The sequence below is a fragment of the Schistocerca americana genome, chromosome 7 (assembly GCF_021461395.2).
Source record: "Schistocerca americana isolate TAMUIC-IGC-003095 chromosome 7, iqSchAmer2.1, whole genome shotgun sequence".
NCBI classification, from domain to species: Eukaryota; Metazoa; Arthropoda; class Insecta; order Orthoptera; family Acrididae; genus Schistocerca; species Schistocerca americana.
The window spans coordinates 125,923,743-126,067,921 of NC_060125.1; the positions used below are offsets into that span (position 1 = coordinate 125,923,743).

General features: G+C 40.1%; 1 protein-coding gene across 1 annotated transcript; it reads right to left on the reverse strand.

Annotated features, from left to right (window-relative positions):
• Window positions 1-45,448: 45,448 nt before the first annotated feature.
• On the reverse strand, window positions 45,449-118,687 carry LOC124622647 (DNA repair protein complementing XP-C cells homolog). Its single transcript, XM_047148425.1, has 6 exons — window positions 115,963-118,687; window positions 85,749-85,990; window positions 80,601-80,826; window positions 63,624-63,792; window positions 55,402-55,556; window positions 45,449-46,251 (listed from the first exon to the last, which is right to left on the reverse strand). Exons 1-6 carry the CDS (start codon window positions 118,198-118,200, stop codon window positions 46,012-46,014), a joined length of 3,270 nt encoding a protein of 1,089 aa, XP_047004381.1. The 5' UTR covers window positions 118,201-118,687; the 3' UTR covers window positions 45,449-46,011.
• Between the last annotated feature and the right edge of the window lie 25,492 nt (window positions 118,688-144,179).

Sequence of the window (144,179 nt, forward strand, 5' to 3'; positions counted from 1 at the left end):
GTGGCCATGAAAGTCCCATTGATGCAGTTGTGCGAGAACACAGTGTCTCCAAGTAGTATCATACACCTTACTGATATCGAAGAACATGCCAACACAATGATGTTAACATAGGAAACCCCGCTTAATAGCCACCTCTAACAGAGTCAGGTTGTCAACAGTGGGCCAAAATCGCCAGAATCAACACTGAGAGCAACTAAGGAATTGCCTGGTCTCTAACAACCAGACCACCAGATAACCAGACGATGGTTTACCATTTGCTCCAGTGTCTTTCCCACACAGCTCGTTAAAGTGTTACTCCAATAACTACTGGGACATGTTTGGTCCTTTCCTCTTTTGAGGAGAGGTATCAGAATTGCCTCTCTCCACAAATTAGGGATGTTACCTGTCTGCAGTATATGATTAAAGCATTTGAGGAGGATTTTCTTTGACACTTTTGGTAAATGTCGAAGCATGCAGTACTGGACTTGGTCGTGACCAGGTGTAGTGTCACGAGTGTCAGACAAAGCCGACTCCAGCTCCCACATAGAGAAAGGGTAGTTGTCGCAGATTTCCCTCTCTCTACAGTTGCACAGTTGTGATGAAACACAGGATCCTCGCTGTCATTAGCAATAGTTTTAGCAAAATGCTGAGCAATGCCTCTGGATGTTGTTTGGAGACACCCCTATTTCAGTACTGCTACTACTGGTAAATGCGTTTAACGGAAATCCTCCAGATGGCTTCCCATACTTTTGTAGAAGTGGAAAGGTTGATGCAGTCCAGGAACGCTTGCCATGACCTTTTCTTACTCTCTCTAATAAGGGATTGAGCACTGGCCCTCGTGGCTCGAAAGACCCTGAGGTTGTCTGTTGTCGGCATTTAAAATGTGGAAGAGCCACATGCCTGTCCTGGATTGCTGAATGACACTCATCCATCCACCAAGGTACATGATGCCTCCTTAGATGACTGGAAGACTTGGGGATCGATAAGTCAGCAGCATGATGGATCACTCATGTGATGTGGTTTACCCATTCTTAGACGCTGTTGTGGTGTTTGAACACTGCCAGCTGGATGCACAGCATTCAGTTATCTCTGTTGACCATGCATGTTGGTGGTTTCTCTTCAGGTTGTGATCCATCCAGTAAGTGAATGTGGAGTGGGAAGTGGTCATTGGAATGAGGGTCATCAATGACTTCCCACTGAACAGAGTCTACAAGGACTGGAGAGTAGAGAGAGAGGTCAATGGCCAAGAATGACCCAGTTGCAGCACAGAAATGAGTGGGAGTACCAGTGTTTAGGATGCACAGCTCTTGGGATGTCATGAGGCTGTCCAAGACCCGACCCCAAGGGCATGTGGAGGCCAAGCTCCACAAGATTTAGTGAGCATTGAGGTCTCCCAAGAGGAGAAACGGACGACGTAGTTGTTCCACAAGATCTGTGAGAGCCTCAGAGTCGACTGCATCAAAAGGAGGTAAATACAGTGAGCAAACTGTGATCTGGAGACACATGTGAATTTCAGCTGCAACTGCTTGCAGGTCAGTAGTCAGAGGGAGAGCAGAGGAGTGGCGTGAATGATTTACAAATGCAGCAACACCTCCCTTGGCCCTTTCCTCAGTCAGGTCATCCTGTATAGCCCCATAAGCCAGGGGCATCAAATGCTTTAAAATGCATTTCCTGTAAACAGATACATACTGGGCATTTCTGTGCTAGGAGCTTCAGTTCCTCCACATGGCTTTCCACATGGGAGGGGGGCCTACCGTATGAGGTGCCTGAGCTTTGGGGCAAGATGATTGCCTCAGTCTGATATCAAGTTCCATTTGCTCCAATGAAGAATCAAGAGATACATCAGAGGGGACAAGTTCAACATCATTGGACAGTTGACTTCCTGCCTCTGTTATAGATTGATGATTTGACTCACATTTTTTGCCCTGAGTGGGCTCTGGTGCCACAACTGTGATTGCAGTAGTAGCAGCAGCACTGAATGGTGGACCAGGGTGAACCTTCAAACGGGTAGGGAGCTCAACAGCACCAGCAACCATAGTCTCGTCTGCAGTCTTGGGTGGAGGTATAGGCTTTGAAATAACTGAGGTAGAACAAGTGCACTGGCAGGCACAGGTACTAGTGCTGACACCGGCAACATCCATTTGTGTAGCAGCATAAATTTTAGAGACTGACAAGCACAAAGGAGGTAGCAAATATTGGGGGCTGCATGGCCTCCCCATATGAGATATGTTTAGTTGTATCTTCCTTTCTTAAGAAAGATAGTGCAGTCCCTACTTCAGACAGGGCAATTCCCAGAGCAGTTGACACACTTCACAGGAGATGAACATCCAACCCCCTCATGAGTGGCTTTCCCACATTTGCCACAAGTGGCTTCTCCCTTACATCTAACAATAGTGGGCTCAAAGTGCAGCTTAAAACATTGCATGAGGTTTGGGAAATAAGGCCATACACTAGGGCGAATGAAGCCAGCCTTAATGTGTTCTGGAAGCTTCGTGCTGCTGAAAGTCAGTATAAATGAGCCTGACTTCTTTAGATTGGCATCCACTCTTTTTGTAAACTTCTGCACATCAACAATGCCTTCCCAGGACCATTCAGGTTTCAATTCATGTTGGAAAATGTCAACCAGATCTCTGCATGTCACAACACCTTTGCTCTAATTCAAGGTGTTGTGCAGTTCAGTTTCAACTGCATATTCCCTGAGACAGAGAGATTTCCAAAGGTTCTTCACTTGTTGGTAACTGGCCATTTCAACCAACGGTGTCCCATTTTGCAAGCGCTTGACAGATTTTAATGATCCAGCAATGCCCTCCAATCCTTTTTGTATATAAAATATTGATTTTTTTTTCAAAACTGCTCTCTTTTCTTTTAACTATTAGAAAAACATTCTGAGAAACAGTATGTGTTCTGTTACAAACTACTGAATCAGGAGGATTGGTTACCTGAGTCCTCTTATTTGATTGGGTGTTGTTACCTACTAGCAGCTCACTGATTCCACTGGGAAGTGGAAGAGAAAACTTCAAATGATCCATCTCAGTTCCATGAGGAGCTAGGGAACTAAAAATCCACCCAAACAGAGCCCCACACACACAGGTAAGCCTTATACAACCTAGGTGCGGCAGGTTCCCCAAATTTTGCCTGCTAATAACTGTTCCACTTCAGCAGCCATGCATCCTGTCAGCATGCAACACACACTGAGATTGAGGGGTTTCTTCATACAAGTTTTTTCCTTTCTCATAATCTGGGAGGTAAAGCCCAGATCCCTGTTCCCTGGCAGCACTTACCAGTCCTCAGCTCAGGAACCCCCCATTGACCAAGCCCATACCAAGTCCCTGAGGGCATGAACACATTAAAGAATTACTCACTAATGTAGATCGTGATTTCACAGAGAAGGAATGCAAATATGTAAACAGTTAACTCTCAGAGGCTCAAGGCCATATCTTATTATTAGAATACAGAGGTGAAACCAATGATACGGTCTCCCTCAGAGGCTCAAGGCCATATCTTATTATTAGAATACAGAGTTGAAAACAATGATACAGTCTCCTCAAAGGATACACTTACCAATTTGGAGGAAAAAGTACAAGAATCAGTAGGCCAAATATTTCTGGAACAGATAGAGAACTTGAGTAGTATCAAAGTTTCTGGGGATCAGGCTACTCAACAAAAGTGGGAATTCAAATGATTATGGGATGGATTAGCAAAAATGAGAAAAGAACTTACAGAATGTCAATTTGTGGAGGAAATCCCATGACACTAATACCTAATTGGAAGAACTGCAGTTAGGAAGTAGCATGAATTTGTATAAACATTTTTCAAAATTTAAACCTGATGGCAATGTACATTCTACTTACATATTGAGTAATCTTTCCTTCTCATCCCGTCTGGTAAGTCTCCCCTGAACCGAGGTTCTGGATGACTTTTCTGAAATCTACCCCTTATCTTAAACCTCTCCAGTCCTTTTCCTTCATACTTCTTCCTTCCCCTTCAACCCTTCTGCTATGAAAGTAGTTGTTGTTGTTGTGGTCTTCAGTGCTGAGACTGGTTTCATGCTGCTGGAAGAAGGAGCCATTGGCTCTGAAAGCTTGCAAATTTAAATAGCTTTATGTAAGTTTACATAATTATAACCTTCTTTTATGTGTCTGTTCTCCTGCCGCCACTTGGTGAGTAGTTTTGTATTATCTGTCAAATTACATTACTTCTTGAGGGTATTTCCTAGGCCATTACCACAAAAGTGGGAGGATTCTGATAAGGTTGATTTTGCATTGAGTTACCTAGAAGGGAATGCAGCAGACTGAGGAAACACTCACTTGGAAGAGTTTATGTCTTGGGGAAAAATTTAAATGAAAATATTGGGCAGAAGCTACGCAGGAAAAACTACAGTTAGAATTACTAGACCCAAAATATTGTAACAGTTCATGGGGCAGTTTTAAAAAGCATATAAAGTGGCACCTTGCGCAATCTAAGTATTTTGACAACCCACTCAAGGAAATATGCTGAGCTGAGGTACTTGTTAGGTGTTTACTTATTATGTACCCAAAGAAATTTTGTATAGAGACTGATAAACAGTAAATGAATTACTCTCTTTTGTAGAAGGTTTACATACCATGCACAAAAACACAGGAAACCAAAATCAAGAAGAGAGAAATCACAACAATAGTGCACACAGAATGAGATTTTCACTCTGCAGTGGAGTGTGGGCTGATATGAAACTTCCTGGCAGATTAAAACTGTGTGCCCGACCGAGACTCGAACTCGGGACCTTTGCCTTTCGCGGGCAAGTGCTCTACCAACTGAGCTACCAAAGTACGACTCACGCCCAGTACTCACAGCTTTACTGGCAGAAGTACAGCTGTGAGTACCGGGCGTGAGTCGTGCTTCGGTAGCTCAGTTGGTAGAGCACTTGCCCGCGAAAGGCAAAGGTCCCGAGTTCGAGTCTCGGTCGGGCACACAGTTTTAATCTGCCAGGAAGTTTCAATAGTACACACAATCTGAAATTTCAGAAAATGAATGAAGTAAACTTCTGTCAAGTAAGAAAGTACACACAGGATAAGAACAAAAAAAAAAAGAAAAGAAAAAAAAACAGAATAACAGGATGAGAAATGCAAATACACACACACACACTTAGTAATACTGAAAGGAATGATAAAAATACAATATTACAACAATATACACCATCACAAGCCCCATTAGTAGTGGAAAATGGACAGCATCCTGCTCAAAGATCTAGAATCCAGGATGTGTCAATGTACGATCAGACCCATAAATAGAAAAATTAGTCACATATGCCAAAAACCTACCTGTGAAGAAAAGGTTGCTGTAGGAGGAACAGAAAGATCATACCACTGTTAAGCAATTAGAGAATAATTGTGAAATCAAGATACATTTACATTCAGAAGGCAAAATCTCTATTGTTTCTGAATCTTTATTTGAGCTATTGAAACAAAGAGCAGTGTATCCTACACTTCCTGCAACAGGAGTAAATGTTATTGGTATAACCGGGGCCAAATCCAAACCAATCAAACAAAAAGCAAGACTAGCTCTAAGAATAAACAATTTTACATCTATGTAAACATGTTTAGTATTACCTAATGTTAACATATGATAGAGTATTTGACTGTTTTCTGGAAATTGTCTTAAATGATTAATTATGTCATTTTATGCTCCAAATATGCTTTTTCACCCTCTTGAATGTCAGTATTCTTTTATAGAAATAGAAATGAAATTCAAATAATTTGAAAGCCCATTAAAATGCTCCATTTGAGTCATCTGAGGCCTGTGATGTCTCTGGCTAGCTCACTACTCCTACTGTAATAATGCTAGTTCACTGTGATGTCTTGTTTTGTAAAATGATTTACAAATGGTGTGTAACACCATACTGTACAAATACATCTATTAAAACTCCTGAAAAGTTTTTTGAGTGTTCCAGAGTTGATGAGAAGATGTGCAAAATGAAGTTGCACTGTACCAGCAAATTGCCACCACGTTGACACACTAACTTAATTAAAAATGTGTTGCACTGTGAAATTAACATTAATTTACCTCTGAGAAATGTGTTACCACTGTTACAAGGAAGGATAACATCATTCAATGAAATTTGACTCCTTACCCAGCTTCACGAAGATCATTTGGTAGCTCAGTTGTTAGACTGGAAGACTCTTGAATGTTGTAAGATGATATCCATAGATCGCTCATTTGAATCCAATCCAAACAATATTTTACCTCTTTTGTATAATGACTTGACACTCCTCTCATATGAAAACCAAATAGTTGTTATGAAACTGCACCACACCGATCAAAACCAGAATATTATTATGCTTTCCTTGCTATTTACATCCACTTACATTTGCAATTGCAGTTACACAAATCATGTTCAGAAATATATTTTATAGTTAATGTGACAACACTTTTTACTTTATTAGAAACAGTTTTCTTTTTTTTTACCTTCATACTCTATAGCTAGGATCCTTATTGTTTAAACTTTTGAAGTTTCATCACCTTACATAAAGATGAAGTAAGTCTGCTTCAGACATTGGCATTAATTTACACTCACAAACATCACAGCCCTTACGTTTGTGTTACCTACATGCTGTACATGCTAAAATATCTCTGTGTATAGAAAACCTCATCGTTAAATACCTTGCTGCACTGTGGGAGTATGCACTACTAGCAATGTTCTCCAAAAAAAGTGTTTTCTTTTTTTTCCCCAAAGTAGGTGCATTTATCCTCTGTTGTGCATTTCCCAGACTAGGGTTAATGTGAAGCTATATAAAATATGCCCCACCATAGAAACAACTACTACAATCTGTTCTTGCTAATGCAGTTTTCGTATTTTGTTTAAAACTTCTAAAAGTGTATAAACATACCAGGATTCGAACACATGACCTCTTTATCCACAGTCTGAGGCACTATTTTTTTTTACTCTCCATCAGTTTTGCTGCTGAGTGCCTCATCCATACAGCAGCCCTGCCACATGTCTTCTATGGAAGTCAGCACTAAGATTTTCCAAGAACAATTTTACTGAGCTTCGGGTCATAGTCCATGACTGACAGTCGACAATGTAGTTATAATACACTGACCCATTTGCAAAAGTTCTAGAATTCCTTAGTTTTGAGTGAGTTTAATGACATTACAGGGAGCAGGGAAAAGATAATCTGTCATTGCATACATCACTGTTCTAAATGGGTGGTGAATAAACGTATCAACTTTTGCAAGTTTTCAACTATCAGCATTCACTAATTAAAAAATTGTAGGGAGTTTTCCATCACTAAATAGCTAAACTGGTGCAGAAAGAGTACATAAAATCCTTATAACTTCAGCTAATATCCCTGTAACACGCATATAGCTTCGTTGTACTCCTAGCCTCTGATGTCACCAGAGCAGCAGCCAATAACAAAGCATTTTTGATCAAGTGATCAGATCTTGATATTTAATGATTTTTAAGTTTTAATTACATAAAAATAACAGAAATTTTGTGAGAATACTGTCCATAAATGTTTTTTTAAATGTTATAATCAATCAGAATAACAACAGTCTGAACCATATTTTTAACACAGGAAAATAGCCTAGTGTTACTTGTGATTGACAGGCTCATTACGTATAATGTAATTTTAGATATTGCTACTAAGGAACTGACATGTAGCTGTAATAGCTAGGTTTATGTGGTACTATTTAAAAATAAGAACATTGTAGACATGGGAGATTATGAAATACACTTAATTGCTACAAAAACAACAATTAGTTCGCAGGATCCAATCAACCCTAAGGTGTGCTACAGGCATAAATTAGGATTAAAGCTTATGAGGCTGATTTATTGAATGAGTCACAAAAGGAAGATTGTACAAGATAATATTAAAATATTAGAAGGTATTTTCAGATAAATCAGGTATACTTAGAGATTACATTTGTAATTTCAAGATAAAAGATGAAACACTTTACAAAAAAATAATTTTATCTGATACTTTTAAGTGTACATCCCACCGCACAAGAGGAGATCAACAAGATGATTAATGATGGTATTACAGAATATATACAACAATCCATTACTTGCAGTGCACAAGGCCACTGGTGGAGTATGTTTAATTGGTTCGTTGGCTAGTTGTTGGAGTTAAAGAGACCAAGTCACTAGGTCATCAGACCCTTCATACTACAAGTATTGAACCAGGCATAACTCTCAGAAGAAAAGGCAAATCCTGGGAAACCCGACAGTAAGCAAGATACAATAAGACTGAGATAAAATTAAGAAGAAGAAGGAGGAGGAGAGTGAGGGGGTAAGGTAGGCAAGCTGCTCTGCCCAGAATGCAGTTGGAGGTCCCTGGAGCACAGCATGCAGTGGGAGAGACACCCTCTGCATCTCACCTTAACCTGAAGAAAATGAGCAGCACAGACAAGACCATAAAACTTTAGGAAAGATAAAACTTTAAAAATGGCAAATATAATCGATAAGGAGAATAAAAAGGTAGGAAGGGTAGGGCCCAGGCCAGACCACTGAGCAAGGGCCACCATGGGATCCCTGAACCAGAGCAGCTGAGAGGTGCCACTCCAAACCTACAGGCACAGGCAGTCAATAAGGCCAAAGTGCCCCACCTCACAGAGATGAGCAGAAACCACCTTCATAGGTGAAATGTAAAACCAGATCAGCCACTTTGGCATTATCTGCTAGCACCAGAGGGAGCGTGTCAGGAAGGTTAAAAGATCGCTGCAAAGCAGCCAAATTTGGGCAATCTAGTACGATGTGGGCCACTGTCAGGCGGGCATTACAGCAGCAGTAAGGTGGCTCCTCACACCAGAGAATGTGGCTGTGGATCAGCCAAGTGTGGACAATGTGTAGCCGACAAAATGCAGTGGATTCCCTGTGAGAAGTGTGAATGGAAGACTGCCACATGGTTATGATCTCCTTTATTGCCCTAAGTTTGTTTGGGGAGTACAGGGTGAACCATTCTGAGTTCCAGACATCCAACAACTGATGGCATGGAGTCAACCAAAGGTCCAGTTCTGGGAGCCCCATTTCCAAAATTGGCATCCTGGTAGCCAACTTTGCCAAGTGGTCAACATTTACATTCCCCATGATCCCAACATGTCCAGGGTCCAAACCAAGATGAATGGCTGTCCAGCTTGATGGAAGTCAGAAGATCCTGGATAGTTGTGACTAATGTGTGACAAGGGTAGCACTGGTCTATAGACTGAAGGCTGCTCAGGGAGTTGCTACAGATTACAAGCAACTTGCCGGAGCACGAGAATGGCTAAGGGCATTTGATGGTTACCAGTTCAGTGGTGAGGACACTGTATCCATTTGGCAAGAAGCATAGTTCGCTGCACCTTGCATGTGTGTATGCAAACCCAGCTTGTCGATTGACCATTGAACTGTCAGCATATACTGCTCCTGAACCTGGAAAAGCATTGTGGACCAGAAACAAGTGGTGAGACACCATGGGGTCAACTGAATATTGTGGTCTAAAGGATAAATTGAAACAGATATAAGGTCAGGGTATACACCATAGGGTGCACACGATGCACCCTGTCAAGATGCGATAGTGGGGAAATTTGGAGTTCAGAGCACAGACACTATAGTCGAACTGCAATTGTGACACAGTTCTGGGTCTGTGTTACAGGAGGTGGACCTCCCTATTAGGATAAAAGACACGATAGTTTGGATTCTTAGGGTAACTGTGGACATGTATAGCATAACTGAGTAGCTGTTGTTGGCACCTGATCTGTAGTTCAGAGACCCCAGCCTCTGCAAAAAGGCTGTTCACAGGGATAGTTCAAAATGCTCCTGTTGCAAGTTGGACCCCTCAGTGGTGCATCAGGTCCAGTGACCACTATGCTGAGGGCAGTGCCAAACCATATTCCAGACTCCTGTAATCGATAATCAAAATGGGACAGCATCAGAGTTTTGTAAAGATGCAGAAGGGGTAGTACAGACTGCACCACAGCTGGTGTTACTAAGGCAGTGGAATGTACTAATGTGCAGCCAGCACCTTTGCTTAAGGTGATGAAGATGGGGAAGCCACATCAGGCAGGCAAAAAGACAAGCCCCAAATAGCTGTAAGTCTCCGACACATTCAGTAATTGGTCACTGAGGTAAAGTTCCGGTTGTGGATGAACAGTACAATGGTCACAGACATGCATGATGTGAGTCTTGGCAGTGGAAAACTAAAAGCCATGGGTGAGGGCCCATAACTGCATCTTTTGGGTGGTGCCCTGCAGTCGGCATTCAGCAGCACCCACACTAGATGAACAATAGTAAAAGCAAAAATCTTCAAAATAGGAAGAGGATGACACTGAAGATCCCATAGCTGCTGCTACACTGTTGATGAGCACTAAAAAGAGAGGCACTTTTGCAAAAACAGACATAATGTCTGATGGGATACCGCAACCACTGGTTGTACAATGTTACTTATAATTCATCTTGATTGCAAAAATGTTTATTCACATGACCAGTTTCGGTTCCTCTAGAACCATCTTCAGATATGAAAAGATAATGATACTAATTTACTATTTCACAAATGCAAAACTTTTTTCGTCCTATCCGATCAACATCAAATGTACCAGAACATACCTGTAATTACGGTTACAGGAGTAACCGATCCACACACAGCACCTTCACATACTGCATCACATAAAACTGGTAAGCAGAATGCATGTCATTTATATTCATTATAAAAAAATTAGAGACGAGTATGTTCACAAAAAATTTCATTCTCCTTCTGCAAAATATAAAAAAAAATAGAAACAACTGTGCATATCTTTTTGAATGCTCTTTGTATTTTGACCAAAGTTCAGTGATACAAATATGTATGTCACATCTCCAGTGCTTGTTGTAGTTGGCCGAAGAAATCAGCTGCATTGTAATCTCTTGGATATTGTAGGATACAACTTATACATCACCACTTTATTGTCATCTTTCATTCTCTTGCATACTTCACAAATTTGATAACTGTTAAGATTTTCTTACTTTTGTTCTTAAAGAAATAGAATTTCACCAAATGCTTTAGTCACTTGCTCATCCCAAAATGTCCGTAACCATTGTGAATAAACTGAATAAGATCTAATTCGACTGTGCGAGTGTACACAACCTTCACTTGATCTTATTTTCTTCACTCTCCAGACTAGTGCCCCTCTCAGAACAGTCCATTTAGATGTGTTACCATCCAAAGCTAATCCCTTTTGGGTGTTAACCATTTGTCTTTATGGGTCATCCATTATATCTTGTTTAATACTTTAGAAGAGGTTCTGCAATTTGTTATTGGTGTAGCTCAATGCTAAGAAATTTATATTAAAAGTAGCTCCAGGACCTTTTCTCTGTACCATATCATTCATTCCTCATGAAGATGTGATAATGCATCAGGAACCACATTTGGTGAACTTTTTATGTAAATAATCTCAGTATGGTACTCCTGCAAGAATTGTGTGCAATGAATCAATCTATGTGCAGCAACCAGCTTTCCATGAGGAATGCTAGTGCCTGGTGATCTATTTATATGATAATTTTAGACCCCCAGATCTGAGTTTGAAACTTTTGTATACTCAACACTATAGCTAATAACACCCTTTCTCTGGCTGTATAGTTCTATTCGTGTTTGCTTAAAGCTCTACTGGTATAGCTAATGTGTTGCACTCCCCTATACCAGGGTCCCATTCACTTTGAAATAGTCCACAAGCTGTCCCATACCCTGAAGGACCATTACTTAGTGTAAATGGTTTATCAATACACGCATGTTTTTAAATGGGTACACTCACCCATGCCAACTTAATGTTGTTTAAGGCTTCCAATTCTTCCTGTCACTCAATCCATTTTTTTTTGCTTCAAAAGCTTTCATAGACATGGATCAATCATAGATTGACCACAGACATAGCGGCAGCAGAACCCCATTAACCCTAAAAATGACTTCAATTGCTTTGTATTCTTATGTTCTGGACAATCTTTAATTGCCTTAATTCATTCTGGATCTGGTTTGACCTCATTTATTCCTACCAGTTGTCCTAAATATTTTAGCTCCTCTCTACCAATGTATGACACTGAAAGCTTGATTATAATACTTTTTGCATAAAGCCTTTCCATAGATTTTTGTTAATAAACCACTACGTTCTTCGCAATTTTTGGATACTAAAGTACATTATCAACATAAGTGATTAAGTGGGCAACATCTAAAGCTCAAATAAATACAGATACTGAGATGTTCAATCCCAATGGCAACACTTTAAAGCGACATGACTTACTCTCACATAAAAAATGCTGTGAATTTCTGATGATGCCTCATCCCATTGCACTTGCCAGTATACGGCAGTCGCATCCATTGAGATAAAGTATTCAGTTTGTTCAAACTTAGCTAATACTTCATTTATACAAATAGGTCTATCTGTCTCACATTCTATGTGCTTATTTAACATGCGAGCATCAAACACTCCCCCCAGAGGGCTCAGAACTCTTTCGTTAGTACATGCTTGGCTTCGACGAGACCCAGCCTTTGCAGCACTACTTTCCTTTCTGTGCTGCAAGCCTGTACTTCCACTGCCCTTTTCCTCTTCTCCCCTTCCACTGAACGGTCGTTTTGGTATAGACCCTACTTAGACCACCAGGACCCTAGTTTTCCATTTCACTTGCAGTGCTGTCTACACCTTCTCATTAACAATTTCATGATCCCTGTTGTTGGGACTTACATGCCATCACTTCTCCAAATTTTTCAGAAGTGCAGATCATGCAGTGAAGGTCACCCAGAGTGATGTCTGTTCCTCCTTTGTGCCCTTCAATCTTAGCACCTTTCCTTTTCACTAAGGTATTACATTTGAACCCAGCATGGCGGCCATCCCATTGTGTGGGTATCATCTAGTATCTGCACAGCTGTAGCCCCCGACCATGTGGGGATCGCACAATTTGCACCCGAGCTGAAACCTCCCCATGTATGCCAAGGAGTACGTGCCCTCTGTGATTGGGGCATGGGGATTCCACGCAGTGGATTACTGACCAGGTAGCCATTGCTGACCCCATGAAAAGAGCCCCCTTTTGGGGACAGGTGACACCATGGCAGATGATTTGCATATGAAGCAGATGCAGCTTTCTACTGCTGGTAGTTACACAGCCACAGAAATTTGTTCAGAAGGAGAGAACTTGTTCGAGACAGAGAAATATGACCCCAAAATGGGAGGAACGTTGGGCTAAGTTACAAGCAGAGAAATACTCCCCAAACACCTGGTTTGTACAAGAACAGATGGGGATTCTTTTTTGCACAAAGCCTTCATTCTTTAGAAATATTCTTTAGAAAGGCTATGGAGAACAAGTGCTGTCTACATCTTCTCATTAATAATTTCATGATCCCTGTTGTCTACAAAATGAAGAGTGTGCAAAACTTTTTGAATGCCCTTTGTATGTGAAACTTTATCCTATTAAGCATGCAAATACAGAAATAGTAAAACAATGTCTAAGAGAATACTCCATAAATATAGGAAAACCTCATAGATTACTGACAGATATTGGGCCACAGTCTATCAATCAGGTGTTTAATGAATTTTTAGCATGGGAAAATATAAAACACGTTGAAGTAACACCCTCAACATAACCCACGTGAAAGTGTAATGAAGGAAACTCCATGTCTTTGCAGAACATCTTGCTCTACAAAACATGCATCTTGGGCTCATCTGATCCCATATTCAGGTAGTGATGAATGAACTGCCACACATGACAACAGAGTTATCATCAGTGGAGGTAATTGATAAGCCATTTACAAGAGAATCATTACTGAAAGTGTTTAGTTGGGCTCAAAGCACAGTATTAATGGTAGAAGAACTACAGCAATTAGTAATGAGAAGCATAAAAGATAGTACAAAACAAGGAGTGGAGCAATGCAGTACTCATGCACATGTATCTGAATTTCAGGCTGATGACTTAGTTTTAAATCTTGACCATCATGTAAGTTCAAATAATAAAGAGAAGATGAGTAATTTTTTGCTAAAAATGTACGACCATATACAATTAGCAGTATTCCGCACCCAAAAGCATTATTCTTGGCAGGACCAACTACTGGAAAGGAAAAAAAACTATATAATGATTTAAATCCAAAGAGTAACCAGAGGAGATAACGAATATAATGTTATCTTAAATAGTTTAAGTGCTACTTATTCGAGAAAAATGTTCAATGAAACATCTAGTCAGATTGAAGACACAGCTGGACATGGCATTTGGTCTTATCTTGCATTGTTATCTACCTCTGCAAAGACAAGTTAATAGCATTGTTCTAATCTTGACTTACATGAAATTGATACAATAAATACATTAAGAATTAAGTGTGACGTGAGAATTTTGTAACTTCTATGAGTAATAAAGAAGTGGTTGGATTTATATATGATTTTATATGGGAGGTTTAGAATAGGGATCGGGGTTCAGTTTACACACACTGAACGAGACACAGGCCTTAACACTAAGTGGTATTAATTACTCTTTATAGTTATGCCATAGCAGAGTGTTGCATTCACTTTTCATTATCCCTTCAGGAGAAGTCAGGGCAAGTCCGTTCTGTAGAGCATGCAACCATTCTGAATCCTCCGCATCCTGATGATGCACCTGGTAGGAAGAGTGTCCTGGGATAGGGAGTTAGAAGGGATTCAGCCTTTGGGGTCTATCATTTTTTTCTTCCTTGGGTCCAACTTCTCAGCTTCTGAGGACTGGTTCTAATTCCTTCTTTACAGATACACACATTTATGAGGACGAAACCCTTTCTTTTCTCCGATTCAATAGTTGACTGTAAATTGTCATCACTAATTGACTATAAAGTCTATTTTCATAGGTTATTTGAGTAGGTGAAGGATGTGGTGTGCCTTGTTGGTAGAGAGTAAGGAAGTTCATGTGTAAGCTACTACATAGAAGGGAACTTATACCAGGATTGAGTGGACCTACAAAAAAACGATTACTCCAACCATGTTTATATTAGGGAAAGAAGGAGGTAAGGATGTACATCACATCAAAAAGGGAGTAAAAAAAAAGAAAGAGCATTCATCCCTATAAATAAAACAATGGAAAATCCAGGATGGAATGTAACAATATTATGAAAATGTTAGCTGCTACTCAGCAGCTCTGGTATATGGTGAGTAGTAACTATCCTTTTCATAATATTGTTACATCTCTAGAAATATTGAGAATGAATACTGAAGTTTCCTCCACACCATGTAAAAAACAGAATAATTACAAATTTTGTGTGACTTATCTGTTTCAAACTTAATGATTAAGTACCTTTGTGTTCTGGAATTTGATTCTTAGGACAAGGTCTTATCTAATAGGGATTATACAAGGATAAATATGACAGCAAAGGCACCTTAGACACAAAGACCTTCCACTGTTGTAAGTGCAAAAATGTGAAAGTCTGTATGTCTAACCCTATATTTATGTGAAATGTGGTATTCTCAGAGGTGTTTGAGATGTTTTTGTAGTTAGATCAAGAATTAAGCTCTCTTTAAAGGTATTCCTTAAATGTTTGCATAAGAGGGCCTGATCACAGCACAAAGAAGAAGACAGACTGGAACTGAATAGCAGGGCCAGCTGTGGATTCTGAAATATAGATTATAGGCAATCGTATATTCAATAAAATTGTGTCGGGGAACGATACATGGATTTCAGGGAGTAAAAGAACTTTGACAGCCTGATGTGTGAACTGGATACAAATGTGTCCAGTCTGCAGACAAGCTAAGACCCAAACCAAGTGAAAACAGCGCAGTGTGTTATAACGACTCTAATATATCTTGGTTTTGTTCTTGGAACTTTGAATTCTTTTGGTGTAGTATACAGTTTTTGTTTTTTGAAGAAAAGGTGAGGAACGTTGCAGTATTACTTGTAGCATATCTTTAAATCTTGATTAGAATTATTCTTCTCCATTACGTAAAACTCTCTTGTCCTGGCACAAGCTATCTTGAACCCAAGCAACCACCCTTTTACTCATGTTCCATTATAACTGTCCCTGAGCTACTGTACACAAAATCTGTGTTCATAGAGCTATCATAACATTTTTAGAAAATAATTAAATTTCCCTTCAGCTGTATGCCTTCGATAATTTTTTCCAGTTTTTCACCCACTGAAAGTCTCTCTAAAATGATGAGTGTCCGCCCCGGTAGCTGAGTGGTCAGCGTGACAGACTGTCAATCCCAAGGGCCCGGGTTCGATTCCCGGCTGGGTCGGAAATTTTCTCCGCCCAGGGACTGGGTGTTGTGTTGTCCTAATCATCATCATTTCATCCCCATCGACGTGCAGGTCGCCGAAGTGGCGTCAAATCGAAAGACCTGCACCAGGCGAATGGTCTACCCGACGGGAGGCCCTAGACACACGACATTTCCATTTAAAATGATGAGTATGCTTTCGTTCTGCCATTTGTATCACAGTCCCGGACAATCTCTTTATTATGAGACTTATATCTATTTAATGCAAGACAGATGAACATAGGAAAAAAAATTACCAATTTCTGCTGCACTACATCCTATTTTTGTTGGCAATGTTACAGTGTGACATAAGTAACTGTAGGTATCTTCAATCACTACCATTAAAAATGAAATCAAAATTGAAATTTCCACATGCAACGATTTTCTAGTTATTTCTCCAAGGCTTATTAACACTCTCCCTAATTGTTTAATGAACGATAAAAGATCTCCTGTCAGGGACTTGAAGACTGTCAGAGCTGCTGTCTTGTACATTTCCATGTCTGTTGCTGCAGTGCAACAATCAAAGAACTGTTCAATTGAATATTCATTTAGGTTTGTGGCCTGTGATACTATTTAAATTTGTATATCTAAAAACAGAGATGATGTGACTTACCAAATGAAAGTGCTGGCAGGTCGACAGACACACAAACAAACACAAACATACACACAAAATTCAAGCTTTCGCAACAAACTGTTGCCTCATCAGGAAACAGGGAAGGAGAGGGAAAAGACGAAAGGATGTGGGTTTTAAGGGAGAGGGTAAGGAGTCATTCCAATCCCGGGAGTGGAAAGACTTACCTTAGGGGGAAAAAAGGACGGGTATACACTCGCACACACACACATATCCATCCACACATATACAGACACAAGCAGACATATTTAAAGACAAAGAGTTTGGGCAGAGATATCAGTCGAGGCGGAAGTGCAGAGGCAAAGATGTTGTTGAATGACAGGTGAGGTATGAGTGGCGGCAACTTGAAATTAGCGGAGATTGAGGCCTGGTGGATATGGGGAAGAGAGGATATATTGAAGAGCAAGTTCCCATATCCGGAGTTCGGATAGGTTGGTGTTAGTGGGAAGTATCCAGATAACCCGGACGGTGTGACACTGTGCCAAGATGTGCTGGCCGTGCACCAAGGCATGTTTAGCCACAGGGTGATCCTCATTACCAACAAACACTGTCTGCCTGTGTCCATTCATGCGAATGGACAGTTTGTTGCTGGTCATTCCCACATAGAGTGCGTCACAGTGTAGGCAGGTCAGTTGGTAGATCACGTGGGTGCTTTCACATGTGGCTCTGCCTTTGATCGTGTACACCTTCCGGGTTACAGGACTGGAGTAGGTGGTGGTGGGAGGGTGCATGGGACAGGTTTTACACCGGGGGCGGTTACAAGGATAGGAGCCAGAGGGTAGGGAAGGTGGTTTGGGGATTTCATAGGGATGAACTAAGAGGTTACGAAGGTTAGGTGGACGGCGGAAAGACACTCTTGGTGGAGTGGGGAGGATTTCATGAAGGATGGATCTCATTTCAGGGAAGTCGTATCCCTGCTGGAGAGCCACATTCAGAATCTGATCCAGTCCCGGAAAGTATCCTGTCACAAGTGGGGCACTTTTGTGGTTCTTCTGTGGGAGGTTCTGGGTTTGAGAGGATGAGGAAGTGGCTCTGGTTATTTGCTTCTGTACCAGGTAGGGAGGGTAGTTGCGTGATGCGAAAGCTGTTGTCAGGTTGTTGGTGTAATGCTTCAGGGATTCCGGACTGGAGCAGATTCGTTTGTCACGAAGACCTAGGCTGTAGGGAAGGGACCGTTTGATGTGGAATGGGTGGCAGCTGTCATAATGGAGGTACTGTTGCTTGTTGGTGGGTTTGATGTGGACGGACGTGTGAAGCTGGCCATTGGACAGGTGGAGGTCAACATCAAGGAAAGTGGCATGGGATTTGGAGTAGGACCAGGTGAATCTGATGGAACAAAAGTAGTTGAGGTTGGAGAGGAAATTCTGGAGTTCTTCCTCACTGTGAGTCCAGATCATGGAGATGTCATCAATAAATCTGTACCAAACTTTGGGTTGGCAGGCCTGGGTAACCAAGAAGGCTTCCTCTAAGCGACCCATGAATAGGTTGGCATACGAAGGGGCCATCCTGGTATCCATGGCTGTTCCCTTTAATTGTTGGTATGTCTGGCCTTCAAAAGTGAAGAAGTTGTGGGTCAGGATGAAGCTGGCTAAGGTAATGAGGAAAGAGGTTTTAGGTAGGGTGGCAGGTGATCGGCGTGAAAGGAAGTGCTCCATCGCAGCGAGGCCCTGGACGTGCGGGATATTTGTGTATAAGGAAGTGGCATCAATGGTTACAAGGATGGTTTCTGGGGGTAACGGATTGGGTAAGGATTCCAGGCGTTCGAGAAAGTGGTTTGTGTCTTTGATGAAGAATGGGAGACTGCACGTAATGGGTTGAAGGTGTTGATCTACGTAGGCAGAGATACGTTCTGTGGGGGCTTGGTAACCAGCTACAATGGGGCGGCCGGGATGATTGGGTTTGTGAATTTTAGGAAGAAGGTAGAAGGTAGGGGTGTCGGTGGGGTCAGGAGGTTGATGGAGTCATGTGAAAGGTTTTGTAGGGGGCCTAAGGTTCTGAGGATTCCTTGAAGCTCCGCCTGGACATCAGGAATGGGATTACCTTGGCAAACTTTGTATGTGGTGTTGTCTGAAAGCTGACGCAGTCCCTCAGCCACATACTCCCGACGATCAAGTACCACGGTCGTGGAACCCTTGTCCACCGGAAGGATAATGATGGACCGGTCAGCCTTCAGATCACGGATAGCCCGGGCTTCAGCAGTGGTGATGTTGGGAGTAGGATTAAGGTTTTTTAAGAAGGATTGAGAGGCAAGGCTGGAGGTCAGAAATTCCTGGAAGGTTTGGAGAGGGTGATTTTGAGGAAGAGGAGGTGGGTCCCGCTGTGACGGAGGACGGAACTGTTCCAGGCAGGGTTCAATTTGGATAGTGTCTTGGGGAGTTGGATCATTAGGGGTAGGATTAGGATCATTTTTCTTCATGGCAAAGTGATACTTCCAGCAGAGAGTACGAGTGTAGGACAGTAAATCTTTGACGAGGGCTGTTTTGTTGAATCTGGGAGTGGGGCTGAAGGTGAGGCCTTTGGATAGGACAGAGGTTTCGGATTGGGAGAGAGGTTTGGAGGAAAGGTTAACTACAGAATTAGGGTGTTGTGGTGCCAGATTGTGTTGCTTGGAATTTTGAGGTTTTGGAGGGAGTGGAGCTGGAAGTGGGAGACTGAGTAGATGGGACAGACTGGGTTTGTGTGCAATGAGAGGTGGTTGAGGTTTGCTGGAAAGGTTGTGAAGGGTGAGTGAGTTGCCTTTCCGGAGGTGGGAAACCAGGAGATTGGATAGTTTTTTGAGGTGAAGGGTGGCATGCTGTTCTAATTTGCGGTTGGCCTGTAGGAGGATGCTCTGAATAGCCGGTGTGGATGTGGGAGAGGAAAGATTGAGGACTTTTATTAAGGATAGGAGTTGACGGGTGTGTTCATTGGCTGAGTTGATGTGTAGGTGAAGGATTAGGTGGGTGAGGGCAATGGATTGTTCAGTTTGGAACTGGTATAGGGACTGATGGAAAGAAGGGTTGCAGCCAGAGATGGGAACTTTAAGTGTGAGGCCTTTGGGGGTTATGCCAAATGTCAGACAAGCCTGAGAAAATAAAATATGCGAGCGTAATCTGGCTAGGTTGAAGGCATGTTTGCGGAGGGAATGTAAATAAAACTTAATGGGGTCGTTGTGGGGGTGTTGTGAGGGTGACATGGTTTAGAAGGTGGAAAGTGTAACATGAGGTTGAAATGAAAATGAAAGATAAAAAAATCCTAATTTCCTAGAGTCTTTAAATATGTCTGCTTGTGTCTGTATATGTGTGGATGGATATGTGTGTGTGTGCGAGTGTATACCCGTCCTTTTTTCCCCCTAAGGTAAGTCTTTCCGCTCCTGGGATTGGAATGACTCCTTACCCTCTCCCTTAAAACCCACATCCTTTTGTCTTTTCCCTCTCCTTCCCTCTTTCCTGATGAGGCAACAGTTTGTTGTGAAAGCTTGAATTTTGTGTGTATGTTTGTGTTTGTTTGTGTGTCTGTCGACCTGCCAGCACTTTCATTTTGTAAGTCACATCATCTTTGTTTTTAGATATTTCCTACGTGGAATGTGTCCCTCTATTATAACCATATTTAAATTTGTATGTATACAAGTAATCTCTTTTCTTATATTTTTCCTAGAGTCATCTGACAGTAACTTGTATCCATTCAGTTTCTGTGATTTTAATGCTATTCTGTAATGAATACCATACCTGTAGAATGGACTGAATTGTGGACCAAAACATAGGTCATTAATCCCTCCCTCCTAGTAGTGTCAAATCAATCAAATCCTTGTAAAAGGAACAACAGGGATGGCCATAACATGCATTAGTATTTTAATTTGGGATGTAAAAAATACAAGGGGAGGTTAAAACTGGCAATAAATGAAAGAAAGTACTATAAGTTGGAGGGAAGTATGCCTGACAAAAACAGCCATAGGTGCTCCGGAGTAGATCAAACAGCGAGAGAGACCCCTTCATCATCTGACCAGCAGGCTCCCTATCATTATAAAAGACTGATTACACACATCAATAAAATGATAGGAATAAATAAGGTAATACCTTTAGATTAAAACAATGAGAAATGAAGAAGAATACTGAATTAAAATATGGGGTGGAACGAATCCACCAGCTAGGGGGCCTTCGGGGCTGAGACTGGAGTGGAAAGAGACCAGCTATCCCAGCTTAAGGCTGGCAATGCTGTATTGTCTGATGTAAAAAGCAATATACACACGTCAAAAAAGTTTTGCATCACCCCAGTTCCAAGAACTCCTGAAGACAGTGGATATTGTATCACAGACACAGTCCCTTTGGCTGCTCACAGATGTCACTAAACCTGCCCAAAGATGTAAGCAACTATGCACAAGCAGCACCTATAGACAGAGGGTGGTCTGACAGCTGATCAGTTCCAGTCATTCCAGTCATTCCACCAGTCATTCCAGGCTCGTGTTGTCTGTAGTTCAGCCATGCCTAGACAGCCAATACTGTGGTTCGATCAAGTCCGCATTGTTACTTTGTGCCAGAAAGGGCTCTCAACAATGGAAATGTCCAGGTACCTTGGAGTGAACCAAAGCGATGTTGCTCAACATGGAGGAGATACAGAGAGACAGAAACTGTCGATGATGTGCCTCACTCAGGCCACCCAAGGGCTATGACTGCAGTGGATGACCGCTATCTACACATTATGGCTCGGAGGAACCCTGACAGCAATGCCATCATGTTGAATAATGCTTTTCGTGCAGCCACAGGATATTGTGTTACGACTCAAACTGTGCACATTAGGCTGCATAATACGCAACTTCACTCCGGACGTCCATGGTGAGGTCCATCTTCGCAACTATGATACCATGTGGTGCGGTACAGAAGGCCCAACAACATACCGAATGGACTGCTCGGGATTGGCATCACGTTCTCTCCACCAATGAGTGCTGCATATGCCATCAACCAGACAATTGTCGGAGATGTGCTTGCAGGCAACCTGGTCAGGCTGAATGCCGTAGACACACTGTCTAGCGAGCACAGCAAGGTGGAGGTTCCCTCTGTTTTGGGGTGGCATTATGTGGTGCCAACATATCCCACTGGTGGACATGGAAGGTGCCGTAATGACTGTACGATACGTGAATGCCATCCTCCGACCAATAGTGCAACCATATTGGCAGCATATTGGCAAGGCATTCATCTTCATAGATGATAGTTCGTACCCCCATCGGGCACATCTTGCGAATGACTTCCTTCAGGATAATGAAATCCCTCGACTAGAGTGGCCAGAATGTTCTCCAGGCATGAACCCTATCGAACATGCCTGGGATTAAAAAGGGCTGTTTATGGACAACGTGACCCACCAACCACTCTGAGGGATCTACACCAAATCGCCATCGAGGAGTGGGACAATCTGGACCAACAGAGCCTTGATGAACTTGTGGATAGTATGGCGCGACAAATAAAGGCATGAGTCAATGCAAGAGGATGGGCTACTGGGTATTAGAGGTACTAGTGTGTACAGCAATCTAGACCACCACCTCTGAAGGTCTCACTGTATGGTGGTACAACATGCAATGTGTGGTTTTCATGAGCAATAAAAAGGATTGAAATGATGTTTATGTTGATCTCTATTCCAATTTTCTGTACAGGTTACGAAACCCTCGGAATCGAGGCGATGCAAAACTTTTTTTGATATGTGTGATAGGATAAAGTGTAAAACTAGTTTTGCTGGTTGGGCAGCATTGATGGTACTTGCCTTATTGTGTTTGCCTTATTGTAATGAAAGTGGTGTACTCTATTACAGTGTGTGCCATTGATGAAAGAGCACTACTGCTGCAGTAAGGTGGAGTGATTTGTTTAAAAATGAGGACTTATTTGGACTACTCTCAAGACTGATGAATGTTTATCAGAATTTCAGTGTGGATTTTTGGAGGGCCAGTCTACCAGTAACTACTGAATTTGCATGGAATCTATCAGCATGATTCTCACGTGCAATCAATATCTCATTGCTGTTATGTCTGACCTACAAAAAGTGTCTGGCACCATGTGGTGGTTTCATATTTTTATATTCTTCATATGTGCAACACTAGAGGTGCCCTCCTGATTTTTATCTGTAATTTTTTACCTCCTCTCTCTCTCTCTCTCTCTCTCTCTCTCTCTCTCTCTCTCTCTCTCTCTCTCTCTCTCTAGCAGAGTAGGGGTCAGGGACGTAAAGTGCTGCTGGGAGTGTTCAACGATTGGGTGTTGTCGGGAGGTGAGGTTAGAGCGACGGCTCGGGGAGCGGAGGAGGGAAGGGTGGTTGTGGAAAAGGAGACAAGTAAAAAGACTGGTTGCATTGGTGGAATAGAGCGCTGTTTAGTGCTGTAATGGGAACAGGGAAGGCACCACATGACTAACGAAGGTTGAGGCCAAGAGGGTTATGGGAACGTAGGGTATACTGCAGCGAGAGTTCCGTCTGCACAGTTCAGAAAAGCTGGTGTTGGTGGGAGGGATCCGTATGGCATAGGTTGTGAAGCAGTCACTGAAATGAAGGACATTGTATTGGGTGGTGTGTTCAGCAACAGGATGGTCCACTTGTTTCTTGGCCACAGTTTGTGGGTGGCCATTCATGCAGACAAACTGTTTGTTGGTTGTTATGCCCACGTAGAATGCAGCCCAATGGTTGCATCTTAGTGTGTAGGTCACATGACTTGTTTCACAGGTAGCCGTGCCTTTGATAGAATAGGTGATGCTTGCGACAAGACTGGAGTAGGTGGTGGTGGGAGGATGTATGGGACAGGTCTGGCATCTAGGTGTATTACATGAATATGAGCCATGAGGCAAGGGGCTGGGAGCAGGGGTTGTAGAGGGATGGATGAGGATATTGTGTAGGTTCAGTGTGTGGCGGAATACCATTGATGGAGCAGTTGGAAGGATAGTGGGTAGGACATTTCTCATTTCAGGGCACAATGAGTGGTGGTAGAAACACTGCTGGAGAATGTAATTCAGTTGCTCCAGTCCTGGGTGGTACTGAGTCATGAGGGGAATACTCTCCTCTGTGGTTGGACTGGAGCATGGGAAGGTGTTGGGTAACTGGAAAGATAACACATGGGAGATCTGTTTTTGTATAAGGTTGGGAGGGTAATTACGATCTGTAAAGGCCTCAGTGAGATCCTTGGTATATTTGGAGAGGGACAGCTCATCACTACAGATGTAACGGCAATGGGTGACTAAGCTATATGAAAGGGACATCATGGTATGGAATAGGTAGCAGCTGTCGAAGTGGAGGTATTGCTGGTGATTGGTAGGCTTGATATGGACAGAGGTACTGATATAGATATATTTGCAGTGGAGGTCAACATTGAGGAAGGTGGCTTGATGGGTTGTGCAAGAGCAGCTAAAGCAAATGGGGGAGAAGGTGCTGAGGTTCTGGAGAAATGTGGATAGGGTGTCCTCAAAGTCAATCCAGATCATGAAGATGTCATCAACGAATATCAATGAGGTGAGTGGTCTGGGATTCTGGGTGTTTAGGAAAGATTCCTCTAGATGGCCCAAGAATGGGCTGATATAGAATGGTGCCCAGTAGGTGCCGGGTGCCCATAGTCGTACGCTGGATTTGTTTGTAGGTAAAGCCTTCAAAAAAGAAGAAATTGTAGGTGAGGATATAGTTGGCCATGGTGACTAGGAAAGAGGTTGTTGGTTTGGAATCCATCGGGCACTGCGAAAGGTAGTGTTCAATACCAGTAAGGCCATGAACATTAGGGATGTTAGTGCAAAGGGAGGTGGTATCAATAGTGATGATAAGGGCACTGTGTGGTAAAGGGACAGGAACTGTGGAGAGCCAGTAGAGGAAATGGCTGGTATCTTTTATATAGGAGGGCAGGTTCTGGGTAATAGGTTCAAGGTGTTGATCTACTAGAACAGAGGTTCTCTCAATGGGGGCACAGTAACTGGCCACAATGGGGCATCCTGGGTGGTTGAGTTGATGGACTTTAGGAAACATTTAGAAGGTAGGAAAGTGGGGAGTTCTAGGGGTGAGCACAGAGATGGACTTCCAGGAGAGTTTCTGGGATGGGCCTAAGGATTTGAGGAGTGACTGGAGATCCTACTGGATTTCTGAAATAGAGTCACTGTGGCAAGGCTTCTAAGTGGAAGTATCTGACAGCTGGCAGAGTCCTTCTGCCAGTTCAAAACAACAGTGGTGGAGCCTTTGTCCGCAGGTGCAGAACAATTTGAAGTGGAATGATCATATAAAATTAATTGTTGGTAAGGCGGGTACCAGGTTGAGATTCATTGGGAGAGTCCTTAGAAAATGTAGCCCAACAACAAAGGAGGTGGCTTACAAAACACTTGTTCGACCTATACTTAAGTATTGCTCACCAGTGTGGGATCTGTACAAGATCGGGTTGACGGAGGAGATAGGGAAGATCCTAAGAAGAGCGGCACGTTTCATCACAGGGTTATTTGGTAAGCGTGATAGCGTTACGGAGATGTTTAGCAAACTCAAGTGGCAGACTCTGCAAGAGAGGCGCTCTGCATCGTGGTGTAGCTTGCTGTCCAGGTTTCGAGAGGGTGCGTTTCTGGATGAGGTATCGAATATACTGCTTCCCCCTGCTTATACCTCCCGAGGAGATCATGAATTTAAAATTAGAGAGATTCGAACACGCATGGAGGCTTTCCAGCAGTCGTTCTTCCCGCAAACCATACGCGACTGGAACAGGAAAGGGAGGTAATGACAGTGGCACGTAAAGTGCCCTCCACCACACATCGTTGGGTGGCTTGCGGAGTATAAATGTAGATGTAGATGCAGATGTAGGTAGGATTACAAGGTTGGCATCTGTTTTACATGGTGGATTGTGGTTCTTTCTGTGAATGTAAGGTTAGTTTACATGTTGAGGGATTTGGGAAGTGATGGTAAGGCAAGGTTGAAGGTTAAGAAATTCTGGAAAGCTAACAGGGGGTGATTTGGGTGCAGAGCGAGTGGATCATGGTTGGATGGAGGAGCAACCTGAGTTAGGGAAGGGTCAACGTTGGTCTTTGATTGAGTCTGATTGGTAGGGCTGATGGCAAAAAGTGTTTCCACTACAGGGACCAGGAGAAGGAGAGAAGGTCTTTAACAAGTCCTGCACGACTGAATTTGGGAGTGGGGCAAAGGAAGAGGCCGTTGGAAACAACTGATATTTCTGTGGGGCTAAGGTTTCTGGAAGGAAGGTTCATGACTGTGTTACGGGTCTGTTTAAGTTCTGGATTTGGTGTGGTGGTGGGAGAGAGTTTTGAAGAGTGGGGTAAGTGTAGTAGGTCTATGAGACAGCACTTGAAATTTGTAAGGGGACATGGGGGAGGTTTGGAGGTCATTGTAGAGATAGTGGATAGTGGTTCACAAGGCGGGAGTAGGAAATGAGCAGGGTGAGTTTTTTGAGGTAGTGTTGTGCATGTTGCTCTAGTTCCTGGAGGGCACTTGTTTCAATGTGTGTTATGAGATCCAGGAATTTGGGATTGCATAGCAGCAGAATTTTATGGATGGAAAGAAGTATTGCAAGTTTCGGCTAGTAACAGGTTAAGCCGTGCTGGCCCCAGCTTATGCGTTGGTTTAAACCTTGTCTGTTACTTTGCGTTTGGTTTCCCACGGTTATGCCGTGGTTCTTGCTCTTTCTATGTGTGGCAACAGCGGTGTGTATCGATATTCACACCTTGTACTACCTTTGGCCTGGTGCTTATAGCTTCTGGCTAGCAGTGTCTGTTTACATTGTGTCGTTGGTTTTCATGGTTGGCTGTAGGGGGTATTCCCATGAACAACAGCGAGTGTTGTTAAGGCGCTCAGTCCGGAACCGCGCGACTGCTACGGTCGCAGGTTCGAGTCCTGCCTCGGGCATGGATGTGTGTGATGTCCTTAGGTTAGTTAGGTTTAAGTAGTTCTAAGTTCTAGGGGACTGATGACCACAGAAGTTAAGTCCCATAGTGCTCAGAGCCATTTGAACCATTTTGAACAGCGAGTGTTCGATTTGGCGAAAGCTTGGCCACCATTTGGTGGAGTTTAACTGTATTTTGGTTATTTGAGGTCCAAGTGTACCAGCAGAATTTTCTGCCTTGTAGCCGTTAGTGTTCCGGTTACCTGCCCTGGCTCCTGACGTAAAATTCAGGCAGTGTCCTTTCCTCACCGTGTTGTTGCTGTCTAACATCTGTGTGTAGTTTTGACAGCTTATGCATACTTGGTTGTGGGCAGCTACACCTTTTACATTTTGGCATTGGAGTTCCTTGTGTACTGGTCAGGTGGAAAGCAAGTCGTCTTGTCGTGAGGAGGTGGGGGTGGGGGGGTGCATTGACTGTCTCTTGGTTGGGTTGCCGGCAGATCGGATATAGTTCGGCTGCCTACCTGTCTCCCCTAATATTTGAAGTGCAGACAGACCTCTGGAAACTTCTGAGTGCTGCTGGCTGTACTGCCTTTTCTTACTGGTGTTTGACTGTGTATTTTAATGGCTCATAGCCGACGGTTTGAATTTGTATGCTTTTAGTTGGATTTTAAATAATAGGCCTTCAGCCATTTTAAAATTGAAAGTTCCTTACTTGTCAAGTCTTGCATTGTTTGGGCCTTCAGCCTCATTTAATTTTATTTTTATTTTCTTGGATAAAGCTTTGTGCCTTCTGCCTTTTGAAAATTTATTGCAGCTGTGTTTTTTCAATCATGGGCCTTCAGCCATCTTAAAATTAAAATTCCTTACTTGCTAAGTCTTAGATTGTTCGGGTTTCAGCCTCATTTTAAAAAAAAAATTATTTAAGGATAAAGTCTTGGGCTTTCTGCCTTGTAAAGATTTATTGTAGTTGTGTTTTAAATAATGAGCCTTCAGCCGTTTTAAAAATTAAAGAGTTTGTGTCCCTAAGCCATAAGATTGTGTGACATATTCAGTCGACAGTTAAGCTCAGAAATTTGCGCTGTAATGTTGGGGCAACTAAATAAAGTTATAAGTGTTCAAGTGTAACTGATAGCCGCTCATTTTTGGTCCCTTTCCACAATTCCAACTATCTGTTCTGACCTGCAGATTTAACCAGGCGTTTCACAGGTGCTATAGTTTTGCCGCAGTTGATGGATGCACTATTTCAAGATGTAAAGTTTAGAGTTGTTTACTGTTATTTGGGTGACTTAATAATATACAGTAGCCATACAATGGAAACTCCAGGTAGGAATATCAACAATGTAGGAAAAGATAGAGTGCTACTTCCCATAAAGATAGCATGCTAAGCTGCAGACAGGCACAACTAAAAGACAGTTAGATATAAACTTTCGGCCACAGCCTTCACTGGAAAAAGATAAATACACACCATTCATTCATGCAAGCAAGCATACCTCACACACACGACACACATGACCACCAACTCCGGCAGCTTGGGCCAGAATGCAACTATCATGCGGGATGGAAGCAGCAATCTGGAGGGGGCAGGAAGGGAAAGGGCCGTAGGGTGTATACGTGGACAAGGAAAAAAAAATTCCCGGATTTTTTCCAGATTTCACAGTTAAAAATACACTTTCTCCCGGGTGACAGTATATTTTCCCTATCAATCCTTTGAATAGTTACGGTTTTATACACAGGCGTAAAATTTCCCACACTTTAGAAAACGAAACTTCGATGCGCTTTTGTAAGCCGCTCGTAGCTCATGTCACATGATCTCGCCAGCCGATAACAGTGGATATTCAGAGCATAGGACACGTGATGTAGTCAGCCAACAGTAACATCATCTTTAAGTAGCAGGAACACACAAACAGGGAAAGTTAATAGTTTAAATTAATATACATAGTGTTGCTACAAGAAAAGCAAAGCTTTCACATATAATATTGTTCTCAAGCTGCAAGAGAAGCTAAGCTTTCGATTATACTGTTGATCTTTTTTGCGCGTGTTACACTTTAAGATATATCACACAAATGAGCCAGTAAAATTTTTAGTAATGACATAAATGTCTGAACTTTAGGGTTCGAAATTCATCTAAAAGAGTTGATTTTTAAATGAGAGTCAAACGCTCTGTGACTTAATAAATTCATGGTACATTCTTGCACATAGTTCAACTTACGTAAAAGGATATTTACTTTTAAAGTAACGCTTTTCAAACCACTATTTGCAATATTTTCCCGCGACCTGTTAGAAATAGGTTCGTTTCAGCAGTTGCCAGAAAGCGCAGATAACAGGCTATCATGACGTACGAAGCCCGTATGTACGTACGTATAAAACATTGAAAGTTCATACATTATGTCATAAAAGAAACAAGACATCAGAGGATACTGCAAAAGTGTCGGAATTTTGTGAACCATAATAAAACGTGCACATTCAAAGTGCATACTTAAAGTGGACATTCGTATGTCCAGATTCTCAATGAAGTAGATCTTGAGCTGATATTGAGCTTTTCAATGTTGTTTTGGGGATGTAAATTTTCTTGGAGCACCAGTACTCTATTATATCATGTTTGATTCTTTATTATGGCATAATGCCATACGTGCTAGAAAATGAAAATGTGCACTTGAAATGCAGCAAACAGTTGAAACTAGCCAGTACTGTGGAATTAAACATTTCGTTTCAAATACATTGACTGCCTCTGCGCATCAGGTTAACAAAGTCAAGTTGCGATTAACGCTTGACTGTCAGAAAGGTGGAAATAAAATCTGAAACTATGTGAATGTATTTTAATTCACTTGATAGTTCCCGGCCACAGATATCCGTTTTGTTTTCATTTGACGTGAGAGTAAACGATGGGGAAGCAGCAAAATCACTAAATGTAAACACGGGTCATGTGGAGACTCCCCACTAACTCAGACTGCTCTGCGCATCAGCCCCGGATCTACGACATTTGCGAACCGGGTCAATACTAAAAAAAAAAATCGAATTTTCAAAATATGTTCATCTTGTAGCGCACATCTTTCCGAAAAGTCTGAAACATAAAACATATGTATTCGAGGAAATGTAAGACATATTATTTGGTCTTAAGTATGTCAAAGTGCAGTGCCACGCCTCTTCATAAAGCATTTTTCTACCGCACGTCCAAACTATATTCAGGAGAGTGGAAATTGAAATGTCCTGTAGTGCCTCTCCTTCTCCCAGTCGGCCGGTTTGACCCCTGCCCCTCTTTAAAAAAATCTTACACTTATTAGCGGATGGGATTATTTGTAATCGAGAGAACAAGAACTCTTCGGAAAAAATTGAACTCTTTATTGCGTATTAGTTAATAACTTGCTGTTTTGTGTGGCATAAAATTAAATATAGGATATATAAAACCAATACTGACAAGAGATAAGAAATTACACATTTCTTCAAATCTTAGTTCCTAGCATTTCTTTCTCTCTAATCTTGCTACAGCTTTACATGGCGTGCTTTCCTTTCTGCGAAAGAATCTATTACCTCGTCAAAGTTCGTCAAACGTTTTGCTACATGAAAAATCGAAATGTCATTATCTAATACTGAAAAAGCTGTTAATACAAGTAATACCCAAGACTGATGTGGTTTCTCGATCTGATTCCGTCTGTTTTGTCACTATCTACTAGATAAAACAAAATAGGCCTTTCTAATATGGTAGCAATTTTGTAACACACCAAATAAACGAGACTGTTTTGGCACAAATGGCCATTTTTATAACATGACAGAACATAATCCATGAAGTACCAGTAACAAATGCCTATTAGGCCTACTACAAGCAAAAAGCTTTATGTTAGGAAATAGTTTCACATTTCATTCATACGCACCAGCTTCCCAAGCATGAGATCGAAAAGAAGTATTACGAAATTTTTATATAAATTTGGAATCGTCTTATTCTTCTTTGTGATGCCCCCGTTTCTTCTCCTTCCTCGTTGTAACAATCTTGTCATCATCACCAATTCCGTAGCTATTGCTGCCATTGTCAAAATTTGTTCGCCTCTTAACTTCACTAACCCTGCCAGAATCACAGGTTTACTTATCCCGCGATTATCTTCCGGTTAGGCGTTATTACGTGTTCGAGCAACACGTTTTCCGCGTTACTTCCAGAGTAGAACTTAAGCGGCTGCTAGCCGGGGACTGTACTACTGGTCCTTACTAGTGCAGCGACCTGCCCAAAAATTTTCCGCCAAAATTTCATTTTCTTGGATATACCGAGAAGATAATACGTAATCTTTCTCACCTGTTATTCCTGTCAGTCGTTTATTTCCACTCTGGTAGTCTGAATGTATGGATTTCGCTAGTAATTATAACCAATATGCTGATCATTCGCAAACCCAATCAACCACATAATCAGACAGCGATTGGCATTCATCCGTTCGGCTATACTCCCTCAGCCCGTCCCCTTTTGTCCTTATTTCTAGATGCGACGAGGATTCTCCTGACAAACATCACGTACACTATGCATGCATTCAAAAGTCAACTTATGATTCGTTCAGAAATTAACCTAAAATGTGTTCAAAAATCAACAGGGAAGCGTTTCAAAATCATATGAATAATCGATAGACAAAATTGCACTGGATGCTAGGCGCATTGTGAAACAAGTCTTTTTCCTCAAGAATATGAATTTGGCGCCTTTTCCCGGTAGCATCTAGGTGCGACTGCTTGCACAGCCAACAGCCACATTCCTGTAGCCAGAAGCGAGAGAATCCACTACTCAAACGCGACTCAACTGCGAATGCGCATGAGCCCCCTCGTAACTGCTAAAACGAATCTAATATAAAACCCTTTGACACATTTTGATATTGGCAGACGCTTGCATGAGCACTGTGTGTCGTCGTTGTATATGGCGCGATTCCTTTGCAATTTAAGTTATTTTAGTTTTTTCTCTCATTTATGTTTTGTTGTTGAAGTATTATTCTGCAGTAGCGGGATACAGTAATATCCTTTGTTAGAGCATCGGTTCTTACTAGTCAAAATTACAAAAATTTAACTGAAAACTAAAACAATGAAAAATTCCTGGAATTCTAAAAATATCCCGGGTTTTTCCCGGTTTTCTCCCGGATGAAAAAATTCCCGGGTTTTTACCGGTTGTCCCGGGTCATATACACCCTGAGGGGAAGGGGAGGGGATAGCATTGTACTGGCAGGGAAACTGAGGAGTACTGTCTGGTGGAGTGTGCATGGACTAGAAAGCCAACAGGCATAGCATCAAGAGTTTGTGAGGCAGGGAGGCGGGGAAAATGGAGAAAAAAAGGAGAGGAGCAGGCAAAGATTAGTAGGTGCGTTGGCAGAGGGTGGCAAAGAAAGAGTGTAGGAGATGAGAATGGGGAGGAGGTAATGGGACAGAGGGGGTGGAAACTGTTGGATGGAGGGTGTAGGACAGTATGTTACCATAATTTGAGACCAGGTGGCTTCTGTAGTGAAGCAGCCACTGAAATCAAGTGTGTTGTGTTCAGCCGCATGTTGTGCCACAGAATGGTCTACTTTGCTCTTGGCCACAGTTTGGTGGTGGCTGGTTGTGTTCAGCCACATGTTGTGCCACGGAATGGTCTACTTTGATCTTGGCCACAGTTTGGTGGTGGCTGTGTATACTGTTGGACAGCTGGTTGGTAGTCTATCAATATAAAAAGCTGTGCAGGTCACTCGGCCTCTTATGGGGTTGGATAAACATGTGACAGGCTGGAATAGAAAGTGCTGGGAGAGTCGATTGAACAGGTCTTGCATCTGGGTCTTGTACAGGGATACGGTCCTTGTGGCAAGGGTGGGTTGTTTTAGGGAAGGAGACCAGACAGCAAGGTCATTGGTCTCATCGGATTAGAGAAGGACGGGGAAGGAAGTCGGCCGTGTCCTTTCAAAGGAACCATCCCAGCATTTGCCTGAACGATTTAGGGAAATCACGGAAAACCTGAATCAGGATGGCCGGACGTGGAATTGAACCATCATCCTCCCGAATGCGAGTCCAGTGTGCTAGCCACTGCGCCACCTCGCTCGGTCCTTGTGGCAATGGACTGGGACTGGTAGTGGCATAGGGATGGACTAGGATATTGTGGTTGATGGGTGGGTGACTTAACACTACTTTAGGAGAGATGGGAAGGATCTCATGTAGGATGTCCATCATTTCAGGGCAGGATGAGAGAAAATCAAAGCAGGGGTGAAGTATGTGGTTTGGTTCTATCAGTCCAGGATGGTAATGCATGACGAAGAGGCCACTCCTTTATGACTTGTTTTTGGGGTTGTGGGGTGACTGAGGGGTGAGTAAAAATAGCACAGGAGATCTGTTTGCGGACTAGGTCTGGGGCATAGTGCCTGTCTGCGAAGGCCTTGGTGAGACCTTCAGTATAATGGGCAAGGGAGTTCCTGTCGTTGATACACCCATCTCTGGATGGCCAGGCTGTATGGGAGAGACTTTTGGTGTGAAAGGGATGACAGCTGTCAAAATGCTGGTACTGTTGGTGATTGGTGGGTTAGATGTGGGCAGAGGTGTGGATGGAGGCATCAGAGAGGAGTTGGTCAACGTCTAGGAAAGTGGCACACTGGGTTGGAGGAGGACCACGTGAAGTGGATGGGAGGGACATCATTGAGGTCTTGAAGGAATAAAGATAGTGTGTCTTGGCCCTGAGTCCATATCGTGAAGATATCATCAGTGAACATGAACCAGGCTAGGGGTTAGGCATTTTAGGAGACTGGGAAGTTCTCCTCTAGATGGCCCATAAGCAGATTGGCATACATGGGTGCCCATGGCTGTGCCACAGCTTTGTTTGTATACCAGTCTGTGCACATTCTGCCAGACAGCACTCCTCTCTTTCCCCACCCATACACTGCTATCCCTTCCCATTCCCCACCCCCTCCAGAATGCTGCCTCCATCCCACATGATATTTGAATTCTGACCCAAGCTGATGGTGTGGGTGGCCACACGTGTTGTGTGCATTAGGTGTGCTTGCTTGTGTGAATGAATGGTGTGTATTTCTCTTTTCCCAATGAAGGCTGTGGCTGAAAACTTATGTGTAAGTGTCTTTTAATTGTGCCTGTCTGCAACTTAGTGTGTTATCTTTACAGTAACTAGCATTGTATCTTTTCCTACATTGTTAATATACAGCTGTTCTATTGAAGAACAGCTGTTGCACCTAAAGGAAGTATTTGAATGGTTACAAAAAGCAGGCCTCACAATAAATCCCCAAAAAGTTGTCCTTGCCTGTACTTCAATTAAATTTTTATGATATATAGTCTATGGAGAAGGAATCTGCATTGATCCTGATAGAATAGATACTATTAATCAGTTCCCAAGACCACACAATGTTAAACAAGTTTCCAAATTCATAAGCACGGCAAATTATTCAAGAAAATTTCTTGAAGGGTTTGCTGAAAACGTGAAACTGCTCAGTCAATTATGCTGTAAAGGATGTAGATTCAGTTGGGGTCATTCTCAGGAAGTTGTGTTTCATGTACTAAAACAAGCATTGCAGTCAGTGCCAGTGCTAGTCATCCTAATTTCAATGATGAGTTTATTCTACAAACTGACAGCAGTCCAAGGAATAGTAGTGATTCTATTGAAAGAAAAAGTGGACAATAGGAAGGCAAGTGACTACGCTTCTAGGGGATTGAATGAGCTGGAGAAGAAATATTCCATTTATGAATGAGAAACTCTTGTTGTATTGTCTATAATGGAAAAGTTCAGATATTATCTCAAATACAGAAGGTTTATTTTAGAAACTGTTAATCAGCTGCATGTTGGCTAGGCCCTGCAAAACTGGGTGCATTGCTAGACAAGCAACAAGAATTCTGAATTTCAAGTTCGATGTATGTAACATTAACAGCTCTCAAAATGTGCCAGTGAATGTATTAAGCTGCATGTTCAGTATCACTTCCACCCTTTCCCAGATCACTACTTTGCTCCAGGACCTTAGAGTGTTCCAAGACCATCACCAACGCATTTACAAATTAAGCAAACGCTTCAGCAACACACCTGTTCCATTGTTACTTCATTATTTCATGAGCCTCCTATGGGAGGCCACTTCGGTGTCTACAAGAGTCATGAAAAAATCTGACAACTTGTATGGACCAGAATGGATAGTGAAATTTGCAAGGGGGTGGCAAATTGTGGGGTTTGGCAGATTAGCAAACCTGCTCAGAGTAACAGGATATGGTACTTGGCTTTTAAACCTTTCTACAGACCATTCCAATGTATGTATACTGATTTTGTAGGCCCACTGCCAAGACCAAAAGAAGGCAACATATGTATTGTAGTTCAAGTTGATGTGCTCGCTATGTTTGTACAATTGCTGCCCATGAGGAGCAGGATGGCTGGTACTGTTTGCTTTACTTGTTTACAATGGCTTTTAACACTAATTGCCCTGAGACTCATAAATCGACACTGGCCAAGTTACATCTTGGGTATCAGGTGGCCACTCCACTTTGCAATTAATGGTCAATAGAGACATCCTGCCTGAAGACAAGTGGAGATTTGCCAAGAAAAACATTCGAGAGGCTCACAGAAAGGAAGCGATGTGATATAATAAAGTGCACTAGCCAAGTTCTAACTGAGTCGGAGACGAGATCTGCATTAAGAACTTTCAGGGTGTCAGCAGAGCCTCTGAAGCAGTTACTAGAAAATTGTTACCCAGATATAAAGGTGCCATTCAAATAATAAAATTTCTTACTTCCATTAGTGCTGTTCAGTGGCTTACAGATGCAGAACTATTTACATAATAAATTAGTTTTTGATGCTAAGTTATATAGCTGCTTCATATATTCAAACTGAAACAAGGTCCAGACAAAACATAATGTACTTCACTGCCCCAGGAACATTTCCTGTGGCTTCACCCTTTTGTGACTTTATAAAGCTCTCACACTGCCTTGGGTTAGGCTCTGACTTCAATACATCACTGTGGGATTCAACTTGCAACCAGCATATTTCAGATGAGTACCACAGACAGCTTCTTGACAAAGGTGGGGAATTCTCTCCTTACGGATTCATCAGTTCCAACTATTAATTACTCTGTCCATGTACGTAGACTCAAAAACCCTCCAAACCTCCATGTTCTCTTCCCAGGTAGAACACGGCCTCCCGCAAAACACATCCGGTCTCGTGTCCCATTATCAACGTGTCTACAATTCACCCCCTCTGAAGTGCAGGTGACCTTTGTAAACACTGTGTCAGGATCATTCTCAAAAGCACTCCCTTGCAAGGTTCCTTGCTCCAGCTTCATGTAGATCTACTTTTTCGAGCCAAGAGATATAACAGACCCATCTATTCTTCAAAGACTGCTTTTTGTTGGTGATCGAATTACAGAATTAAAAAATGATTTATACTGCTGGATCATGGGCTGATGGCCAAATGGTCAACGCCTTCCTACGTACAGGTAGCAGTTATCAACACTCCCTGCCACAGGAGTCAAGCGTCTTTACTGCAGAACTGGTAGTCATTATGCAAGCTATTAAATACATCCTGCTCACAAGAGTGTTCTGTAATTTCCAGTGAAACACTTAACTATTTACAAGCCTTAACTCACTACCACCTTTAACTTTCCCAGTGTATCAGATTTTCAGAGTATCAAATTCATGGCTTTTTCCATTGCCTTTTTTTAGTTTTATTCACCACCTCTCAAAAACATGCATGGTACAATCAAAAATGCTTTTTTTATGAACCTGAAAGCTGGTTGAAATGAAAACTGAATATAATAATTCTTATATCACATAAAGTATGCCACCATGAATAATCTAACTATGTACGACTTGTAGTATATCATTCATCAAATGCTATAAAAACATTACACTCTCACATAGGATGGGGTATAACTCTTTTCAAATATATTTATCATTACGTCAACTAAAATACAAATTGTTTTAACATAGTAATGTAGACAAAAGTTACCATTTTTCTTAAGACTGTGTAATAATTTTAAAGGCAAAAAATTTGTCACAGTAAAAGATTCAGTGTTTAAGTTTCTTACCTACAACTTGAAATTTTGACAGCTAAAACTTCAGTTTCTTCTTTTGTCTCTTCAGTAATCATACTATTTTTTCGAGCTCTTTTATTTTTGAACCGGTCGTCTTTTAAAACTGGCTATTTAATTTTCATCATATTTCTTCTTTTTGAAGGCTTCTACTCTTTTTGATGAAACAGTCTTCACAGCTGCTATTACCAATTTTGTAACGTTCTCATTCAGTTGTTTCTCACAGTTAATAAAACCACCTAACGATTGTAATGCACCGTAAACACTTCTTTCAGCAACACTTGCATCTTCTTCTATATTTTCAACTGAAACTTGTTTGTTAGCAGAAAAGCCTCTTTCAACTGCAGCATTTCCATGGAATATGCATAACAGCTTCTGCACAAACTTGACCAAGTCCTGGTTCACACTTCGCTGTAAATTCATCAGAAAAGGATCAAATTTGTCCTCCTTAGGATTGAACTGTTTCACTCTTTTTTTTTTCCAGAATATTCACAAAATCCAAACGAACTTCTATTTCTCCAGGATTACACAAGGCCTCAAACAAGTCTCCACACCCAAGAGGATCTCGCAAAACTTCACTGTACTGTTCCTCCTCATCCGCTATACAGTCTGGATCTCGCACCTTCCAGCTTCCATCTGTTTATATATATCTAAAAACAATGATGATGTGACTTACCAAATGAAAGTGCTGGCAGGTCGACAGACACACAAACAAACACAAACACAAAATTCAAGCTTTCGCAACAAACTGTTGCCTCATCAGGAAAGAGGGAAGGAGAGGGAAAGACGAAAGGATGTGGGTTTTAAGGGAGAGGGTAAGGAGTCATTCCAATCCCGGGAGCGGAAAGACTTACCTTAGGGGGAAAAAAGGACGGGTATACACTCGCACACACACACATATCCATCCACACATATACAGACACAAGCAGACATATTTAAAGACTCTAGGAAATTAGGATTTTTTTATCTTTCATTTTCATTTCAACCTCATGTTACACTTTCCACCTTCTAAACCATGTCACCCTCACAACACCCCCACAACGACCCCACTAAGTTTTATTTACATTCCCTCCGCAAACATGCCTTCAACCTAGCCAGATTACGCTCGCATATTTTATTTTCTCAGGCTTGTCTGACATTTGGCATATACAGTGTCTGTATATGTGTGGATGGATATGTGTGTGTGTGCGAGTGTATACCCGTCCTCTTTTCCCCCTAAGGTAAGTCTTTCCGCTTCCGGGATTGGAATGACTCCTTACCCTCTCCCTTAAAACCCACATCCTTTCGCCTTTCCCTCCCCTTCCCTCTTTCCTGATGAGGCAACAGTTTGTTGCGAAAGCTTGAATTTCATGTGCATGTTTGTGTGTCTATCGATCTGCCAGCACTTTCGTTCGGTAAGTCACATCATCTGTGATTTTAGATACATTTTTCCCACGCGCTGGCTGGTCGATAGAAACACAAACAGACAAATACATACACACAAAATTCAAGCTTTCGCAACAAACTGTTGCCTCATCAGGAACGAGGGAAGGAGAGGGAAAGACGAAAGGAAGTGGGTTTTAAGGGAGAGGGTAAGGAGTCATTCCAATCCTGGGAGCAGAAAGACTTACCTTAGGGGGAAAAAAGGACGGGTATACACTCGCATACACACACATATCCATCCACACATATACCGACACAAGATGATGTGACTTACCAAACGAAAGCGCTGGCACGACGATAGAAACACAAACAAACACAAACATACACACAAAATACTAAGTTTCGCAACCAACGGTTGCTTCGTCAGGAAAGAGGGAACGAGAGGGAAAGATGAAAGGATTTGGGTTTTAGGGAGGAGTCATTGCAATTCCGGGAGCGGAAAGACTTACCTTAGGGGGAAAAAAGGACGGGTATACACTCGCACACACACACACACACACACACACACACACACACACACACACACACACACACACACACACACATCCATCCACACATATACACACACAAGCAGACATATTTAAAGACAAAGAGTTTGGGCAGAGATGTCAGTCGAGGTCTTTGCCTCTTCACTTCCGCCTCGACTGACATTTCTGCCCAAACTCTTTGTCTTTAAATATGTTTGCTTGTGTCTGTATATGTGTGGATGGATATGTGTGTGTGTGTGCGCGCGAGTGTATACCCATCCTTTTTTTCCCCTAAGGTAAGTCTTTCCACTCCCGGGATTGGAATGACTCCTTACCCTCTCCCTTAAAACCCACTTCCTTTCGTCTTTCCCTCTCCTTCCCTCTTTCCTGATGAGTCAACAGTTTGTTGCGAAAGCTTGAATTGTGTGTGTATGTTTGTGTTTGTTTGTGTGTCTATCGACCTGCCAGCACTTTCGTTCGGTAAATCACATCATCTTTGTTTTTAGATATATATGCCACTTCCCTATATATAATTATTATATATAATTTTTTATATATAACCGCCCCCGGTGTAAAACCTGTCCCATGCACCCTCCCACCACCACCTACTCCAGTCCTGTAACCCGGAAGGTGTACACGATCAAAGGCAGAGCCACGTGTGAAAGCACCCACGTGATTTACCAACTGATCTGCCTACACTGTGAAGCTTTCCATGTGGGAATGACCAGCAACAAACTGTCCATTCGCATGAATGGACACAGGCAGGGTACTATTTTATATATATATATATATATATATATATATATATATATATATATATATATATATATATATATATATATATATATATATAGAAAATATCATCAGTGGGCATATGTTACAAATGCATTGGAAACATTGTACGAGATGTACTTGACATGCACAAGGTCTCATATCGATAGGTTCGAAGACTGTTGACATCAGAAAACAAATGCCAGACACACATAATGTCAAAACTTAACCCTTCTTCAGGCAGATCCTCTGACATTTCTTAAATGTTTTGCCACAATGGATGAAGCATGGGTTCACCACTTTCAACCTGAATCCAAAGTTCAATCATAACAGTGGAAACACCCCTCCTCACTCACCCCCAAGAAGTTCAAGTCAGTCACACCAGCTGGAAAGACGTTGGTCTCTGTGGATGTCTTGAGGAGTGTTATCCTGATTAAATACATAAAAAAAGGTGAAACAGTGAACAAAGCATACTATGCTGCTCAACTAATGCGTTTGAAGGAGGCCACCAAAGTGAGAAGCGTCAGGATGTTGACAAAATGAGTACTCTTTCATCAGGGCAACGTGACTTTGCACATATCTGTCAATCCGTCATTGAAATGTCTGCCATCACACCATGTGGCTTCAAACTGCTTTGGCACCCACCTTATTCAACCAGGTTGATCCCCCCGACTCATCTCTTCCCTAGGCTTAAGAGGTAACTAGCTGGAACCAATATTTGATCATATGATGACATCATGGCTGTGGTGTAGGCCTTTTCTGCCATGCAGCAAGAAATGTTCTACAAGGAGGGTATAATGTGCCTACAGCACCAGTGGAAAAAGCGTGTGGCCCTAACAGGGTACTACATTGAAATATAGCCACAAACATTTGGACTACTGACAACCTTTACTGGTTGGGCTCAGAATTTTTCAGTCATCATGCCCCCCCCCCCAATATGTCTTTCTTAGTTATCTCGTATATTTTTCCTACTTTTAGTTAAAGGGCACGATGCGTATACTTTCCGTATGGTCTATTTTAGTTGCCACAATGTTGAGAATGAAATGTGGACAAGATACCTAAATTTCATATAAAATTTACTGTATAACAATATCTCATTTAAGTACCACATAGGTGTCATATGTAATATTGAGAAATATTCCGTCTTTCGCGACTGTAACAAAAGTTTTATTTACACTGAGCACGTTTGGCTTTATTTTAAAGCACTTCAATCAATCAAAAGGAAGTAGACAAAATACATTAAACAAAACTGTGGACTTACAAAAGCATTAGGACTTGAATGTACCGTTTATCAGTGAAGTGCTCTGAGCTATGTCAAATATAATTTTTGTGTGTGGCACACACAAACATCATTTATTTGCTAAAACACTGATCAGCCAACAAACGTTGAATATTGTGTTACTGCAGCACAAAACTACGAAAGGTGACTTGGCAATGGAGGAGACAAAATACTGTCCACTGAAGATGCTTCAAAAGAGAAAAACGCGTCTGGTCTAAATAAGTCGCTTATTACAGTTGCAAAAGAGGAATATATTTCAGTACCATTGGTAAAACTGCGACTGTGGAACAAAAAAAAGAAAGAGAACATGAGTACCATTTTGTATGTGCCATACCTTTCATTGATTGAAGTGCTTTAAAATAAAGCCAAACGCGTCCGGTGTAAATAAAACTTTTATTACAGTCGCGAAAGACGGAATATATCTCAATATTACATACGACACCTATGTGGTACTTAAACTAAATGAGATATCGTTATACAGTAAATTTTATATGAAATTTAGGTATCTTGTCCATATTTCATTCTCAACATTGTGGCTACTAAAATCGACCATACGGAAAGTATACGCTATGGACTTCTACCTCTGCAAACTCTTCAAAATTTCGTGCAATGGTTTACTACATTTAATGCTGCATAATAACTACGTTGAACATAGAAACAAAATTAAGTCATTTATGGGGGAAGGTATCAGTCAAGAAGACGTGTAAAAATCTAATTTTTGGGCCAAATAGTTTTTGTGAAATCGAATGATAAGCGTGTCAAAGCAGTGGGAACACCATGTGTCTGCACAGGCGAGCAGTGCAGTGATGACAAAATCGCCCACAGCGCGGAATGCGGGGAGCACGTGTCTATAGCAGCGAAAGGGTTAATGAAGAGACAAAGCACTAGAAATTTCAAAAAATTGCATTCAAACTAATATAATACGTGAAGTAACGCACTTCGATATTGTTTTTAAATAATGAAAATATGACGCACCACACAAGGTTTGAACTCATAACCTTTCACATACAAGCCAAACACCTTAACCGTTACGCTATCGCGGCTCGTCTGCCTACAGGATGCCATGAGGACTATAACACGTCACGCAAAATACTGACAAACACTGTTGGTATAACTATGAATTACTCACGCTTCGTCGAAGTACAATAGGAAATAAACTGTTACCGCTGCTCTTTATTGCGAAAAAGCAGTATAAAAGAAAGTCTGCTATCAAGACATTGTTTTTGTTCTATTACTTTATTTATGACTGAACGTTTCTAAAACTGAAGACACTTGTCCATGCTCTGCACTGCAGTCGAGATCTGGCAACGTCGCTCTCTGTTCATTGGCTGACTGTGTTTTGTGACGTCAGATGCGCAGAACGAACCTAAACTCGGCCGCCAACATAAATGACGCGCACTTTAGAGTAGTAAAATATTTGTGAGTAACACTGATGGTAGTTAAAGTCTGATGATGGCCTTTTAAGCTGATAACTCGTTAATTAAATAAATTAATACTGTAGAACCACTCAATATTGTGCTTTAAATTGACAATAATGAAGTTGTTCTATCATGAAGCAACAAAATAATCAGTTAACACAAGAATGGTTGCGTATACAAGAAGGATTCATCTGTCCAAGAGCAGACCAGGTATTGGGGAGTATATTTTCTCTCCTTCCTAATTAGATTGATAGGAATAGGAAAATTTCTTGTAAATGGTAATATGAAAAGTAATGTGAAAGTGGTGTTTTTAGCAACAGTGCAAAATTGGCTATTTTTTTACAAAATCTGGCATATTCTCTATTACCATGGAAAATACTGTAAAAATACTTATACTGGTAAATGATAATTATTGATGATGAAAATGGATGTTGACCTTTTTTTCTCAACAATGGGAATTGCGTATAATCTTTAATTGACATTTCATTTCCTGCTTCAAAAACTGTGGTTCTAGATGTGACCCTTAAAAAAAAAAAAAATGCTCAACTTCCAATGAACTACATTCCAGTAACAGTTTTCCTTGCCAACACAGCACTCTCAGACATGTTTGCAAAAAACCTAACTACTGTAGCTGTATCGTCATTCAATCGACCTAAATTGTGTCTCCTATTATAATGGACCAACTTTGTTTCGATTTGGAGGTGCGGCCTAAAACTTTTCTCTCCCCTTGAATTTTGAGTCTCAAATTTCAGGTGCAGCTTAGATTCGAGTAAATACGGTAATTGGTTTTCTGCAGATGGGCTTGCTCTAAACTTTGAAAAAAACTCAGTACATCCAATTTTCTGCTGCAAAAAGTACAATTCCTTCAACAAATATAACACATCAACAGAAGTCAATAGACAGTGTAGAGCACACTAAGTTTTTGGGTGTACATATAGATGAGAATCTTAATTGGAAAACTCATATTTTGGATCTCCTAAAGCAACTAGGTGCAGCAACTTTTGTGATCAGAATAATTGCCAATTCATAGTAATTAGTAAGCTAACATACTTTGTATACTTTCACTCTCTGATGTCATACAGAATAATATTTTGGGGAAACTCAACATTTAGACAAAAAGTATTCACTGCTCAAATGAAAGTGGTTAGAATAATGTGTGGGGTTCATAGTCGCACATCTTGTAGGCATCTTTTAAAAAGATTGGGAATTCTTACAACAGCCTCACAATACATCTAAACACTAATGAAATTTGTTCTCAACAACATGGACTAGTTTAAAAACAACAGTGACATTCATGATTATAATACCATGAAAAAAGAAAGACTTACACTATCCTTTGATCAACCTATCTTTGGCACAGAAAGGGGTAAAATATGCTTCTATAAAATTTTTTGACAAATTAACATATGAAATAAGGTGTCTGACAGACAGCAGTAATAGCTTCAAAAATAAACTGAAATCGTATCTCTTTGACAACTCCTTCTATACCATAGATGAATTCTTGAATAGGAATAAATAAATCTATAAATATAGTACATGCATTTTGTGCCATTTAAGGGAATGGGGTAAATAACAGAAGTATTAATCTTTGTCTCTGTATTGTAATATATGTATATATTAAAAAAATTTTGTTTCATATGTGCATTTCTTGTGCACTTGACACGTTCCACATCATAACGGCTACCCTACCGTGCGATTGATCAATGGAACACGCAACCAACCAACCAACCAACGAAGGGCTGCTCTACAAATTGACTCCTGGAGGTATGTAATGGCCAGGTATTGTTTCATTATTTTATTAGTCTGATGTCACTTACCAATTCCATAATGTAGATATATTTTGAAAGCATGCAGTAACACAATTTGTGAACAAATGCACCATTGTGTCATGCTTTACTAACTAAGGAGCCAGTTCAGTACGTTTCTTTTAGAGACAGTTCACAATAGAGATGTCTGACCAAAGGAAGTACTATTAGAAATTTCTAAGTAACATGAATTGTTGCAACTCACCCTTGTGAATGGATTAAAAAGTATCCTGTAACAGAGATTCAACGGAACTATTCATAGGAATACTGTAACACATTGGATGGAATGTAGATGGTTCTTTTGTTATGTACCTCACATGTTGCTGTCAGCTGACAGAAAGCTTCCTCATACAGATACTTAGCTGTTATGTTTCTGTGCCTAACTCACGGCAATCCCTTCAGCCCATTTGCAACACGTCTTATCATGCATACTTCCTTCATCTCTCCCCTAATCTAGTTTGCTCCACTTCAGACTTAAGTAAACCCCACATCTACTTTTCTTCCGTACTTTTATTCACACAGAAGGAAACTGCACGTGGTCCCACATTTATAATTCACCTCTCATCCTCTGTTCTACTACAGCCTTTCTTTTCTTCCACCATTTTACAATCTTCTCCCTCCCCTCTCCCACTACTATATGTTCCTTTTCTTGTCTGATCCCCTTCACCCTGTCTCAGTCTTCAAATGTTGCTTCTTTTGAAGTACTCATTTTTTGTCACTGTGTGATTCTCATCTTAATTATTTACTTGTTCATTGTTTTCCAAATCCTTATTCTTCACTTTCAAGCACTTCAAGCATACAGGAAGTAGCTTGTTCTCATAAACAAGTCTAGTGTGTCACGAGCCTATGAATGGCTACAACTAAAATGGAAATTAATGTAATTTAGTGGGAAGCTCAGAACCAAGCACTGACCTAACTAAATTTCTACAATACACGGAAAGGATAGGCTGGTAGTCACTATAAAGATGGCACACTGAGTTGCAGATAGGCACAACAAAAAGACTGTCTCAATTTAGCTTTTGGTCAAAGCCTTCTTCAGAAACTAAACAAACATTCATTCATATAAGCAAGCACATTTCATCTACATATGACCGCTGCAGCTCAGACCACAGCTGCCGAATATCATGATCACGTGTATGTCAGGTGTGCATGCTTGTGTGAATGTGTGTGTGTGCGTGTGTGTGTGTGTGTGTGTGTGTGTGTGTGTGTGTGTGTGTGTGTGTGGAGGCGGCTTTGGCTAAAAGCTAAATTGAGACAGTCTTTCCATTGTGCCTGTCTGCAACTCAATGTGTCATCCTCATGGTGACTAGCTGTCTACCCTTTTTCTTATATTGTTGATATTCCAACCTGGAGTTTCCATTGTCTAACTAAATTTCTGTAAGACAAATGACAATCCTAGGCAACACAACTATAATGTACTAACATAAAAATAAAACTGTTCAGCATGTTGCAGAGGAATGAAAAATAGTACAGACATAAACCGCCCTAATTCAGTGGAACAGGAGAGCACACTACTGACAAAAGTGAAGGGTTATTTGTGTCACAAACTGACATCACAATAGTCCCAGGTATGCAATATCTTAACAGTTTTCAGTCATTAAGTGGTAGTGCAGCATATTTTCCTTTGTTGTGCCAAGGCAGAATCCTGTAAGAATCTTGCCAACAGAATTCACACTATACAGATTTCTTTTTTAAAAAAAAAGGGTGTTAATGTATTTTAAAATTTTGATATCATACAATACCTTAACAAAATCACAGCTGCCAGCAGCATTTCACAAACAAAGAAATATGTACATAGTTCACAAATAGTGAATAGTGAATTAGAAAAAGTCTTCTTGGACGAAACAACACAAAGTTGGTGTGAACATGCTTTCGCATATACATAAAAAAAAATCTTAGAAGAAAAAAATTATATCTTAGTACTATTACAGGGAAGCTCAATGTAAGCTATTACAAAATACTGTAAGATTTAAAAATATACGAATACAGGTATAAAATGTGACAACAGGTACTAGCAAATAGTTGAAGTACAGCAATGAAATGATATAATTTGTAAAAAATCTTTGCAGTAGTTTGACCAGAATACACACAAGCTCATGGGAGAAAGTGCAATGGTTCATGCGTGAAAGATGCACTCTATGAATTGTATGATTACTAAAATTTTACAACAAATTGAGCAGAAAATTTTAATGCATTTTGTTGAAAATGTTTCATGACGATGTTACTAATTACTATTTTAACCTCACAAGATCAATTAAATTTAGTCGCACTGTCCCATTTCCCAGTCTGAATCATCAGACTGAACAGTTTTCATTCTTTTAGGCTCTTGGAATCTCTTTGCTTTCTTTGTTTTGGTTTTAGCTGTCTCTTTAACAGGGCCAAAATCATATCTCGCTTTTAATCGTTCTCTTATAAGAAGACCTTTTATCAATCGCCTCCAGTTTCCATAGATCCGTTTTAACCTCTTCTCCTCATAGCGCCTATCTGCCTCCTCTTCTTCCTTAAAACAACAAAAAATAATTATAATACACAAATAAAAAATAAAAAATATTATCTATAAACATTACAGATGTAAAAGGGCAGATGTTTTCAGCAATGAAGTGAATCAAAATTCTGTACAGGAAATATGTAAAAAAATATGCTGTAATTAAAATAAGAATGCTGAAATCTGTAGAAAGCTGGGATACACGGAAAGTGCCTTCATTCTAAACGTGTTAAGAACAGTGGCATCACGAAACACATTACAAAGGGAGAAAGTACACAGCTGAACAAAACAAAGCAGAGGCAGGGTAAGGAAATGATGAGATAAAGGAAAAAGAGGGGGAACAGAACAGAAAGTGAAGGAAAACATTACAGTAGTTATCCTACCACACATTCAGAACATCTATTAAAAGATATATTTCGCATTTCATAATATTAGAGGAAATATTTCTAGGTAATAGCAGCAAAAAAACTAAAGTCAGCAAGTAAGGAGTCCCCAGAAATTAATTCACTTTTTATCTGTTGCCATAAGTACACTGGAGTCAAAAGTCAAAGATCCCACTTACACACATATGTACCGGGTACTTATAATTAGAGTGCAGTTCCTCACGGAGATCCAGTGTAGGCTGTAGTTATCGTATGGAGTGAAACTTGGTAGATATGCTAATGCATTAATGCAGGACAGATTTACAACGGAAAAATTTAGTTCCAACTTTGGCCACCAGGTGCAAATCTGGTGCTGTACCCTGTTTGTATAACAGTATGCATCCACACTGTCATTTAACAAGCCGTAACATGAGTGGACTTTATGGCTACTGAGAAGAGAGACTGTGTGCTGTTAGTGAAACTGTTTTATGAGGATATCTGCGATTAAACTGCCGCACTGAGAATGTGTAACTAACTGAAGGCTCTGAGGAGAGGCCCATGGTATTAAATGTTTTAAAAAAGGTGGTAATGATATTTGAAAACAGAGGTGAGCTTGGTATGGCACCTGGAAATTACTGACAATGTTGCTGTTGCCGCAACTAACCATGTGGCACGTGCTCCGGCTAGTACTAATGCTTGTGCAGTATGACAAGGCACTTTTTACACTATAGGGTGCAGTGAATACACAGTACTACCAAATTTGGGGTACTGTTAAACTGTGTGTTGTGCACAAAAAGACACTGCACTCATCATATGAGGCTGTGTGGTGTGGATTCACAAGCACCTTTACTCTCGGCCCGTTCTTCTTTGAAGAGGAAACAGAGCCTGTCAGGTGTACTGTGACATCTGCATGTTATCGAGACGACCTTTTACAGTACGTGATTCCTGCTTAGGAAGAGCACAACCACGTGGAAACCACAGTTTTCACGCAAGATGGAGCAACATCTCATGTCACTTGCCCAATGAGAGAACTGCTTAATGAACCTTCCACGAACATGTTATCCAGAGGTTTTCCAGATGTGTGGCCTGCAATATCACCTGACCTGAATCCATGCAACTTTTTAGCTCTGCCTCTGGGCAGTCTAAAGAACATGTTTAACCAGAGACATGTTCTGTGTCGACCTGATTTGAAGGCCAGTATACAAGGGCATGTTGCTCAGATTCCACCAGAACTGTTGTGAGCAACTGTTGATCACGTCATTTTTATGGATACAGCATCTCTTTCTGAGCAACTGTTGATCACGTCATTTTTATGGATACAGCATCTCTTTCATGTCTCCATTGCTCATATTTAACAGAATGTGTAAAAAGTGGCCCATAATAAAATCAATATTATGCTTTTCTCATTTGACATTTTCTTCCCGCATCCCATTCCCAATCCATTACACAGGGAAACATTTCTGTACATCTTTATTGCATTCACAGCACCAGACTTGTCCCTGATAGCCAAAATCTAAACCCCCCTTTTTTTTCATGGTATATCATTTCTGCGTTAAAACATTAGAACATCAACAAGGTTTCACTGCCATACAATAATTACAGCCCACACTGGATCTTTATGAGAGCTGCTCTTTAATTATAACCACTTGGTACGACTGACTCTGAAAGCTTGTAAACTTAAATACCTTCATATACGTGTTCTTGGTGAGAATATTCTTACACTATATTTTCAAAAACTGGTTACTTTTGTTCATACAGCAGGCAATATTATGTCTCAGTCTTTCTGTTCGACGTGAGTATGCATCCAGAGTACATCTGCCAATGGCTTATTAAAATGGTCCACAAGCCCGTTCATCAGTGGCTGCTAGGTGTGGTCTCTCTATGCACAATGTAATTACCTCTGACAACAGTCTTGACTCCAATACATGGTGTCCATAAATTATCTTTACATTTTTAAGACTTTGATTACGAAATGCAATTCAATGCTTTTGGACATAGTGCGAAGGGAACCACATCGGAACCAACTACCTGGGCTTGGCATATGGTATTGCAACGGGAAGTGTTCTCCATAAACATGGGGAGGTCACCCACCTGTTTCAGATGTCAATATGGACAACATATAGCAGGCATTTGTCAGGAGACTGGCAAAATCAATGTGTATAGCAGACAGAGTTGGAAATGCCATGATCAACAGTGCACAAAGTCTTCGACGAGACGTTACATCTTTATGTCAACAAGGGGCAGCAGCCAAAGCTGGCTAACACAGCTCAACATGAACAGTTTGCAGTGGGTATACCAGTAAAGTTGGACACTATGATATTTGGAAAAGATTTGTCACTTCAGTAAATCATCCTTTCATGTATCCGGAATACTGCCCATCACAACATCTGTATATAGCATGGACACCTATGGTGGGCAATACTGCATGCGAGCACAATGTACGGCATGCATGCAGTCTGGGGCTCAGCCTGTCTCGGAACAACTTGCTACGCCACAACGTTTCATTTAATGATGTGATATGATCGTTTTTCTTATGGCATGTGGTGCGGTATTTTTCGGTTAGCAGGTTCTCTTCTATTCACGGCCATAGCAGTGTTTATCCATGGCTAATTGCTCTTGGTATGAAGGAAATTCGAAGGTTCTGTGGCTGTTGCAACAGGGCATACATTCAGAAAGGGGCAGCCTAGTGACCTACAAAAACTAAGAGGAAACACAGGGTCAATCTTTTTTCTGAAAAGAGGGATGTGAATTTGTAATGTTTATTATGCAGCTGCAAAATAGCCAGATGCTGCAAATTTGCTGTAGAATGACTTTACGATACCATGCACAACGAATCTGAAGATTAAGCTATCAACGAAAGAGCAAAAAGTAATCATTATCAACAGACGATTCGTATGGGATTAATTAATTTGTACATAATGAACCACTTTGTGCTAAATTTGCAGGCATGGTGCAGGTGACGAAATAGATATTAAAATAGTACATTTTCCAAAATTGCAATAATTTTTGATAGAACTGTATGAAGAGTATGATGGCACTATATATTACAGTGACATTCATTGGATAAGTCTAGGGAGCAAGAATAACTTTTCCATTTAAAACAAACTACTGAATAAAAATGAACTCAGGATCTATAATCAGACTGGGAATGGATTGCAGACATCTCATTTCTAGTGGACACTCTGCACCCTTGAACATCCTCTGAAAAACACTGAAAGACTACGAGAAATTTACTTAATATTTTATGGGGAAAGTGGAAGCATTTAAAAAAAAAAAAAAAAAAAAAAAAAAATTTGGAAATGACAATTTTTGAAAAAACACACTGGCCATTTCCTTTAGCTCTTTGGCATCAAAGAAATGTGAATTTTGAAGAACTCAGTGCAGTGCTTCAAGAATTAAAGGAACAGCTTTCAAAATGTTTTCTCAGAACAGAAAATCTCACATCCGTCTTTGAGCTACTTTTGAGACACTTTGCTGTTTCACTTGAAAGTGCCCCAGTGCAGATGGAACTGAAGGACCTGCAGTGTAAATTTGGTTTAAAATACACATTCTTTTACATTAAAACTGTCCACAAGTTCTATAAAGTTTTCCTCTCAAGAGTTCTCATGTCTCCATAATGAGGCTGCAAAAGTAATATCAGTGTTTCAATCAACATGTGTGTGAAAGTTTGCTTTCAAATGTTTCGTGGTGATTGAACGTAAAATGTGATTCATCTGAAAAGGTCACCTGTCACAATTCCAGCCTATGTCATTGATGAACAGCAATCAGCACAGGTACATGAGCCATGCGCCTGTTGCGGAGACCCGTACACATCGACATTCCCTGAATGGCCACTGAAGAAACACTGCTGGTAGCCCCCTTGGTTCATCTGGTTGATCAGCTGATAAACACTTACATGTCATTTCACCCGTACACGACTCTCCAGCTATCACTCACAGGTCATCTATGGCCTGGGTGCACCACAAATGCCTCGTTGTCACTTTTATATAGCGCTATTTTTCCATGCATGGTACCCTTTAACCATGATGATGCGCAAATTACAAACTTAGCAGTTTTGGAAATACTGCCAGCCTTGGCATGAAAGGCAAAGATCATTCCCTTTTCGACGCCCAATAAATTGCTGTTTCCAGATTACCACATTGACTGCACTGTTTTCCATGTCCCATGGACACGTTTTATATACCCTCCACTGCTAGTGCTGCCACCTGCCATCGGTTAATGGTTTTTGCTTGTTGACATCAAACAGACGGTTGTCACATTACTGTGACTGGACAGTGTATATCTAAGTTTAAAAGTTTTAAGCATTCCATAAGGAACAATGTGGCATGCACAACACTACTGGTGTAATGCAGTTGCAAACCAGCTTAATGTATTCTTTTGTGCTATCCACTGGTAACTGTTCATCAGGATAAGCTGCACAGAGCTTTAGACTTTCAAATTTTCTACTATAGTATAATATGAAGCCAAGGCGCATGAAAGCATTTAATGTTCCTTGTGCGACTGCCCTCAAATGCAGTACATTCGCAGTTTCCTCATCTTCCCACACAGACAGTGAGGCTTGGTAGTGGGGGAAGTGTGCAATCTGCCATGAGATCCACATGCATCTGAGAGCTCTACACATGTGCAGAATTCTTGGCCATTTCCCGTAGACAGGCATCAAAGTGTTTTCATGTTACATATGAAACGGAAAGAGAGGGAGAGTCCCAAGAGCAATGTGTGATGCGGAGTTGTGCACAACTGCATCAATGATGCAGTCTCTTTCGAGAATCTACTGTCATCAATAATGTTTACCTGGGCACATCACAAGAGTTTGCTGTGTCACAGTTGGAGCATACCTGCATCATATTCCAAAAGGACAGAAAAGGATGGGACACCATCTCACTGGTCCCTAAACACTCGGAAATTTCTGGATTGAAAAGTTTATGGGTAGGTGGAGGACGAAGAGGTCTGTCCCACTGCTTGCCATGGTCACTTGATCTTACATCAGTAGACCTCATCCTACGGGATCAGGTGTCCTGAACCAAAGTCGCAGACCTACAGGACTTCATGACATGCATTCACAATGCATTTCAACATGACCAACCTCCATCCCTCCAAGTTCCTGAAAACTGAATAAGGACTGGATGTTGTATGTGCCACTATCGAGTGCACACATTGATGTGTATGAATGAGGAAACAAAACTTTATGAGTTACCTTGTAACATGTTCAAAATCAGTTATTATCTAGAACAGTTTTAAAGATATTGAAGTCTAAAGCTGTAAATTTTCAGATGCATTTTACTTTTCCATGACGACTTGATGCTCAATGATTAAAATTGTGTCTTCTGAAAGAGACTGTTGCTTTCTGAAACCTCAGCAGTTACACCGTCTTGATGACAACACATGATGTGAGATAGTGAGTGCTGCTTTTCATCATTTTTTTTCCCAACCGTTAACTTGGGAAACCACCCTCAAAGGTCAATTTCAAAATGCTGAAATGGAGCAAATGCAGGACGAATTGGTACCAGATATCCTGGGGCTTCTGAGTCACATGCTTCTATTACTGTCATTCTGTACATCAGTAGAGATCTGGCCAACAATTCTATCAATGATATTCGCAAATTCCATATGACTTGACAAAAGATTGTTATGACAATACTTCAGTATTACTGACCACGAATGACCAGGGATAATGAGCAACTATTTCCATGGCATTTGTTCATTATTTTCTCTCCATATATTAATCTGAGTTTTGTCTTGACAACTGCTTCCTTCTCTAACGCCTATACAATCTTCTGTAATGCTGTATTTTCTGCTTGTTCAGCTGCAAAGTTCACTAATGCAGTTATGTGTAGGATACCACCTGTGCTGTAATATTACAACAACGGATTCCGTGAAGGGTAATCTACACCCTTGCATGTGTGTCCAGTTTTGCATATTACGAGGGGTAGCCATAAAGTTTTAGTTATTACTGTGGGGAAAAAAATAAAAAATAAAAATAATTAGGCAGCTAAAGAAGTCATCTGGATTAATCTGACACAGCTGCAGTGTTTCCTCTGTTGCAGCGTTGTTCCCCTCCAAATGAAGATAACTAATTACTACCTGATACTCAACTAAATGAGCTATGTCATTCTAATTTGGCTTCATTAGTGGCATGATACAATACTGTGGCATCGGAATCTCATGTGCACCCAGACTGCGGACAAACAATAAATGTCTGAAGGGATTGGGAGAAGACAGTGTTAATCCTTCCAGAGCGTCGTTTTCAATTAAGACACATCATATGTGGGTGAAATTCAAAGACAAGGACATAAATATAACAGGGCAAAACAATTTACAATGCAGGCAGTTCTTTCTAGTGGTATACACGGAACTACTTGGTACCAACATGCTGTACGCTTGAAAACAGAACAGATTGTGTGATAAGACAAATCTTCACTGAATTTTGGGTTAGCACTTTTCTTCAATCAACCGTTCAATTACACAAATTTATTTTTCGAAGTTATAATTTACTGAATATCTCTCAAACTGTGAAGGCATATTCCTAAGGCCTCAGTACCCATCTTGCCAATCACCCTGATGGTCCCTTCAAACTTGTTAGCCTGCAGTGTTGATGGTCAAAGAGTGGTTGGTCTGCCATATAAATAGAATTGAAATGTACTGATTGCCCAGACAACTGCAACTATTTTTCAATCAAAGAGTTATTCTTTTGTGTACTTAGAGTATTCTGGAAGTGAGAGCAATCGCTTTTTCAACACCTTCCTTGATATGTATTTGCAAAACACACTAATCCCACAACCACTAGTGTCAATATGTAATTCCACCTTGGCATTCTCTTCCAAAATTGAAAGCACTGGTGTAAATGTCATCTCCTCCTCAAGGCTACAAACAGGCCTTTCTGGCCACTCACTGTAGTAATAATAATAATGATGATAATAAATTAAAACACAAAGAGGTGACTTCTTGCAGTAGTTCCTGCAGAGACGAGCTTTACAAGCGATATCGTTTTAAAGCATCTATAGTATGAGCCAATTCCAAAGAAGTTTCTCACATGAGCAATATAGTGAGTGACAGCTACTGGGACACATTGACATGTTTACCAGAAGTCAGCTGTAGTTACGTGCAATTTCCTGCTGTGTACAAAATGACCCTGTTTGACATCTTGTGGCATATATTCATCACATACAATTTCTCCATCTTTACAGTGGCACACACTGTGTCCAGGAAATAATGCAAAGCTGTCCTCAGTACACCAAATGCCCATTTTTCTGGATGGCAATGGAACTGGTTACGGAACTGACAAACTTAGTGTTGCATGATAGTTGTGACATAAATGTGGGGATTCTAACTTCACTTCTCAGTGTTGGTATGCCTATTAAGAGATCAGTGCCAACGAATAACAAATCTCTTCTAAAATTAGTGATACTATCAGCTCCTGACTGGGCTCAAAACTGAAAGCTGCTACTTCTGGCTGTCTCTGTTTGACATTAAAATATGGTTTTCCCACATTAGCGTTGTAAGGTGTTTATGATCTTCCATGAGTACCATCAGTATGGCATGCAGAAGCTTGTCAAACTCTTTATCATAATGTTTTCTGGTGCAATGACTGTGTATGCTACCACCAACTGATGAAGACTTCTGTTGTGGTGAGATCCTTCAAACGAAGCACTTGATACTCATCTCCTGTCATACACCATGTCCTTCATTAGAAACGTTTTCGGCTTCTAGTATAATCATGTTCACCGTGTGATACAGCACCAAAACATACATACACAGATTACTTATCAATGGCTAATCTGTCATTGGCACTGTCTATAGTTGTTTGGCAGTGTGGAGTTGCTGCCAGGTGTCGCCAAACATGGTATTAATTTTTTACTGAATCTGTTAAGCCATTTTGTCAGATTCTGTCCAGCAACTTTGAATGGATGCCTGATAAGCATATGTCACATTAATGTTTTAGTATCATACATTGACAATCCTATGAGAAATGCACTGTTTGTACTTGGGTTCCTGCCCATTTAAGGGATAGCTTTTGTGTAGCCCCATCATACTCACAGTGATGTTGTTGTTTGAAATACCTGGTGTCACCACCAAATTAACACAGAATCTGGAATCGAGTTCCAGTTATGAGAGCAGAGTTGTCAACACGCTTTCACACAGGAAGTATGTTTACTGATTGCACACAAAACTGACTTGCCTGCCTCAGTAGAGGCATAACATAACATTCAACGTAAATAAAATATTTTAGCAAATTTCAATAATCCATGAATAATTAAGACCCAGAACCTTCCAAAAATTATAAACGTTGAAAATAATTTCAGGAGGCAGGAATCAAGCTAGTGACATGCACATTACCAACCATCAACTGTAATCAGTACATTATGGCAGGCAATGAATAGTTCAGTACAATGCCATGTACTGGGCATCATGAAAACATTTGGGAAATTTGGGCTTGAGGGTGTCACACATGGCCCAGCAACTTACAGAGTGAAGATGTATATATAGATCCACCCTTCCCCCACCGTAATGACACAGAAGGATTCGACAAACAACAAAACTATTAGTGACCTGTCATCACATGAGATCACTGTTTTAAGAATGATGAAATATGGGACTTGCATAGTAATAGATGCAGAGATCACTCTGCAATAACCATCAAGGACATAATAGCACTATTTTATACATTTTGGTCAATCTGATGAAAATTTAAAATATATTCAAAATTAATTACAATACTTTTGAAGATTGACACCTAGATAATAGCAGTCTTTGCAAAAAGTCCATAATAATATTCTGGAAAATAATTTTAATATATTGGACTCACTGCTTGCCATGCTTCAGCCAGCACATCTTTGTACTCTTCGCAGACTACGAATCCGTCATAAACAGGATGACTTGCTCCACAGTGGAAATCAAAACCAATTACTGCTGGAGCACAATCTATCTGCAATTTTCTGGCTACGCGATTCAAACCTGGAACTGAGATGTTAATTTTGTTAGATCTCTAGATTTACTAAACAAATTAAAAAGATAAAACCTGCTTGCATAGTGGAACACATTACACTGTATCACATGTGCACACAAGCTTCAGAGTAACATTCTGTACATGAACTCAATTTAAGCATAAAATATTAGAATTTTGTATGTAACCTTCACTATATAATGGCGTTTTCAATGAAATTAACTTGTGTGAAAAATCAGACCAGTGTGACTGACATGCAGATCTTTGCTGTCCATAGTAACGCTTCCACAACAGAGACCAGAAAAGGATAAGTAGAGAACAAAGAAGCACGCAGTGTTAATCTGTCAGGAATGTTTGTGTAAGTTCCTGATGATTTCAGAAAAGATGAGAAGGCTGTATTGTTTATTATGACTTAAAATACTCTTTATACCTCTCTACTGCAGTGTCTTGCAACATGTGTAAGAGCGACTGTTCATCAAACTTACTTTTTTCAAGCAAACAAACACAGTTACTGTGTTTCTACCTTGTATATTTTACTCTCAAGAGTCTATTCAGACAATGTCTGTTCCACATGACAGCTCCTTTTTTGATCTTCTTCTACACAGATACTCCGCAATGAACTGTACAGTGCATGGCAGAGAGAACACCATACACTACAAGTCATTTCCTTTCCCATTACACTTGCAATTACAACTAGAAAAAAACAACTGTCTATAAGCCTCTGTATGAGCTCTAATTTCTTATATCTTCGTGGCCCTTACACGCAATCCTTGTTGTAGGCAGTAGAATCACTCTACTCTCAGCTTCAAATACTGGCTCGCTAAATTTTCCCAATAGTGCTACTAATAGTGCTACTTTTATTTTGGTGTGGGCCTATCACTGAGTTACTTCGCAAACTATTTGTTATTTCCTAAAACTGATTTATCATCGTCAATCATTTTCAATTAAAATGGCAAGAGAAAGTCATTTATAGAGCAAAATTTACAGAATTTCATAAGATGAGAGTGAAGCAGATGATTCTGACTTCAAAATAAACAGTGATCATGACAGTAATACTGAAATATGTGGTGGCGAAGATAAAGATGTTCAGCCTTCTGCCAGCACCGATGCCCCTAGTGTTGGTGACTCAAGTACAATTCCTGTGATCGACTCGTGAACATCACCCAAGCACTTTTATAAAGGAAGGAAAGGAGCAACTAAATGGAGAAAAACTTGTTTCCAACAAAGCATTCGAACAAGACATCACAAAATAGTTATTGTGCATTGGCCTGGAAGTATACGAGCTGTCACAAGTGCACACTATGTGATCAAAAAGTATCCGAACACCTGGCTGAAAATTACTTACAAGTTTGTGGCGCCCTCCATCGGTAATGCTGGAATTCAATATGGTGTTGGCCCACCCTCAGCCTCGATGACAGCTTCCACTCTTGCAGGCATACGTTCAATCGGGTGCTGGAAGGTTTCTTGGGGAATGGCAGCCCATTCTTCACAAAGCGCTGATGTCGGTCGGTGAGGCCTGGTACAAAGTTGGCGTTCCAAAACATCCAAAGGTGTTCTATAGGATTCAGGTCAGGACTCTGTGCAGGCCAGTCCATTACAGGGATGTTGCTATCGTGTAACCAATCCGCCACAGGCCGTACATTATAAACAGATGCTGAACTGTGTTGAAAGATGTAACTGCCATCCCCGAATTGCTCTTCAACAGTGGGAAGCAAAAAGTTGCTCAAAACATCAATCTAGGCCTGTGCTGCGATAGTGCCACGCAAAACAACAAGGAGTGTAAGTCCCCTCCATGAAAAACACATCCACACCATACCACCACCACCTCCGAATTTTACTGTTGGCACTACACACGCTGGCATATGACGTTCACCGAGCATTCGCCATACCCACACTTAGCCATCGGATCACTACACTGTGTGCCGTGACTGTTCACTCCACACAACCTTTTTCCACTGTTCAATTGTCCAATGTTTACGCTCCTTACACCAAGTGAGGCGGCGTTTGGCATTTACTGGCGTGATGTATGGCTTTTGAGCAGCCGCTTGACCATGACATCCAAGTTTTCTCACCTCCTGCATAACTGTCACAGTACTTGCAGTGGATCCTGATGCAGTTTGGAATTCCTGTGTGAAGTCTGCCTATTACACATTACAGCCCTCTTCAATTGTCGGCAGTCTCTGTCAGTCAACAGATGATGTTGGACTGTACACTTTTGTGCTGTACGCGCTCTGCAAGTTTCTACTTTACTATCACATTGGAAACAGTGGACCAACGAATGTTTGGGAGTGTGGAAATCTCACGTACAGACGCATGACACAAGTGACAACCAATCACCTAACCGCATTCGAAGTCTGCGAGTTCCACGGAGCGCCCCACTCTGCTCTCTCACAATGTCTAATGACTACTGGGGTCGCTGATATGGAGTACCTGGCAGTAGGTGGCAGCACAATGCACTTAATATGAAAAACATATGTTTTTGGTGGTGTCCGGATACTTTTGATCACATAGTGTACATCCACTGTTAGAATAATGGCAGGTATTTTTTAGCAATCCACTGATTGATTTAGTTCTTGAATGAGCCAATACCTATACTGATTCAGTTCAAAGCAAATATACCAGTGACCCAAATATGGCTAGACCTACAATTTTTGATCAACTGAGGGCATATTTTGGCTTGCTTTACTTAGCTGGAACATTGCATGGTGATAAAAAGAATATTGAAGACTTTTGGAATACAGATGGTACCAGAATAGAAATTTTTACAAGCAATTATGTCTCTGAAAAGGTTCAGAATTTTGTATCATTGTATCAGTTGTAACAATATTCATACATGGGAAGAAAGAAAAGCACATAATACTCTTGCTGCCATAAAATCAATTCTTGATATGTTTATCTCAAACGGCAATGCATATTTTGCTCTGTCAGGAAATACTGCTTTGGATGAAATACTCACTCCATACAGAGGCAGGTGCAGGTTCAGAATGTGTATCCCAAATAAATCTGCCAAGCAGGGGATCAAAGTTTTCATCCTTGCTTGTTCTAAAATGTAATATGTAAAATATTTAGAAGTCTATGCAGGTGCACAACCACAAGGATCGTACAAGGTCAGTAATAAGGCAGACACTGTTGTTTTGCATCTTTTAGACACACAACACCAACAACAACAAAAAGGCCTGCAAGAAATCTGACAACAGACAACTGGTTTACATCTTACCCAACCGTCAAAAAAGTACTACAAGAAAAGAATATTACTGTTGTTGGTATGTTTAAAAGAAGCTGAAATTTCAGTTGAGTTTTTACCCAAAAATTCTAAAAAGGGTACTCAAGTAAGTTTGGATTTCAGGAAGACGTCACATTACTTTCATATGTACCAAAATGAAACAAATCCGTACTGCTTATTTCCTCAATGCATCATGATGATGAAACAAAGTGACAGCAGCAGTAGTGGAGGGGGGGGGGGGGGTGAAGGACACATATCTAACAACATACTACAACAAAACAAAGGGCCGAGTAGAGGATGTTGATGCTATGTGTGGTGCGTAAACTGTTGCTAGAGGGGCAATACAGTGGCCTCTCCTTTCAGTTGTTGAACACTGCATCTCTCAGTGGTTACATTGTATTCAAGGCAAACAAATGTTTTAGTTGGAAGACAATACCTCAGAACACCACACTTGACAATACAACCAGTGAAAAGGGGAAGATGCTACAAATGCTAGAACAGCAAAACTAAATACTTTCGCAAAGTCTGCAAGGTGTGGTTATGCTTGGTGCACACTGAAATGGTCTGTGGCAACTGTTTTGAAAAATGATGTTTTAGAGGACAGTATCTCAAAAACTGTTCATTATATTCACAATTTCTATTTACATAATGAAAATTCAACATTTTTTATTCTTAGTTCTTATTCTCATTTATATAGTATTTCAATCAAATTTACTTGTATTTCCAGTATTATTATTTAGTGTATGGCTAATACAGACATATCATGAAATTAAATTATATATACATATGTACATATTGACACACAAGAAACTTAAGTTTGTCTTTACAACTGAATATCCAGTCCTTCAATCCAGCGCACTGCATCTGGAGTTGCTAGCAGGAAGTCCTCTTTGGCGCCGTAATAGGCTCGAATCCTTCGTTCACTGACAATGTGGTGAACAGTCTGGTATGTAGCCCCACAGTCACAGGCTGGATCAGGCAGCTTCTTCCACTTTTTAAAGAGAGCATCCCTGCACTGGCCATGGCCGGTACGGATTCTGTTGAGAGTAGTCCAGGTCTTGCGTGGTAGGTCGAATCCACTTGGAAGTTTAGCACCCGAGAAGATGTTATGCAGATGCACATCTGTCACTGCTTCCCACCGACCTTTCCATTCTTCAAGAGGCTTGAAATCCTTAGCAACCATGTCAGCAGCATCGCATGGAGTTGGATAGCGTGATTTCAGTCTCTTACGATTTAAAAGTGGCAGGTCGCTATGCACAGGTAGGTTAGAATTCCTGGAGATCTTGTGGTATTTTCTCATAAGAGCAGTACATCTACGTAGATCGGGAGGCATCATACCGGTTAACAGTGGAAGCCAATAAACTGGATCTGACTGTGCCAGATATTATGCACATTGTCGTATTCAGCAGGGTATCAACAAGCCTTTTATGTCCAAACAGGTGCACAATACTCAGCACTTGAGTACACCAAGCCCAGAGCTGAAGATGTCACGGTGGTTGCTGGAGATCCCTAGGCAGTTCCGCTTAGCTTACTGAGGACGTTGTTTCGAGTCCTCAACTTTTGAGCTAAGTTAAGAAGGTGTTGTTTGAAGCATAGAGTACAATCCAAGATTAACAAGAAACATTGGACCAACTATCAGAGTCCTTCAACTGAATGTATTTCCAGTTACTTATATTTAGTACTACACAGAAGTAAGTTTTTCAGGATTTGTTTTGACAATTATTGTACAATTCAAAAAATTAAAATAATGTCACTATAGCACTTAGTACTGCCTGAACAAAATAAAAATTCATCATTTGATGTAAATATACTGTCTGTCACTTGTTTTAAGTGTTTTATTTATTGGGTCCCACACACCCAGCCCAACCGTTCTTGAAACTATTTTCTGCCTGACCATTCTAGAGTCAAACAATGTGACTGTGCCAAGCAGGACACTACTAGTGTTGTATTCACACATTACAGGTTTGTTTTTCCAATTTATCCACATTGACACTCATTTTTCTACATTTAGAGCCATCTGCCATCCATCACAACTAGAAATTTTATCCAACTCATCTTGTATCTCCATAGAATCACTGCAAACAACCACAGATTGCTGCCCACCCTACCTGCCAAATCATTTCCGTATACAGAGAATAATACCAGTTTAATCACATTTCACTGGAACACTCCTGACAATACCCTTGTCTCTGATGAACACTTGTCGTTGAGGACAAGATACTGGGTTCTATTATTTAAGAAGTCTCCCAGCTACGCACATACCTGTGAACCTATTCCATATGCTCGTACCTTCTTTAACAGCCTGCAAGGGGGTACTGTGTCAAACACTCTCTGGAAATCTAGAATTATGGAATCTGCCTGTTGCCTTTCATCTGTGGTTCACTTAATTTGATTGATGTTTTGTTATACTATCTGGAGTATGCCCTTTGAAAGGATTTTGTGAAGAACAGGCAACAGAAAAATTCCTCTGTGCTGATGACAGTTAGATCCACCTTCCCTGCCACTGAATCAGATGGTACTACCAGCTATACCAGGCATCAAAATTATTATAAGTTGTTCATGGAGTTCTCATTTCTTGCACAGTACCATCTAGCAATTGGAATTAAATGGCTCCTAGTACTTCATAGGGCATAACACAATGGAAGCAACACATTCACAATTTATTTAATGTCACACTCACCCGTAATAACTGCTGTAGGTTTGTTGTTTCTCTGTTCTCAGACAAAAACACCGTATAAAACATTCAAATATTAAGGTGCATTATTTATATTCATTGGGTTGGTCGATTTTAAAAGGAATATTTTCATTCCCTAAGGAATATTTTCATTCCCTCTATATCAATCCTTGAAGTGATAAGTTAAGACTTATTTTACACTGCCACAGCAATGATATCTTTATTTTTACACTAGCTTTTTACCTGTGACTTTGCCAGTGTACTCTTGTGCCACATATATCGCACACATATAAGTGGTCTTTCCTTTTATCTACCTCCCCTTCTGTTTTTCTCCCTCCTCTTCCATTAGCTTCATTACACAACCCCCACTTTTCACCTTCCCACTACCCCTACCTATCTTCCACCCACCTTCTACTCTCTATTTTCCTTGTCCATTCATTCCTCCCCTTCTCCTTGTCTATCCCCTGCTCTCCCTTTTCCTGTCAATCCCCTCCTCTCTGTTTCTCCATCTTCACCTTCATCTATCTCCTCAATTGCACTACCACTCTGTTGAACTCCTACGTCACTCCATTTTCAACTGCGACCCCACCGCAATAGGAAGCAAGTGGTTCTTACTACACTGTATTTCTTTCCAGACAGTAAGTGATGTGTGTACCAAGTATAGTTGAAATCAATTCAGAGGCTGAAGAAGAGATGTGGAACATACTGTAGCAAAGCAGCAAGTACCAAATTTGTCATAAAAGTCTGTAAATTACTCAACTGATAGTATTTTCCAGTAAAGGTATTTCATTCATTCCAAGCAATTTTGAATTCATGACATCATCATCCAGACATGAGTTGACAGTAATCTGAATCCATTTTAGCAGACTAATAATTTCTTTCATGGGATAAAATTTTATTGATTATGAAAAACAAGTTCTTGAAGTTTATTTAGAATAGAAAATGTTTAGTTAGTAATTGCATGCCATAATTTATCTGTTTAATATAAAGGTGTTTTGATTTTTGTAATCACGTAAAAAGTGTGAATTTATGTGCAGCTTTTACTCTTAGTCGAGTCACCACTTAGAGTGCTAAAAGTGCGCGTTTACAGTTTGCTGATCGGTGCGGTGAATTTCATTTTGTGATTTTGAGCCGAATAGACACAAATCCAGTTTTATTTAGACTCTACGCGAGATAGACACATCACGTTATTACAAAAAGTCATTTAGCCCACCAGGGAAAATTGAAACCTGCGTGCTCAATTCGAAATACACTAGCGCGTGATTGAGCTTTCCATTAAATCGCGTATAATAACTGCAATGCATGAAGTTTGAAATCACTTTTCAAGACAAATACTGATTTTTGATAAAAAGAACCGAAAATTTATTCAAAATATCGAGGTTCTGTTTTAATTAGGACACATATCACCTTGTTTATCACGTTGCTTAGCAACACTGTACTGCAAATCAATTCATTCATTAGGACGATTTGCAACATAATAAGTCCCATTACACATACAAACTGTTACAAGGAATTTGCTGATCGAATGAGAGTGAAGTGCGTTCTTTTCCAGAAATGCCAATAAACCAGCGGTTTCAAAGTTAAATTACCAACTGTTGTGTGACTTCATTGATACCTACCATCCCTCTCTGTCAATCCCCCCCACACCCCATCCATCTGTTCCTCGCCCCTCTCTCTGCCCATCGTCTATCTGTCATTCTGCTTGTCACATACGTTTTATAGTGGTTTATGTTTATGTCACTGTAGTGTCCATAAGGTTGATATGAGCAATAAATAGCATTTTGTCTACATAATTTTTTCAGCATCGAGTCAGATGCCGAATCTGTACTTGTTCATTGAGCAATCCCCAGTACTGTCAGTTGCCCAACAGAGAAAACAATATGATCATGTTGTGTGAGAAATGAGAGGGGGCAGAGGGAGAGGGGGAGGGGGAGGGAGTGAGGGGGAGGGGAGGGGGGGGGGGGGGGAGAGAGAGAGAGAGAGAGAGAGAGAGAGAGAGCACCACAACATATTCCTAGCATTATTCGGCAACCCTGTTGTGTGTACATTGCATTAGTATAAACAGGATATAACTCCAGTATAATGCCCCGCATGAATTATTATGTCTGCTAAAATTTGTCTGAATTACTATTAGTGTTAGGCACTAAATATTTCCTGGCAATTTCTGGGTGTGTTTAACTTACTTACTTTGCATGTGGACAGTGCCTCCAGGCAGCATACTTGGTTTGAACAGTTCCACATTGCCATATGCATTCCTTGGAACCTTGCCATCAACCGCAGTTGGTGGGACATAGTCTTCAACTTGCCACGGCCCAAAGATTTCAAGTGGGATATCTTTGACCACTTTACCACTCATCTAATAACAAACAGATGACAATGAAATATTAGAAAAATGATCTTGAACTGTAAAACTACGACTAGAAACAAGTATATCATCAACTATTCCACAGCATTGTATTAGTATTACAAGCAACAGACAACTGCTGTAACTACATCAACATGAAATCTAGTACAGATCTCAAATTCTTAAAATGACATAGACAAAAAATATGATAACACTAGTTCTACGAGGGCAGTTCAATAAGTAATGCAACACATTTTTTTTCTCGGCCAATTTTGGTTGAAAAAACCGGAAATTTCTTGTGGAATATTTTCAAACATTCCCGCTTCGTCTCGTATAGTTTCATTGACTTCCGACAAGTGGCAGCGCTGTACGGAGCTGTTAAAATGGCGTCTGTAACGGATGTGCGTTGCAAACAACGGGCAGTGATCGAGTTTCTTTTGGCGGAAAACCAGGGCATCTCAGATATTCATAGGCGCTTGCAGAATGTCTACGGTGATCTGGCAGTGGACAAAAGCACGGTGAGTCGTTGGGCAAAGCGTGTGTCATCATTGCCGCAAGGTCAAGCAAGACTGTCTGATCTCCCGCGTGTGGGCCGGCCATGCACAGCTGTGACTCCTGCAATGGCGGAGCGTGCGAACACACTCGTTCGAGATGATCGACGGATCACTATCAATCAACTCAGTACTCAACTTGACATCTCTGTTGGTAGTGCTGTCACAATTGTTCACCAGTTGGGATATTCAAAGGTTTGTTCCCGCTGGGTCCCTCGTTGTCTAACCGACCAGTGGAATGGTACCGTGCAGGCATACAGGCCCTCATTTCAAGGTGGCGTAAGGCCGTAGCATTGAATGGAGATTACGTTGAAAAATAGTGTTGTGTAGCTAAAAGATTGGGGAATAACCTGGTGTATTTCAATGCTGAATAAAACAACCCCTGTTTCAGAAAAAAAATGTATTGCATTACTTATTGAACTGCCCTCGTAACTTTCAGAAAACCCGGGACTGGAGCAACTGAATCACATTCCCTGCCTGGGCTCTGACGATTTCTCGTTCTCTGAAATGAGAAATATCCTCCCACCACACCCACTCCAGTAGTACGCCACCTACCCAACCTCTACAATCTTCTCCTATTCCTACTCCTATTTCACATCTACTTACAACAACTTGCCCCATGGCACGGACCACTCCAATAGACCTATATGCAAGACCTGTTCCATACAGCCTTCCATTATCACCTACTCCAGTCCTGACAAAGGCATCTCCTATCTCACCAAATGCAGGACCACCTTTATGGTATACCAAATAATCTGCAACACTGCGCAGCCTTCTGTGAGGCAAGACCACTAACAAGCTGTCTGTCCACATGAATGGCCTCTGAGAAGTTGTGGCCAAGATACAGCTAGACCACCCAGTTGCTGAGCATACAACACAACGCGGTGCGCACGGCTTACGTAGTCCTTTCCCCTTCTCTGGTTAGCTCCTTATCCCCCCCCCCCCCCTTGCACCCTGCACAGCCATCCTACCATACAGCTACACCACATCCCTCAACACTCTCACAGGTGGCACTACCTCATCTTCCCCTTCACCCCTACCCTACCATCCATCTCCTTCTCCACACTACACTCTTCTCTAGCCCCTCAATACCCACCCCAGTTGAGATTGTTGCTCATTGTAGATGGGTGTTAGCACTAAGAGATTACAGTGGTCACGTGCACAAGTACACATGTACGTGTGTGTGTGTGTGTGTGTGTGTGTGTGTGTGTGTGTCTGCACATGCCCGTGCACTTGTGTTCATTCTATAGCTTTAGAAGAATTCTGTCATATATACATACATATATATATTTAAAAACAAAGATGATGTGACTTACCATACGAAAGCGCTGGCAGGTCGATAGAAACACAAACACACACATACATACACACAAAATTCAAGCTTTTGCAACAAACTGTTGCCTCATCAGGAAAGAGGGAAGGAGAGAGAAAGACGAAATGAAGTGGGTTTTAAGGGAGAGGGTAAGGAGTCATTCCAATCCCGGGAGCGGAAAGACTTACCTTAGGGGGAAAAAAGGACGGGTATACACTCGCACACGCACGCGCGCACACACACACACACACACACACACACACACACACACACACACATATCCATCCACACATATACAGACACAAGCAGACATATTTAAAGACAAAGAGTTTGGGCAGAGATGTCAGTCGAGGCGGAAGTGCAGAGGCAAAGATGATGTTGAATGACAGGTGAGGTATGAGTGGCGACAACTTGAAATTAGCGGAGATTGAGGCCTAGTGGGTAACGGGAAGAGAGGATATACTGAAGAGCAAGTTTCCCATCTCCGGAGTTCGGATAGGTTGGTGTTGGTGGGAAGTATCCAGATAACCCGGACGGTGTAACACTGTGCCAAGATGTGCTGGCCGTGCACCAAGGCATGTTTAGCCACAGGGTGATCCTCATTACCAACAAACACTGTCTGCCTGTGTCCATTCATGTGAATGGACAGTTTGTTGCTGGTCATTCCCACATAGAATGCATCACAGTGTAGGCAGGTCAGTTGGTAAATCACGTGGGTGCTTTCACATGTGGCTCTGCCTTTGATCGTGTACACCTTCTGGGTTACAGGACTGGAGTAGGTGGTGGTGGGGGGGGTGCATGGGACAGGTTTTACACCGGGGGCAGTTACAAGGATAGGAGCCAGAGGGTGGGGAAGGTGGTTTGGGGATTTCATAGGGATGAACTAACAGGTTACGAAGGTTAGGTGGACGGCGGAAAGACACTATTGGTGGAGTGGGGAGGATTTCATGAAGGATGGATCTCATTTCAGGGCAGGATTTGAGGAAGTCGTATCCCTGCTGGAGAGCCACATTCAGAGTCTGGTCCAGTCCCGGAAAGTATCCTGTCACAAGTGGGGCACTTTTGTAGTTCTTCTGTGGGGGATTCTGGGTTTGAGGGGATGAGGAAGTGGCTCTGGTTATTTGCTTCTGTATCAGGTCGGGAGGGTAGTTGCGGGATGCGAAAGCTGTTGTTAGGTTGTTGGTGTAATGGTTCAGGGATTCCGGACTGGAGTAGATTCGTTTGCCACGAAGACCTAGGCTGTAGGGAAGGGACCGTTTGATGTGGAATGGGTGGCAGCTGTCATAATGGAGGTACTGTTGCTTGTTGGTGGGTTTGATGTGGACGGACGTGTGAAGCTGGCCATTGGACAGGTGGAGGTCAACGTCAAGGAAAGTGGCATGGGATTTGGAGTAGGACCAGGTGAATCTGATGGAACCAAAGGAGTTGAGGTTGGAGAGGAAATTCTGGAGTTCTTCACTGTGAGTCCAGATCATGAAGATGTCATCAATAAATCTGTACCAAACTTTGGGTTGGCAGGCCTGGGTAACCAAGAAGGCTTCCTCTAAGCGACCCATGAATAGGTTGGCGTACGAGGGGGCCATCCTGGTACCCATGGCTGTTCCCTTTAATTGTTGGTATGTCTGGCCTTCAAAAGTGAAGAAGTTCTGGGTCAGGATGAAGCTGGCTAAGGTGATGAGGAAAGAAGTTTTAGGTAGGGTGGCAGGTGATCGGCGTGAAAGGAAATGCTCCATCGCAGCGAGGCCCTGGACGTGCGGAATATTTGTGTATAAGGAAGTGGCATCAATGGTTACAAGGATGGTTTCCAGGGGTAACACATTGGGTAAGGATTCCAGGCGTTCGAGAAAGTGGTTGGTGTCTTTGATGAACGATGGGAGACTGCATGTAATGGGTTGAAGGTGTTGATCCACGTAGGCAGAGATACGTTCTGTGGGGGCTTGGTAACCAGCTACAATGGGGCGGCCGGGATGATTGGGTTTGTGGAATTTAGGAAGAAGGAAGAAGGTAGAAGGTAGGGGTGCGGGGTGTCGGTGGGGTCAGGAGGTTGATGGAGTCAGGTGAAAGGTTTTGCAGGGGGCCTAAGGTTCTGAGGATTCCTTGAAGCTCCGCCTGGACATCGGGAATGGGGTTACCTTGGCAAACTTTGTATGTGGTGTTGTCTGAAAGCTGACACAGTCCCTCAGCCACATACTCCCGATGATCAAGTACCACGGTCGTGGAACCCTTGTCCGCCGGAAGAATGACGATGGATCGGTCAGCCTTCAGATCACGGATAGCCTGGGCTTCAGCAGTGGTGATTCAGGAGTAGGATTAGAATCATTTTTCTTCATGGCAAAGTGATATTTCCAGCAGAGTACGAGGATAGGACAGTAAATCTTTTTGACGAGGGCTGTTTGGTTGAATCTGGGAGTGGGGCTGAAGGTGAGGCCTTTGGATAGGACAGAGGTTTCGGATTGGGAGAGAGGTTTGGAGGAAAGGTTAACTACTGAATTAGGGTGTTGTGGTTCCAGATTGTGTTGATTGGAATTTTGAGGTTTTGGAGGGAGTGGAGCTGGAAGTGGGAGATTGCGTAGATGGGACAGACTGGGTTTGTGTGCAATGAGAGGAGGTTGAGGTTTGCTGGAAAGGTTGTGAAGGGTGAGTGAGTTGCCTTTCCGGAGGTGGGAAACCAGGAGACTGGATAGTTTTTTGAGGTGGAGGGTGGTATGCTGTTCTAATTTACGGTTGGCCTGTAGGAGGATGCTCTGAACAGCCGGTGTGGATGTGGGAGAGGAAAGATTAAGGACTTTTATTAAGGATAGGAGTTGACGGTTGTGTTCATTGGCTGAGTTGATGTGTAGGTGAAGGATTAGGTGGGTGAGGGCAATCGATTGTTCAGTTTGGAACTGGTATAAAGACTGATGGAAAGAAGGGGTGCAGCCAGAGATGGGAACTTTTAAGTGTGAGGCCTTTGGGGGTAATGCCAAATGTCACACAAGCCTGAGAAAATAAAATATGGGAGCGTAATCTGGCTAGGGCGAAGGCATGTTTGCGGAGGGAATGTAAATAAAACTTAATGGGGTCGTTGTGGGGGTGTTGTGAGGGTGACATGGTATTAGAAGGTTGAAAGTGTAACATGAGGAAATGAAAATGAAAATAAAAATATATGGGGAGGGATAAAAGTGGACTGGAAAGTAACTGGAGATCTGGTGTGAAAAAAGGCGAAAAGGTGTTGGTTACAGATGGGCTATGTTGGACTTGGGTTGGTAGACAACGATGTGCACAAAGGTTAGGTGGTTGTGTTGCCGCCAAAACACGTTAGAGGACGGAGAAATCCGGGAAAATTTCGAAAAAACTGCGTGTAATATATTAAAAGGAGTGGTTTTGTGGTGGCAGATTATGAAAATGAGGCTAACAATTGTCTGATGAAGAAATAATGACGTTAAAACCTGTGGGAACCGGCTAAAAATTATCAGTGATGTGGGAAAAACGGACATGGAAATAAAGCGAAAGTTATTAGAACTAGCTGAAATGGTTGTTTAAAGGGTGAAAGGAACTGTTTGTGAACTAGAAATGGTGGATTTTATAGCGGCGGTAGTGTTGAAAGCGGCAAAAAAAAATTTTTTTTTTGTTATGGTTTGGAAGTGGGTTACGTATTATTGAGTATATGTAGGCGGGATAAAGTTGTATAGCAGATTACGGTAAAAAGGAGAAGGTGAATACAAAGTGAAACTACTGGCAAAAACAGAAGAGAAAATAAGACGACAGAAAAGATTTCGAAATGCAACAGTGACAATAACAAACGTAATTGTTGGGTTCAAATTAATGATATCAATATAATAGAGGGAAACATTCCACGCGGGAAAAATATATTTAAAAACGAAGATGATGTGACTTACCATACGAAAGCGGCGGCAGGTCGATAGAAACACAAACAGACACATACATACACACAAAATTTAAGCTTTCGCAACAAACTGTTGCCTCATCAGGAAAGAGGGAAGGAGAGAGAAAGACGAAATGAAGTGGGTTTTAAGGGAGAGGGTAAGGAGTCATTCCAATCCCGGGAGCGGAAAGACTTACCTTAGGGGGAAAAAAGGACGGGTATACTCTCGCGTGCACACACACACATATCCATCCACACATATACAGACACAAGCAGACATATTTAAAGACAAAGAGTTTGGGCAGAGATGTCAGTCGAGGCGGAAGTGCAGAGGCAAAAATGATGTTGAATGACAGGTGAGGTATGAGTGGCGGCAACTTGAAATTAGCGGAGATTGAGGCCTGGTGGGTAACGGGAAGAGAGGATATATTGAAGAGCAAGTTCCCATCTCCGGAGTTCGGATAGGTTGGTGTTGGTGGGAAGTATCCACATAACCTGGGCGGTGTAACACTGTGCCAAGATGTGCTGGCCGTGCACCAAGGCATGTTTAGCCACAGGGTGATCCTCATTACCAACAAACACTGTCTGCCTGTGTCCATTCATGCGAATGGACAGTTTGTTGCTGGTCATTCCCACATAGAATGCGTCACAGTGTAGGCAGGTCAGTTGGTAAATCACGTGGGTGCTTTCACATGTGGCTCTGCCTTTGATCGTGTACACCTTCCGGGTTACAGGACTGGAGTAGGTGGTGGTGGGAGGGTGCATGGGACAGGTTTTACACCGGGGGCGGTTACAAGGATAGGAGCCAGAGGGTAGGGAAGGTGGTTTGGGGATTGCATAGGGATGAACTAACAGGTTATGAAGGTTAGGTGGATGGTGGAAAGACACTCTTGGTGGATTGGGGAGGATTTCATGAAGTATGGATCTCATTTCAGGGCAGGATTTGAGGAAGTCGTATCCCTGCTGGAGAGCCACATTCAGAGTCTGGTCCAGTCCAGTCCCAGCAACAAACTGTCCATTTGCATGAATGGACACAGGCAGACAGTGTTTGTTGGTAATGGGGATCACCCTGTGGCTAAACATGCCTTGGTGCACGGCCAGCACATCTTGGCACAGTGTTACACCATCCGGGTTATCAGGATACTTCCCACAAACACCAACCTATTCGAACTCCGGAGATGGGAACTTGCTCTTCAATATATCCTCTCTTCCCGTTACCCACCAGGCCTCAATCTCCGCTAATTTCAAGTTGCTGCCACTCATACCTCACCTGTCATTCAACATCATTTTTGCCTCTGCACTTCCGCCTCGACTGACATCTCTGCCCAAACTCTTTGTCTTTAAATATGTCTGCTTGTGTCTGTATATGTGTGGATGGATATGTGTGTGTGTGCGCGCGAGAGTATACCCGTCCTTTTTTCCCCCCTAAGGTAAGTCTTTCCGCTCCTGGGATTGGAATGACTCCTTACCCTCTCCCTTAAAACCCACTTCCTTTCGCCTTTCCCTCTCCTTCCCTCTTTCCTGATGAGGCAACAGTTTGTTGCGAAAGCTTGAATTTTGTGTGTATGTATGTGTCTGTGTTTCTATCGACCTGCCAGCGCTTTCGTATGGTAATTCACATCATCTTTGTTTTTAGATATATTTTTCCCACGTGGAATATTTCCCTCTATATATATAAATCAAAATCATCGCCATGCTCCCCCCACCCTTCACGTCACACCCCTTTTCTACCTGTATGTCTGAAATGATCTAAGGAACTACTCTAGGGATGGATTATGGTACAATTTTCACTAATAGACAGACTGATTCACAAGAAAGGTTTGTGGGCACAGGAGACAGCAGTAAGGCTGACCGATTGCAGTGCCTCTCTGATGTGAAATACCACTACCAGGAGCCTGGTGCAGGTTACCACCCAGTACCTAGACAACCTGTAATGCAGGACATTTCAGATATTAAACTAATAAGAATAGCCTTTTTGGTACAGAGATTATGTTCATGGGGTGTAAAGGGAAATTTGGGAAAAGGTCACGAAGCTAATGTAGCTCACTCCAGAAAGGAGTTGCAGTATGGTATCCTGTATGCTACAGTAGCTCCCTCCAAACACAGTTGCAGTTTGGTGGATGGTGCTATACTGGCACAGCAATCGTGTGGCTACAAGTGGGAATAGTTCACACCAAACTGGTGCCGCAGTATGGTAGGCTGGGTGGCACAATAGTTCACAAATCCTATCATTGTCATGAAACGTCACTCATAAAGCCAATTAAACATGGAACAATAACAATCATGTCTCCTGGCAGCTTTCCTGGAGTGTGCTGCTTGAATAATTCAAATTATCTTGGTTTCAGAATTTTAATCATAACTCTAGGCAGTGGCCTGCAAACAAAATTACTTTTGCACCAGACAAGTCAGCCACCAGTAAATACTTAGTGCTAACAATGTGAAGCCCGGACAGGTTGCCAGTAAGATCTAACAGACTTCTTTCGAAGTGCCTATTTACGTCTCAATAGCGTATGTATCAATCTCTCCTATTTCATATTATTGTTATTCCAACCCAGTCTTTCAACTGTTTGAAAAGGGAAATTGACAGTAAAGTAAAGGGTTATCTGCAGCAAACAGAAAGGATAAAATTTATATAATTCTGTTGAATCTTCCACTCATTTTCACAATCTTTCATTGACAAAACTCGACCATCTGGAGAGCAAGATGTATGAGACAGGTGAAGTACCCTCAGACATCAAAAAGAATATTATAATCCCAATCCCAAAGAAAGCAGGTGTTGGCAGGTGCAAAAATTACAGAACTATCAGTTTAATAAGTCATGGCTGCAAAATACTATCACAAATACTTTACAGACGAATGGAAAAATTGATAGAAGCCAACCTTGCGGAGGATCAGTTTGGATTCCGTAGAAATACTGGAACTCGTGAGGCAATTCTCGACCTACAACTTATCTTAGAAGATAGATTAAGGAAAGGCAAACCTACATTTCTAGCATTTGTAGACTTGGAGAAAGCTTTTGACAATGTTGACTAGAATACTTTCTTAAAATTCTGAAGGTGGCAGGGATAAAATAAAGAGAGCGAAGGCTATTTACAATTTGTACAGAAACCAGACAGCAGTTATAAGAGTCAAGGGGCAGAAAGGGAAGCAGTGTTTGGGAAGGGTGTCAGACAGGGTTGTAGCGTATCCCTGATATTATTCAATCTATACTATTGATCAAGCTGTAAAGGAAACAAAAGGAAAATTTGGAGTAGGAGTTAAAATCCATGGAGAAGAAACTTGAACTTAAAGGTTTGCTGATGACATTGTAATTCTGTCAGAGACAGGAAAGGACCTGGAAGAGCATTTGAACAGAATGGACAGTGTCTTGAAAGGAGGATATAAGATGAACATCAACAAAAGCAAAATGAGGATAATGGAATGTAGTTGAATTAAATCAGATGATGCCAGATTAGGAAATGAGACACTTAAGGCAGTAGATGAGTTCTGCTACTTGGGGAGCAAAATAACTGATGATTGTCAAAGCAGAGAGGACATAAAATGTAGACTGGCAATAGCAAGGAAAACATCTTTTAAGAAGAGAAATTTGTTAACATCAAGTATAGATTTAAGTGTCAGGAAGTCTTTTCTGAAAGTATTTGTATGGAGTGCAGCCATGTATGGAAGTGAAACATGGACGATAAAAAGTTTAGACAAGAAGAGAATAGAGGCTTTCGAAATGTGGTGCTACAGAAGAATGCTGAAGATTAGATGGATAGATCACGTAACTAATGGGGGCGTACAGAACAGAATTGTGGAGAAGAGGTGTTTGTGGCAAAACTAGACTAGAAGAAGGGATTGGTTGGTAGGGCATGTACTGAGGCATCAAAGGATCACCAATTTAGTATTGGAGGGCAGTGTGGAGGGTGAAAATCGTAGAGGGAGACCAAGAGATAAATACACTAAGCAGATTCAGAAGGATGTAGGTAGCAATAGGTACTTTGAGATGAAGAAGCTTGCACCGGTTATGGTAGCATGGAGAGCTGCATCAAACCAGTCTTTGGACTGAAGACCACAACAACAACAACATTGACTGTAGCTTTCCATCTACACCTAATGGAATGCTTTATCCTGAAGGCTGTTTGTTCATCATAATCTACATTTTAAAAATGGAAAGTCCTTTGTGGAATACTTGAGGCAAGTTCAGAAAGTAAGTTTACTGTGTCCATAATGGCCTGTGTTTTCTTGAGCGTTAGCAACCCTGAGTAGTATAGGAAGATGCCCTGACCAGAGTGAGCATCGCAGGAAAACAGCACTATGTAAACTCATGTTGGGGTGTCCAGTTGATCAAGTATGTCAGTAAGAAATACCACCAAGTGTGAACAATGTGCTGTGATCCGCTTCCTACTCATAGGAGGAATACCACCTATCGAAATGTTTTCGCAAATCAAAACTGTTTATGGTGAAGGTGTTATTTCCAGAACTCTCTTTTATATGAGATACTCACAGAAACACTGGGATACTGGAAACTGAACACAATATGGGTCACAGAAAAGCTGACAAAACAGCACAAGAAAAATCTTGTCAGTAGGGCTCCAAGTTTCTTGAGCAATTTGAATTGGACGTGAGGATTTTCTGACTTCTACTGTGCCTGGAGATGGAATGTGGATGGCTAATTACACACCTGAGACAAAAAGACACTCACCACAGCTGTGTCACATCAACTCCCCATATGCCAAAGAATTCAAAGACCATAATTTTTAGAAAAAAATTACAGCCTCAGTGTTTTGGGATCAAAAAGGCATCATTTTGGTCGAATTTCTGCCTAAGGAGGAGACCATCAATGTATGACAACAACGTGGCATTCAAAACTAAAGGAGGGGAACGAGGTTTTGAAGTGAGGGAAGGAGCTTGGGGGGGAGCTCAAGGAGGACATAAAGGAATTTTGTGTCTTTGTTTACCATATGCATTGAAATGTATGGCAATTATGTGGAAAAATAGTCAACAAACACACCAAAAATATCCTATAATTTTTTCAAGTACACTTTTTCCAAAAAGTATAAAAATCTAGCACATTTAGTTTCTGAACATGCCTCATAACTAATGGAAGGAGTAAAGGTTGAGGCATTGAACTGTTGACAGGCCCATAAGCAAGACAGAGAATGAAGGTAAAAATCTCTTAAATTATTATGTTGTGTCATGTTACTTTCTAACAATCAATGTTTTTAAATGAAACAACAAGTTTACTGTTACCAGTCACCGTTTTATTTATTTCCACGACGCGTTTCAAAGGTTTAAACCTCCATCATCGGGAGGATTTACATTAGTTAGTATGACATTTGTGTGTGTGTTGTGTTACGATTTTTTGGAGGAACTTGTGGCACTGCCTAGTGGAGAAACAAGACACTATTTCAGAACATAGTTTTGGATTTCTTCTGACAAAAAATTAAACTGATATCTAATAGTAAACATAAAATAAGTAAACTAGAGTACCTCCAGTGGTCACAGGTTCCTTTCGTTGTTGTAACACATCACATGTATACTGTCACATTTGTAAACAAATATGACGTCTGGAATCTGCTGGGTGCAAGGTTCGTAGCAGAAGAGAAGACATAATCGCAAAGTGCAAAGAATATACATCGTAACAACATTATTACAGAATGATTGTTTAAAGCATTTCGAGGTGATGTCGAGGAGGTGTAGTTGATGTACATACAGTTTCAAGCTGACAAGGGGTACAAGCTGTTGGCGTGATGAATTATCTGTAAATGATGTCAATCTCTTGTACTCTTGGCAGCTGTCAATATTTAAGGTGGGTGTGTGTGTGTGTGTGTGTGTGTGTGTGTGTGTGTGTGTGTGTGTGTGTGTGTGCGCATTTCAAGACTGTAGGCAGTTGCTGAAAACAGAGATGATACTATTGTAAATATTGTCATTTTTGTCATTTAAGATGGATTCCGGTTTTTTCGTTTGGTGTTTGTAGATTTGGAGTGTTTTGAGGATTTTGTCAAAGGAAATCCAAAACCATGTTCTGAAATAGTGTTTTGTTTCTCCACTAGGCAGTGCCACAAGTTCCTCCAAAAAATCGTAACACAACACACACACAAATGTCATACTAACTAATGTAAATCCACCCGATGATGGAGGTTTAAACCTTTGAAACGCATCGTGGAAATAAATAAAACGATGACTGGTAACAGTAAACTTGTTGTTTCATTTAATGTCAATAACAGTCACGGTAAAGGCTAACCTAAAATATTCACATTTAAAATCAATGTTTTGACCCTTCTGCTGGGGTCTTCTGATGTTGCAGGTTAGTTGAATACTGTCAAAGACCGATGTTGTGTTCACTTATAAAAGGGAGTTTTTCCGCACTCACAAGTGAATGTGACCACTCTTTGACAGTGTTCAGATAATTGGGAACACTAGAGGATCATGAAGAAGATCCCAGAAAAGGGGTCAAACCACTGAATATTTAGAAGAAACTGAAGAGGAACATGATGTGGCCAAACAACATAGAAGATTTTACTTTATATGACAATGGCCAGAAAAGCCTACAGATTTACATGAAACAAAGAATTTTGCCAGATTTCAAATGAATCCTCCATCAGAGCAAAGAAGGAATTGTCCAAAAGCTAGAACATACCTCATCAAACATAAATTTTCATGTAGTAAAAGCCGCTTCTGATGTGTCGTAACGTAACTTTCAGCTAGAACTTAAAACGAACTACCTCTTTCCATACCAACAATTTCACTTATACACTAATCATCATTAAAAAATGCACCCAAAAGAACTCAACAGATCCACTGCAAACTGGGTGGTAATGTTGCATATCATTAGCTACACCAATGATTACTTCTGCACGGTCGGCCACCACGGAGGAGCTTGGGCTGATGTGGCTGTCAGTTTACACAAGATGGCCCAAAACTACCTCACCTGTCAGTATGACAGTGGGTAACATCACTAAAGCATCATCTGAATGAGCACTATGCCAAAGAGATGTGTTTGACAGCGCATTTCCCAGGCAGCAGAGTTCACGAGGAGCCTCACCATGGGGCTGCAGCGGCTGGGTGGTTCTATCATTGTACTGCGCATCGCACTGGTATTACATACATCAGCACTGCAAGTTGTTGGTGGCAATGGATACAGGAAGACAAGCATGCATGATGTGTGGGATATGGACGTCCGACACACACCGCAAGGAACGAGGATCAACAGATTGTCCAACAAACGCAGACAGATCCAACAGCAATGATAAGGGCATTCAGTGAGCTGTCCTGCCTTCTAAACAATATCCTGTAAGTGCTACTACCACAGGCAGGTGTATATGAAACACAGGGCTTGCCACGCATCTGGACAACTGATGCGACATAATCTCTGCACTGACTCATTTACGTGTCTTTCAACAGCCCAGCGCCTCTCCTATTCGGTGAGTTATTAACTTTTTCCTTGAAGTTGTTTATATTCCAGCAAGAGCTTCCATTGGAAAATATAGTTAAATCTCCCAGTGATAATGAAATTAAATGTATATACCCAGCAATACTCATGTAGAAAACCTGTCAGTCACATGCAGAAGTCAATGAAATTTCAATAGGAACACAATATTTTATATATGTTAAACATGATAGGATTCTTATCATGACTGAACTTGAAATGCGGCTGTCACTGGAGAGAATCAATAGGAAATAATTTGAGTGGTCAGTCTTTCAAAAGCAAAATTAGAAGGGAGGAGTATTAATAGAATTGTCTGCTGCACTCAGGTTAATTATAATGAATACAATTTTTGAGAAATCAACATATGTGGGTGATGTTTGGGGGAAGGGGGTGTGCGCAAAAAACAATAACAGATTTATTATATTATAGTAAAATAAAGATTCACAAATCAAATTAATGACTGCAAAGGTCTGGTCCTGAAACCAATAGTGACTGTAACCCAGTATTAATTAATTGTCAGTTGAAATTCAGTAAGTTAGAGAGAGGGGGGATGCGGGGTGGGAGGCAGGGGGGGGGGGGGGCAGGGGGGGGAGGGAGGGAGGGAGGGAGGGAGGGAGAGAGTTCGACCACAGACAAGATGAAAGCACAAAAAACTAAAACTACTTTGCAAAAACATGATTCCTCAAAGAGCTATAAATGTGTAAAACATAAAAGAGGTGTTTTAAATGCCAAATCAAAGGTATTAAGATTATGTTGGGTCAACATCTTTCCTAGTGGACTTCAACATCAATGGGCCGACTGGCCAACGTATCCACTTCAAAATTTCAATGTATGGGCTGGAAAAGTGCAGAATATTGACTCTGTTTATGTGTTCCTTTTCTGTAATGATTTCACTTTGCAGTGGCCTCTCGGTTAGTGATTGCACGCAGTTGTAGGGCGTGGTCAATCTGTGAGGCATCAAAACTAGATTGAGCTACAGACCGCCTATCTAAATTTTTAAAAGATTGCAAACAAAGAGCAAAAATATGCATTATCACTGGTTTTCAGTTAAAATATGCAATAACTGATGAAAAGGAGCCAAATATGCAAATGCATATGCAACATGCAAATGCATATAATCCTGTCTCTAGTCTTAACAGAACACGGCTGAGCAAGTATAAGTACTGTTCGCTCAAGCCCAGTGGTATTTCTTTGACTGTTGTGTATGTTGAGAACTGCTTCACAACAGTCTTCATCCCTATGTGGGTCACACAGCCTCATCTGTAACTAGCCTGATGCCACTGGAGCTTAAATGGGCACCCATCCAGATGGGGCCTTCTTCAGGCTGCCACAGGTCAACCTCTGGATGTCTCCGGGACTTTGTTTCACAATTCATGCCTTGATGCATCACACACAGAGCCCCACTGCAAGCTGTGGGCTGACCATCCCACTCAAATTCTGCTGTGGGTGGGATGCCAAATGCCCCTCTGGACACTGACACTGCACCGCTGCTGTAGCCACCTCCCTGCCTGGCACCCTCCACTGGCCACTGCCAAGTGTTCTCCTGAGGCGAGCTCCAGCACCCAGGGTCCCGCACGCCATCGAGGCACCATCTCAGCAGCTGTACAAGATCTTGCTGAATAAGGTATAATGTTGATACTTCTGAATTTCTAATTCCAAGACTTCAAACCATCCTGGAATATTACCCTGCCATTTACAGGGTTGATACCTGTCAGTCCTGGCACCATAGTAATTAAAAACAGCCTAAAGAGGGCAGCTGTGGATAACAGAAGTGATACCAGGATGAAGAAGAAATCATTTGGCGGAAAAAAAAAGAAAAGGAGGCAAAAGTTGCTCAGAAATTTAATTAACGGGATATATAGAAAATCCAAACAACAACAGTTCAAGCACAAAAGTCATTAAATATACAAAAAAATCAAAAAATTGTAACATATATGCAGCACCAAGACAAAACTTTAGGGAGTACAGAACAAGAAAAAAAGAAAATTATAGATGAAAAACTCAACAGGTTAATGGGAGGAGAAAGAAAGGACAGAAAAAGGAAACAAATAATTGGAAAAGCTTTGTAACTGCCCAGAAGAAACTGGGCAGCTTAGAAATGACACAGGGCATAGTGAAGACTAGGGAGTTTACATTCTTATATCTGTATTTCCAGACACTTGACTACAGAGTACAGTAAATCATATGCAATAGTCTTCCACACCAAAACACTATTTCAGAGATAAACCCCATCAAGACCATTAATATTATGATCAGCACACTTCTCACAGCAAACACGTCAACAAATCTATTACTATTATTGTATCAAGGAGATGTGACAAAGGGACATTACAACAAGAGATTGTGTCTTAACTCTGTAATATCATACTCTGAATATACAACTATATTTGGACAGAGATCACATGATATTGGATCAGAATGAGCTCCACAAACAATGAGATAATCTGCTCACCTGCTACACTGCTAGCAATTTCCACAAATTCCCTAGAACTATCTTACATCATATTCCCACTGCTCCCAATAATAGACAGAAAGTATAATTGCAGCAACCCAAATAGCAGCTAATTTTCCTGAACAGCAAGCCTATCTCATTTTGTTATACAGTTACTTTCTTTTGTGACAAACACAGTGCTATCAATATATCACCAAATTTTCCTTGTCAGTAACACTGCTTATTCGGGAAGAAAATATAATATTCTCAGCATATTTTTTATACAACTCCCACCTCTTGTCCCCACTAAGTTTTCATTTTTAAAAGTTATATATATATATATAATAGAGGGAAACATTCCACGTAGGAAATATATATCTAAAAACAAAGATGATGTGACTTACCAAATGAAAGTGCTGGCAGGTCGACAGACACACAAACAAACACAAACATACACACAAAATTCAAGCTTTCGCAACAAACTGTTGCCTCATCAGGAAAGAGGGAAGGAGAGGGAAAGACGAAAGGAAGTGGGTTTTAAGGGAGAGGGTAAGGAGTCATTCCAATCCCGGGAGCGGAAAGACTTACCTTAGGGGGAAAAAAGGACGGGTATACACTCGCACACACACACATATCCATCCACACATATACAGACACAAGCAGACGTATTAAATATGTCTGCTTGTGTCTGTATATGTGTGGATGGATATGTGTGTGTGTGTGCGCGAGTGTATACCCGTCCTTTTTTCCCCCTAAGGTAAGTCTTTCCGCTCCCGGGATTGGAATGACTCCTTACCCTCTCCCTTAAAACCCACTTCCTTTCGTCTTTCCCTCTCCTTCCCTCTTTCCTGATGAGGCAACAGTTTGTTGCGAAAGCTTGAATTTTGTGTGTATGTTTGTGTGTCTGTCGACCTGCCAGCACTTTCATTTGGTAAGTCACATCATCTTTGTTTTTAGATTATATATATATATATATATATATATATATATATATATATATATATAAACAAAGATCAATGCCTGTTTGCAGCTAGGGTGTCCATTTAATTATCATTTCAAGAATACTAGTCCTTGCTGCAACTTCTGAAAATGTCCCAGACTGATGTATTTAAACAAAGGGGTGGTCATGCAGATCTAATTCCTTCATTTATTCTTTTACTGTTTTATAAGTAAAACCAAATCTTACTTTATGACAAAAATATTAATATGATTAAATGTCAAATTATGATAGATAAATTTAAAGTTCTTACACGGTCCCACTTTGGACGTGCTTTTACTATCTTGTATGGTGTTTCTCCAAGCCTGACTACTTTTGCCTCTTTCAGCCATATTTCCCTGGAGTGCAATGTGTGGACACATTCCCTAGCGTAAACAGGGTGACCACGAACAAAGCCAAGTGTAGGCGCATCTGGAGGATATATGGCTTGGAACTTAAGCAGGTCCTTCTTCAAAACATAGAGGGGATGGTTTTTATACCTGGAACAAGAATTTAAAAAAATTATTGCTACCAATGAGACCATTTGTCATGTTTTCTCACCATATATATTCCTCTCTCTCTCTCTCTCTCTCTCTCTCTCTCTCTCTCTCTCTCTCTCTCACACACACACACACACACACACACACACACACACACACACACATTACAAATGACAATGTTTTCAGTTCAAATGAAAGAAAATTTTTTTTAGAGCTACAGGAGACAAAGTGATCACACCTGTGGAGAATAAAATTATACACAATGTTGGAAATGTTTAGAAAGAAATTCGTTCTAATTTGAAGTGTGAATGTTGTGGAAAACTCTTGTACAATGTAAATATTTAGAATTACAGGAGACCACTCACCAATAAGCAGAAGCATTGAATTGCTGATAGGCGCACACAAAAGAAGGAAAATTTGCTAGCTTTTAGAGTGTTTCACTGATGCGCTTAAAAACACACACACACACACACACACACACCTGTACGTAGTGCCAGCTAGACTGGCAGTGCCAATGATATTTTGAGGCAGATGGACTGGTTGTGGTGGCAGCAGTGTTGCGTGGGGTGGATAGATGGGGAGGGATATGGAAGGCAGGGAGAGGGACTGTAGGTGAGTGGTTAGCAGCTCGGAGGGAGGCCAGTTTTCAGACTAGGAACGCAGGGAGAGGGGGGGGGGGGGGGGGGAGGGGGCGGTAGTATCAGGTACATGGGCTTACATATTTGCAGCTGCCGGTGCGAAGCAACACACTGAGGATGATGTGGGGATGTGAATTAGGAGGGAATGATAGGGTGGAGGAAGGAAAAACTGTTGGTGGAGGGTCCAGGGGTAGTGGGCTACCTGAGACTGAGTCCAGAATGATCGCAGGAGCAAAGGAGAAGAGGATCCAGATGGCTTGTGCTGTGAAGCGGCGATTGAAATTGAACATGTTGTGCTCATCTGCATGCTGTACTACCAGGTGTCATTCATCCTTGTGGACAGCTGGTTGGTTGTCATGCCAAAATAAAAGGCTTTGCAATGTCTGCAGCAGAGTTGGTATATAACATGGCTACTTTTACAGAGCTTCTTGTGGGGTACAATAAGCCTGTGACAGGACTAAAGTAAGAGGTGCAGTGTGGGTGGATTGGATAGGTATTGCATCTTGGTCACCACAGGGATCATATCCCTATGGCAAGGAGTTAGGAGTGCAAGTGGCATAGGGATGGGAATGGGCAAGGATGTTGTGTAGGTCGGCTGGCTCATTTCAGGGCAGGTGAGAGAGAATCAAATTTGTGACCAAGGGTACAGTTCAATTCTTACCAGTACAGGGAGATACTGGTGGCAGGAGGTGGGGTTCCTTTTAGCTGATTCTTGCAGGGTGGTGGGAAGATTGGGGTTGTGTGAGGATGTGGCATGGGAAATCTGTTTGTGGATCAGGTTATCTGTCTGTGAAGACCTTTGTCAGGCCTTCTGCATACTGAGCAAGGTAGTTCTCATCACTGTAGATACACTGTACATTGGTGGCTAGGCTATATGGGAGCAATTTTTTGGTGTGAAATGGATGGCGGCTGTCAAAATACAGGAACTGTTTGCTACTTAGTTTAATGTGGATGAAGATGTGAGTAGAGCCATCTGTAAGATGAAGGTCAGCATCCAGGAAGGTGGCATGTTGGGTGGAGGAGACCAGGTGAAACAGATGGGAGAAAAGGTGTTGAGGTTTTGAATTAATGTGGATAGGGTGTTTAAGCCCTGAGTCCAGATCATGAAGATATCATCGAAGAGCCTGAACCATACCAGGGGTTGGGAGTTTTGGGAGGCTAGGAAGGCTTCCTCTAGATGGCCCATGGCACAAGAGGGTGCCATGCAGGTGCCCTGGGCTGTGCCACAGATTTATTTGTAAACCTTCCCTTCAAAGGAAAAGTAGTCATGGGTCAAGATATGGTTGGTAAGACGTATAAGGATTGAGGTGGTGGGTTTAGAGTCTGGAGGACGTAGGGAGAAGTAGTGTTTGATAGAACCAAGGCCATGGGCATGAGGGACGTTGGTGTCTATGGAGATGGCATCAACAGTAGCAAGTAGAGATCCAAGAAGTAAATGTGCAGATGTGGTAGAAAGTCAGTGAAGGAAGTGCATGCACACTTTGTGTGTGTGTGTAGCTTATCACAGGGTAACTCCGAAAGAGGACAAGTTTTCAGTCTTTTGTGTGTATCTATCGACAAATCAATGCTTCTGCTTTTTGGTGAGTGCTTTCCTTTAATCTTAAAAGTAATTTGAAGTATGACAAGTTATGGAAACTTTCACACTGCTATACTTTCCGTGTAAGCTAATACAGGTGACATAAGGTGGTAGTAATTTAATATGTATGTAGAAGAATTTTTCTGAGCTTAAATGATTCCAATTTCATAATAAGATATTTTATATTCCATAAATCTTTTGTTTTTCCGTTCCGTGTCAAGACCACGAGCAGCACAGCATGTCGACAGCAGAATTTGTTGCAGTGAGCTAAAATGCTAAGCTACATTTTAGTTAAAAGCCAGAGTGTGCAAGAAGACCACCCGTTTATTGCTGCCTGGTTCTGATACCATTATGAATGACAATAATACACTGTACTTTAAAAAAAGAAATAAAATGTGTACCCGTAATGTAACAGATTGTAATCTTCATTTGTGTTTGAATCTTTATGAAGAACACACACAATGAAATTACATGTCTTTGTATATAATATTCATATTGGTGATACAAATAAATTATACTGTACGGAGAATTACATCACATGAAAATGAAATTACTTTTACCTACTGAATGCTACAATTGTCAAATTGAGATAATTTTGCATCTACATTCGTTCGCAAATGATTAGATGTACAAATTTAAAACATTGTCACATTACATACCTGAAGTCAAAATATGAATGCTTTGACATTGTGGCAACTGCGGAGCTTTTTGACTGAAATGTTTGGTTTTGCAAAAACTTCAACAGTTTTTTTCCCCGGAAAATATATTTGAGTGTTTTCTTATTTTGGACCTATTTCAGATTTCAATACATGATTATTTCTGTTGAGACGATGCAGCATTGTATCTCCACAGAACAGAGTGTTTCTTTTATTTAAGATGTTCCTCGACATTACTTTCCTTTTCCTAACCAATCTGATAATTTCAAAATCTGCAGAATAAGATTTCAACTTATCATGGGCTGTGTGACCCATACCTGACAAAAACTAACTATTCACACACTAGGGAGGAATTTCAGTATGGTCAAAATCTGTTGGCAGAGTTCGATTTCTGGTTGCTATAGTGCAGTTTGCAGACATTATAAACTAGCTGTCAGCCACAAGTGTAAAGAATCTAGAATTATGACTGCCAGAGGGGAGAGGTGTAGTGTGGGGATACAAGTCCCACCTCTCTCTTGCAAGGCAGCCAGCCAACATCTGTGTTCTGTCTTTCTACCAAAACAGAACTGACACAGGGTCTCAGTGATTACTCGCCCCTTCTGGGATTGTGAGGCTTGTAATCAAACTCAATGCTGGACCACGATTAGTATTTTCACTCATTTAAAAATATGAAAATAAAACAAGCAACCCTCTACACAAAGCATTCCTTAATGGCTACCGCCCAATTACATGCCGAGGTTGGCACTGTCATAAACGAGGTAGTTTTGCAGACCATTCTACAATCAATAATTAGCATGGAACTGGGAGATCAAACATACTGATACATTATCGTGTTTGTGTGCTTTTTGTTCCGCAGACATGATCATGCCCGCATTATCTTTCTAATTAGAGCTTTGCCAGACGGTGTGCAATATAAATAACAAAAAAATTGGTTACGTTTTTTATACTTATAAGCAGAAAATAATGCTCTTTCAATCTATCACTCATAAAATAGTTCATGTGAATACAATTTGCCATGAAATACCATTTGCTAGATAATTTTGCAATTTTTCATTTTGAAGTAGAATTTTCATTTATTGCAAATGTGAATTTTTCAGGTCCCTAACCATAGGGCAATTAAAAAATTTGTGGAGGCAGCTATGATTTACATGTGAAACAAACCTGCAAATAAAAAGAAAATATTTCTCTTTACTCAAAAATTAAAGGATTAATGTGGCTCACACTAGGATGGATAAAGATCATTCCAAGCATGGTCAAATTAGCAAAATAGTCTTGGGAACCATATCATAAAAGCCCAATTTGTAACAGCAAATGTTGCTGGTAAACTTGCTTCTCGTATGACTGATACTTTTTTCTCCATATGAGAGAATTCCTGATGTAACAGCTAAAAGCATACCAAGAACTTGGGGAATCGTTCTGAAAGTGGCTCACTGTGTGGCCCCATATTCTAAAATTACATGGTAAATGTGTTCTGGACTTGGATAATTGAACAAGAAACCCAACAGCCTAGAAAACTTTTCATTGAAAATCATGAATTTCATATGATTTTATGCATGCCTCAGTTCTGTTCGGAGGCTGGTACAGAACTTATTGCATTATTCCATCACTTTACATACATTTATGTATCAAAAGTACCATAGAATTATTTACAATTCTTTACGTATATGTTGAGCTACCTGTCAGTGACTTGTTCATATGAGTGTGAATGACTGGTACACAAGAAAATCTTGAATGTCAAAGACTGATGCTACTGATCTGGATTAGACAATAATTTTTTGTTTATTTTTTTTATTTTAGGCAGTGCAAACAATTTAAGGTGAAAAGTTGCTCAGGGTGTTCAGTAAAACTCTAAGGGAGATATTTTTAAGCACAGAGTTGCAACATTATAAGAAATACACAAGTCTGATCACTATACTTCAAAGACTGGTGCATCTACCTTAGATGGTTCACAAACATGTAATCAGAATATTACTATTTCTTTCATTATTTAACAACTGTCACCACCTTTTTACATTCTACGACCTGATGTATAAGACTGTTTAAGAAACTCACTCTGCAAGACTGGTAGGCAGGGGCCGATCCTGCAGCTGACGGTCCAAGTCCTCATCCTCTTGGTCATCACGAGCTGTCCTTCGGCCTATAAATGGTTTGAGAGACTCATTCCACCATTCCTCATCAACACGATGCTTACGTGTCACATTATGCCACTGAGAGCAATATCGGCGAGTCACGTCCCTTATGGTACCGTCATCCTGCCATGCCAGTACGTAATGCACTGGCTGGCTGGCACGAGACTGAAAATAAATTTATCATTAGTTCACTGTATTGAATTAGGTAGGTGTTCACATGTAACAAGAGCAATAGTTTGCAATCTGAAGGCAATTACCCCCTAGAGGTTAAATTAAATTTTCTGATAAGTAAAAATGGAAAGGGTTTGATTACGATTTTGCTACGTCATTTAAAAAAAAATAATGCTATTGCAACTATTTTGCTGGATTTAAATATTCATTAGGTCAGCACCACCAGTTTTCATCATCAGTCTTCTGACATCCACTGTTTAGCAAAGTCTCCTTTACACTTTTCTGTGGATTAGTCAGTGATACGCATCCACATCACTCCTGCATATTTTCTAATGTGATTTATGTACTTTCTATTATGTCACTATCTCAATCTTGTCATATCTCTTGGAATGCAACAAAGAACTCTCTTGGTCCACCTACCATCCATTCACCTGGGTAGATGTTCCACCATCCTCCATTTCATTTTCATTGCTGTCGTAATTATATCTCACAGTTCAGTTTGTTTCTGATTCATTTGCTTATTTTCTTGTCTCCTATTAATTCCCATCAGGCATCTCTTCACTGCTCACCAAGTAACCATATGAAGTGACTGGTTTCCAATCATAAAGTTCATGCCTAGGTCCCATAAGACAATTGGTAAAACATGCTCATTGTAAACTTTGTAGTGTTAAATATCACTTTGGTAAAGTTATGCACAACCCTATGTTTACCCACTACACAAATGACAGTGTCATCTTTAAGCGCTGTAGCAATTTAATAAGTAAAAGTATTTTTGCATATAACAAGTGTACAGAGGGCAATTGCATGTCTTCTAGGTAGGGCTGTGACCACACGATCTCCACGATATTTAGTAACAGTGTAGTCTTTGTGGGTACTCTATGGAGCGACACCCCAGATTGGAGTAATTCTGCAAGCCCAAACTAAATGTCCATAGTGTAACATGCAAAACTAAAGTGGAATAGGGACACTGATTACTCATTCATGTAACAAACTGTCAAAGTGTCACATACAGATTTATATGATGTTTACTATGTAGTCAAGTAGTGTTTAAAAGAAGTTTTTGTATTTTATGGAATAATATACACAGTTGGTTACAGAAGAAACTATTTGTTTATTTAGATGAGTTCTACATATCTCAAAGCATTTCAATTCAAATGTTATACAAGACTGCAACACCATCTACGAAGTCCAATAATCCTGCACCCTCATTCATACATAAATTATATTGGAAGTTCAGAAGGTTAACACAATGAGAAATAAATTAAGTCAAATTTGAGGACATACACATTTAAACGGGGAACGTCACATTCTGGTGGCCTACTGACAGAACCCTGAACAATAATTGCTAGGAGTTTAACAATAACAAAGAGAAGAAAGGAAGAAATTAAACAACAGAAATTGAAGATTTCAATTCAAGATTGACAATTATCAATGTTGATAATTAACAACCAAGTAAACAGAACATTATGAGGTGCATGGGGAAATACAAACACAAAAGAAAAAGAATTTAAGAAGTACATTTGTGATAAATTAAAATTAAACTATCAACAATACATATGGGGCAGAAGATTTTATAAATTCCACGAGTTGGAAGAATGGTGGCCAACTGCATTCATGTCCCCGTTACGACACAGCAACTGGTTATATCAACATCAGCTGCTCACCAACCTACAGCAACCCTAGTCCACATAGTGCAGTGACCCAGTTTCTCACCAGCATTGTGTGACAGCAAGGTGTGTGAGACCAACTACAGTGAGCTGTTCTAAAACCACGTTGTTTGTTTCAGGCTTTTTGTTAGTGGTGTTTGTTTTGATCTAGTAGATGCTACTTTTGCGTCCTCAGGAAAACTTATTACCATTTTGACTGTTTCCCTAGTAACTAGATTAGAAATATGGAGGAAATGAATTACAAGTTAATTTTAGACGTTCTTCATTATGTAAGTGCTAGAATAGAACAATTAGTACAAGACACCACAGATTTGAAAGTGTAGATAATAAAAAACTACGCAAATGTAAAATGTGAATTTAATACCATAAATGAAAAATTAGAAGCCCAAGGCGAGGAATTAAAAGTGAGGTAGATGCCTGGAATGTTAGACTGGAAGTAGTTCTTACTGAATTACGAACAGTTAGGATGAAAATAAATCATCAAAACCATATGCTAGATGAATGTAACAAGGAATCCCATCAGGGAGGCACAGAAATAGAATTCCTTCTTGAGCCCAGGTTTATGAATTGAAGATCTCTTCCATGACTGCAGAAAACAGTTTTGGTGAAATGGAGTTGCCTTGTCACACATGCTTTCTTGATCCTGAAGGTTTTTGGTCTCTCTATGTAATCAAATGGAAGCTCAGACTTCTTGTACGTATTCTTTAACAGACTGATGAAGATCTGTTTCTATTCCTCAGTTCAAGTACTGACAGTACAGTACACTGCACACAAAGTTGTGCTCAGAGAAATAAGCAACAACTACTACAACAACTCTTACATATAATCCGATTTGAACCCATGTTTGTTCATCAATTGAGTTTAAATCTTTTTCCAGTGTTGTTGATTTTTCTACCAGTGCTGTTCCTCAATATTGTCTTAACAGGCTGTCTTACAGTCTCCCTGTTATTCACACATCAGCTCGTTTGTATGTATATTTTTCTCTTTCCATGGGCCACACCATATGGAAAGTCAGCATGTTTATCATTCAGCTCCAAGAGCACGAACAATATTTGAACTATAGACAGTAACAACACATTGTATTTGCATTGAAGTAGTTTTAACTTCTTGGAATAGGTACTGATAGAACCAAAGTCAGTGCTGTAAAGACTGACCTTGCTGTGAACGCTGATGACCAATCTTTATGCTGTTGAGTATATAACAGTAGTGTCCAAAGACCAGAATGCTGATGAACAATTTTTATGCTATTAAGTATACAATGGAGTAATGTCCAAAGACCAATTAAAGCATAACTGTCCTGAACCCAAAGATTGAATTGCATACTTCTTCACTTGGCATGATCCTACAGGACAGCTGCCCTCAGAGCGTGGTGGTGGTGGTGGTGGTGGTGGTGTTGGGGCAGAGAGTAGGAGATGGGAATGCTGGCTTTCATAGAAATATTTGTAATTCATATTCTGTAAGAAAGAGTCTTCCAGTGAACAAATATTGATAGTTTCAGATTCTCATTTCCATGAACCAAGTTAGGAAGCTGGCCCATCATTAATTTGCTATCATACTTCACAAGAACTGACCAGCAGATCTTGTCAGCAGGAATGGTAAGGAAAGTCACGAATCTCACAATTATTTCATCACACAGCCTGTCCCCAATCACCTGCTGGGTTACCTACTTACCAAACATTTAACAGCCATTAAGGACAATAAGCCAACAATGCGACTGCCATTTCCTTGCACCACTGGGTACAAGAATAAGTTGTTAACCACAGCCATTCTGACCGCCCACCCGACTTCAGCCAGGCTTCTAGAGTCAGGTTGAATGTAGTGAATTAGCTACAAGTTGAGTTCTAGTGTATTTCAGTGGTAGTAGTTAACTAGATTTAAAATAAAGTGATACAAGTTCTGCAATTCCCACGGATAAGTGGCTGATCTGCAGTGGTACCAAGAGATCCCATGGAAGTCATTCCCCAAGTGTGTCTGCTTCTTGGAAATTATGTAGTTCTAATAAGGAAAAAGATTCAAATTTAATCAAAATACACTTTTCTTTCACATCTTCCTCTGTTCCTATCAGCAACATTAGTCCTAAACACAAAATCAAAGTATGTAAATATTTAGGTTTTGAATAATGAGAAACGACCAAATGTTTTCTTTGTCTGGAGATTTTAGCAAACGACAGCTTCAAGCCCATAAAACTAGACGCACCCACAGACAAAACAGCCAGACCATGTAAGTAAACCCCATCTAATTTTTTAAATGTCACGAGCAACAACTAAAAGGAAGTATCAGTTGCTAAAAAAGCCCTCAGAGGTCTCCTGTAAAAATCACATAGTACAAGATGTAATGGGGATATTGGCTTCTAGAGTTGTACAACCACAAATCTATTAAGTGCTGAATGATGCAGTCAGTGTTGTGAATTTTGTAAAAGCCCAAGCTTTAAACAGTAAGCTACTTCTCATTCTTTGCAGGGAGGTGGGTTCTATTCATGATTAGCTTGTATTGCACATGTAGGTACATTGGTTGTCTTGTGGTAAAGTTTTTCATTGCATATCGGAGCTGAAGAATAAATGCATTATGGTGCTGAAGGATGAATTTCATGTTTTCCAAATGAATAACAGTCTTACACTTTTGGCTCCTAATATATGCTACCTGGCCTATGTTTTGAGAAACTGAATAATTTTAACATATTTCTTTAAGGCATATAAACTTGGACAGCTAGAAGCATAACTACAAGATGTTTTCTTATCTGAATGGTTTCGAGGAGGAAAATGAGGTGAATGTAGGTAAAATTAATAAAATTGGCATAGTACATCTCGAAAACCTTCGGCAACAATCTGAGGACAAATTTCCAGAACATTCATTTGGGTATTACTGGATCCACAATCCATTTGATACGATCATCACACACCACTTTTCAACAGTAGAACAAGTGGTGGTAACTGTTCTCTCAAGTGACGTAACACTTTGAAATGAATTTAAATCTAAGTCTCTTGGGTGCAGACTCAGAACAAATATCCCAACTTTGCAAGAACCCTTTGGATCATCTTATAAATGTGAATGAACATTTAAGGCAATGACATTAATCAAGACAAAACACCCATTTTGACTGCAGACAGGAGGGTATCTATGAGTTGCTATTTCAAAGATCCAACCAGGACTGAGTCTGCTTTCTCCATATATTCAGGCACAAACAACACACTACATGTGCAAACATAAAAAATACGACTTTGGAACTGCGTGCATTTTTACTCTTGTTCATTTTCTTTTTAGATGATCAATTTGAAATTCAGCAGTTTTTAGATTGGCATTTAAATGTTAAATATTATTCTAGCATTATTTGTATGTCATGATCTTTCAAATATTACAACTTTCTGACTTTATTAACACTGTTACAGATGGAAACAAATTTTAACTAACTACTGGATTTGTGAACTAATTTGGGAAAAAATGTAGTGAAATATGCATATTTGCTGAATTCCAATTACTGTACTCGCAGTCATGGTTACTTATATATTAGTTGTAGTTGTCATCTTGCACCATCTTTGAATAATACAAATAAAATTTATGATAATTTAAAATAAAACGTTTACCTCTGATGTGCTTTAACAACATTATTATTACTTCTTTACTTTCTCAGACGTTAAGTCTGGTTAAAAATGGAAAGTGACGCGGACCTTGATCAAGCGTCACTTCCTTTTAACTGTACGGTATATGTTATATTGCATTTAGGAACTTTCGGGTAATTGAACATGTATCAATAATTACAGATTTCTGATATGAATATAATAGAGGGAAACATTCCACGTGGGAAAAATATATCTAAAAAGAAAGATGATGAAACTTACCAAACAAAAGCGCTGGCAGGTCGATAGACACACAAACATAAGTTTGGTAAGTTTCATCATCTTTCTTTTTAGATATAATTACAGATTTCTGTAGTTGTACATATAAGTTAGGATGTAGCTGTATTGCATTGAGGTACTGGTGGATATTGTGTGGTATGACTCCTGTAGTTGATAGTATAATTGGTATAATGTCAACTTTATCCTGATGCCACATGTCCTTGACTTCCTCAGCCAGTTGGATGTATTTTTCAATTTTTTCTCCCGTTTTCTTTTGCATATTTGTTGTATTGGGTATGGATATTTCGATTAGTTGTGTTAATTTCTTCTTTTTACTGGTGAGTATGATGTCAGGTTTGTTATGTGGTGTTGTTTTATCTGTTATAATGGTTCTGTTCCAGTATAATTTGAATTCATCATTCTCCAGTACACTTTGTGGTGCATACTTGTATGTGGGAACGTGTTGTTTTATAAGTTTATGTTGTAAGGCAAACTGTTGATGTATTATTTTTGCTACATTGTCATGTCTTCTGGGGTCTTCTGTATTTGCTAGTATTGTACATTCGCTTGTGATGTGATCCACTGTTTCTATTTGTTGTTTGCAAAGTCTGCATTTATCTGTTGTGGTATTGGGATCTTTAATAATATGCTTGCTGTAATATCTGGTGTTTATTGTTTGATCCTGTATTGCAATCATGAATCCTTCCGTCTCACTGTATATATTGCCTTTTCTTAGCCATGTGTTGGATGCATCTTGATCGATGTGTGGCTGTGTTAGATGATACAGGTGCTTGCCATGTAGTGTTTTCTTTTTCCAATTTACTTTCTTCGTATCTGTTGATGTTATGTGATCTAAAGGGTTGTAGAGGTGGTTATGAAATTGCAGTGGTGTAGCCGATGTATTTATATGAGTGATTGCTTTGTGTATTTTGCTAGTTTCTGCTCGTTCTAGAAAGAATTTTCTTAAATTGTCTACCTGTCCATAATGTAGGTTTTTTATATCGATAAATCCCCTTCCTCCTTCCTTTCTGCTTAATGTGAATCTTTCTGTTGCTGAATGTATGTGATGTATTCTATATTTGTGGCATTGTGATCGTGTAAGTGTATTGAGTGCTTCTAGGTCTGTGTTACTCCATTTCAATACTCCAAATGAGTAGGTCAATATTGGAATAGCGTAAGTATTTATAGCTTTTGTGTCGTTTCTTGCTGTCAATTCTGTTTTCAGTATTTTTGTTAGTCTTTGTCTATATTTTTCTTTTAGTTGTTCTTTAATATTTGTATTATCTATTCCTATTTTTTGTCTGTATCCTAGATATTTATAGGCATCTGTTTTTTCCATCGCTCCTATGCAGTTGCTGTGGTTATCCAATATGTAATCTTGTTGTTTAGTGTGTTTTCCCTTGACAATGCTATTTTTCTTACATTTGTCTGTTCCAAAGGCCATATTTATATCATTGCTGAATATTTCTGTTATCTTTAGTAATTGGTTGAGTTGTTGATTTGTTGCTGCCAGTAGTTTTAGATCATCCATGTATAGCAAATGTGTGATTTTGTGTGGGTATGTTCCAGTAATATTGTATCCATAATTTGTATTATTTAGCATGTTGGATAGTGGGTTCAGAGCAAGGCAGAACCAGAAAGGACTTAATGAGTCTCCTTGGTATATTCCACGCTTAATCTGTATTGGCTGTGATGTGATATTATTTGAATTTGTTTGGATATTAAGTGTGGTTTTCCAATTTTTCATTACTATGTTTAGGAACTGTATCAATTTAGGATCTACTTTGTATATTTCCAATATTTGTAGTAACCATGAGTGGGGTATACTATCAAAAGCTTTTTGGTAATCAATGTATGCGTAGTGCAGCGACCTTTGTTTAGTTTTAGCTTGATATGTCACCTCTGCATCTATCATCAGTTGCTCTTTACATCCTCGTGCTCCTTTGCAACAGCCTTTTTGTTCTTCATTTATAATTTTGTTCTGTGTTGTATGTGTCATTAATTTCTGTGTAATGACTGAAGTTAATATTTTGTATACTGTTGGTAGGCATGTTATGGGGCGATATTTAGCTGGGTTTGCTGTGTCTGCTTGATCTTTAGGTTTCAGATAAGTTATTCCATGTGTAAGTGTATTAGGGAATGTGTATGGGTCTGCAATGTACCTGTTAAATAATTTGGTTAGATGTGAATGTGTTGAGGTGAACTTCTTTAGCCAGAAATTTGCTATTTTATCTTTTCCAGGGGCTTTCCAATTGTGAGTAGAATTAATTGCTTGGGTGACTTCATGTTGCAAAATTATCACTTCAGGCATTTGTGGTATCATCTTGTATGTGTCTGTTTCTGCTTGTATCCACCGTGCATGCCTGTTATGTTGTACCAGGTTTGACCACATGTTGCTCCAGAAGTGTCCCATGTCTGTTATGTTTGGTGGATTGTCTATTTTAATGTGTGTGTTATCTATTGTCTGGTAAAATTTCTTTTGGTTTGTGTTGAATGTTCGGTTTTGTTTCCTTCTATTTTCACTTTTTTTGTATCTTCTAAGTCGTTTGGCCAATGCTTGTAATTTCTGCTTCTTTTCATCTAATTGCTCTATCGCTTCTTGTTGTGAGATTTTACCTAACCTTTTCGTTTTTTTTCTGACATTTCATTTCTTATAAATTGTGTTAGCTGTCCGATGTCTTTTCTCAGTTTTTCTATTCTGATCTGTAGCCTGTGTTGCCATGCTGGTTTTGTGGGTTTCTTCTGTGTGTTGGTTGGTTCTGATCTCTGCCTAGTGTGTATATTTAGTGTAGTGAGTGCTCCTATATAAACCAGTAGTTGTAACTCTTCCATAGTTGTGTTTTCATTAATTTTGTTGTGTATGATTGTGTTGATAGTTTTTATTGTTGTTTCGACTTGTGGGTTATTTGGCGGTCTATGCAAGAATGGTCTAATGTCTGTATTTGTGTCTTTGTATTCTATATATGTCAGCTGAAATTTTTCTTCTATATCTAACATGTGTGTCACTTCGTGTTCTATTTGTGCTTGTTCTGGTGGCTGTCTTAAGTTGTCGTTTTCCTCTGATTGTTTAATTGATGTGTGTTGTTCTTTGTTTGTTTGCTCTGGGATGTTTGAGTCCATTTCTGTATTTTCTTCTTATTCTGATTGCACATTATTTTGTTCCAGTATTTGTTGTACTTCTTGTTTGATGTTTTCTAATTCTGACTGAGGTATCCTGTTATTTTTGATTATTATACGGATCTGATCAGCTAGTCGTTGTTCTGTTAAAAATTTTAATTCTGGGTATCTGTTAATAAATGTTGTGTATACTTGTGATCTGTATCCAGTTGTGTTGGTTCCTAGGTTTGTTGCTTGGTAATAACAGAACATGAGGTGTCGATTAACTTCATCTGACCATCTCATCCTCTGTCTTTGTTTTCCTTCTAGGGTGGTTGCAGGAAGCATATCCTGCAAAACACCTCTATTTGGATTTAAATCATTTTCCAGTTGGCTAGCAGTGTCGTTACCATTGTGGGTGGGCATAGGGTTCAAGCGTCGTCCCCAACCATGATGGCGCTTGTCCGAGGCTTCTTTAGTTCTGTCCTGAACCAACTAATCACACTAAAAGGGGGGTTAGCCCTATTAGTGGTTTGTTCTTTTCGTCGCCTTTTACGACTGGCAAAACATACCGGAGGCCTATTCTTTTCCCAGGCCTCCACTATTATTATTATTATTATTATTATTATTATTATTGTTATTGCAATAACTGATAGTTGCAGTGATTAGATGGAAGTAAACAGATACCATGGGCCATTTCTGTGCCAAGTATAAGAAGTGCTGAGGAAGGAAAGCAAAATAATGGTGAGAGGGGGGAAAGTTTCAGAAGGGGCGGTGGGGGGGGGCTCAACAGGGAAAGTTCAGAATCCCTGACTTTGAACTGACCTATCCAACCAGTTAGAGGGAAAACTACAATTCTAGAACATGATGCAACTTGGCATTTTTCATGTACAACAAATATTGTGTCGCCTCATCATCACTACAGGTGGGTCCTTCTCATTCCGTGATCTAAATGATGTGCCCTTCCCCCTCAACCTTCCCAGACCTGTCCAATTCTCCTCCCTGATGAAAAATCTATTAGTTCTGAAAACAGGGATGGTGTGTGTCTTTTCATTTTGTAGGTGTATCAGCAGTGCTCCACATATCGTTCAGTGAAGGTAACTACTGCCCAACAATTCTGTCTCATAATTTATTAGAAACAGTCTAGGATCGATCGAGGACTGAATCAGGCAACTTTGAATGAACTGGTATTTATCTCCCAAATAAAACAAAACAAAATAACTATATAAAATAAATACACTATTAATTATAAATAAAATGTAATAAAACAAATGAAACCTCACGTTAGAGTACAAACAATATTATGAAAAGGGTATGATTGCTACTGACTATAAAGATGACTAGTTGAGTTGCAGATACAGACAATGAAAAGACTGTAACACATTATAGTTTTCCACCACAGCAAAGAAAACACACACACACACACACACACACACACACACACACACACACACACACAAAAGGCAAGTACACATGCACACATGACCGTTAACATTGGCAGCTCCAGCTGGAATGCGACTGTCACATGAATAGAAAATCTGGAGTGGGGCAAGGAAGGAGGTGGTTTAGTAGGGAACATATGGGAGGAGAAAAGAATGCTGCCTGGCGGGGCATGCAGGGACTAGATGGCAGTCTCGTCAGGCAGCCACGTGCAGCATTGGGAGCTGGGGTGTGGGGCACACAAGTGGGGAGAATGGAGTGAAACAGGAGAGGAGCGGGGACAGATAGGTGGGTACATTGGCAGAGCATGGCACACAATGAGGATGGGCGACATGAACGGGGAAGAGGTGATAGGACATAGGGGATGGAAAAAAAGAGTGTGGAGGATGAGGGGATGGAAATTACAGAGTGTGGAGGATGAGGGGACAGTAGGTTACCATAGTTGAAGCGAAGATAATTTTGAGAGCAAAGAATGTGTAACTCCTATGTCCGCAGTTCAGAGAAGTTGGTGGTGGAGGGGAGGATACAGATAACCCTAGTTTTGAAGCAGCCATTGAAATCAAGCATTTTATGTTCAGTTGCATGTTGTGCCACATGGTGGTCAACTTTGTTCTTGGCCACAGTCCAACAGTGGCTGTTCATCCTGGTGGACAGCAGGGCGGTAGTCACACCAATACATAAAGTTCTGCAGTGGTCACAGCAGAGCTGGTATATGACATGGCTGCTTTTCTAAGTGGCCTAGCCTTTGACAGAGTAAGATAAACCTGCAACATGATTGCAATAGGAAGTGCTTGGCGGATGGTTTGGGCAGGTCTTGCACCTGGGTCTGCCACAGGGATTAGGAGTGGTTGTGTTGAGGTTGGGTGAGCAACAGGATACCACATTAGAAGAGGTGGGAAGGATCTTGGTAGGATGTCCCTTATTTCAGTGCAGGATGAGAGAGACTCAAAGCCACGATTAAGGTTATGGTTCAGTTGCTCCAGACCAGGTTGTGGGAGGATTTGGGATGTGTGATGATATTGCATGGGAAATCTGTTTGTGGACTAGGTTAGGGGGTTTTGTCTGTCTGTGAAGGCCTCTGTGAGGCCTTCAGCATTCTGGGAAAGGGAGTTCTTGTCATTGCAGATAGGCCATCCCCGGGCGGTCAAGCTCTATGGGAGGGATTTTCTGGATTTTGCAAGAGTTCCTATACTTTAAGTATAAGCAAATGTGCAAAGTTTTGTAAAAATCTGAGATAGAGGGTTACAAATCCTAGAATTATTGCATGTTTTGATGTGGAATTACCCCGTCACCACTTACAGGTTTTCTACCAGCCCTCATCATACTATAAATGTACGAATGCAACACACTGAGTTGTCAGATCTTCATACTAAGTGCTCCCATGTGTCTAGCGAATTCGAACAATGGAGTGGACAGAAGCAAAACTATGGAAATGTGTCAGACGTCATCTGACATCAGAGCCGTAGCGGAAAATTGTAATGTTGGACACAGTCTGACAAGGGGTCAGAAAGGGTTAAGTTAAATAGATCACAACAGGTGTAGGCCATTTCAACACTCTGTTAAATCTGAGAAATGAAGGAGGAGCAGACACTGGAAGTGACCACCACATAGTTTTGGCAGAGCTGAGATTGAAGACAGTTGCAAATAGAACCAAGATCAATCACAGGAGAAAAAATGGATGTGGTATGATTAAAAGACAAACAGATCAAATAAATATTTCCCCACAAATTACAAAATAGATTTCAAAAAATGTGAATAGTGAAATGGACTGACAAAATAACAATGAAGAAGCACTTCCAAGAATAGCAGAGGAAACAAAACTAGTGGAAATGACAATGATAAGATATTGCTTAGGACACGAACTATGAAGAAATTTTCTGCAACAATGAAACTGAACAGAAGAGACAGAGAGCAGGAAGAATAGTTGGATTTCTGAATGACATTAGAAATAGTTGAAGTCACAAGCAGATTAAAGAAGCAGCCCAGAACATAGGAAAGTGAAGAGGATCAAGTTGCCACTTGTCTTCAGATATACCTCAAAGAAGAAGATAACTTCGCTATGCCTGGGATCTCATCATGCAGGAGATGAGGAAGGAGGCGGGGAGGAGTAACAACCTCACGTAAAAAAAAAAAAAAAAAAACAACAACAACAACAACTCACCTGGGCCAGGTGATAGCACCCTGTGAAGACTCTGTGCTGGGATTGGGATTACAGTGGAGACTTCCACAGCAGCAAAGGGAGAAAGAATGGACTTGCAATGGCAATATTAGCAGAACAATCAATGTGGCAAAGCAGTCAATGTCCATTCACCAAAGCTGCTGCAGCAAACATATTCCTCAGCATTTATTTATCTCCACAACACTTTTCAAAGGTTTAAACCTCCATGATCAGGTGGATTTACATTTGTTAGTATGGCGCGCGCGCGCGCGCGCGCGCGCGCGCGCGCGCGCGCGCGCGCGCGCGCGCGCGCGCGCGCGCGCGCGCGCGCGCGCGCGCGCGCGCGCGTGTGTGTGTGTGTGTGTGTGTGTGTGTGTGTGTGTGTGTGTGTGTGTGTGTGTGTGTGTGTGTGTGTGTGTGTGTGTGTAACAGTGGGAGGGAGGAGGAGAGAGGGGGGAGAGGGAGAGGGAGAGAGAGAGAGAGAGAGAGAGAGAGAGAGAGAGAGAGAGAGAGGATTTTCGGAGGAACTTTCAGCACTGTCTAGTGGGAGAAACAAAACAATCTTTCAGATCATGGTTAAGGGTTTCTTTTGACAAAAAACTAAACGTATAGCTAACGGTAAAAATAAAATATGTAAAATAGAGTACCTCCAGTTCCTTTCACCACTGTAACATGTTACATGTGTACTGTCATATTTTGTAAACAAATATGGCGTTGGGAAACTATTAGGTGCAAGGATCCCATGACAGAAGAGAAACATTATCACAAATTACAAAGAATATACATCCCAACAACATTATTACAGTATAAATTTTAAAGAATTTTGATCTTTGTTTTGAGGTGTGAAATACATGTGTTGGAATAAATATTTCAGGTGGTATATTAATCCGATTTTGTCAAGTTCATATAGCTTAAACTTCATATTTGTTTATATAATAAGGTGAGATGTTGCAATCTTTAAGTGCAATAATTATGTTGGCTACAGTGGTAAAATTATACACAGATACAAGAAGAGCAGTTGAAAGGAATGGACACTGTCTTAAAAGGAGGATATAAGATTAACATCAACAAAAGCAAAATGAGGATAATGGAATGTAGTCGAATTAAGTCGGGTGATGCTGAGGGAATTAGATTACGAAATGAGACAAAGTAGTAAAGGAGTTTTGCTATTTGGGGAGCAAAATAACTCATGATGGTCGAAGTAGAGAGGATATAAAATGTAGACTGGCAATGGCAAGGAAAGCGTTTCTGAAGAAGAGAAATTTGTTAACATCGAGTATAGATTTAAGTGCCAGGAAGTCGTTCTGAAAGTATTTGTATGGAGTGTAGCCATGTATGGAAGTGAAACATGGAAGACAAATAGTTTGGACAAGAAGAGAATACAAGCTTTCGAAATGTGGTGCTACAGAACAATGCTGAAGATTAGATGGGTAGATCACATAACTAATGAGGAGGTATTGAATAGAATTGGGGAGACGAGGAGTTTGTGGCACAACTTGGCAAGAAGAAGGGACTGGTTGATAGGACATGTTCTGAGGCATCAAGGGATCACAAATTTAGCATTGGAGGGCAGCATGGAGGGTAAATATCGTAGAGGGAGACCAAGAGATGAATACACTAAGCAGATTCAGAAGGATGTAGGCTGTAGTAAGTACTGGGAGATGAAGAAGCTTGCACAGGATAGAGTAGCATGGAGAGCTGCATCAAACCAGTCTCAGGACTAGAGACGACGACGACGACGACGACGACGACAACAACAACAACAATTTTGGTTGGGATTGACAGGTAGAAAAGAAAGGCTGGATGCAGAGCGAGAGGAAAAGAAAGTGAAAAGGAGAGAGAGGGTGGAAGGACTGATTGGATGAGAGCAAACTTTCCAAAGGAGGGGTTCTTAGGATTATATCTGTTAGGCCCACAAGTAATAACTGCCTAAAAGTTAGTGTAATACATTGGTTAATACTTTAAAATATGCAGATGGGTATAGTTAGCGTCATTAGTTGATGTACATATAGTTTCATGCTGACAGGGGTGCAAGCTGTTGGTGTGATGATATATTTGTAAATGAAGTCAATTCCTTTTACATTCTGGGGATGTCATGGTAACATAACTAAATATGTATGGTAAATATTAAGGGGTGTGTGTGTGTGTGTGTGTGTGTGTGTGTGTGTGTGTGTGTGTGTGTGTGTGCGCGTGCGTGCGCGCACACGCGCGCACGTATTCACACGTGCATGCACACACATACTCGTAAGATTTGGAGAGTTTGCTCTCATCCAATCACTACTTCCAATCTCTCTCTCTCTCTCGCTCTCTCACTTTCTCTCTCTCTTCCTCTAGCTTTGCTTCCAGCCTTTCTTTTCTATCTGTCATTCCCAACCAAAGTTGTTATTTGTGCATAATTTTACCACTGTAGTGAACATAATTATTGTACTTAAAGGTTGCAACATGTCACTTCATTATATAAATGAATATGCAGTTTAAGCTATATTAACTTGACAAAACTGGATTAATGTACCATCTGAAATATTTATACTAACACATGTATTCACCGCCTCAAACCAAAGATCTCCAAAATCCTTTAAAATTTATTCTATAACAATGCTGTTACAATGTATATTATTTATACTTTGTGATAATGTTTCTCTTCTGTTATACATTCCTTGCAACTAACAGTTTCCCGACACCATACTTGTTCACAAAATATGACAGTATACATGTGATGTGTTACCACAGTGAAAGGAATCTGTGACCACTGAAGGTACTCTATTTTACTTATTTTATTTTTACCATTAAATAAATGTTTGGTTTTTTGTTAGGCCTAAAAGAAACCCATAACCATGTTCTGAAATAGTGTTTTGTTTCTCCCACTAGACAGTGCCACAAATTTCTCCAAAAAATCTTCACACACACACACACACACACACACACACACACACACACACACACACAGAGAGAGAGAGAGAGAGAGAGAGAGAGAGAGAGAGAGAGAGGTGTCATATTAACAAATGTAAATCTACCTGATGCTGGAGGTTTAAACCTTTCAAACACACCGTGGAGATAAACAAACAGTGACTGGTAATAATAAACTTGTTGTTTCATTTAATGTCAACAGCAGTCACGGTAAAGCCTAACCTAAAATGTTTACATTGAAAGACATTCCTCAGAGCTAACAACCCTGTGTAGTATCTTCACAGAACTTGTCCCTGAAACTCATCAAACAGTCAGCACTGGAGATGCACTCTGTATGAAATTTTACCCCGTAGAGTATCAAATCCCCCATTTATAAGGAAATGGAAAGTAGCCATTCAGATTCAAAGGGCCTGTACGATGTAAACAACCTTGTGCAAAGAATGAGTTTGAGCATTCAGAAACCTATTTTAAAAAAGACACAAATTACCCAGATTTACTAATGAAGATCTACATCTACATGGATACTCTACAAATCACATTTAAGTGCCTGGCAGAGGGTTCATCGAACCACCTTCACAATTCCCTATTATGCCAATCTCGTATAGCGTGTGGAAAGAATGAACACCTATATCTTTCCGTACGAGCTCTGATTTCCCTTATTTTATCGTCATGATCGTTCCTCCCTATGTAGGTCGGTGTCAACAAAATATTTTCGCATTCGGAGGAGAAAGTTGGTGATTAGAATTTGGTGAGAAAATTTCGTCACAACGAAAAATGCTTTTCTTTTAATGATGTCCAACCCAAAGCCTGTATCATTTCTGTGACACTCCCTCCCATATTTCCCAATAATACAAAACGTGCTGCTTTTCTTTGGACTTTTTCGATGTACTCCGTCAGTCCTATCTGGTAAGAATCCCACACCGCGCAGCAGTATTCTAAAATAGGACGGACAAGCATAGTGTAGGCAGTCTCCTTAGTAGGTTTGTTACATTTTCAAAGTGTCCTGCCAATAAAATGCAGTCTTTGGTTAGCCTTCCCCACAACATTCTCTGTGTGCTCCTTCCAATTTAAGTTGTTAGTAATTGTAATACCTAGGTATTTAGTTGAATTTATGGCTTTTAGATTAGAATGATTTATCGTGTAACCAAAGTTTAACGAATTCCTTTTAGCACTCATGTGTATGACCTCTCACTTTTCGTTATTTAGGGTCAACAGCCACTTTTCGCACCATTCAGATATCTTTTCAAAATTCAGATTAATTAATGGAAGATTTCCCATACCAACATTTAAATCATCAAAGTTTACACTGTTTTAAATACACAGACACCAACAAACAAGAAAAACAGAACACAGAAACAGCAAAAACAATTTTTTTGGTAAACTGGGTCAAACACCTTAGATCACATTCCATTGAAAAACGCAGTACTACTACTTGGAGACATCAAAGCACCAATTGGCAAGGAACATCAGCACATCTATAGTTATAAAATTTGTTGCACGTAAATGAACCAATGCAATCAGCATAACATAGTACCCAAGTCTACACTACAAATCAGTAAGCTGTCACATTTTGCATATTTTCATTGAATAATGTAACATGGAATGATGTTCTGGGATACCTCATATAGGCTATATGACAGGAAGTCTTCATTGTGCAAAATTGTTCTGCAAGAATAATATGTGGTGCTCAGCAATGATTATCTTGTACACATATGTTTAAGGAGTTGGGCATTTTGACTATTTGTTCACAGTATATTTATTCCATCATGAAGTTAAATAATCAATTAAAGTTCAAAAGCAATAATGATGTACATAATTACAATACCAGCAGGGTAAATGACATTCATCACTCCATATTAAGGTCATCTTCAGTGCAAAAAGGGGTGCACAATGCTGCAACAAGAGTTTCTGATCACTTACCCAGAGACATAAAATGTCTGACAGACAGAAAAGTAAAATTCAAGAGCAAAATGGAAATGTTTTTCCTTGACAACTTCTTCAATTTTCAATTCCGCAGAAGAATTTCTATTACTGTAATGTGTAAAAGGTGGTAAGGTGGTGGGTAGGAATTTTCTAACTCACATCTGTGTGTGTGTGTGTGTGTGTGTGTGTGTGTGTGTGTGTGTATTTTATATATACATAAACCTTACAAATGCTCAGAATATAACTGTACATACAAATTAATTTGTGCTGTGATTGTAAAATGATTCATTAAGATCTATCATACAAAATGATCCATGGAACACGTAACTTAACTAACTTCCTACAAAAAAACTTGGGTGCAACAAAATTCAATTTGTGGTCAAAACAGCTCTATCATGTTGGTGTAAGTAGACACTCTGCAATGGAAGTCCTCAACATAATAGTTGCCGAACACATCATCTTATTTTAAAACCACTACTTATCTTTCATTAAATTCAAGATTAGACCAATATTCAGAAGAAAGAACTAACACCAACCCAAGAAGTTTGACATAGCTATAGAAGTTATCTAGAAAAAATGATCACAAAATGCAGTTGGAAAAAAGAATAGCCACATATTATGCACACTGCAAAAGAAACTATTCCTCTTAAAAAGAGATGGAAACATGCCTGGTACAATGGTGTTTGTGGTGAGTTAATTATAAAGATATAACGAGCTTGGAGTATCTGGAGAACAAATAAAAACCATAAGAAAAGTAAAAATTTTGCAGGAGCAAGGAAACATGCATAAAAAAAATCTCAAAAATCAGAATACAACATATAGAAGATCAGGTAATGTCAACCAAGTCACACTTTAACCAATACGAGGAACTTTTATAAAACATTCAAAAAAAGTTTAAAGAAATACACATCACCAAGGTTACAGTTTACAGATCCAAAAACACAGACGACTGCATATAATAACACCCAGAACTGCAGAATACTTGTGGACTACCTCAAAGAACTACACAACTGCTATCCACTACCTCAAAGAACTGCACAATATCCACCAAAAGAAAAATTTCATTTTCATAATGTAATCTAAATACAGCCAGATTCAAAGCCACCAACAATAGTGGAAACCAGAAAAATCATAAAACAATTTAAAAAGAAACCATTAATGAAATTCGGACAACAAACAGCTTGACTTCAGGAAGGAAACTGGCATTAATAGATTCACTACATAAAAACAGAAGGCAAACTGATCCTCACAATTACAGAGGGATCTCCCTCTTACCAGTGACATATCACATCTTGTCGATGGCACTTTTAAAGAGAGTTGAAGGAATACTTGACCCACAACTGAGAGAGTATCAAGCACAATTTAGGAAGGGAAGGTCTTGAGCAGAACAAATACTAAAACTATAGAACATAATGGGAATGAGGAAAATCAGATACCTGAGGGAATGGAGAAACTCCATCAATACTAACAAAAAGAGGTCCCCAGCAATGGGATCAACTTTTAAAAAATCATCTATGTTGTGATGTAGGTTAAGGTCCCAGGTATCACACCCTGCAGCCATTCATTCTGGTGGGCTCTCTCTTGCAGAAGCGTCCGATCTCACGCGTCGGCTTTGACCCGTGACGTAAGGGTGTTGTGGTGTGTGACGTCATTACGGCGTGGAGTTTGGTTTGTGAGTGTGGCGTGTTTGTAGATGTCGTCGTGTTGTGGTTTGTTGTGCCCTCTGGTGGTATGTTCAGGGTTTTCGTTTGTTTGGTGTATTGGACTCAGTTTGATGTTGCGCTGTGGCGAGTGCTGCTTGCGTATTTTTGAAGCGGAATTTGTATCAGTGAGTTAACGGTTTTGTGTGAAGGTTAATATAGTGATGATTGCTGTACGGCGGGTGGTTTTGTTATTAAGTTTAATTGGTTGTGGTTTTTTATTCAGGAATGGATACGAAAGACAAGATCAATAGTTCTCGGTTGAGGGCTATGATGGGGGACACAGCTTTAGAGCTGATTAAGTTCCTACAGCTTTTCGGCTTAATTGCCAAGGTGGTGAAGTGCGGTGTGTGCCGTGAACCAATGAGATTGGTTAAAGTTCCGGCCTCTCGGACCAGGGACGGCGCTGTCGCAAAGACGATATATGGCATTCCATACGCCGCGGTACATGGTTCGAGAAGTCTAGGTTGGGCATGCGCGAGATTGTGCCTGTTACATATTATTTTTGTTATCGATCCCCACAGAGTTTTTGCGCGCACGAGACTGGTGTGAGTGAGAGGAGCGTTTTAGATGGGTATTCCTTTTGTCGTGAAGTGTGTTCGGAATTTATTAAGTACAGGGGTAAGTTGGGGAGGCATGGGGTTGTTGTGGAGGTGGACGAGTCACAGTTTGGGAAAAGGAAGTATGGGAGGGGGAAGTCTGTGGCTGGTCTTTGGGTGTGGGGGGCTGTTGTTCCGGGGGGTGGGGGTTCGGAATGTGTTTTTAGGGTTGTGGAAGAGAGGTCCAAGGCTGAATTAGTGGGGTTAATTGAGGAATATATAGAGCCAGGGTCCACAATAGTTCCTGATGCTTTTTCTTCTTATAGGGGGTTGGGTGAGAGGGGAGTTAATCATTTAGTAGTGAACCATAGTTTAGAGTTTAAGAATTATGAGACCGGGGCTTGTACTAATACAATAGAGGGGATGTGGGGGGCGGTTAAGTCAGTTCTTGGGAGGGGGAAGAGGCGCTCTTCCAACCTTCAGTCTCATTTAGATGAGTACTGTTGGCGGAAGAGTGTCCCAGAGGGCTATTGTATTGTTCGGGTTTTCTTAAGGGCTGTGGGTAAAATGTATAGGCCGAAAGTTGTTAGTTATGGTGGTCTTTGTAGGTGGATGGATGGCTGTGGCTCAGGGTCGGGTGGGTGGTTTATTTTGTTGTATAGTATTTGTTAAGAGGGGGGGGGGGGGGGGGGGGGGGGGAGAGGAGTGTTTTTTATGTTGCATTTGGTTTTTGTTTGTGTGGTTTTTATTTTGGGGTTGGGGTGGGGGGGGGGGGGGTTGGGGTGTGGGGGGGTTGAGGTGTGGGTGCGTTGGGTTTTTCTTTTGGTTTAGTATTTTTTCGTTGGTTGGTGTGTGTGTGTGTGTGTGTGTGTGTGTGTGTGTGTGTGTGTGTGTGTGTGAGATTGTGGTGGCCAATCTAGTTTGTGGGGCTGGAACTTTCTTGTGGTAAGTTCTCATTCTTTTGTTTTTGGCGTACGTGTTGTGTATTGGGGTATAGGGAAGTGTTTCATTGAAATTTGTGGCTGTGAAGGTTGGTATTGTTATTGGGAGATGTTTTTGAGTTACACAGGTCAAGGGTGGTGGTCGATCTTAATTTATGGGATCGGGAGCTGCTGTAGATCTGTGTAGGTCAAGGGAAGTGTTTGGTCGTAATGTTTGGCGGTGCATTTTGATTTTTGTATTGGGAGATGGGATCGGGAGTTGCTGTTGAGCTATATAGGTCAAGGGAAGTGTTCGATCCCAATTTATGGGATCGGGAGCTGCTGTAGATCTAAATAGGTCAAGGGAAGTGTCAGATTCCAGATAATAGTGTGTTTTGTGGTATTTAGTGAGTTTTGTGATGTCGATTTTTTTCGTCATTTTGCGTGGTTTTGTATGGGGGTGGGTGGCTAAATTTGTTTATATTTAGTTTCTCCCCACCCAAAAACCCCCAATTTCCCACACTTGTCCCGTTAGAGTCATTAGGCTTTTTGTGAAACGTGCGTGTGTGTGTGTGTTTTTCGATGTATTTTCGTCTTTATGATACGTATGAAATGATTTTATATCCGCCATATTGGAACTGTCGTTTATGGTCGTTTCCGCCATATTTGTGACGTCATGGGTCCAAGCGGACGGGTGGGATCGGACACTTCCGTATTTCCGATAAAAATGATTTTGGAATTTTTCATGATGCTCTACAGTTTTAAGAAAGGGTCATTTAGCAGACTAGTTCCTCAGCATAATTGTTAATGTATAGGCTACACATGATACAGGTTGTAGGTTGAAACCTCACAGGGTGCTTTGAAAATTTTTATTTTTTTTATTTTTTATCTTTATCAAAATGACTGTGGCTGTTATTGTAACTCAATTTATTGGTTTAAAAGAAATACTTCTCATTTCTATCACTTTGTCACATCATTTTAATAACCCTATTAATTTCAATTTAAATTCTTCCATTTTATCATTCTTTTACTGCCCCCCACCCCCTCCCCCTAATGTGATTGCATTTATTACCTCCATTCCTTATTTTGCTTGAATACGATTTTATTTGTAATCCCTTCTTTCCTACAAATTTTCATCTGTTTTACTTTATCCACATAGAAATAAGAATTTATGTTTTAAATGTTTGCCAGTTACCATAAAGAAGACACATTAAGCTGTGCACAGATACAATTAAAAGACACTTACATAGAGCTTTCGGCTACAGCCTTCATCAGCACAAGATAAACACACACCATTCATACATACAAGCAAGCACACCTCATGCACAAATGACCGCAACCTCCAGCATCTCAGGCCAGAATCCTACTCGGAGTTTCCACTGTTTGTTTTACAGGTTTTTATGATGATTACCAGCCAAAACAATTACTTCTTGTATTTAAAAATACATTTTTGACACCACTGCATGGTCAACGGTAAACAGATTGCTTCCTCTTCTTCTGTTCTTGACTGATTCACTGACTTATGACTAATAAATAAAAAGAACTAATTCACACGCACAAAGATTCAAAGTGAACATAGAATGAAGAAAAACACAGAGCAACTGAAAAAGTTAAAACAGTTACCAAAATGATGTGACAAAGGAACAGACATAGAAAAGTTACATTTAAGCAATTAACTGAATAAAATTAATGACTAAAGTCATTTCAATAAAGATGTAAAAATAAGCAATTCCAAAGTACCTCACACGATATGAACCAACAACCTTTTGTGCATGAGACCTGTACCTTTACAGTTATGCTGCAGAACCAGTCTGTTGAATATCCCTTATTTAAAAGTTGTTGAGTGACACGCGATGCCCCCCCCCCCCCCCCAGCGATTACTTGTAAACGAGGGTCCACCAGGTAGAATGGCTGCAAGGTGTGATACTTGGGACCTTAACTTACATCACCACACAGATTATTTCAAAAAGTTGATCCCACCACTGGAGACCTCTCCTTGTAAGTGTGTTCAACTAGGAAGAAACACAAATAAAATCACCACAGATTGTCTAGTTTTTGCAGATGACATGGCATTAATTACTGACTCAATGGATAGTGCCACAGAACAAATCACAGAATTACATAAAGAAGCAGACAAAACAGGACTAAAACTTCATTTGAAAAAACAACTTCATGACAATTATTATCAATGAAGCCCTTCAAAATCTTAAAATTCATTACAGTACAATACCTAAAACAAACTGTTAAGTATCTAGGAGAATGATGATGAACATAGGCCTACCTAACAAAGGAACTTTGTCCTGTGACACTAAATTGACGCTATCAATAGGCCTGAAACACTGTATGCGGCAGAAATCTTAAAAAACTAGAAAAAGTTGAAAGAAGTACTTCAAGGAAAATACTAGGACCTATAAGTAATAGTAATGTTGAATACAAATTAAGATCAGACATGGAGCTCTATTTGAAAATGGAAAAGCTAGCTGATGTAATGAGAAAAATAAGACTAAAATTTATGGACACACATACAGAATGGACAACAACAGACTAACCAAGGAGTTCTTCAACTTGCACTTGAAAGAATTATACAGAATGGATAACAACAGACTAACCATGCTGGTCTTCAACTTACACTCAGATTTTTTTCTGCCAAGCAGGGTGAAGGAACTTCCAAGGTGAGCAACTTTTCAAATCTAGGGGTCAACCCCTTAGCTGTGGTGTATCAAACTGTGTGAGCTGGAAGTCCTTTTAAATTGTAATCTTAACAAGGTATCTGTATTGTGTATTAATGAGCACTGGTTATGAGAAATCCAGATTTGTGTAGCAAAAATCACAGACTTTGACCAGATAAGAAGCTCTAGCAGGGAACTTATAAATGTAGAGGTGTATGCTTATATGTTAGGAGTGGTGTTACATCTATTGAGGTAAAACTTAGGAAGCTGAAATGTGCAGAAAGTTTTTTTTAATATTTTATATGTGAACTGAAAGGCTGTCAAATTATCCCTGCTTGCATCCACAGGTTCCACTTAGGTGATTTTACCTTATTTTTACATTACATTGACGATCTTCTAACTGAACTGAGAAGTAGGTCAAAATAGTGCTTGGTGACTATCATTAATTTTAACAGAAGTACTTGGAAAACAGTGCAATTATTAAGACTGTTTAGCTCATACAACAAGCAGCCACCTGTGAGGAAAACTACCAGGTATGGGGTCGGTCCAAACAACACTTGATGAGAGACTTACTAACAAACAGGACTGTGACTATAATATTAAAGTAACATACATCAGCTTCTCTGATCATATGGCTTTAAAATCATAAGGAATGGGAACAAGAAAAATCTACACTCACTGAAAAATATGTACAGAGAAGACTTGTTAATGATAACATAACGATTTTCAATAGTACGCTAAAAATGGTGCACTGGGTCAGAGAACAAACTGATGATGTAGACAAGAAGTATGAAACATTTTTCACTGATTATAAATATTATTATGATATGGCATTGCCATTAGCAAGAATTCAAGTCAAAAAAGTCAAATACATTTGTACCACAAGATATTAAGAAATCAGCAATCACCCCCTAGAAATCTTAGCAGACACAAGAATAAAACCATACTATCCAAAATATCGAAGGTTCTAAAGGAAAGCATTACACACAGCAAAAAGGCTAAGCAATGTATTATATATCAACCACGGAAGCAATAAATCAAAACTGATGGGGAATGTTATAAAAACTAGCATTGGGGAATCGAAAACTAAAACACAATTTCAAAATCAAAAGTGAGGGTAACGTGATAGAAGACTTTCAACACATACATAGCACCAAACGTAATTAAAAGTATGTGCAATTCAAGAAATAAAGAAATAAAACTTGTGAAAAGACAATACTTCTGTACACAGTAACAGAAGCTGAGGAGAGAAATGTTATTAATAAATTTAAAAAATGTCCAGTGGTATTGAGAGATTTTCAGACAACGTAATCAAACAGTTCCATCAGTATGGATTCTTAGCTATCTGACATCATTAACTCTTCTTTCAGGACTGGGGTATTTCCATCACAATTAAAGTTATCCATAATAAAGCCACTCTAAAAAAGGATAGTACACTAACATAAATAATTATAGATCACTGTCAGGTTTTTTAAGTAACTGAAGGAGTAAAGTATGAAAGGCTAGCTGAATTCCTAAATAAAAATACTGACTAATGCTCAAAAATAGGTTTAGGAAGAACAAACTGACAGAAGCAGCAATCTTTCAATTCATGAAAATGATCCTAAATGCCTTGGATAGGAATGAATTAGGCTGCGGAATATTCTTAGATTTATCCACAGCATCTGGTCTAATCTGCCATGATTTACTGCTTATTAAATTAGATTGTTATGGGGTCTGGGACGATGATGATGTTTGGTTTGTGTGGCGCTCAACTGTGTGGTTATCAGCACCCATACAAATCCTCAACCTTCGCTCAGCCCAGTCTCGCCACATTCATGAATGATGATGAAATGATGAGGACAACACAAACACCCATTCATCTTGAGGCAGGTGAAAATCCCTGACCCCGACAGGAATCGAACCTGGGACCCAGTGCTCAGGAAGTGTCAACGCGACTGTGAGACCACGAGCTGCGGACAGGGGTCTGGGAACTGGCCTTCAAATGTTTCAAACCTTATCTCTCTGCTAAGCGGCCCCTAGACAGTCAGCAATATTGCGCAATATTTCCTGAAGCACAATGACACTGGACATACAGGTGTGAGATTGAGAAAGTGGGCAGTAATACTGAGAACATCAAAAACTTATATTTTGCACTGTCCAGTAATATTACGCCACCTGTGGGCAGTATTGCACAACATCCTTGACAGCCTCTTGCATGCTACAGACACTGGATATCTTTGTCTTCACTGTTCATTGCTGTTATGATGTTGAAAATGAGTTCAAAAGTAGAAGAAAGTGCATTATGATTAAGCGCATTGAAATGTATAAATTGCCAGCATTGAAAAATGTCAGGGCAGATGAGTGCAGAAACACAAATGTTACGAATGAATTGTATGACTTGTCCCTTAGAAAATACAAAGAAAAAACACAAACGACAATTTAAAAAATTAATTAATGTAAAAATTATAAATAAGGTGTGTGTGTGTGTGTGTGTGTGTGTGTGTGTGTGTGTGTCCATTGCCTACCCATAAATAATTGTTTCGTGCACAGTGACTGATACATTTCTATAACAATGTATTAAATACTTTTAAGATAACACTGCACATGTAAATTTAAAGTATTCCATAGAATTCCCAGTGGCAAGGTGGTGTAGCATAATAGATGTACGCTGACTAGGTGGAATTATGTCTTTCATTAGAGTATTTTGGTTTTTGATCATGGCTATCTGAGTGTCTGCAGAAATTTAACAGGGGTTGGGTAGTGCCAGACTCAAATTTATAGTTTTGATGGAAATGATTTGGTCAGTTTTGACACACAAACATTTTATCGCAGGGAACTGATGGTCATCCTCTCAGTATTTGTTATATGAAAATTACTTCAATGTCATATTTAGAATAAGAAACATATGGTTATAGAGCAATTGCTAAAGCCATAGTACTGTCTCACTGAGATTAGCCATGCAGCGCCACATTTAGCTAAATGAAAGGTTTAGCAGAATCACAGGAAATCACTTCTAGAAGTGTACAAGTATTTTATGATGAATAAAAACACCATGCATCAGATTCCAAGATAACAAATTAGAGAATTATCATGGCAACAGCATCTTTAATTAATAGTCTGAACCTAAATATTATTGCACAATATTATTGACCAGTGTAGGGAGAACATCAATAATATTGCACAATATTATTGTGCAGTAGTACTGACCGTCTGGGACCTGCTATAGTGGCTATGGAGTGTCCCAGGCTTCTGTAACAGGTACTTTGTTATTCATGATACACACATATAAATGATTTGACAAACCAACTAAGAGCCGTAAGCACAGTGATGTTTGCACACAAGCATTTTTATAAGAGGATGTGCAGAGGACGACCTATGACAATAAATGATGCGGGAAAATGGTTTAGAGATAGCACTTTGGTCATAAACAAAAAACGATACGGATGAATTTCATTAATAATATAAGTACAGCTAGAAGCAGCATAGTAGTTGAGTTAGGTAATAATGCTCCTGCACCAGCTCCATCGAAAAAAATTTATCATGTGGGTAGATGAGCACTTGAGATGGGGGAAGCATCTAGCATTTTTGGATAAAAACAAAGTAAATGCCGTTATGTGCTAAGAATGCCTTAAGACTGTTGCAGCACTGAATTATTGCTATGTGCCTATTATATGAACAGCTTACACAGATATGGGGTTATCCTCAGGGGAAACACGTGTGGCTGAACAAACTTCAAAAAAGGGCTGTCAGAACAATGAAAGTAGTTCCCTGTATAGAGCTATTAAGGGAAATACTTGAAGAATTTAAAATACTGACGCTCCCTGACTTGAATGTTAATGTATGTACATATGTGCTTTCTGGAAACTCAGCAGGAATTTTCAACACTGAACAACATTGAATAACTACAAAACAAGAGACAGATGATTTTCGCACAGACATTCACAAAAAACAAAAACCCTTAAACAACAAGGCATACATTATCAACCCAGCCTATCTTTTAGTCCATTGCCAGATACAAGAAAGAAAATTGTAGATCTCCATAAATACAAAGTAGAGCTAAAACAAATCTGTGTCAACGGAAGTGCTCGATTCCTCCCGTCTGCTTTGACTCATGGTGTAAGAGTGGTGGTGTGTGTGACGTCATTACAGTGCGGAGTTTATGAGTTGGTTGGTTGTAGGTGTCACCTTGTTGTGTTTGATGGTGCCCTCTGGTGGTGATGCGTGTATGTGCTGAATCTAATATTTTTTATTAGGTTCATCTGAGCTTTTGTGTTGTATGTGTGAAGTCGTTGGCAGCATTTGTAGTTGGGGATGTAAGGATTGGAAGTTTTTTCAGCAAGTTATCAATTACTTTTTGCTGTTTACGTGTTTGGCGTTTTCACTATGTGTTATTGGTTCACTGTTTGGGGTGTGGTAAGACTTTCAATTTGCTGTGTGGCTTCTATTGTTAGGTAAGGATTTGATGATGAAAAACAGTACTATGTTGTGGTCGGTTATGGGGGAGGACATGTCCATTATTACATTCCTCCAGTTATTTGGACTGATTGCTGAGGTTGTGAAGTGTATTATTTGCCATGGGAACATGAGGTTGACCAGAGTTCTTGCGTCTAGGATTAGGGATGTGTACATGTGGCAGTGTAGGTATGATAATGTCTGGTGCTCCATTAGACGTGCTATCTGGTCCAGGAAATCTAGGTTGGCTGTGAGAGACATTGTTTTGCTGACATACTATTTCTGTTATAGGTCCTCGAGTAGTTTTTGCGCACATTAGACTGATTATGCTGTAGAGGACTTTTTTTGTAGCAGTTGTTGATTTGTAAGCTGTGTTTTTGTTTATTTTGTGGTTTTTATTTGTTGGGTGACAGCTTTTTTTGGGAGGAGGGGGGGAGTTAGTGACAGGAGTGGTTTGGGGTTGGTATGTTGTGGGTGGTTTCGGTGTGTGTGTGTGTGTGTGTGTGTGTGTGTGTGTGTGGACTTTGTTGGTGGTAAAGAATTGTTTTTTAGGGTCTATTCTTGAGTTGTGACGTTTTGTATATTTATGGTGTACTGATTGTGTTTTAATTTATGTATATATGTTCAATTTTTGGGTTTTTGAACTGTTGTGGTTTTGGTTCTATATTTTGTAGTTATAGGTGTTGGCTTTTTGCATCAATAGTTGTGGTTGAACTATATAGGTGAGGAGAGATGTTCGATTCTATTTTTCATACTTGATGGTGTTTGCATTTTGGTATCAACAGCTGCAGTTGACCTATGCAGATCAAGGCAAATGTCCAATTCCAATTTTTTTAGTTTTAGGTGTTGTTTCTGTGGTATCGACAGTTGTGGTTGACCTATATACGTCAAGAGAACAGTCAGCTTCCTGTGGATTTTGTAGGTGTAGCAGAATGTTTTAATTCTTTTTTGTGCATCGTTTTGTGTGTTTTGGGATCATAGCTTGTTTTTTTACTGTTATATTTAGCTTGGCCACACCCTAAAACCTCCAATTTCCCGCAGTTGTCCTGCTAGTTTGATTGTATTTTTGGAGGGCGATGTTACTGTCTTATTTAAAGGTACTTTTGAGTTTGCAGGCGTGTGTATATAGACAACATATTTTTAATAATGCCTAGCTTTTATAGCTTTTACAACATATCTGAATATGACAGAGTAAAATTATTTACATTTACTGATGCAAGGCGATTGCCTTCGTGTTATTTGTAAATAAACAGAAATTTTTTTACTGTAACTTGCCTTGGTTATGAATTGACTACATCCATACAACATATACTGTTAATGATAAATAAAGGCATTGAACTGCATTGACTTAACAGTTTCAAATTCAAACCTACACAGTTTGCCAAAACTGACACAGATATGAAAAACCATGGACTTGAATGGACATAATAGATAACAGGAAGGATTTCAGGAAAGAAGGACGTCTGCATGAAATCTACTAGCCACGAAATTCAACACAAAGAAGGAAAACCAAAGGTGATTTACTGAACCCGCCATAGGAGTTATTTGAATAAATAAACAGAGAACATGCTACTTTTCAACAAACTATATACAGTACAAACACCAAGCACAAAAGCCAGTCAATAATCCCTTATACAAGAATGGTATATTGAAAATAACTATCTTTTTCCACATTTCCTTATTTATTTCCATCATTTTAGTCAATTTCATGTGGTTTCCAAGTTTCTCGGTGAGAAATACTTTCAATTCATTTGGGAATGCCTTTAAATTTCAATGTCATACTTTTTATCGTCTGTCACTTGTTAAATATTTTCATCAGAGGGCTCACGAAATAATCTCATATATTTTTGTGGAAATTATGTTTGTTTATTGTATGATACTTTGCAGATTTCCTAAGTATGTTGTATGTACTGCACAGATCAAAATCAGTCTCTGAACAGTAGGCCTGTCTATTGACACCAAGCGAGGTGTCACAGTGGTTAACACACTGACCCCGCTTTCGGGAGGATGACAATTCGAACCAGTGTCCGGCCAACCTGATTTAGGTTCTCCGTGATTTCCCTAAATTGCTTCAAGAAAATGTCAGCATGGTTCTTTTGAAAGAGCATGGCAGACTTACTTCCTGATCCTTTCCTAATCCGATCGTACGAATGACCTTGCTGTTTGGTCCCTTCCCCAGAATCAACCAACCTGTCTACTGACAGCTGCTAAGGATATGAGCAAAAAAAAAAAAAAAAGGGGGGGGGGGGGGGGAGGGGGTATAATAAAACAAGAAAATGACATGTTGACATCCAAAAAAATAAATAAATAAAACTTTTACCATAGCAAAAACCATCCACTAAATAGCTTATAACAACATCCAACCTTTCACTTGTGCATATACATTGAGAGGTAAAAGAAAACAAGAAGCAAAACATTTGAAAAATACACCACATAAGAAATTCCAAGCCATCAGAGACAACAAGAGATGATGCTAAGACACTGTCCAGCTGAAGAATAGTAAGCCACTGCAAAAAATAGTATTATATAACACTTTTATGCTACATCCTGACATAAATCTCTTTTTCTTTCTCTTTTCTCATCAAAATGAGTTGCTGTGTTAAAAATCTGTATTTACAACAGCAGAAACGAAAGTTTTCATATGGGCTACAACTGCTTGCAGGAGAAATGAGTTACTTACCGAAAGTTCTTGCACACAGTGAATCTGTCTGTGATATACATCCACGCAGATCCATTTCTCTTCAGATTCCAAAAACACCTCTAACCATACGTCACATCGGTCTTTCTTCTTCTTGGTGTCTGCCCTACATGCTTCATCAGATACTGAATCAGACGACAATACCCTACGGTCAGTTCTAACTTTCCTAATTTTCTTCTCTTTAAATTCTGCAGTATAATCACTTTCACTTCCAGAAGAATGTGTTACTGTACAAGTGGTGCTTGCTTTATCCCTCTTTGTATTTTTCACAGTTATTTTTTCAGTATTGGTACTGACCTTTTTCTTGGAACCTGAGGAATTTGTATTAACTGTTTTTGTTTCCTTGTCACTTTCTCGATCACACTGAACTTTTTCATCATCGTCTGTGGTGTCACGATCATCTACATACTTCTTCACAGACTTTCTGTCTCTCAAAGATCGACATAAATCACCTGCGGATTGAGACTTTATATTTTTTTTATTGCCTACAGAACTTTCATTGTTTTTTTTCTGATCTGACTTCTCGGCTTGTTCAACTTTCTTTGCAGCTGCTTCTTTAATTCGCTTCACAGCTTCTTCCTTAGTCATGACATCTCGTCTTTTCCGTACGACATCTTTTGAAGTATCTGATGCACCCTTTTTTCTCCCAGATTGTGCCTTCTTTTGCTGCTCCCCCTTTATTTTCTTTCCTTTCGAAGTTGATGGTTTCTTTGAAGTTAAGTTACTTATTTCTGAGAGTGGTGGCTTTAATGGCAGGGGCTGCAGTGATATTACAAGCCTTGTGTTGATTCCCAAAGAGCGCAACACACACACAAACATTAGTACCATGTCCCTTCTTGATTTTGCAACCTTCTTTTGAAACTGAACCTGCAATGAACTTAACAGATCTTCTTTGTCATCAACATTCTCTTGAACTTCCACAGTTTTTGAAAACCACTGAACAATTTGTTGCAAATAGGCAAGATCTGTATGTTTGTCAGGATAACAGTGCTTGGAAGGTATCAAGGATAATGACAATCCCATAAGAATTTCTGAATTCAGAATTTTATTCACATAATTTCCATGAGCCATCCAACACAACAAATGTGCCTTATGCATAAGGACTTGAATATCTCGCCGCACCCTATTCATTCTACGTTTTACGTATGCTGCCATATCAAAACCTTTCTTCTTCTTTTTCTGGTGAATGTTGGGAACCTGCACAGTAACAGCAATACCTTCTTTAGGAATGTTGTGTTTGATATGCTGTTCTTCAAAATTACCAGTATCTACTTCTTCCCAATCACTAATTCCTTCCTCTTCACTCTCCACGTTCTTCTTCGAGACATTTTTTCTTTTTGTTTTAGAGACAGCTTTAGGTTTATAGTTAGGATCCTGACCTTCTCCCAAAGCTAGCAGTTGTGACACATCCAATTTACTTACATCAGGGGTAAAGGCTTCCACTTTGACTTTTTGAAGCTGCTTCCTGCCAGTTCCCTGTGTTTTGACCTTTTGTATACTGCCATCGTTTTCCGCTTTGTTATGACTGGACTTCACCAATGTCTTACCTTGCTGACTTTGCTTTTGTTTGCCATTCTTATCAGAAGACTTTCGCTGCTTTGCATTAAGCGTCTTCTTTCCACTTTGAACTAAACTTGGTTTAATGTCACTAACATCCTCCACCTTTATGTTTACTGGTCCTGCAGAACAATGTTCTGGCTTGATCGTCTTATTTTCTTTTTCCAGTCCTGGGTTGCACGTTATTCTCTCTATTTCGATGGGTTTCGAATCTTGCACATCATCTGAGTCTTCAGATTCACTTAACCTGTTTACGTCAGCAAAAATACTATTTTCTATTGCTGTGAAATCGGAAACTGGTTTTTTTTCAATCTTGAAGAAATCTGAGTTTAAGTCAAGTGACTGTGTCGGCACTAGAAAGTCATCGGAACTACTGTCTGATGATTCATCAGCCGCGTCTTCACTCTTGCGTTTTTTGCCAGACAGAACTCCAGAATCTGAGGCTTTTGTTGCTTCCCTTCTTTGCCAGTCAGTATCATCTTCGCACGAACTACCACCGTAACCTTTGTCTGAGAACGTTATACTGTCATTTTTAATTGATTTTGCCTTTTCTCCAACACCTTTCTGTATTGTTGACACTCTTTTTATCTTCTCCGGCGATTCGTCACTTTCAGGAGTATGTGCACGCAATGAAGTCCTTTTACTAGAATTCCTTGTCCTCATATTTGAAACTAATTTCGTATAAATGAAGGTGGAATGTGTGCTGTCCTGAGTTCCTCTACAGCTCAACTAGGATAAAGCACATAAAAGGTAACGAAATCCACAAACATAACAAGATTAAATGGAAAGTGCCCTTTCTTTTTCTATCCCAATTCCCTGATTGTAATGCTTAATAATGAAACTAGAAATGAGAAACTTTGAAAGATAGTCAGATAATAATTGAACGTGCAGTAGCTGGCATCTACTAATAATATATGCACTATTTGATCGTCTCGTTTAACTCTGGCACACAACAAAGAACTATATACCGATCTTACATAACACAATATAATTACATCAGACGACACACTCTCTTCTGTATTCCGTCTCAGTTTACAGTAGATATTTAAAACACAACGCTGTCAGAACTGTTAATTACGGATTTCAAGCTGTCAAACACAAAATTTTCTATATATTACGCTCGTCTAGAATTACCGCCATTTCACAAACATCTTCGTAAGGCAGACATTCCATTGGCAAGTATATTTTAAATCAATGTATCATTGAATCGATATGAACTCACACACACAGGTTTTACTTATAACTACTGGAATTTTGTACATTAGCTCTAATCATTATTGTGGGACATTTAACAGAAAGGGAACCCTCAATTGATGAGAATCATTTCTGCCCAGGGATTATAACCTGGTTTTCCTTTAGATACTTTAAAATCAGGTGAAAGCTCTGGTGAACTATTTTATTTATAACATATATCTCATTTCAGTTTATGTGGCATTCAGTTTACTAAAAACCGCTTTGTTGACTAAAAGTAACAGGAATTTGGTTACATATACACTACTACGCAAGCAAGGTTGCAAAAACTGATACCGAGAAAGCTCAACTAATGACTGTTATGATAACGCCACTTATCGTAAGCTTCAGAGAATTTTTAATTTACTTCTGTATGCCTCTTGATCTGAATGTGATGACCAAATAACAAACAACCACTGAAAACAACCACTGCAGTTCTTTCTGTTGTCCCAAGGAAATCAGAAGGAGCTTCAAACTCACAAAGAAAACAAATAATGAAATTCAATATGTAGGAAATCGATGGTATCGAGTATCCACAATAACACCCATGAACGAGGGAATGAAATTGCGATACTTGATTACAAATAGTGCAGACAGTCGTACAGATACGGTAGCATAAAGCCGTCCTTAGATGGAGCGAGACAGCTAACGTTGACGGGGATCCGGATGGGATAATCAGTCTCACGAGACACAGCACCTACGTCACATGGGATGTGCTAGTTAACGTGATTTGCGAGTGTAGCACTCTCTAGTATTCAGTGGCATCTGTCGGTTTTATCTGGCACAATGTTTTTGCACAAACTGAGGCGTATAAAACTCCTATGTTAGCACTATTAAAATGCAATTTCCTCCCTTGTCCATAAGATAGTCACATTGTTCTACGTAAATAGAAAAATTATAGCGATCCTGCTTAGTTTTATTCCATTTACAGACAAAATGATAAGCTTCCAGAAGCTATAATTAATTAGTTTTGTCATTGCAATACAAAATTCAAGATAAAGCGGCAAACACTATGAACAAAGGAATAAACGAACTCTCAAAGAACAATGGAACTGCTGCTTCATGAGTTCCAAGGAATAAACTGGCAACGTGTGCTGCGTGCACTATCCTCGCTTGACGCCGACTCCACAGTAGAGCAAAGCTCTGCGGACGCATGGGAATTTGTAGGTTATTCTTTGGCCCGCCCTGGAATACGTCGTTGGAGTCGGTGTCTTCTCCCTCTAGCTCGCCTCTCGTGCTAGACTTGGTGGGCTATCATTTTGTGTCGTCACCTCCTCTTATCTTTGTTGCTGAACGGGGGCCATCTCATTTTGTTGTTCATGCTCTTTGTCGTCTTCTGGAAAAAGCATGCGTACTGGTTTCACTCTGTCTTGTGAGACGCTTGCTGTTTTCCATTGGTACTGTATGTTTGCCTCTTGTCAATACTTCATGCAGACCAGAGTACGGTCGTTGCAATGGCAGTCATACTGCATCTGTCTGCAACCAGACACGAGAGCAAGAACCTAGTTCTTTGTGTATGAACGGTTTGCCTATGCCATGCTGAAAACTCTGTACTGGGCGGAGCTTAGCCTTATGTTCATGCATCTGGTGTAGGATGTATGGCATGTCGCTCAGTGGTACAGTGAAAAACTCTGCCAGCACTCGTAGCGCTTCTCCATAAATTAACTCTGCCGTGGAAGCTTTTAACTCTAGTTTACAAGCAGTCCTGAGGCCAGCAATGCTGAAGTTCAGTTCTCATCATGGCACTTAGTGCAGCCTTTAAAGTCCTATGCCACTTCTGAATCATGCTGTTACTCGCTGGGTGGTAGGCAGTCATGCAGTGATGTCTGAATCTGTGCAGTTTTGGCCTTGGTCAGTGGTCACATGCAACCAACACTCGAACTGTGCAATCTGTGTAGGTAAGAATACTCATGCCTCTGTATCAGCCAATATATATTCCAGTGGCACTGCTTCTACCCATCTAATACGACGGTCTAAAGCCATCAATAAATAATGATACCCCTCTGACGGCGTCAATGGTCCTACGATGTCCAAGTGGACGGGTGTGAATTGTCCTGTAGTCTGCATGAAGTCTCCTAGTGGTTTGTGAATGTGCTAAGCAACCTTACATTTCTGGCATGCCAAGCATGCCTTTGCACAACCTCTTAATCTTTGGCCACACAAAGCAGTCCGTTATAAGTTCCATGGTGGGATTTGTACTTGGGTGAGCTAGTCCATGAACACTATCAAAGACAGTCTTCTGTAATTCCTCAGGAACGAAAGGACTATGTTTGCCTAGTGATACATCATACCACGTGCTGATTTTTGGCCCTGCCGACCATACCTGCCGAATCTGCAGTGCAGCAGTGTTGTCCTGCCTGAACTGTTGTATTTGTTGGCCTGTGGCCTGTGCTGTTGCCAGTTCTTCATAATCGGTAGTGTGGGAAATCGTTTCTACTCTGGATTCAAAATCGACACGACGTTTCCAGCCCCTTTGATATGGTGAAAGTCTATTTTAAATTGGCTATAAAATCCAACTTTTGGAAGTGCCATGGGAAACAGTTGTCCTTCAGTTTACCGAAACGCAAACGTTATCGGTTTGTGGTTGGTTTAAATTGTAAAAGTCCTGGTTTCTATGTAAGGATGAAAATATTTCATAGTCTCATAAATTGCTAGGAACTACCTGCCATATGCACTCCACTTTCCTGCTGTGAGTTTACATGAATTAAAAAATCCAAAGGTTGCCACTGCTAATTCGCATATTGATGGAGTGCTACCCCTAATGCTCATTGGCTAGCGTCGACCACTGTAGACAATTGTGTGTGTGGTACTGTGTGTACCAACATGCTAACAGAACTGCCATTTGTGAGTCTGTCTTCACCTGATCGAATGCTTTCTGTATTTCTGTGGTCCACTGTAGGTGCAGTTGGCTGCTCATGTTCTTTCCAGTGCCGCTGATGACAGTGCTTGGATATCAGCTGCTCTTGGCTGGTGTTGGCGGTAGAAATTTACCATCCCTAAAAATCTTCTAAGCTGTCAATAACACTTTTGCTGTGATAGTTCAGCTTCGGTCCCAGAAATGTCACTTACTGTTGTTGAAACATGCATTTCACCACATTGATCACTATGACAAAATTTATTAATTCGCTCGAAAACGGCCTTGAGGTGCTCTTCATGCAGCTCGTTTGAGCCAAAGAACACCAAGATGTCATCCAAGTAAGCAAAACAATACTCCCACTCTCTTAGTACCTCATTTATAAACTTCTGTCATGTCTGTACCTCATTCTTGAGGCAAAATGTCATCCAGATGTATTCAACTAACCAAAATGTTGTTATGATAACTGTCTTTGGTACACCTCCTTCTGTGAGTGGTATGGCTTTTGCAGCCATGCCACTAAATACTATGTCAACAGCTAGCTTATGTGGGAAATCTCTGATATTGGGTACTGGGTAACGATGTGGGACTTTGGGTATTTAGCATCCAATAGTTACCACAAGCGGTCTATGTACCATCTTTATTTTTCACCAAGTGCAACAGAGATTCCCATGGGCTGTTAGATCGGCTTTAAGCAGATCCTCAAATTCAGCCTTGACTGCTAAAAAACGACCGCCGGCTGCGCTGGCCGAGCGGTTCTAGGCGCTTCAGTCCGGAAGCGCGCTGCTGCTACCGTCGCAGGTTCGAATCCTGCTCCAGCATGGATTTGTGTGATGTCCTTAGGTTGGTTAAGTTTAAGTAGTTCTAAGTTCTAGGGGCCTCATGACCTCAGATGTTATCCCATAGTGCTCAAAGCCATTTGAACCATTTTTGAAATGGCTGTTTAGGTTTTTTTATTGGTAACGCCACCTCTGTATAAAAATCACTGGCTGTGCTGTGTGCAGTCTGTGTCTAGTTTGCATTGTTGTCTGCCATTGTAGTGTTGGGCAGCGGCAGCAGGATGTGAACAGCGCATAGTGTTGCGCAGTTGGAGGTGAGCCGCCAGCAGTAGTGGATGTGGGGAGAGAGATGGCGGAGTTTTGTAATTTGTCATGAACTGCTATATATATTATGACTATTAAGGTAAATACATTGTTTGTTCTGTATTAAAATCTTTCATTTGCTAACTATCCCTATCAGTAGTTAGTGCCTTCCGTAGTTTGAATCTTTTATTTAGCTGGCAGTAGTGGTGCTCGCTGTATTGCAGTAGTTCGAGTAACCAAGATTTTTGTGAGGTAAGTGATTTGTGAAACGTATAGGTTAATGTTAGTCAGGGCCATTCTTTTGTAGGGATTTTCGAAAGTCAGATTGCGTTGCGCAAAAAAAAATTGTGTATCAGTTTAAGCACAGTCATGTGCAATTGTTGAAAGGGGACGTTTCATATGGCGACCCTGCCAGGATACCTCACTGGAATCTTCTGATTTTTTCCTTGTAGTTTGTGTAATTAGCGTAGATTTTGTTTATTGCTAGCGCGTAATTGTAGAGAGAATCTCCTTTGTAGTTGCAGTCTTTCATTGTTGTACAATAAAACAGTTGTGACATGCATGTAGATTTGCACCAAGTGTTTAAGTAGACATTATTTCCATTTCTATGTTAATGTGTTATCTTATTTTGCTCTTCAAATTGTGCTTTTCTGTGTTATCGTGTGAAATATTGTGACAATAATGGCGTGTGAAAAACGTAACACTAGGCTCCAAAGTAAACTGAGAAATAATAGTGACGACGAGCGTAGCATATCAGCGCCCCCGAGTAATGAATTTACTAATGTTCAAAGTAGTAATTTGGTAACTGTGCATAGGAAAATGGAGCGGGCGTCAAATAATGGTGTAGACAGTGAAACAGGTAGTGAACAGGGAAGCATTATCGATCGATCGGTCGGCAACAGCTCGCCTCAGGAATCGGGAATGACAGAACACAATATTGCAAATACTGTAGACTCAGGTTTTGGGTTCTCACCGCTTTCTCAAATGAGTCAAGACACATTTTCCGCTTGTCAAAATGTGAATGTTGCCGGTGCAAATTCACTGCCGAAAAGCACTGAGAAACATGTTTCAGACACCAATGCATTGTTTTTACAATTAATGCAACAAATGGGACAAAAGCTTGAAAAGTTAGACACAATGGAACAACACCTGAGACAAACACAGCAACAGTTAGACACAGTGGAACAAAATCTTAAAAAGTTAGACACAGTGGAACAAAATCTTAAAAAGTTAGACTCATTGGAACAAACTCTTGAACAAACACGTGAAGATTTAACTACTGAGTTACATAACATTGAATCGAAATGTCAAAAAGTCTGTAATGACGTAAAAACTCAAATTTGTGAGCATTTTCAACCTATTTTTTCGCGGCATGAAAATGCATTACAGAATCACGAAGCAGCCATAAAAGAACTGCAAACTATTGTTCATGAAAATCATGAGACCTTGCAAGCTAAATTTGACTCAGTTGCATCTACCGATTCGGTTACACAACTTGCAAAAACTCAGGAAAACTTAAAGGACACAGTAGATACTCTGAAACTTGGTTCAGAAAAACACACTGAGGAAATAAGTACACTATAGGAAAAAGTAGCCGAACTTTCGGATCAGTTCACTAACTTATGTGCAAAGGTAGATGATGATCTGAATGAAACAAGACCTGTAGCCATCACTGACACAGAAGAGTATGAACAAATTAAGAAATTGAAACAAAATCAGAATCAAATTAATACGCAATACAAAGGAGAAATCCGGGAAGTACAAGATCAGTTGGCACAAGTAATACAAAAATTACAAATGTCAGAGGACACTCGCGCTCCAACATGGGAAGAGGGACTTAGAAATACGGAAAAGACGCAAAATAATAACACAGGGCATTTCGGAAGTTATGAAAGAAACTGGCAATGTGCACCGAATTTTGAGATGGAACCACCCACACGACCTAACAATGACCGATATGCGACTCGCCGACACGATGATTTTGACTATAAGCTGTTCATTACTACACGTAAATTCAAAACATTTAAGAATTCTGGCAACGACATTCATCCACAAGCGTGGCTTCATCAATTCTCTCATTGTTTTCCTCCCAACTGGTCATTGGAGCACAGGTTAGAATTTATGTGTGGCTACTTGGAGAATGAACCAGCTGTAAGAATGCGATCGGTCATTCACGATTGTCACAGTGAAGGAGATTTTTATCATGCCTTCCTCTCAGCATATTGGTCTCAAGCCACACAAGACCGAGTAAAACATGGCATCATAATGGTGAAACATTTCGAACAATCTGAATTTTCCAGTCTTGTGAAATATTTTGAAGACATGTTGGCAAGAATCAGTACCTGTCAAACCCATACAGCCCCTCAGAACTCATCCGCATTTGCTTAATCAAATTGCCTGAACGTTTACGACATATTATTTTGGCAGGACGTTGCAAAGACGACATTGAAGCTTTTCAGGGACTCTTACAAGAATTGGAAATTGACACTGACAATCGCGGAACGCGGAAACAGGAACATAACAATTACAGGTCACATCCGTCACAATTCCGCGATGAAAGAAATAATAACTGGACACGTCAAGGCTATTCCTGCAACGTAAATCGTGACCAAAACAGACACCACCCGTATGACAACCACTGGCAGAGTAATAGTTACAGAGAAAGTTCGCATTTCCGTAGTAATGAATATGACAGAGACAATCATAGAAACAGACAATATGCTAACCAGAACTATTATTATCAAGGGAGACAGAATAACTTTAGATGCAATGGTCCAGCGCGCAGTTACGATTCAGGGAGAAATTCTCCACCACATGACCGACAAACAAGAAACTATGTAAACTACCGACAAAACGGCAGACGTGAATTTCATCAGAGCTGGCGGGATTCTAACAGAGCTGGGCCCTCTCGGCAAGGCAAATTTGTAGAAGTTAGGTCTCCTAATCCCAATAACGACGCGCGCCAACAAAGGAACAGACAATGACTCGCACCACAGGCAGCCACGTGCGCCGGCTGGCTCAGAGAAAAATAACATAGACACTAACTTTGAGAAAAATTTTAGCATTATTTACCGACATATACCGCATAATTGCGTTCAAGTTGATTTACCTCGTACTGAGGAAAGGTAAAGGATTACACCACATTTCACATGTAAAACCGTTTATTGAGAGATAATTCGCGTTTTAACTTTGTCTTTGCTATAAAATTTTTTACTTTACATTTCTAGTATGCTTTTTCAGACTTAGGATCTGTTAACATGCAACAATGTTTGAAGTTAAATATCCAGTCAAGAACCAAGAGAACTTATTTAGACAGAAATTACGAATGCATTGTTATAGTGAACAGACGTCACAGTGTTATTGTGTGTGTACATTCTTGCTTGTTAGTTGCACGATTACGTAACGACTATAAGACTTACATACTTAGAACATATACTGGTACTGCTAATGAGATTTTCATGCAACATTTTGGTTTACTTGAAAAGACATTCTTTATTTGAAGTACTTTCTGTGGGATTAAAGATGACTTAGCACTTGGTTTCTTTGACAGCTACACAATTATATCACGACGCTACCAATGTGTGACACAATTTACATTATTGCTTTTGTGCTGTATCTGCTTTATATCTGCACAGTTTTTCTTAATTCTTCTGGAAAGTAAAACATGTTTAATAGTGACTTTGTGGTATAGCTACAATAAGACAGCCTTTTTTTTATTAGCACAACAATATGTTACAGTGTAGTACTTTCTTGATCACGGTACTGTACGTAATAACTACGATATCTATACGCAAAGCATTTCACTTTTGTTTATCATGAGGTAAGTACATTGGCTTTTGCAGAACTTAGCTTTCGGAGGACAATAACTACGACACATTTTTACAGAGATTATCTTACAGCAAGACGCACATTTAGCGCTACAGGACACGTATTTGAGTGATTAATTTTGTACTTAAATCATTTATTTTGAAAGATATTTGAAGTACAATGATACAAAGGTTTTCCGTGATACATTTCATTTCATTGCTGTAATCTGTAACACCTGAGGGTATAATTACATTAATCCTCAGGGGGGTACACGCCTACTTTGGGTACCATGTGTGTGGCAAGCACAAGGAGCCCTAGCTAATATGGTATTTGCTTATACAACTTTACACATCGGTACCATATTTCTCTAACACAGAATTACACAGCTATCTGATCATTTAACTGAGAGAGACAAATATTTATTTTACTACATCAGTGACAGATGTTTACGTAATTACACAGTTGGGTAACTACACACTTACGAAATCGTATTTTGTCTGTACTTTGTGAACTGTTCATATTTTTTCGGAACCATTGTGATACTATGAGAGCTTTGAATGATGTATTTGGTATGGGATTATGATTTTTAAAGTACGTTTGAGGGAGATGACACTTTTGACATGAGGAGAGAATTTTTTTAGGTTTTGACATTATTGCAGAAAGCTATGACGATTTTGAGATTTGACTGAGGTGTTATGATGTTATTATTACGACGACGATGTGTATTATGTTGTTGAGGAATGTTTATTATGCTACGTATTTCTCATGATGAAATATTGAAGAAGTGTCGATGAATATGTATATGTATAATGAGGTAAGGAATAATGAGTAATGGTTAGGGACTCTGATTTGTGGAACAGGATGTTGGAAACCAAGAATCGTACTTTAAGAGTTATGAAATGTGTGTAAATGCTTGAATGTACCACAATGCCGACGAAAATTTTTTGGACACTGTTATATTTACAGGATTTTGTTTCTACACATTTGTAACGTAAATTTTCGACCTGTGAGACTGTCACTGTGGCGGAAACTGCAGTAGTAAATATTTCAGCAAGAAAGGTAAGTTACCTTGGCGTAATGCGTTTTGGGCGCCCAGCTGAGAGGTAGACGTCTGACAAAAAAAACCATTAGGTGCAAAAAAAAAAAAAAAAAAAAAAGGAGGCCATCATCCTCGCTATTGACATTCCTTTGTAGAAAGCATCGCAAATACGACACGCTCGAACTTGAAAACATATGATTACACTGTGGAGCTCTTAATTTATGATATTTACGGAAATGAAATGATGAGAAACATTTTATGTCTATTGTCTTGCTAGTTGAAAGATTGTTTACTGCATTATGAAATGCCATATGGCTAGTGAATGCTGTTTGACGCCTTGCTTTGCCCATTTTGTTTAATATCTAGTTTCTAGCGGCACTGCAGCATTGGTTAAAATAAAATTTTATAGATGTACTAATATAAATATTTTCTGTCTACAGATCGAGTAAACAATAATTTTTTTAAAAAAATGAGGGAGCACAAAAAGACATTTACCTTCACAGGAACTGCATTCATAATTTTCTTTTCAAGTACTTGGTAATTTCTTTTGTAGAAATAGTTGTGGTGCACCACTTTAATTACTTAGACATTAAGATGTGATTATACATTTCCCTTATCTGCATTGTTATCTTTAGTGTACTATTTTTTCTGCTTGAGCTTTGTCATGTTTAGATATAATTTATTACCTTTGCTTCTGCTGCTGGTTGCCAGGCATAGTGCTACTGAATTTTAATTTGTGTTACTCTGCTGAGCCAGATTTATTTTTCTTGTTTGCTGCGCATTGCCTCATATTAGTTGTAATGTTGAATTGCTTGGTAATTTAGATTTACTGTAGCTTGCTTTGCAAATTTCCATTTTTTCATTGCTGTTTGTGTTAATTGTTTCGTGCTGCTGCATTGCCTCGCCCCTTAATTTAACATCTGAGCTCAGTAGATTTAAGTTAGCTTAAGAGGGGGTAGACTATATAAGAGAATGAGTTGCGATGAATTGGAAGAAACGCATTGAGAAGATATAAGCAACAGATTTGGCAAAAATGAGTATTGTGCACTGAGAAATAATTATTTTGAAAGAAATATGAAGAGAATACAGAAAGCAGGTATAGATAGGACTTTTTGGGAGTAATGATGAATGAAGGGAGATCGCCAGGAAGTAAAGAAAGTTTTGTTTGCAAAATACTGCAGTAAAACAAACCCTGTCCTTTCCTTTTGTATTATTATGCTATGTGTTTGTGTACCCTTGTGTATTTCTTCTCTTCCTGTCTCTGTGTACTGTTTCACAGAAATTTTTTTCTGTTCTAGTACTAAGCTACATTCACTATGATGAGGAATACTGTTATCCTCAAATATAATTTGCATTTATAATATGTTATTTTCTTTGTAAAGATGTTTAGACATTATTTATTCTGGTCTGTTTTAATGCTCATGTGTGAAGTTGATGTTTCAAAAGTTATTCTGATCTTTTATGTATTTACTTATGTCATAATTCCTGTAACACTGATGTATATATCTATTTCTATTCTTTTGTAAAGCCTGTATTACTACAAATGTTATCTGTATTATTATGTCTTTAATGATGTATTTTGTACCTTTGTTATTGTTTTCTTATGTTATAAAATTGTAATTCACACCAGTTCTTCAAATTAAGTATCATTTCACTGCACACGTTTCTGTTAATCATAGTATATGGACAATATGTGAGAAGTAGGGACTGTTAGTGTTTGCACGTGTGTTAATGATTCAGCAAGGGACTGGATAACAGCATTGCTGGTTGTAAGGACAATTCCAGAAACTTTGTGAGTGCACAAGTGGTGGTTTATGGACTTGCTATATTGTCCGCAAGACTCTTCGATGGTGATTGTGTACCTGCACATTTGCAACAGATGGCTGCTGGCCGTCTCTACAAGGACTACAGTGGGTCTGCACCTTTGATGACCCACCAATACCATTATTTCTACAAGGACTACAGTGGGTCTACACCTTTGCTGACTCACCAGTACCATTATTTCTACAAGGACTGCAGTGGGTCTGCACTTCTGGTGGCCCACCAATACCATAATCTCTACCAGGACTACAGTGGGTCTACTCTGTGATGACCTACCTACCAATATTCTTAAACTTCGACTGACTCTGTGGTGGGTTTGCTCTGTTGTGGCCCATTACCTGTCTGCATATCAAGAGTCGGCACTGTCTTTCCGTTGGAAGGACAACACTACTTATTCAAGACTGCATGGAAATCCACTCCTTCCGTGTGCATTCTCTTTTACTGCTCAGACTTTGAGAAAAACACTGCTATTTTCCTGTGATGAATGATCAGGGCTGTCTTTATCACTGCGAGAAAATTTTAGCTTTTGACCAACATTGTATCAATAAGTGTGTGCATTATCTTTGTTATTGTAATTATGAAAAATTTTATCAAATCATTATTGGCCACTGCCCAAAAGAATTTGTAAAATTTTTTGTAGAGAGCATGGGGCTATGTAAGTAGGCTGTTTAGGTTTTTTTGTAATTTGTCATGAACTGCTATATATATTATGACTATTAAGTTAAATACATTGTTTGTTCTGTATTAAAATCTTTCATTTGCTAACTATCCCTATCAGTAGTTAGTGCCTTCCGTAGTTTGAATCTTTTATTTAGCTGGCAGTAGTGGTGCTCGCTGTATTGCAGTAGTTCGAGTAACCAAGATTTTTGTGAGGTAAGTGATTTGTGAAACGTATAGGTTAATGTTAGTCAGGGCCATTCTTTTGTAGGGATTTTCGAAAGTCAGATTGCGTTGTGCAAAAAAAAATTGTGTATCAGTTTAAGCACAGTCATGTACAATTGTTGAAAGGGGACGTTTCATATGACCTGTGCTTAATCTCTGAGATCATTGCGATACCGACTGACTGGGCACAGTATGAATGTGGTGCACTGTGTTGTGCAAAACATTTGGCGTAAGTACCGCTGTGCTGCCTTTTTTTGCCCTGTGTCACACCATTGTACATGAGGTCCATGCTGGAATATGTGTTTTGTCCAAGTGTACCTATAACTACTTCACAGTCTTTTTTAACCCGTACCTTGCTAATATTTACTTCAATCTTCATGTGTCACAAGAAATCCATACCTAACATGGCCCCTGATATCTCTGCCAGCACAAAATTCCTCTTGAAACTATTTTGGGACCCCATACCTACCTCCAAATTATCAATAAGAATTTCTTGGTGACTTATTTGCTGCTATTGGATGCGTTCACAGACATGCAGCTGCAGTCTCACAGCCCCTGAAAGGCAGTGCACTAATGTCTCATCCTGTGTCGATTAACTAGTAGTGGCCTGATCTCACGTACTTGACGTACAATCTCTGTGATGGAATAAGTAAACTGGTCAAATTACTTAATGTACTGTGTCCCTCAGTGATCTTACATCCCAACTAAAGGCGCTCTTCTCGTGTATTGCAGCCTGCTGCGCTTACTGCCACCTGTTGCTACCATTTGGGTATGCACATGGTGCTCTACCACAGAACTGCCAGTGATATCAACACATCCATTCTTATTGGCTAACTTCGGTAATATCATTGTTTCTTGGCTTCTGTCCAAATAATTTCCTCTTGCTCTCCAATAACTGCAACACATGCCTTCGCAATGTAGTAAGTTGCCCCATAATCTCTTGCAGTTGTTTTGTCAAATCTACCTGTTGTCCTTTCTGTACTGATGCTGTTTCTTATTGCACTTGACCATGCACTACCGTCGTTACACATGCTGCTCGCGTATTGTCTAGTATTGCGTAAACTATGTCAGCCATTGTTGTTAACGCTTGGACATCCTGTTCTTTGACAGTCACCAGATGCTGTCAGACAGGCGGATGATTAAAGAAGAGAAAAAAAAGACCAGCGTGCATTCTTATATAGGACAAAATACAGATGATAATGATACACTGATCTCATTATTCTGGGCATACATACTCGCTGACTTGCAGCACAGTTCATAGACTCAGCGGTTAAATTATATCTTTAAACCCTAATATTCTGATAGAAAAAGAAAATAGTATGTTATTATGTTGCAGGCAGGGCACAATATTATACCGCCCCATGGACAGGAATTTAAAAACTATTTACAATATTTTTGAAATTATCATTCATTTTTGTAATAGTAGATTCTATGGTTAGTCATAGACAGATATCGGTTATTTGAATTGATCATAGGGTTTAATTCCCTTTACAATGGCTTTCTATCACTGATATGTGTATTATCACATTTTGACTACAGTTTTGTTAAATTTCGACAGGCTCGCCAATTCAGCAGTGGAGGGTCCAGGGGAAACAAAACCGTTTAAAACAAAATCGACCCCATGAGCCGAGGTTTGTGCATGTCTACTAGTGATACTACAATCAGGTGTTCATGATGTTTAAAATAGTAGTTAGACACTGCATAATTATTGATGGTTTCAATAAAATTCCATTTACACTGGCATTCACTAATTTTTAGTTTGCACTATTTGGAAGTTATGCTTTTGTAGAATATTAACAGATAGTAAATATTTAAAGTCAAGACATTCAACTAGTGTTCTACCATGTTGATATCTTATGAATTCTTAAATATTTAACTTAAATCTCAATTAATTACATTATCATAGTACAATAATATACTTTTTGTTATTAACGTCATATTAGTACAGAAAAGGATATTCCTCTGGATTATGATTAACAATACATCATAAATTGAAAAAAGGAAAAATCTTAAATAATTCACAATATATTTGCATAAAAATTTGTATTACTGTGAATTAACCAGGTTTCAATAGTACTTTACTGTGTGTGAGTAGTGTATTATTGTGGGTATTTTACTTTTCATGATATCTTTCTATTTAAATCTTCATCTGGTGTAATGATGAATGACTTGATTGAAACGTTGGTTGAGGTGACGAAAAAATCGAAAACAAAATTGTGTCGCTTGGAACGGCGGCCGGTGGGGACTGTCAGGTACAGTTCTCGCCCCCCGTCAGTAGGTATTAGGTCCAGATGGACCTGCTGCGATTCACTGATGGCTGCTGGCTGCGATTTTCATTCTTCCTGCCTCTTGAGCAGGGGCACTTGCATTTCTCTGGATCGCTGCCTGTTATGGACGGATGGCAGCTCGGTGTAGGTGGTATTGAAAAAACAAAGTACATGTTATAATAGCTGTATTTGTAGATGCTAGCTTATCGCCCTGTAAGGTAAGTTGTTTTATTAGGCAGGTGCCGATTCCTGAATCTGCCATTCTTTCATAATATTTCACTGAATGTGGACTGGCCGTAGTGGCCAAGTGGTTCTAGGCGCTTCAGTCTGGAACCGCGCGTCCACTACAGTCGCAGGTTCGAATCCTGCCTCGGGCATGGATGTGTGTGATGTCCTTAGGTTAGTTAGGTTTAAGTAGTTATAAGTCTAGGGGACTGATGACCTCAGATGTCAAATCCCGTAGTGCTCAGAGCCATTTTGATCTGAACACGAAGTGCACTTAATAGCCGTTGCGTCCGAAGTCTCTCTACAGGCAGTTCGGCAAACATTCGCCGCCTTCGCACGGCGCTGCATAAACTTTTTCAACGATGGTTCAGACGACGCTAGTGCGGCTGGCGATGAAACGTTCATGCCAATGCAAGAACGTTGACACAATGTTCTGACAACACATACGAATCATTGTCTTTAACAAATTGATAAGGTTTTCAGTTCCTGGGCTGATTCTGTCCTATTGATCACACTTGTTTTTCGTTTTGGTTGCAGCACAAAATGCGGAGATCACTTTCTGTCTGATCGCAGTTTATGGTCACTGAATGAAACACTTCACACAGTTTATATGCATTGATGTACCTGACATGGTATCACTGTTCTTCAAATAAGATTATTTTACACACAGTATGTTGTGACAACCTTCAGTTTTAATATTTACTACTGGCCCTTAAAATTGCTACTCCAAGAAGAAATGCAGATGATAAACGGGTATTCATTGGACAAATATATTATACTAGAACTGACATTTTCACGCAATTTGGGTGAATGGATCCTGAGAAATCAATACACAGAACAACCACCTCTGGCCGTAATAATGGCCTTGATACGCCTGGGCATTGAGTCAAACAAAGTTTGGATGGCAGGTACAGGTACAGTTGCCCATGCAGCTTCAACACAATACCACAGTTCATCAAGAATAGTGACTGGCGTATTGTCACAAGCCAGTTGCTCGGCTACCATTGACCAGACGTTTTCAATTAGTGAGAGCTCTGGAGAATGGGCTGGCCAGGGTAGCAGTCGAACATTTTCTGTATCCAGAATGGCCCGTACAGGACCTGTAACATGTGGTCGTGCATTATTTTGCTGAAGTGTAGGGTTTCGCAGGGATCGAATGAAGGGTAGAGCCACGGGTCGTAACACATTGGGATCCAGCACAGCGTTCCGTATTACCCTCCTGAACCCACCGATTCCATATTTTGCTAACAGTCATTGGATCTCGACCAACGCGAGCAGCAATGTCGCGAGACGACAAACCGCAATCGCGATAGGCTGCAATCCGACATTTATCAAAGTCGGAAACGTGATGGTACGCATTTCTCGTCCTTACATGAGGCATCACAACAATGTTTCATCAGGCAACGTCGGTCAACTGCTGTTTGTGTATGAGAAATCGGTTGGAAACTTTCCTCATGTCACCACATTGTAGGTGTTGCCACCGGCGCCAACCTTGTGTGAATGCTCTGAAAATCTAATCATTTGCATATCACAGCATCTTCTTCCTGTTGGTTAAATTTTACGTCTGTAGAATGAAATCTTCATGGTGTACCAATTTTAATGGCCAGTAGTGTATGTTCCAGTAAATGACAACACTGTTCAGTGAAAAATACGATGACGCTTTATTTTAAAAGTCTCAATCAACGTATTCACCATGGACAAGTTTTATAGTTCCAATATCTAAGCATTCTTTGAAACACAGTTCTGTGAAAGTTCATTGCTGTCTGTGTACATTTATTTATACTCGCATTTATACTCGCGTTGGAGGTCCATATACTGAATTTCACAGTAATGGTCACTGACCAGGAGATCATCATCACTGTTCATAAAGAATTACAATGAAATTAGAAGTATAAACTACTCATAATTCAGTTACTCGTAACCATTTACATATTCACAGGAAAGAAAGCATAACTTCCTTTCTCATTCAAATGATACTCGTTGCTTGGCCAAGTAGAGAAAATCTCGCGATTCCGCGTCCTACTTACGATTTTAAAATTGCACGAAATTTATCCAAAAGGCTACCACATATGCATCAGAAGGATGTATAATCTAATGGTTTAAGCAAGGTAACACCTTTGATTCTCTAGAGACCGTCTATATTAGGGTTTTATATACATACATTGCAAATAACACCTTAGCACAAAAATCTAAATTATTTGATAAGTAATTGGAAAAATGGAATTTACTCTTCGTCAAGCAATTCGAAGTTTGAGTTTACTCATTGACTTCGTAAAGAAAGTTCAAATGATTTTTTCAACTTTATTTATGAAATCACTAGTTATTCATCATATCCATTGAAGCAATAAATAATGTTTGAAAAAGTTCTGTTCGAAAAATTATCCTTGATTATTAAATGAAGATATCTGCTTAACTAACTCAGAAAGGAAAACGTATAAGCTAAATACAGAAAGAAAAAAATTCACATTTGTTATACATAAATCATGAAATCTATGTACAGATCACATATTTGGTAAGGTTGCTCACATACAAATACTTATACTCCTTAAATAAAGGTCATTGCTTCAAGTGGGTAAGTAGTACTTTGTCTACTAATGTATAATCATTCATAATAGTTTTTAAATCTATCTCATTGTATAGTCCCTTGACTTTGTCACTGAATGATATTTTCAATAAATAGATTCCTTCATGTGGAATTTCTGCTATTACGAAATGTGCAATGTATAATCTCTCCCATTTTTGATTCAGTTTCTTAAGGAGTGGTGATTTACCACTTAACTAGAACTTTCTCACCAATTTGGAATTTGATAACAATGTGCACACACGAATCATGATATTTCTAATGTTGTATGAAATGTTTTTGTAAGTTTTTCAAAGCTTCACTAATTTTATCTTCATGAGATACCCTTGGACGGTGAATTACTGATTTTATCCAGTGCTCGTCTGGAGGTTCAGTAAGCATCAATTCATGTGGCATAAAATGCGTCGATGAGTGTGGTATGTGATTATATATTTGCTCAAAGGGTTTTACGTAATCTATCCATTTGATAGATGTTGATGTGGGATGTAGGTTCTTATATATTTGTTAAATTCTCGTAAAATTCGTTCCACCAGATTGGATTGTGGGTGGTAAAAAGATATAAGGGTATGGTTAATTCCGTTTTCCTGTAAGGAATTTTTCCAGTAGAACGACATAAAATACGTGGCATTATCAGAAACTATGGTGTTGGGTTTGCTAGCATTGGGAATGTAATCATTTGCTATTTTTGTGCTGATCGTCTTCGAGGTTGAAGTTCGAACAGGATACAGTTTTAAATATTTCGAAAAAATATCATATAAAACAGGATACAGTTTTAAATATTTCGAAAAAATATGATATAAAGCAATAAGATATTTAACACCTCCCCTACCAGTAGGTAGAGGGCATGTAACATCCAGTGAGACGGTTTGTAATGGTTTAGAAGGTATGATAAGTTGCAGTAACATCTGATTGCTTATGTTGCTTGGTTTGCACTTTTGACATGTTGCACATTTTTTCAAAATGTCCAAGGCAACATGATGTAAATTTGGATAATAATAATAAATTTGGAGCTTTCTGGCATACTTTTTGGCTCTGTAATGTCCCCAGACGCTGTGAGTATTCCAAATTTGATCTACTATATGACTGTCAGGTATATGCCAGTCATTAGAATTTTCATCATTGCAGTGATAAAGGAAGTCAATTCATACAGAGAAGAGGTTATTAAAACCATTATTTGGAGTTTTTTGAAAAGTTTGCAGTTTCTCTCTGCACTGGGGGTTGGAATCCTGTAATGTTCTTATATTTTTACAGAGATGGAGAAACTGGTTGTGATAATGTTTCACATCTATTTTTAAGATTCTAAATTCCTCGGCTGTTTCAATCCAATTGGAAAGTTCATTAAGGCCTTGTGAAAGTTTTGACAAAGCATCTGCAATCACGTTTTTGTTGCCTTTAACATGCATTATTTCCAGGCGATACTCTTGTAAAACTAGCGCCCACCAGGTGAGTCGAGCATGTAACAATCTACATGATAGCAGAAAGCTAAGGGCCTGATGGTCGCAATGTATTCGTATGTTTCCCATGTACTCAATAGTGAAACTTCTTTAAGCCTCTTTAAGCCTCAAGTTCAGTTACCGTGTATGCCCTTTCGCATGCTGACAAACTTCTGCTCGCAAATGCAGTTATTTTTATATTGGTCTTTTCTTCGGTTTTAGTGATTTGGAACAGACACGTCCCCAAACTCCAAAAAGAAGTGTCAGTTGCAATCCAAAAATCGTGAAGCGTGTCCGGATGATACAATAACTTCACATTTACAAATGCTGCTTTTATCTTGTCGAATGCAGTTTGTCATTGATCATTCCAGATCCAAGCAAAGGTTTTCATCATTCAATAATTGATTCTGTATGAACCATAGGAAAAACGAAACGGCTTCGAGAATAGATTTTAGCTGTTTTTTGGTTGTTGGTACAGCGAGGTGTTCAATAGTATCTAATTTTCCTGGCTCAGGTATGATTCCTTCAGGCAAGATAATGTGCCCAAGAAATTTTATCTCCAACCTCGCAAATTTGGATTTGGCAAGGTTGGTAGTTATTCCTGCTTTGTTGAATTTTCGAAAAATTGTCTGCAGTATCTCAACATGTTCACCTCACGAGCAGTGGCTATTAACAAATCGTCTACATATGCTGTGACTTTGTCAAGTAGTGTGGGGCCCAGAACCTTGTGTAATGCTGCAATGAAAACTCCTACGCTGACGTTCAAGCCTAAGGGCAGAACACGGAATTGATAACTGAGTCCAGAAAAAAGAATACTGTGTATTTTCTTGACTTTTCACTCAATAGGAATTGCCAGTACGATGATCAGAGGTCAAGGCTTGAGAGGACATAAGTGCGATGAAAATGTTGCAAAAGTTCTTCTAAATTTTCCGGTCCGATTTGGACTGGTATGATAATTTTGTTTATGTTCCGGGCATCAAGCACTAACCTTATCTTGCCCCCAGTTTGGATACTGCTAAAAGAGGACTAGAATATGGGGAGTCTGATGGTTCGATTATTCCCCAGTCTAACATCTTACGTATTTCTGTCTTTACAGCTTCCTTTTTTACTCCACGGAATGTCATATGATTGCCTACAAAAAGTATCGTGTGGGGCAAGATCCATATTATACACAAAATCCTTTATGATGCCAGGTTTATTAGCATATATTGGCATATAATTTTCAATGAGAGTTGCCAGTCCTACCTTCTGTGTTTGGTTTGGATAGGTAGACTCTGATACTTTTGCTGCAATTGATGCCGAATTGTTCAGTACTGCTGCATTATTATCTTGCAAGTGCAGAAATTCTGACATCTCGGAATCCTTAGAAATGTGGAGTGTTCTTGGGCCTACCAATTTAACATTACAACAGTATCCTAATTAACAGTAGTGCATTTCTTTTGGCTTTGTTTGTAACCATACATTTTCCCACAGGTAGTTCAGTCTTTGCATTTCTACCACGAAAATCCCATCCCAGGATGCAAGGAAGTGATAAATTTTTAATTAGTAAGAAGTGGCACGTAAGTTGCTCGTTTTCTACATAGAGATCGGCCTGCACTTGTTGCTGAACTATCTGTGCGGCAGCGCCTAATGCACCAGAAACGTGGCAGTTTTGCATGGGCAATAAAGGTAATCTCTTTATGTGATTAATTTGGTCGAACAAGGTCTGATTTATGACACTTGTAGAGGCATCAGTATCAATGATTGCTTCCACACTAACACCATTAATAGTGACCATAATTGCAGTTTGCACCATGTATTCATCGTCATGTTTACAGACATTAGCTTCTTCTAATAATTCGTCCCTGATGTCGGCAACGTAGTGCATTGAGTTTGATTGTGGGGTTGCCTCCACTTATAGATCCGACTGTGCTCGGGAGGCCGTTCAATTGTTCTCCGACTTCACATACTCGCTCCGCAGTAGAAGGACTAATGTCAATATGATTTTGATTGTTCGTGTTTGGAATGATCGGCACAGCTTGCATTATATTCGGCGTCTGGTTACCAAACCATAAAATTGGTTATTGGTTTGACCATTGATTGCCGTTATTACTACTCGAATATTGGTTCTTGTTCAGTTCATTTGTGTTTGACTGATTTGGAGGATTGTTGTTGTTACTCCATTGATTTCCATTCCGCCTTTTCCACTGTGCCTTTTCATCGTGGTTAGCGTCATGGTAATTATTTCCATCTCCAACTTGTGCTTAGGATTCGTAGTGTTTCCAGAGTTACTGTCGCCATTGTTCTATTTACTGGCTACATAACCAGTATTCGCGTCATTCGAAGCATGGTTTGGATTATTATTGTAACCAGAGACATTCGTTTTGTCGTATTGACCTTTTCTGTGCTGATTTCGTTTACTCTGTCCATTACTACTCGGATTATCAACACTGTGACAATTGTTACTGCTATTCGTGAATGCTTGGTAGGATTTTGCGTCATCTTGGCTTAGGTCTAAGGAGTCGATCACCGAAAGGAAATGCTCCAAATCTTCATCTGGTACATTTATTAACTTCTCCCTAAGTTTGATCGGTGATTTTGTCTTTAATATACGTAGTATTTCTTTGTGTGAGATAGGCTCAGACTAGTATCTCGTTTTCGCAATGTATCGTTCAAAATACTTACGCAAGCACCCTTTTTCGGATTGCACAGTTCCGGGGTATAAACTTCTTTCCGCAAACATTCTTGGATTCCTGTGGACCAGTATTTTGCAAGGAAAGCTTTCTCGAATTTAGCGAGCGTATTACATAGTTCGGAGGTTTCGCTGGCCCATATGGCCGCGTCACCATTGATGTGTGACATTATGAACTGAATTTTTTGACATTCAGACCAGTATCTGGGTATGACATTCCTGAATGAAAGTCTAAATACAATTGGATGAATGGACTTCCTGTCCTCCTCAAATGTTTGAAAACGGCGATGCTTGAGTAGACTTTGCTCGATTTTCGCTAATTCATTATACGCTCGTCTTCATAATTACATTATGCTGGCGACAAGTCGGGCGTTTGGAAAATGCTTTCATTCACGAATGTCGTCTTTCGTGCATTGTCGTCGTTCGGTGGATGCATAGGAAAATTCGATTCCTTTCTGCTGTCCGTCGAAAGGGCTTCTCCAAATTTCGGATAAGAGCGTTCATTTCCCGCCTCCGCATTGTGCACGGCGCCTGAATTCGCTTGTATGGCAGAACATATTTCTTCTCACACGCAACGTTGTCGATGGTAACATTAATTTTTGCATCCAGTCCCGTCACTTCAGTGATTATCCGATTGGGTATTCCAATATTTATTTGCCTCTTGTGAGATTCTAGCTGTTCATCCAAAATCTCTCCGTTATTTATTTTGAGATTCGTAACTGCTGTTGTTTAAGTCTTCCACATCCGACTTTACTGCGGAATGCGAAGTTTTTAGGTTTTCAGTATCACTGTCCAGTTTAGTGACTTGGCTCAAAATTGGTACATGCGCTTGCTTCATATTCATTAGCTCGGACCTGCTGTTGTCTAATTCCGTTTTTATTTCATTTTTTAATTCTTTGTCTCTTTTTTCCTGTTTCTTTTCCCAGTGATCACGTGTGTTATCGGGTAATGTTTCCCTCTCTTTTTCCCGATGATCGCGTTCGCGATCGCGTAATTCCAAATTTTTCAGAAAAGCAGTAAGTGGGTCAAGCGCAATACTGTCTTCCGTGGTCCCATTAAATTGATCGGTACCCGCTGCAGACTTATTAATTGCAGTGGACGGACGACCATTTTCGTTATATTGTGGGATCTCCGAATTTGCGGTGGACATGTTCAAGTCCGGAGTTTGATTTCCTAACTTATTTGCAGTCAAATCTATGAGTGATTCATTTATATTTACCGCTTCATTTTCTCTATCTTCACACGCAAAACAATGTTACATCGATTTTTGCAAAATTAGATTTTTCTTAATACACCCTTTCAAAATCACTGAGCTAAACTACAACTAACAACGTTTTTACATTTGGTAGAGAATCAAAGGAAAAAAATGCTATAGAAGAAAGTTACGATACTGACAGAGCAAAAAAATTCATTTGAATGAGTTTTTACCTTAGAGATGTACAATTTGTCGTCAACAGGATTGGTTAACCTTTATCCACATCGTGGTATAGTACATCGGATGGATAGATGAAATAGAAATACAAATCTTATATTAGAAATTGGAATTAAATTTTTTTTACATACACTTATTCTTACGTTGCGGCCACTCGTTTTGAGCGCCAAATATAATGAATCTTTTTGACTACGCCCATGAACCATGGACCTTGCTGTTGGTGGGGAGGCTTCCGTGCCTCAGCGATACAGAGGGCCGTACCGTAGGTGCAACCACAATGGAGGGGTATCTGTTGAGAGGCCAGACAAACGTGTGGTTCCTCAATAGGGGCGGCAGCCTTTTCAGTAGTTGCAGGGGCAACAGTCTGGACGATTGACTGATCTGGCCTTGTAACACTAACCAAAACGGCCTTGCTGTACTGGTACTGTGAATGGCTGAAAGCATGGGGAAACTACAGCCGTAATTTTTTCCGAGGGCATGCAGCTTTACTGTATGATTAAATGATGATGGCATCCACTTGGGTAAAATAATCGGGAGGTAAAATAGTCCCCTATTCGGATCTCCGGGCGGGGACTACTCAAGAGGACATCGTTATCAGGAAAAAGAAAACTGGCGTTCTATGGGTCAGAGCGTGGAATGTCAGATCCCTTAATCGGCCAGGTAGGTTAGAAAATTTAAAAAGGGAAATGGATAGGTTAAAGTTAGATATAGTGGGAATTAGCGAAGTTGGTGGGAAGAGGAACAAGACTTTTGGTCAGGTGAATACAGGGCTATAAATACAATATCAAATATGGGTAATGCAGGAGTAGGTGTACTAATGAATAAAAAAATAGGAGTGCGGGTAAGCTGCTACAAACAGCATAGTGAATGCATTATTGTGGCCAAGATAGACATGAAGCCCATGCCTACTACAGTAGTACAAGTTTATATGCCAACTAGCTCTGGAGATGATGAAGAAATAGATGAAATGTATGATGAGATAAAATAAATTATTCAGGTAGTGAAGGGAGACGAAAATTTAATAGTCATGGATGACTGGAATTCGAGAGTAGGAAAAGGGAGAGAAGGAAACATAGTAGGTGAATATGGATTGGGGGTACAAAATGAAAGAGGAAGCCGTCTGGTAGAATTTTGCACAGAGCATAACTGAATCATAGCTAACACTTGGTTCAAGAATCATAAAAGAAGGCTGATAACATGGAAGAATCCTGGAGATACTAAAAGGTATCAGATCGATTATATAATGGTAAGACAGAGATTTAGGGACCAGGTTTTAAATTGCAAGACATTTCCAGGGGCAGAGGTGGACTCTGACCACAATCTATTGCTTATGAAGTGTAGATTAAAACTGAAGAAACTGCAAAAAGGTAGTAATTTAAGGAGATGGGACCTTGATAAACTAACTAAACCAGAGGTTGTAGAGAGTTTCAGGGAGAGCATAAGGGAACAATTGTCAGGAATGGGGGAAAGATGTACAGTAGAAGAAGAATGGGTAGCTCTGAGGGATGAAGTAGTGAAGACAGCGGAGGATCAAGTAGGTAAAAAGACGAGGGCTAGTAGAAGCCCTTGGTTAACAGAAGAAATATTGAATTTATTGATGAAAGGAGAAAATACAAAAATGCAGTAAATGAAGAAGGCAAAAAGGGAATACGAATGCCTCAAAAATGAGATCGACAGGAAGTGCAAAATGACTAAGCAGGGATGGCTACAGGACAACTGTAAGGATGTAGAGGCTTATCTCACTAGGGTAAGGTAGATACTGCTTAAAGGAAAGTTAAAAAGACCTTTGGAGAAAAGAGAGCGACTTGTATGAATATCAAGAGCACAGGTGGAAACCCAGTTGTAAGCAAAGAAGGGAAAGCAGAAAGGTGGAAGGAGTATATAGAGGGTCTATACAAGGGCGATGTACTTGAGAACAATATTATGGAAATGGAAAAGGATGTAGATGAAGATGAAATGACAGATATGATACTGCGTGAAGAGTTTGACAGAGCACTGAAAGACGTGAGTCGAAATAAGGCCCCGGGAGTAGACAATATTCCATTAGAACTACTGACGGCCTTGGGAGGGCCAGTCCTGACAAAACTCTACCATCTGGTGAGCAAGATGTATGAGACAGACGAAACACCCTCAGACTTCAAGAATAATATAATAATTCCAATCCCAAGGAAAGCAGGTGTTGACAGATGTGAAAATTACCGAACTATCAGTTTAATAAGTCACAGCTGCAAAATACTAACGCGAATTCTTTGCAGACGAACGTAAAAACTGGTAGAAGCCGACCTTGGGGAAGTTCAGGTTGGATTCCGTAGAAATGTAGGAACACGTGAGCCAATACTGACCTTACAACTTATCTTAGAAGAAAGATTAAGGAAAGGCAAACCTACGTTTCTAGCATTTGTAGACTTAGAGAAATCTTTTGACAATGTTGAATGGAACACTCTCTTTCAAATTCTAAAGGTGGCAGGGGTAAAATACAGGGAGCGAAAGGCTATTTACAATTTGTACAGAAACCCCATGGCGGTTATAAGAGTCGAGGGGCATTAAAGGGAAGCAGTGGTTGGGAAGGGAGCGAGACAGGGTTGTAGCCTCTCCCCGATATTATTCAATCTGTATATTGAGCAAGCAGTAAAGGAAACAAAAGAAAAATTCGGAGGAGGTATTAAAATCCATGGAGAAGAAATAAAGACTTTGGGTTCGCCGATGACATTGTAATTCTGTCAGAGACAGCAAAGGACTTGGAAAAGCAGTTGAACGGAATGGACAGTGTTTTAAAAGGAGGGTATAAGATGAAGATCTACAAAAGCAAAATGAGGATAATGGAATGTAGTGGAACTAAGTCGGGTGTTGCTGAGGGAATTAGATTAGGAAATGAGACACTTAAAGTAGTAAAGGCGTTTTGCTATTTGGGGAGCAAAATAACTCATGATGGTCTAAGTAGAGAGGATATAAAATGTAGACCGGCTATGGCAAGGATAGCGTTACTGAAGAAGAGAAATTTGTTAACATCGAGTATAGATTTAAGTGTCAGGAAGTCGTTCTGAAAGTATTTGTATGGAGTGTAGCCATGTATGGAAGTGAAACATGGACAATAAATAGTTTGGACAAGAAGAGAATAGAAGCATTCTAAATGTGGTGCTACAGAAGAATGCTGAAGATTATATGGGTAGATCACATAACTAATGAGGAGGTATTGAATAGAATTGGGGAGAAGAGGAGTTTGTGGCACAACTTGACAAGAAGAAGGGACCGGTTGGTAGGACATGTTCTGAGGTATCCAGGGATCACAAATATAGCATTGGAGGGCAGCGTGGAGGG

What these genes read in the sequence shown, in the direction of transcription:
- LOC124622647 (XM_047148425.1), bottom strand. Translation starts at nt 118,200, where the DNA reads ATGAGGACAAGGAATTCTAGTAAAAGGACTTCATTGCGTGCACATACT. An exon ending in ACTGTGTGCAAGAACTTTCG is followed by an intron (nt 85,991 to 115,962) that starts GTAAGTAACTCA and finishes ATTTATTTTCAG; the next exon opens with TCTCGTGCCAGCCAGCCAGT. An exon ending in CACGTCCAAAGTGGGACCGT is followed by an intron (nt 63,793 to 80,600) that starts GTAAGAACTTTA and finishes GTTTGTTATTAG; the next exon opens with ATGAGTGGTAAAGTGGTCAA.